This window comes from Taudactylus pleione, unplaced genomic scaffold (assembly GCF_031769625.1).
Source record: "Taudactylus pleione unplaced genomic scaffold, aTauple2 ptg000306l, whole genome shotgun sequence".
Classification (NCBI taxonomy): domain Eukaryota; kingdom Metazoa; phylum Chordata; class Amphibia; order Anura; family Myobatrachidae; genus Taudactylus; species Taudactylus pleione.
In genome coordinates, this window is record NW_028284707.1 from 2415369 (window position 1) to 2548604 (window position 133236).

The window sequence follows — 133236 nt, forward strand, 5'->3', positions numbered from 1 at the left end:
CGTTACTATTGTGCTAAATAAACACCTTTGTATTTGAACATATTGGGCATGATTCACGCCTCTGTGACTATTGGCGCTCTCCTGCAAATGCCATTACATAGCCCTTCCCTGCTGTACATCGGTGTGTATGACTGTGCAAGGACTGAGACTCCCACTGTGAGCCTCTGTGCACGCTGTAATACCGCCTGGTGCGATAACTTGCTATAGCATTATGGCAGGTGCAGATTTTCCATTTGAATGTGGCCTCCAAAGTGAGCGATTGTGCCTCTCTGTTCGCAACCACTTCAGCAACTAAATAGTCTCTGTAAAATACTGCATAATATGTTATTATTAAGATATTGTAATAAAACCAAAATCAAAAATAAATATAAATATTTTTCAAAATGATGTTTTCAACTGGCATAAAGTTATACCATCAACTTATTTCACCTGTAACTCAAGAATTCTTGTGACTCATTGTTAAAAGTGATCCAGGTTTAGGCACCAGAAGGGACGGTTAGGGTCAGGCACCACGAGGGAGGGTATTGTTAGGCACCAGAAGGGACGGGTAGGGTCAGGCACCATGAGGGAGGGTATTGTTAGGCACCAGAAGGGACGGGTAGAGTCAGGCACCATGAGGGAGGGTATTGTTAGGCACCGGAATAGACGGGTAGGTTCAGGGACCATGAGGGAGGGTTAGGCACCAGAAGGGACGGTTAGGGTAAGGCACCACGAGGGAGGGTATTGCTAAGCACCAGAAGGGACTGGTAGGGTCAGGCACCACGAGGGAGGGTTAGGTACTAAGGGGAGGGTTAGGGTAAAGGTTAGGCTTAGAAAAGATAAATGTCTACCTTTGTGTGTCGACCTTTTAATCATGTTGACCATTTGTACCTGTCGACCTTTAGTGTGTCGACTTTTTGTCCCTGTCGAGCTGTTGCCTGTCTAACATCTTGTGTCTATCCAGACATTGTCGACCTTATACCACACCTCCCAGCACACCGCAGAGTGTGCAGGCTGCTGTCAGGAAAAGGGGGGGGGGAGTGGCGTCGTACCCAAACCCCTCCAACAAGTCCAGGCACTGGTAATTAGTACCCGCTCCCCCTGCTCTCGGCGTCCCTGAATACTGACACAGAGAAGGAACCATAAGACAGAGGTATATATAAGTAGCAAGAGGCAGATATACTTTACTTCAGTCACAGGTTATCAAACAGGTACAATTGTCTGTAACCAGTACAGAGTATCCCAGATAAATGCAGAGTGATGCACCCAAACACTGAAGATGCTTTAGCTGAAGGATAACAGAACACTTGACTGTAAATTCCTCTGCAGAGATTTCCAAATACTTACATTTTTTAGACAGGACATGTTCTACTACCCTCAGATCAAACAGCAGATGGCAGCACTACTCTACCTAAACACACAACATGCACTGCTATATAGAGATGGCTACTGAGTGAATGTCTTGACACGTTGGGGTAAATTTACTAAAGTGAGAGTTTTTAGAAGTGAGTTTTAAAAGAGATGTTGCCCATAGCAACAAATCCGATTCTAGCTATTATCTTCTAGAAGGTGCTAGTTAAATGTTAAGTAGAATCTGATTGGTTGCTATGGGCAACATCTCTTTTGAAACTCACTTCTAAAAACTCTCACTTTAGTAAATTTACCCCATTGACTTCATTTTATTTTTATTATCATTTATTTATAAGGCGCCACAAGTGTTCTGCAGCGCCTTACAAAGTACATAAACATATAGGTTGACCAGTGACTTACAGTACAATACAATACAGGATGAGGACAAGGATAATATACATTGCTACATTAGCGACAATAACACCCAGATAAGCAACGGAGAAAAGCAACCAAGTGTTAGGTGCCCTAGTGGGAATAAGAAGTCGATGAAAGTAAAAAACTAAGGAGAAGCACAAGAGGGTAGAGGGCCCTGCTCGTAAGATGTTTGAATGATTCCAGTCACTAAGGGGTATATTTACTAAAGTGAGAGTTTTTATAAATGGAGATGTTGCCCATAGCAACCAATCAGATTCTAGCTGTTATCTTCTAGAAGGTGCTAGTTACATGTTAAGTAGAATCTGATTGGTTGCTATGGGCAACATCTCCATTTATAAAAACTTTCACTTTACTAAATATACCTCTGTGTGTCACTGTGTGCACTGCAGTCATTGGGCGGAGGTAATCCGGGTGACACCCCTCCCTGGGAGTGAGCAGTGAAGACGCTGCAGAGGAGAGCACTCTGCATTCCAAAAGAGCCATGTGCCGACACTACACTGAGCTGAGTCACGTGGCTCGACTCACTTCAGTGTATCACTTTGTGATCGCTACTGCTATATATATATATATGTGAGAAGTGACGGCACTTACATCTCAACTCCAAGACTCTCACCTTCAGGACACCGAGGCTGCTCCTTTCGACTGTCCTTGACACAGGTCGGACGTGGCCAGCAACGGCTAGGACTCCTGCTCACAGGCCCTGCAAGGAAAGCACGTGCTGAGCAGGGATGACCCTGATACCACGCGGCTGATAGACCTTCACTGGGATCAGTGGATGGTCATCATTGGTACTTTTGCCACAGACTGGTTACACCCACGTGCCAGACACAGGAGTGCAACCCAAACAAAAACGCCTGAAAGGGGAAAGGGAAGAAGGGACGACACCCAACATCAATACAACACACAAAACACAGAGGGGGTCATTCAGACCCGCTCGCGAGCGCAGGACGCTTGCAAGCGGATCGATGTTACCCCACTGCTCATGCGCACGACGGAGTGAGCTCCGTCGTGCGAATGTGCGAGACCCGGCTAGCGACGGGGTAGCCGTCGCTCCAGGTCTCGCACCAATGGGGGCGTGCTGTCGATGTTGATTGACAGCACGCCCCCTTTGGTGGGCGTGCCGGGGGCGTGGCTGCCAGACTGAGGCGTTCCCATGGGAACGCCTACGGTCTGGAGCCGGCCCCATTGACATCAGTAGTGATATCAGTGGGAGTGATTTTGGCTCTGATAGAGCCAAAATCACTCCAGGGCTTGCGGCAGCGAGACCCTACCGCAGGGTCTCCGTCGCAAGCCCGATGGTCGCGATGGTCTTGACCATCGCAACCATCATCATGGACGCTCGCATAAGCTGTAGGAGGGCCCTGATTCAGAGCGAGCGCTCTGGTCAGAGCGTCCAGCTCTGAATCAGGCTCAGATTACGCTCACCGAGTGCACTTTTGTCCCCTTGATAGGCGAGTGGTCCTGATCTCGGCACCTGCAACGGTGCACACGACAACAGTCCACCCCCACAGCTGCGCTATCCTGACCTCTTTCCCTTAGTGTATGCCACCCGCAATGACCTGACAGACCATACACCCCTTGGCCCCTAATTCTGGCTGACCTGGTGAGCGACAATGGACGCAGTATGCGTGTAGTGCATCCACTTACCCTGCTATACCTAGACTCTCCCACAATGCATATTCCCACAATTAGTGACAGTTCTAACCAACACACAATGCAATTACCGAATTCCACACAACAGCCAATGCCTGACCACAGCCTACCTTTAATGGGGGCCTTTCGGTGTGTGTAAGGTTGGTAGTCGGGCGCCAGGTCCACGGATGGGGCTACGGTCCGCTACCCGGGTCAGCCGAGCTGCCCAGGGACTTACACGTGCTCCTATACACAGAACAATAACAATGCCTGCTGCCTAGCACCGAACAATAACAATGCCTGCGTCCTAGCGCCAAACAATAACCGTGCCTGTGGCCAAGCGCTGAACAATAACAGGGCCTATGGCCTAGCGTCGCATGGTGGTTGTACAGTGGTTTAATAACACAATATCAGAAAGGGGCCTGATGCCCTCGATGGCGGCCTGCCTAACAATGGGGCAGAACAATGGGGCCTCTGCCTAATGCCGCACGGTGGTGGTACAGTGGATTAAAACTACAGGCACGGAGAAAGCACACCAAAAAGGGCCTCACTGAGGGCTTACCTTATCAGCTGGCCGCTCCTGCGTTCTTCTCCACGTTACTCCCGCTGTCCTTCTGCGTCCTGGCCTCCTCCAGCGATGATCCTCCTCTCCCTGCAATGCCCGAACACTACCCCCACTCGGTCTGGAAGTGGCGGCTTAAACAAGCCGCCGCCACATGGCCTTCTGGGATTGGTGATGCGGCGGCCCTTATTGCCCTACCCAGTGATGACACTCCACACCAGGTGGACATTGCCGGCGATGTAGGGTCCGGTACCCAGTGGTGTGGGTGTCTTCAGGGGAGAAGGGGTGCCCTCGCCTGGAACTCCCACACTTCCCCCCCTCTTTTTCCTTTGTGGTCCCTAGAAAGGCTGGGTTGTGTGACCACTCGAAGTCCGGTACTGCGAACCGTGGTGGCGGCACTCCCAATGTGGAACTCGTGGACCTCCAGGCTGGAGCGCCCTGGGGCGGGTGGGTGGTTTGGCCTGTGGCGGCACCTCCTGGGCTCCTGTCTGTGGCGTGTCTGCCCCCATGCTTCTGTAGGGGTGGTCCATCCTCTTCTGCTACCGGTGGGGGTGGTTCAGCCCCTGCCGGCACCCCTCCTTGGGCCTGAGGGTTGGATGTCTGGGAAGGTGGGGGCGGTACCCACCAATCAAGCGGGGTGAACCTCGGGGCTTCCAGTACTACCAGAGGTGTGGGTGCCTCCCAGCTCCGTAGGTCAGACCTTGTGTTGTAGCTCACCTCCACCGTTTTCTGCTCCTGGGAGCGTGGTTCCTCAAACTCACATGGCTGCAACATGTCTTGGTGTAGGGCGCGGGTGTGGCCACTGCCGTTCCCAACGTGCACCATGTAGACTGGATTGTTGAAGGAAACTTCCCACTGCACAATGTAGGCCAGTACCTCCCACCTTTCACTCAGCTTGTTCCTTGGCCGTTTCTCGCTGTCCAACTGGGAAGGGCTCCCACAAGACCCGCCCAAGCTGCGGGTTGGTCGTGGACCTGATATTCTGCTCTGCCACCTCTCCCACCGTCCTCAGACCCCGTTTTTGCTCCTCAATTCACCCACTTTGGGTCCACTCATCTTCTCCCCCGGGTAACGATAGGTCGAGGTCCTGAAGTTCCCTTCCGGGCCAACCAAACAGCAGGAAGAAGGGCAAGGCGCCCGTGGTTCGGTGTACCCGGATGTTGTACACCCACATCAGTTCCTGGACAAAGTCTGGTCAACGCCTCTTTTGCTCGGCTTCTAGGGTTCTCAACATCTGCAAAAGAGTCCGATTGAACCGCACCCTTTGGGGGTGATAGGGCGTAGTCCTAGATTTCATGCATGCCATCGGTCTGGCAGTCGTTCCATCACTCGGTCCTGGAAACACGCCCCCCAGGTCTGAATGGATGCGCTCTGGGCAGCCATACCTTCGGACAAAGTGTTCTACAATGGCCTTGGCTACTGTTTCTGCTGTCTGGTCCCGGGTGGGCACTATAGCGGTAAACTTGGTGAAGTGATCTGTCATCACCAGGGCATACTGATACCCACTCGTCGACTCTCCTATCAGCACGTAGTCCACCATCAAAAGTTCCAAGGGCCGCCTTATCTTGATGGTCTGCACTGTGGCCCTCTGTTCCATGGGCTTGGTAACCCCACACCTCTTGCATGCCCAACACACACCCTCTACTAATTCCAGTAGCCCTGGGAGAAAATACTGTCGGCAAATCCACTGGAGCGTTTTGGCCACTCCGAAGAGGGCCCCCTCCTCGTGGGACTCCACCACCAAGGCTCGGGCTAGGCCTTCCAGGATGACGATCTGCCATACTTTTGCGAAGTTCTGGTTCCAGATAGGTGCACCGGCACAACATGCCTTCGTGGACTGCCAATCGATCCCAGTGGTGCAGCACCTATCTTTATTGACCAAATTATGCTATTTTAACCTGTCCAAGTGCACAATAATTAATTGGGAGGAGTGTACCAGAGGTTCTGCACTGTGGCCCTGGAGGCAGCTCGCAGGGTCTGATGGGGGTGTTTTTTTTGGGTTTTTCTCTGGCCGCTCGCTAAACTGTGGGAGGCCTCCCACAGCATGTGCGAGTAGCCAGGATGCGATGGTCACGATTATCGCGACCATCGGCCTTGCAACGAGACCCTGTGGTAGGGGCTCGGCTACCGCAAGGCCGAGTGGACTTCCTGCTCTAATAGAGCAGGAAGTCCACTGACATCAGTAATGATGTCAGTAGGGCCTCCCACAAATGCCAGGCGTTCCTAAGGGAACACCTGCGTTTGTGTAACCCCCCCCCTCCCCGCCTACAAAACGGGGCGAGCTCCTCATCGACAGCCGCCCCGTCTTGTAGCGAGCCCCGCAGTGACTGAGCTGCAGTCGTGGCACGTGCGCAGTGGGGCACCATCGAGCTGCTTGCGAGCGGCTCTGAATGACCTCCTATGTCCCAACATTTTTACCTTAAAATAAAGATTTTCCCGACCTTTTCCCCTGCTCAGGGGTGCGCACAAAAAGAGTGAATTTCCTCAGAAAATTAATGCAAGTTTGTAATTGAATTGAAAGTGCAATTTGCGGTGTGAGTTCGCCAACAGAACAGCTAGCAGGACCCGACTCGCACCCAATTGAATTGACCCCTATGTAATAAATACTGTATGAATACATTATAAAGCAAGAATTGTATATGTCTCTCTCTCTCGATATATAGATACTGTAGCTATAGAGATATCTATTGATCGATGTGTGTGTCCTGGTCTTCAAAATGTTTGTAGTCACAAAATAAGTGAGAAGAATTATTGTGTCTGTCCTCACATTGTACTAACAGCTGCTGATACTGATCACTATGCTTTGGGTGTAATGTGCTCCGGGCCTGCAGGGGGAGCTCTGCCGCCCGTCTCCATCACACCTGTCTCTCAGTATCCGGATTCAGAGGCCTCGGGTCTCTGGAGAAGTCTCCACTCCGGGGCTGGAGTCTCGGTGGTGAGCGGTGCGTCATGGGGAAGCGGGACAACCGGGTGGTACGTACCGTACAGGCCGCGGGAGCAGGGTGATAGCGCCCAGTGACCTGGCACTGACACCCTCTCTGTCACTAGGAGGCTGCATGTTATGTGTATTATTATATACTGTGTGTTGTATATAGCATGTAATGCTCCTGACTCCTGATCATTGCTGGGGCATCTAATAATACACACCCAGATCCATTGTTTACCCGCTATTACTAGGAGGCTGCATGTTCTGTGTATCATTATATACTGTGTGTTATATATATATATATATATATATATATATATATATATATGTAATGCTCCTGACTCCTGATCATTGCTGGGGCATCTAATAATACACATCCAGATCCATTGTTTACCCGCTATTACTAGGAGGCTGCATGTTCTGTGTATCATTATATACTGTGTTATATATATATATATATATATATATATATATGTAATGCTCCTGACTCCTGATCATTGCTGGGGCATCTAATAATACACACCCAGATCCATTGTTTACCCGCTATTACTAGGAGGCTGCATGTTCTGTGTATCATTATATACTGTGTGTTATATATAGCATGTAATGCTCCTGACTCCTGATCATTGCTGGGGCATCTAATAATACACATACAGATCCATTGTTTACCTGCTATTACTAGGAGGCTGCATGTTATGTGTATATTATTATATAATTTGTGTTATATATAGCATGTAATGCTCCTGATCATTGCTCTAACATTTAATACACATCCAGATCCATTGTGGCTGCTATTACTAGGAGGCTGCATGTTATGTGTATTATTATATACTGTGTGTTATATATATATATATATAGCATGTAATGCTCCTGATCATTGCTGGGTCATCTTATCTAATACACATCCAGATCCATTATTTACCCCCCCCCCCATTACTAGGCGCTGGTGGATGCATGCAATGTGTTGTTATATACTGTGTAATATATCATGTAATGGTCTGCTGCATGGTATCTGTATTATTATATACAGTTGAGGCGATTCAATTGTTGCTATTTTTATAGGGCGCCCGCTGGAGCCATTCAATTGTTGTTCCGTTCGAGGGGTGCAATAGTCGCCGGCACCGTCATTTCTGAGTGCACCCTCAGAAAAATGTAATTGGAACACTTGGTGCCCAATAATTATCACCACCCACACCACAATTTAATAGCCCCCATTGTGTTATGGAATTGGTATGATATCCCGCCTGCCGGATGGCCGCAAGTTTGCCCGGCATCCCTTCGTTCGTGATGCCGGGCGCCTGTCTCCCGGCGTCGGGGAAATGTCAGGCGTCTAGATATAGACGCCCGGCATTTCACCCTCGCCGGGATATGACAGTCGGGAAGCCGGCTGCCGGTATTAAGGCAGCCGGCTTCCCGATTGTATACCTGTGTTATATCATGTAATGGTTCTGATCATTGCAAAGACATCTAACACATCCATAGGCTCCATTGTTTACCTTCTATTACTAGGAGCATGCATGCTTTGACCTGGACATAATTATGTTTTTTGTTTATATTTTTAACATCATTCTGGACGACTCTTTGAATACACCATTGTTCTATATAAAGATTTTTCTTCAAGCTGCTGTTAATGAGTTGCTGTCTTCCCTGTGTCCTGTAACAATCATGGCAAGCACAGTCGCATGACCTAGGACGTAGTGTGCAAAGAGGCTTTGAAACGCTCCTCTTCTTGCCATGCACCTTTTCTGCAACCCCCCCCATATTCAACCCTACCTTCTCAGCTAACATACAGTAGATGCTGGATGGCTTTGCCTCTGACATTGTGTTTTTATTTTCCCTTGGGAGCAAGCTTGAGTGTTGAAAGCTGGTGGCAGCCATAAAAGGCTGCGTGGGATTGCAGCTTTAACAGTCATCCAAGACTCACCAAGTCCTAAAACTTGATCAGTCTAATCCAGTGGTCTCCAACGTTAATTGTACTAAAATTGTAGAAAATAAAAAATCTGGCTAGCAACTGAACAATTGAAGGTAATTTAATGAAAATTAAGAAAAAAAAAATGTTAGAAAATAAAAATGCATTTAATTATTACAGTGATATTATTGTAGTTTGTAAATAAAATTTAAGCACAGTCACATTTTACTGTTAATTACCGGCTCCAATGAGGTATGTGCAGTAGAGGAGCAAAATATATAGGCAGGGCTGCTGTGTGATTTTCCGGCAGGTCTGGGCAGGAGTCACTCGCTCCGCTGTAGCGTAGACTCCGTGGGTGAAACCACGGTGAAGCACCGCAGGTGATTGCTGTAGAGGCTGCGGAAATCGCCTGACGTGCTTCCCAGTGGCTCCACCCATGGAGTCGATGCCACGAGGGAGCACAAGTCAGCAGTCACTTCCTCCTAGTTGACTCGGCAGAACTGCAGCTTGTGAGCTATCATAGTTAAGACCACAAGCTATCCGTAGCTCGCAAGCTACAGTTTGGAGACCACTGATCTAATCGCATGTGAAAATTATCTGTACCGGATTTTACTTTAATTATCACTAATAATGCAACAAAATTAAAGACACTAATGTCCCTACACATCACACATACATGCAGACTTGTTGAGCCAATTTTCTGACTATTGCACAGCACGTTAAACTGTAGGTTACAAGTCTCATTAAAGTATTAGCTCATTGTGCTGAACATAGCAGAGCACCTCGAGCCAGGGCTTTCGTGTGATGATAGCTGTATGGATCACAAATGGTGAGATGCTGTTTACCGTGTAACTCAGCAGAGCATTTCAGTCATGACACTGTGCTCTGTTACTGGAGGATAGACCATGACAGATCAGAGGTTCAAAAGTATTATTATTATCAGTTATTTATATAGCGCACACATATTCCGCAGCGCTTTACAGAGAATATCTTACCATTCACATCTGTCCCTGCCCCAGTGGAGCTTACAATCTATATTCCCAATGACATGCACATGCAAATTTTTTTTTGTTGGGAGCCAATTAACCTACCAGTATATTTTTGGCGTGTGGGAGGAAACCGGAGTACCCGGAGGAAACCCACGCAAGCACAGGGAGAATATACAAACTCCACACAGTTAGGGCCATGGTGGGACTTGAACCCATGACCTTATTGCTGTGAGGCAGTAACACTAACCATTACACCGTCTGTGCTGCCACACAGCAATAAGGTCATGGGTTCAGTACCTCCTACAAGCACATACTGATAAGAATCTGCAGCTAGTATTTATATATGTTAATTGATTTGTATGCTAAAATGCAGGATTGAGGGTTTTTATTACAACCCATTATCTTCATGTGGTGGAGATCCCATGAGGGGACAGCATGGAGCGATATGTCAGCTCGGTTAGTACAGGGGTATCTAGTGTTTACGGCATCTGGCTAGACATCCATTAAACACCTCCGACCTTGTTATCTGTGCTGACAGGTGCAGAAAGCAGTGTAGTACAGACATCTGTCTTCTGGGTGGAATCTCATAACTTAAGGTCAATGTTTATTCTCCTTTCCTTGTAGGCGTACATGAACCCAATCGCCATGGCCCGTGCTAAAGGCCCCTCATCTTCTGGCGGTCCAACCATCCAGGATTATCTGAGCAGACCACGGCCTACTTGGTGAGCTGTCCTTTCATATAGTGGTGAAATAAGATCACCCACGTGGTAGGCTCGCATCTCTCACCATAAGGATATCAAGTAATTGGTGTCTTTCACCGCTTCACATGTCTTCTGCAGGGAGGAAGTGAAAGAACAGCTAGAAAAGAAGAAGAAAGGATCCCGGGCGCTGGCTGAGTTTGAGGAAAAGATGAATGAGGTTTGTGCTCTTCTCCGTACACCAAATGATCATTTATCCCTGTTCCACATGATTATTATTGATACATATGTATTGCATCCAGTTTTACACAGCACTGTGCACTCAATACTTCAGGCACAGCGTCCAGATGAGCTCCCTATCTATTGTTTTAGTTCCTGGACCGCAAGTACGTACCTAACCCAGGCATGCAACGTATCCAACGCTGCCATGTAGGATCTCCGTCAAGCTTTCAGTCGGTGTATTTATCCACTGAACTGTACTTTTCCTGGAATGGGGAAATGGCTAATTAGAATGAGTGTGGTATAAAAGATCGACAGTCAATGGGTTGACACCAGATGATCAACATGGTCAAAAGATCGACAGTGCAAAGGTCAACAGGGTTAAAAGGTCGACAGGTTCAAATGTTCGAAACAAAAAAATGGTCAACGCAATTTTTTTTTTTGTTAATTAATCCTAACCCTCCCTCTAGTGCCTAACCCTCCCTCTAGTGCCTGTGCCTAACCCTCCCCCTAGTGCCTGTGCCTAACCCTCCCCCTAGTGCCTGTGCCTAACCCTCCCTTTAGTGCCTAACCATCCCCCTAGTGCCTAACTCTCCCCCTAGTGCCTGTGCCTAACCCTCCCTCTAGTGCCTAACCCTCCCCCTAGTGCCTAACCCTAACTGTCCCCTGCAGTAGCCTAACCCTAAAATGTTGAAAAAACAAGTGGCAACCATTATTGTGTTGACCATTTGAATCTGTTGACCATTTGTCAGTCTTCCTTATGCCTCTGTCGACCAATTGGTATCGACCTATTGACTGTCAATCTTCCATCCGGATACCATTTAGGATGTCCTATGTGCATTTCTATTACAGTAGGAAACTCTCCTTAGTTATGTTTTTATTCTGAATATTGAGCTAATGCAGCCGTTTATTCTGGAAGTGGTTATTCAGGGCTGTAGTGCAGAATATGGAAAATGCCAGCGCTCTCCTTCGCCAACAAGATAAAAGGTCAACAACAAAGTGTAGCGGAATTGAGTAATTGGTGCATGTTATTGCACTCCCCTTGTTTCAGTGATAAATACGACTTGGACAGTATTTCGCCGTAGTCGTCCTGTGGTTGCCATGCATCGTTGGATTGTTCCAAGGATTGCTGGTTTGACAGTCGCGATAGCGGGTACTGTTAAGTCCCGCCCCCTCGTGGGAAATGCAGCGATTTTTATGTCAATGGGGAGCCAATATTATAAGAATCGAGTCATTTTGGCCCCGCCTAATTACATGGTCCCCTCCCCATCTACAATCCACAGCTATTGGAAGGTAAGTGTGTAATGTATGTGTTTTGTGTGCGAGCAGAAATCCTGTATTCTGACTTCACAGCGCAGTCAATTGAATTGCTCCGGGGACTCCTTCCTGTCACTATTCACATCACACTGAGCTGAATCACCTTCTTAGAGAGAGTTGGGAGTAAATCCTGTGTAACAAATGGTCCTAGGGTCCCATGCGGACTCTAACTGATTTCTGCTTTGATGTCATATTTGTTATAGCTTGTAACATACCTGTTAATGTTATAACAGATGGGCGTCTCTTTCATTGATTAGATGTATTGATTTCACTTATTACTGCGACTATTCGCCGTCTGCGGCACATTTGAGAGTTAGAGGCCCCAGGGGTGTATCCGCTTGCCAATCATTTAGCTATACGATGCAATGTGGCACCTAGGAGAAAAACGTTGCGCTGCAGGAGAGCAAATTTGTAACCTACCAACAGATTAAGCTGAATCCATGATCCTGACGCTGATTTGGACAGAAGTCGGGTGTATGCGTCCTGCATCATGGCGCTCCTGCTCCTCATATGGGCGCTTGGTTTGTTACTACTTCACTGCACACTAGCTCCAGATCTTTGCTAGGTGCCAAAGATACCCCACCAAACCAACGTATTTACTCTTACGTCCAACTCTGCATAGCCCACAGTTGTGCGCCCCCCCCCCCCTCAATTGCATAAGAGATGACGCCCACTTATGTCTTAGCGCAGAATTACGTATAACCATGCATCGCACGCACTTATGTACACTCTGTTTTGGGGCACGTGTAGTGCGAGTATGAGCAAAATATTCTCCACCAACATACATTCAACAGCATCAGCCCTAAATCTCCTATAAATAAAGCTACCAAGCGTTTGTATGCAAAATCAGCAACCACAAAATATTATATCTGCTTTCCTAGTTTGTCATGGTGTAAATTTGCTTCCTGTAGCTGGATTTATCCCAACATTAAATGAGGCCCTCTGTGTGCATTTTGTACTTAGCTGTGCTCCTCCGAGATCTTCATCCTGTGTGTATGTATATATCTATCGCTTACACTTTATTCCCTAGAGGTGGAGAAAGGAGCTACAGAAACACAGAGAAAAAGTCATCACTGGCAGCGATAGTTCTTCAAAGAAGAAGGAGGTAGGTTGTGTGTTAAGTGATCGCTATTAAGCTGAATATACCTACTCACACGGTACAATGCACAGAGATTCAGGAGTGTCCAAATTAACTCATGGGGGTCAATTCAATTATATGCAACCTTACATTGCTTGTCCCGGAGCAGGGTAAAATGTACAATATAGGCTCATACGCCGTCTAATCCACCGCATTGCCCCTACATCGCAGGTAATTAAGTTGCCCCCATAGTTTATATTCTTGTCCAGGGCAAGTGACTGATCTCACATCTTTCCGTCTGGTTGTTTTCTCTAGAAACGGAAGAAAGAAAAGAAGAAATCCGGTGGGGTGAGAACACCTTTCATCTCCGTGACCTTGTCTGGCTCATTAGATCCGTGGGAATTATCCAAAATAATGTAGCATTGGAATCAAATATTGGGCAGTTAATATCAAACGATTGAGTTCTATGTTTTTAAATGGGAACTGCCGTACTCCTCTCTGCTTTCTGTATTCATCTCTGTTCTCCCTCTACCGATATAGAAATTGTAGTTATTATGTCAGATGCTTAGATCGCTTGAATCATCCTAGGAGGTATGTTTACAAAGTTGCGGCTTTGACCTCAAATCGGCACTAATATTAAGCTGCAAACCTGGCGTATTTTACACTTATTACTGCCACTTTAAATATTAAAGGTCAAACCTGTTGGGAGGTGCCGGTTTGCAAAAATGAATGACTATACAAGCCATTTACCGATTTCTGCTGTGTCTTTATTAAGGTATTTCTGGTTAGATGGGAGGGGATGAATGAGCTGTTATTATTTCAAATGTGCGTCTCACGAGATTTACTTTTTATTGTCTGTGGTCAAGTTGTCTTCATCATCTTCTTCTGCATCATCGAGTTCTCCTTCTCCCAGCAGTTCTGACGAATCTAATAACGAGGTGAGTGTCGTTACCGGCTTCAGGATCCACTACAGGCTTCTGCCAGACATGGGGGATTCTATAATATCGTGGTGTAAAGGGCAACGATATATTGTAAATTACCAATCAGATGTCACTTGTCACTGATGATACTAAGCTATGTAGTCAACTCCGTTAAAAATGGGCAATGGTGCAAAGATGGTTTCAGCCCTGAGAATAGGGAAGGCTTCTTTACTGTAAAGGTGGATTCCATAGCACATGAGGGTGTGGTGGCAAATTCACTAAAACATTGGACAGGATGCCATTCTTACATGAAATTGTTAGATTATTAGAGAACATTATGGAGGGCGATATTTGTGAGGTCTGGGATAAATGTATAACTGTTTTATTTGATTAACTTTCCTTTGCCATACAATGTACAATATATATAAAGGTTGGCTGGTGGAGCCCCACTTTAATGCCTCTGTATATACATTTACGTATATGTACAGTTCATAGCCTTTGTTATATTATCTAAAGGGAGTTTTGTTCTTTGTTACACTATTTAGCCAAACTGCTGACTTGTTTAGTTTCGCTATAAGAGACTGGTCAGTGTCTCGGCTCCGTACACTGGTCAGCATTGTAGATTATACCACGAATTACACACTGGCAGAACTAACCATGTTTTTGTTTTGTGTTTTTCATTCTAAAGAGCAAGAAAAAACTATCGAAAAGAAAAAAGAAGAGAAAGTATTCTCGTAAATCATCAGACAGCAGCACTGACTCGGACGGCAAGGTATTGAAAATAAAGATGTAAACGCCTATGGCCCGTATTCAATCTGAAGCGTTAAGACCGGATCCGCGTTAAGTTACCACCGATGACGTCATTATTGCCTGTTTTGGTTTTACCCCATATTCAATTTGAAGGACTTTCCGCCTAGGCAGAAAGTCAATGCAATGTAATAGGCGGTAAAGTATCGCCTATGAATGGCAGGCGGAAAAAAGTGCAGAATTGGGGTTTTGGGGTGCAACATTGCGGGAACCTCCGTGCAGCCTTGAGACAGTCGCCCAAAGGTAATCTGTGTCAAAAAAAAAAACAACTTAAGGACACCCCAAAAATTGACTTTGAAAAAGGGGGCAAAAAAAAAAAGTTTGGGGTACAAACTTAAAAACTAGCGAACTTGACTCTGGGGGGTCCCCAAGTATGCCCCAAGTGTTTTTTGATTGCAGGTGTTTGCGGCAGGTGGATTTTTCGCAATGTTTTCAACTTCACTTTTTCAACTTTAAATATGCTGACCCCCATTTTCAAGTACCCCAAATTTGCTGGGATAACTTATTTTCTGGAAAAATACTCCTAAATACTATTCTGCATCAGGTATAGAAAAATGCTATTTAGCAGCTAATGAGCCCATTTAAAAACACCAAATACCTTCAGTGAGCCAAATTGGGGGGTACCATATTGAACCCCCATGTCAGAGCATCATTTGGGGGGTGTCAGGCTGATTTCCCCAAAAATGACAGTACTTTCCGCTAGTTACAGTATCGCCGGGTGCCGTTTACGCGTACTTTCAAATTGAATACAGGGTAAAGCGTGCACGCGCGCGATACTTTAACGCCTACAAAACAGGCGAAGTCGGTGTTAAGTCCGGGCCGCGATAACTTAACACGGCTCGGCTCAAATTGAATAAGGCTTTATGTCTGGGCATCATTATGCCAGGTCCTGTTTGGAGGAGGAGATGGAGAAGCCTGATTATGACCAAATATTGCACTTATAGTTAGACACTAATTTTTCTACTCAAATCTAGAAAATCTTTACATTTTGCCTTTTGCACTATAATCCCTTGTATTGATTTCCCTAATGATGCATGGAATACTCTATTCATTTTGCTTACTGTCCTTGGTTCTACAAATAGTTAATATTGTTCTTATTTTCAGAATCCTATAAAGAAGAAGAAAAGCAGAGATGAGCAGGAGAAAGACAGTGTGAGTTACAGCGACACATAGGGGCATATTCATAGCAAAGATCCCGCACCTGGGAGGCTTTTGCTGCGGGTGTCAGATTTTTGCTATTCAATTGGGTGCAGGATTTTTCAGATTTTGACCGCCGGGAGGTTTTCTTTCCTTGCTCCTCCAGAGCAAGTCTGATTTTTCCTGAAATCGTTAATTTTAGGAAAAAATCAGTGGGACTTGCTCTGGGACCCTGAGGACTAATTAAGCAATTGGAAGTTTCCAATTAGCTTAATTAGTCCTTAATTACTCACCTTCCGAAGCGGTGTCTGCATCCAGCGTCGAGACCCGGTCTCCTGCAGCAGCGGTGAGTGTGTAGTATTTGTGAGTGAGCGTAGTGTGTACCCCTGTGTGAGTGTATGACACCCCACACACACGCCCATAGCGGGCGCTGGGAGAATTAGATTTCCCAGCAGCCCTTGCTCCTCCCAGCATTCCCCCCCCCCCCCCCCACCCCCAGTGACAAGATGGAGGGGAGGCCATCTGGAGCTGCAGACACCCCTGGGCAGGTAAGTATAATATTTTCATGCGGTTTTCAGCCGTGAAAACTCTGCAGCCACTTTTTTTTATTATTATTATTGGAAACCGCAGGTATCAGGAGCGAGCATACCCGCGGTAATAAAAAATTGGGTGCAAGGTTTTTTACCTCACTAAACCAATTGGATATGCCCCATAAACCTCCTATATAATGCATCCTATAGTCACAGTATGTACCTTACAATGTACCTTTACCCACAAGGAGCGGAGGCTGAACCGATAGTCATGTTAACTTGAAATCGATGGCATTATGCATAAAGTGTAATTTACCATCTCCCAATTCAGTGTGATATTCCCCCATGATGCATCCGCGCACATTACCGCTTTATAAGGTAGCTAAATATCCTACTCAACTTTATGGCGTGCAACGGAAAATTCTCCATGTTACTGGCTGCAAAGTGCCTTTGAATTCCCCCGTTAGAGTCCAGTGTTCTGTGTAACACATACCGATAACTGGCATGTGGTGTTTTACGTGAACATATACCTGGATACTAGAACTGGGGTCTATAAACGTATTTTTCTTAATGTCCGTTACAGAATCGAAAGAGCGCGAGCAGGAAAAGGAGACGTCCAGAGGATGACGATGACCACAGATATTCTTCATGTGACTCTTCATCTGCGTTGGAATCCGAGGAGGCGGTTAGTGTGATGCAGTGCATTCAGGGCCTGACTCAGCAAGCAAAGGGGAAACCGCACGCACTTGGCCGAAGTTTTTGTACTGCGTATGCGCAAACTAGCCAGTGCGATCGGGTAAGCGAACGCAGACTGCACGCGCAGCGTGCATGCAGACCCCTTCCGATATTGACTGACAAAAAGTGCCATTTGTGGGTGGTGACGGGGTTGGTCGGGTGAACGCAGGCGTGCCTGTGCGTTGGAACGTCGTTTTAGGGGCGTCCATAGTTAAGCCAGTGCGGCGGCGGACGCAGTGATGAGACTCCGTGCACACAGGAAGTTGCTAAGATCCTGCGCGAGGTCTGGTCAACAACTATTATGCAAATGTGGCTGATGGTTCTCGATGTTACCGATGTCTACGCTATCTTGCGTACTGGAGATGGGCAGCTTAATATGGGACTGGGCGTTTGCATCCTGTGCTGTGGTCTCCGTGCGAATGCATTGATTAGCATATTCTCGCAGTGGACGGGTGCATGCTTTCTCTCCTTTGCGTTCTTTGCTGAATCAGGCCCTCAGTTAATTTCCTTGCAGTATGCACCGTAGAGGGAACACTCCAGGAAGTGGCAGAGCTCCGTTTTGGTTCCCAAAGATTAGTTGGTAGTCGAGGAGGACCAAACCAAGAATGATCGGGCACTGCAAGTGTATTGAACGAACCTTCACATCTTCAGGAGCTCAGAGATCAAACCTTTTACATTTTGTGTCTCTACGTCTGGTACACACTGGCCGACATGTCGGACAGCGTGTGCCAGCGATATGTCTGTGAACGACGTTGTGTGCTGCACCAGCAACACACAATATTTCTATAGATCTATTGTTGTCGCCCGTACACTTGCTGCACGGACCGGCGGTGATTGACGGCTCAACTGGGCTGGCGCATTCAAATGCCCGCCCAGTTGTGACGTTAGTCACGACGAATCGGGCAGTCTGTATGCAGAACATATGTTCTGCAGATCAGTCGAGTTGCAGATCTATCGGTCAGGTGTGTACCCACCTTAAGTATTAACAATCTTCACGGGTGCAGAGATTGTGCTGAATGAGAGATCGTTAAGTGTGTCCATCTCCTGCTCTCCGCTGTGGCAGCCATTTTGGGCTGAATAAGTAGCCATGGTAACCCACAACCAATCAGCGGCTTAGTGATGTCATGAGCTCTTAGTGAATTGATAGGCTGCATTTGCAGCTAACAAATGGCCGCCCTTCCTATGATTGACTGTATTGTGCATTGAAGTTGCTGTGAGGAATTATGTTTGTGATATTTATTTTTTCAGGTCTATGGGAAAAAGAGAAGAAGCAGCGAAGAGAAAGCTGTAAGTGTCTCCTCTCTGACTATCTCTGTGCTCAGTGGCTGGAAGATGGCCGCTTCCTCCTCGTTCTCATATGTATCAGAGTTCTCTGGTTTCTGCCACTAATTGATTGAAATGCCAGTTCTAGGAACTTCATGTCGGTCGGTGATGGGCAAATTAAAATTTGGAATTGGCAGAAGTCAATGAGAGGCCACTCAGACCTGGTGGGAATTGTACTTGGATGGAGGCTGCAATTACACAAGTCATTCAGCCCAATAGGAAGATTGGTACAAAGCGATATATATTCAGGCGCTATAAATGAAAGTTACAAAAAAACACCTTTGTATTTGTTTCAGGTGCTTAAGCCGTATATAGGTAGATGTACGATGTGCCACGCAGACCATAAAGTCTGAGGGCAGTTAGTCATTTCCCTATATAGGCCAGCTCTTATCTCTTGCCTCAGAGATTTTCGCAAAGCTGATATTTCTGCAGATTTAGCGATTGTCTGCTATTTCACATGCACGGAAGCTGCACTGCGCACGTGCAGTAACTGCATTGGACTAACGCTCGTATAGAGGAACCACTTGCACAGTGAGTGACAGGTAGTCAGCATTTGGGGGTGGTAACCGCGAGGGGGTGTGGCTGACTGTTTAAATGCCATTCCATGGGTGTGCATAAATTGGTCATTGCGATCGCCTTCGCAGCATGAGCGCTCTCAGCTGGTCAGAGTAGTCTTACATGCTGTGTGACTGCCTGCTGTACGTCTATGGTACTGATGTTTATACCGTTGCACGTCATCTAACGCATATGAGAAGGCAGCAGCGGATGTCGCTATGCTCGGCTGTGCTTCGGGAAGGCATTAGCGATCCGTGAGAGAATGCAGTTGCGATTACAATAGCGTAAATCTCTGAATCAGTCCCTGTGTGTTTGTGCCTTTGTGTGTTTCATTTTAGCATTCCCTTTTTTTTAATGGTCGCCAAAAACAGCTGCAATTTTTTGGGAAGCTGAACCAATATTTATAAGAATGTAGCCTATCCATTCACTTGAAACTCAATGTCCCTGGTTTCTGCATGCGGATGGGTTCTAGGTTCAACCCCACAAACCGCTTCCTCCGCTGTGTACACTTGATGGGTACAGTTTATGATCTCTTGACATGTTAGTGCTTCTTGTGGTCAGTAATTGCCCTACATTCTAATCCTATGTCTTCTTGTGATATAGATTTATCCTGAACCTGTTAATATTGTTTATGGCCTTTTCCCACAATGGCCGATGTTCATAAATGGAACGCCTCATTCTGTTGTACTTCCGGGTGTGACGGCAGATTATGGCACACTGATCTCCTGCTGACTGTGACCCGCTATAATACATGTATTTATAGATATTTTCTTCCTTTATTACAGTATAAGGCCAAAAAGAAAAAAAAGCACAAGAAACACAGCAAGAAGAAGAAAAAAGCCGTTTCTTTGAGCTCTGATTCTGAATAACTGATGTATAACTCCACCTGCACCTGTCCAATGGCTAAAATTCATTTCTGTAACTAGTTATTTTCTGTGCTACATAAGTGTTTAAAAGGGATATATCCTGCCAAAACCTGGGTTGTCTCATTAGCTTCTCTATGACACTACTAAAGCAGGTCATTAATATTGCTTTATGGCAACAAGTCTCCACCCTGACCAGAATGCCCCATTACTCTTTTTCAGCTACAGGTAGTGCAGCACAATCCATATTCAGGAAGCGTTATTATACATGGGTGGAGAGTAAGGTTCCTGCACCTGTTGCCTGATCACAGTGGAGGCAGCCATTGTATGCTCTGAAATATTCATGACAATTCAGCCTATGAAATGACTGGAAATTAGTGACCTCACCAAGTGCAGAGGAACTTTGTGTCACATGGTCTGGTGATGTCATTAGTGACATAGGCTGAGAATTAGTTCTTCCTGCACAATGGCTGCCTCCTTTTTAAATGAAACAAGTATACATTAAAGAAGCTGATTGACCACATCCTATGTAGTTTTGGTGGGCATATTTCCGCTCTAAGTATCGTGCTTTGCACATATGACAAGTTGACAACACAATAAGTGCAGGTAATGTTTTCTGGATAAACAGTAAAGCAATAATAAGTATTTATTGTAGGAAGATCATAGAGTTTGTCCTTTGGTACAAAGTCCAAAGAGACTGCAGTTATATAGTGATATAAACATATGATGGACCCTAGCTAGTACCTTCTTTTGAAAATAAAAAGGAACGATCTTTGTAGCATGCTCGGCCTCAGAGCCTGGGCTTTCAAAGCAAAACTTTCACCCATCAAGTTGTTTCAAATTCATCCTTATGCAGAATGGCTACGGTATTAGGATTTTCATGCAAATGTTTTTTTGTTTTGTTTTTTACTCTTGTGTAGACCGTGCCCTCAGAATCTATCCTGATTTATCACAGGCTATCCGTAAGTGCTCACACAATCAGTATTATCCAGCTTCTGACCTTATCTAGGCTACACATCAGAAGTAGGCAATATGTATTTAGCCAGCCGCTTTGGAGCTACAAGTCTCAGTGTATCTTGAGCCACAGGCTGGCAGGACGGGATCCAGTCACGGTGCCTGCGGACGGGAGGATACAGATGCCAGAATCCCAAAGAGATCAAGATGTCAACGTCTTCATCCCGACCGCCGGCATCCTGAAGGTAAGTATGCGGGTTTGGGGGGAGGTTAGGTTTAGAGACCTGCCGAGGTAGGTTAGGGTTAGGCACCGACCGGGGAGGGTTAGGCTGCGGGAAGGGGGGAGTTAGGTTTAGGCACCACCGAAGGGAGTATAGGGTTGGGCACCACCGGGGGAGAGTTAGGTTACTTACCGGCCTCTGTCGAGATCTTCACCACCAGGATGCCGCTGTCTGTCTTCTGACTGCCGGCATCCCGTCTGTCGGTATAGTATACCAATTCCAGCAGGACAGCTGACATACCATTGTCCATGTCTGCTTACACATGAACATGTTATTGGGCGATGCTGTAATATACACAGTGTTGTGATGACTGGAACTCTAAAGCTGGGTTCACAATGGCCAATATCTGGCGAGCATGTCGGCGGGCTTGTACCCCCGATATATCTGTGATCAACGGCGTTCAGACATATCACATCTCTGTAGCACAGCAGATGGCTGATATATCTGCAGATCTATATTGGCGCACCTGGCTGTTTGTACGGGCGCCCCCCTAACAAATATCAGACTACTTTGGCCTATATTTGCATGTCTTGTATTTAATTGCATCATAAACCATATGCACAGCTAAAAGTAGCACTAGTAAATATATACAACGATCAGTCTGACTACTTTAGTTCCATATAACTGTTACTGAAACTGCTAGCGTGTAAAAAGCTATTTGTTTTGTAATTTTTTTTCTTATGTATATATGATATAATATAACGGCTTCATATTGAAGCTGTACTACTTAAATAATACATTTCGGTACAAGACCCTTTAAGAAATTGTTCTGTTTTATGAAAGTGAACTCTCAATTGAAATAAAATATTGTTTAACACTGTGTGTGTGTTACTTTCTGTAATGTCCATTGGGGGAACACTGAATTACCATGGGGGATAGAGGTGCAGAACAGGAGCTTGGGGCACTTTAAATATTATGCTGGGTACACACTGGCAGATATATTGGCCCATTAATTGATCGGCCAATATATCTAGTAAGCGTCAGCCAGTGTGTACCAGCGATATGTCTGTGAACGACTTCGGTCACAGACATATCGCGGCGGCTGTGCTCAATATATACAGTGCCTTGCAAAAGTATTTACCCCCCTTGGCTTTTTTGTTACATTACAACTTGTCATTTATTTATTTATTTTTATCTGAATTTTGTGTGATAGATCTACACAAAATAGTCTAATTTGGTGAAGTGAAATGAGAAATATATATAAAAAGAATCTTTAATAATAAAATTCTGAAAAATTGGCATGTGCATATGTAATCACCCCCTTTGCTATGAAGCCCCTCAAAAGTTCTGATGCAACCAATTACCTTCAGAAGTCACATAATTAGTGAAATGAAGCCCAGCTGTGTGACATCTAAGTGTCACATGATCTGTCAGTATAAACACACCTTTTCTGAAAGGCCCCAGAGGCTGCAACACCACTAAGCAAGAGGCTTCACACCATGAAGACCAAGGAGCTCTCCAAACAAGTCAGGGATAAAGTTGTTGAGAAGTACAATTCTGGGTTGGGTTATAAAAAAAAATATCCAAATCTATGATGATCCCCCAGAGCACCATCAAATCCGTCATCATCAAATGGAAAGAACATGGTACCACAACAAACCTGCCAAGAGAGGGCCGCCCACCAAAACTCACAGACCAGGCAAGTAGGGCATTTATCAGAGACGCAGCCCAGAGACCAAAGATAACCCTGAAGGAGCTGCAGAGTTCCACAGCAGAGACTGGTGTATCTGTGCATGTGACCACAATAAGCCGTACACTCCATAGAGCTGGTCTTTATGGAAGAGTGGCCAGAAAAAAGCCATTACTTAGTGATAAAAATAAGAACACGAATTGAGTTTGCCAAAAGGCATGTGGGCGACTCCCCAAATGTATGGAGGAAGGTGCTCTGGTCAGATGAGACTAAAATTTTACTTTTCGGCCACCAAGGAAAATGCTATGTCTGGCGCAAACCCAACACATCCCATCACCCCAAAAACACCATCTCCACAGTGAAACGTGGTTGTGGTGGCAGCTGTGGGGATGTTTTTCAGTAGCAGGGTCGCTGGAAAGATGGATGGTGCTAAATACAGGGATATCCTTGAGCAAAACCTGTTTTAGTCTGCATGTGATTTGAGACTGGGACGGTGGTTCACCTCCCAGCAGGACAATGACCCGAAGCATAGTTCTAAAGCAACACTCGAGTGGTTTAAGGGGAAACATTTCAATGTGTTGTAATGGCCTAGTCAAAGCCCAGATCTCAGTCCATTTGAGAATCTATGGTCAGACTTGAAGATTGCTATTCACAAGCGGAAACCATCCAACATGAAGGAGCTGGAGCAGTTTTGCCTTGAGGAATGGGCAAAAATCCCAGGGGCAAGATGTGGCAAGCTCATAGACTTATCCAAAGCAACTTGCAGCTGTAATTGCCGCAAAAGGTGGCTCGACAAAGTGCTGACTTTAGGGGGGTGAATAGTTATGCACGCTGAAGTTTTCTGTTATGTTGTCCTAAATGTTTTGATTCACAATATAAAAAAAAACACAACTTCACAGTTGTAGGCATGTTATGTAAATGAAATGATGCACACCTTCAAACAATCCATTATAATTCCAGGTTGTGAGGCAACAAAACATGAAAAATGCAAAAGGGGGGGGGGGGGGTGAATACTTTTGCAAGGTACTGTATCTGCACCTCAATGGCTGCCTATCTCTACTTGGTGCTTATGCTCTGTTGCTTAATTTGGTGTTATGGCCACCAATGTATCAATGTATATTATCCATGTCCTTGTCCTTCATTGTATTGTATTTTAATGTAAGTCACTTTTCTGGTTATGTATCTTGTAAGGCGCTGCGGAACACTTGTGGCGCCATATAAATAAACGATAATAATAATACCTTAATGGCTGCCTTAAGGGCACACACTTCTGAGTCCGGCACTTTTTTTTTTTTTTTAGGACTTGATTTTACTTTATTAGCAAGGAAGAAGGCTGCTTATTGACCAGCAGCTGAGGTACCGTGATCAGTAACGCTGACTGCATGCTCCTGATGTTATATAAGAACCATTGTTAAACTTTAATGACCAGGTGATTAACACCTGTGTGACCAGACCCATTTTTACGCTGCACTTGTCTTACCTTCAACAACTTTTAAATTTTTTCATCTACCTAAGCATTTGTATTTTTTATCTATAGGGTTTTGTTATTACACTTTTATACAGTTGGCTTCCAATAGCTAGTTACAGATGTGTCCTCATGTAGCCTGCTTGCACGTTAAACAGCGGTTTTATGGTGGGTACACACTGGGCGATATTACTGAGCGACTGCACGATTACGACATCGTAATCGTGCAATCGCTCAGTAATCGTGCACTCATATGTCGGAAACGACCAGCGATGCGCACTCCCGCTGGTCGTTTCCGACATTGTCCATCGCCTGAACATGCAGCGCAATCTGACGACCTCGTCAGGTTGCTGCATATTGGGGAATGGGGGAGAGAGCCCGGCGCTGAACGATATCGTTAATGATATCGTTCAGCGGCTGTGCTCAATGTCATGAACGACATTGAGCACAGCCGGCCGGGGACACACTACACGATATCGCTCAGGGAGCATATCGTGTAGTGTGTACGCACCTTTAGTTGTCCCATGCCTCGGTAGCGCTGAGCCTCTTTTTTGTGTGACTTCTTACCTTCAAATGCGTCTTACTCGCACAGCTGACACTGTAACGTAGTATTTTGCATGCAGATGCACATGCAGACGCACAGAGTACATAGGCATGCCGCATATCATTTTAATCAGCAGAATCTGCGTGTGCATCATATTTGCATCGCTGTGCAAAAAAGACGCATTTGAAGGTAAAAAGTTACACGAAAAGACGCTCGGCGATACCGAATAACACGGAGCTCCCACTTTGTGTAATGCACGGAGGATAGATGTATGGGGACACATCTGTATAATACATATACACTTTTAGGCATTATAGGGGCAGAAATAGGTATGCTTGGTTTGGTTATATTTGGTCCCCCCCTACTTTTGCCACAGGAGACCTTTTAGGACTATACTACATTCTCTTGTAATATACGAGCACATTGGACCTAAAAGTAGCTAAAATCCTAACTCCTATTAGAACTATGGGCCTGATTCAGACCCACTCGCGAGCGGCTGTCCGCTCGCAAGTGGGTCGATGTTATGCACTGAGCATGCGCACGACGGAGGTAGCTCCGTCGTGCGCATGCGCCAGACGCGACGAGCGAAGGAAAGTCCTTCGCTCGTTGTGTCCGATCAAAGGGGGCGTGCTGTCAATGTTGATTGACAGCACGCCCCCTTTGGTGGGCGTGCCGGGGGCGTGCCTCCCTGACGGGGGCGTTCCCACGGGAACGCCTCCCGTCAGAAGCCGGCCCACTGACATCACTAGTGATGTCAGTGGGAGTGATTTTGGCTCTGATAGAGCCAAAATCACTCCGGAGCTTGCGGTTGAAAACCTCAACCGCAGGCTTCGGCTCGCAATTTCGATGGTCGCGATGGTCTCGACCATCGCGGCCATCACAAAGCACGCTCGTATAGCCTGTGGGTGGTGACCCACAGCTATACGAGCGTCCAGGAGGACGCTCCATGAAAATGGAGCCCGGCCCTCATTCAGAACGTGCGCTCTGCTCAGAGCGTACGGCTCTGAATGAGGGCCTATGTCAGAATGGATCTGTTGTATTTCCATGTATCTGTATGTATATTATTTATTAGCTGTGTCTTATATAGTGCAGTTGTATGTTGCGCTTTACAATTTGAATCAAGATTAACATTTTACTGGGCTGTAAAAGACATACCTACATACATACTGTACATAAAGGTAAGAGGGCCTTGCTTGCACGCTTAGAATCTATAGGTAGTTGATTTGTAGCGGACTGCTTACAGGTTAGCCTGCGGACTCTGGCCCTGATTCAGAGCCGGACGCTCTGACTGAGTGCTCGCTCTGAATCAGAGCGTCTTTTTTTTTTTAATGGAGCGACCTCCTGGCTGCTCGCATTGCTGTGGGTTGCCACCCACAGCTAATGCAAGCGGCCAGGATGATGGTCGCGATGGTCAAGACCAATGCGACCATCGGGCTTGTGACGAGACCCTTGTAGTAGGGTCTCGTGGCCGCAAGCCCCAGAGAGCTTTCGGCTCAAACAGCCGAAAGCTCTCCCCCTGACATCACTTGTGATGTCAAAGGGGCCGCCCCCAGATGGTAGGCGTTCTCATGGGAATGCTTCCGTCTGGGCAGCCACCCCCCTGGCCCGCCCACCAAAGGGGGCGTGCTGTCACTCACCATCGACAGCACGCCCCCTTCGGTGCGAGACCCGGAGCGACGGTTTGCCCGTCGCTATCCGGGTCTCGCGCATGTGCACGACGGAGCCAGCTCCGTCGTGCACATGCGCTCTGGGCCACCATCGACCCCGGTTGCGAGCGCTCAGCACTTGCGACCGGGTCTGAATCAGGCCCTCTGCACTCATGCATGTATTTATTAGCATTTAGAAAGCACACACACATGATGCAGCACTTTACAGAGGATAGTTCACTCATTCACATCAGTCCCTGCCCAGTGGAGCTTACAATCTATATTCCCCGTACACGGGGACACACATTATGGTTTATGATTTTGTCGGAAGCCAATAACTAACCGTATGTTTTTGGACTGTGAGTGAAAACTGGAGTGCCCGTAGGAAACCCATACATACATGGAGAGACCATACAAACTCCACACCTATAATGCTTTGATCAGTATTTGAACTTGAGCTCACTAATCACTGGGTCACCATGCTGCCCAAATTATTCTCTTATTACATGGGGGGAATTATCAAAATATAATAAGACGAGGACTCCATAGTGGTAAAACTGTTTAAGCCCATCTGAGATTTATTTTTATTTTTTTTTACTTGTAAAACTACAAATCCCAGCATTCCTGGACTTGTAGCTGTACAATCGCTGTGAAGTCGCTGCTCATGACGTCACTCATACAACCCGTGTCGCCATGGTAACGGCTTGTTGTCCGGCACGCCGCTGCGGTTGAGGAGAGCTCAGGCTGCTGCTGAGACGCCGGCCAGACACCGGCAGGAAAGCTCGCTGCTCTGCCGCGGCCTACTCCTCACGCACCCTCTACGCCTCATGTCCCAGCCGGTGGCTGCCATGAACCGCAAGAACCTGCAGAAGCTGGCCGAGACGCTGTGCAGGACAGCTAGACACTGTAACTATTCCCATGTGGTGGGGGTTATTCCATCTGTCCATCAGCCAGAGACCTGTGCCTATAATGTACATCAGCTGCTGTGGCACTGCAAGGCTCAGCACGCCCTACCACCAGCCATAGAATAGCTGGGACTTGTAGTCCCACATCAGCCAGGGGCGCCTTAGCCATGGGGCACCAGCCTGAGATAATGTTCTTTACTGCCAGCTCATAGAATAAATGTTACTTTCCTTATGTCTGTAAATTTACTGACGGTTGGCAGCTGAGTTTATTATGGGTCATTTACTTCTGATGCGCTATTAGCACTGGGTGACATGGCCTGTATGAGATAATGGTATAATGAACACATGTAAAACATACATATTATATTCAATATTCTTATTGTGTAAACAGAATTTCAGCACAATCCGCGTGTTACACTGGTGCCATGGATATTTTACATAACTTATTACAGAGCTTCATAATGCCAAAAAAAATCTATTATTTGTGTTTTATGGTATTATTTATGTTTTTATGTCATTCTCAAGTATAAAAGTTCAGGTAAATGACGTTCTGTAGGAATAGCAGAGTTGCGCAAGCGGCATCTTCTGTCTAACGTTAAAGCACATGTAAAAAGTTACCCGGTATTGTAAGTATACCACTTATTTGTCTCCCCAATCCTACTACCCATGTTTCCACCTCCTTCGGATATAATCTTTTCTTGTAGTCAAATTCAATGACGTGGCGACCATCCGCTAGTGTTACAGAGCCACCTGGAATTGCTGAATGTGTGACCGGAACCAGAAATCTACCTCTATAATAATCAGAAAAGTGTATTTCCATCTACAATATGCTGGGTACACACTACTAGACATATCAGTCAAAACAAGATGTTAAAGTCCTTGGCGCTTTCTTGTTTTGTATTTGTGTATGGTAATACTTTTAGTTATTGTCCAAGCAAATTCTTTCCAGCACAGATTGCATGCTTTTATATACTACTAGATATATCGATGGCGGATTTGTACACCCAATATGTCTGTGAATGACGTTGTTCACAGACATTTCAGGTCGGCCCTACAGCTCAGCCATTGCCAATAGATCTGAAAGATATATCAGTACATCTGGCTGTCTGTATGGATGACCCTCTGTTACCCTGTACACTGACTGCAGGGACCGCCGACACTGACGTGACAACTGGGCAGACCACTTTAAATGCCCGCCCAATTGTGATGTCTGGCCAGACATATTGAGCGGCCGATTGGTTAAGTGTGTATAGCTTACCAAATCAGCCGCTTCATCGGGTGTGTACCCAGCTATAGATTGGTGGTGGTAATCTGTGCACAAAAGACTGCAGAGGGTCATGAGTCGGACAGCTGGAATTCCCAAATCATCCATTTCACAAAAGATACATGGTGTACACAGGTTTGCGGCTGCTTGATTGAGACCAGGCGAGACGTAGATTTGAGGTAATAATCTGGTCCCAGATGGGCGTTTATTCTGTGCCCATATGTAGATCTATGGTGCATTCAGCAGCATGTAAATTAAACCTGAAAGGCGCTTGTAACAGGGATAATTATTTTGTGTGCGCCAGATTTTAGTGACATCTGAAAATAGTTTATTGATCCATTAAACTTCCATTGTATATATCGCAGATTAACAGAACAGTCAGGAAGAATGTGGCCGTATTGCAGGACACAAATTCATGTGTCCCACTTTACAATGATTAGTTGGATCCCTTCCAGCCACAATCAAATTGATATTGCTTTATATAAATCTCAATTCTCCACATCGCCCATTGAAATAAATAAATGGGAGTAATATGTAATCAGTGGCTAGGGTAGGAGTAGGCAACATCTGGCACTTTAGCTGCTGTGGAACTATATAGCTCAGCATGCCCTAACAGCAAAACAGTGGCAAAACATGCTGGTATGTATAGCCCCACAGCAGTTGGAGTGCCGCATGCCTATGGTAGATAATCCTCAGGCATGTTCACCGTGGCCCTGTCTTTCTCTTAGTCACTAGGTATGAAGTGGAATGTCTCATCCGACTTTATAACACAATAGTAGGACGTCCTATAGAGCCAAACACCAGGAGCGGAATAGACAGAAACACCTTCAGGAATATCCTGCACAACACTTTCACAATGACGGACGACATGATTATGGACCGGGGTGAGTTACCGAGCAGCACTCAGCTGTCTCTGTATGCGACCTTACAGCCACGGCCACGTTCTAGGTGCATAGTAAAAGCTTCATCTCGTTTCCAGTATTCCGTGGATTTGACAGAGACAATGACGGCTGCATCAATGTGACTGAGTGGATTGAAGGTCTGTCTGTATTTCTCCGTGGGACTTTGGATGAAAAAATAAAATGTGAGCATCCACATATCCACACTCCTAAAGGAATCATTTTAGTATTAACAGCCCAATTAACGGAAAACTTTACAAGTAGATCGATAATTATTAAATGAATTGTACTTTATATTAGCATGTATATTACTATCAGGAGGGGGATGTCCTTAATGAAGAACAAGTAACTTAATGTACACAAAATCAGTAAATATATAAATAAATGTATCAAAATTACACCACAGGTGTGCTTAAAGAGTGCATAATGTTACTCTCTTATCTAATAATCAGAGCTGGTGTAATATAGATGAGGGAATCTTATTAACAGGCTGCATTTGTCCCAAGAGCTTACACTGGACAGTAGAATGGTCTTAAGACATTGAAATAATGCCATGGCGATGATATATGAGCTGTATATATATATAGATTCAGACAGAATTTGCGCTATCTTTTTAAAATGCACTCATGTCGGTTTATTATTTTAATTATATTTCAATAAATGTTATGAAAAAAACCGATTGATGTGGAAAGTGTATGAGCTGCTGGGGTCACATCATCATAAAGGTTAAGAAACAGTCACTATACACGTTTCCTTAGTAACCCTATTCAATGTCTTAGTAACTCTGCGTTTCCCATGTAGATTGCTTTGAGGTATATGATCTGAACAGTGACGGGTATATATCCAGAGAGGAGATGTTCCACATGCTGAAGAATAGCCTTTTGAAGCAGCCCACCGAGGAAGACCCCGACGAGGGGATAAAGGACCTGGTTGAAATTACACTGAAAAAGATGGTAAATATTTACAGCTGAGCCAGGCTCCTCCTGCTCATTTACATACACTGCCGCTGGCATTCATTACAGTTGTGACCAACATAAAAAGAAACCTGCTAGTGATCTTTCATCTGAGTGTCCTCTAACCTATTCTATTATTACAAAATTGGACCGTGAAATAAATGAGCTACATTGTGTTTATGACTTAAGCGTGGTTGTGGCAAGGTATGCACCCCAGCAGTGATGGGATGAAGAGGTCCGGGAAAGAGGGAGGTAAGTATAACTGCACTAGGGCAGGAGGGGACAGGAGTCGCCGGGGGCCTTTTATTGTCATAAAGTGCTGCAGTGAAATAAGTATAAATTATAACCAAAGTTGCTCATGTCAAAATACAACACCTCTATATACTGTTCCACAGGATCATGACCATGATAGCAAGCTGTCCTATATGGATTTTGAGAAAGCAGTGAGAGAGGAAAACCTCCTCCTGGAAGCCTTTGGGCCTTGCCTGCCGGATAGTAAGGTGAGATTCATACCGAACATGCTGGTGCAATGCTACTTTCCTAAAGGGTGAAACATATGATAGACAGGCTATGACTGATTTGTTGTGTTCTAGTACTGTCTACATTGTTCATTTACATAACACAGCCTCCGACTACTGAGGCACAACAGAGCTCAACACAGCCCCCCCTCCCTGATCATATGTGCATTATATGGCTGTCAGACACTGTAATATAAATCATTGATCCCTTGGTACAAACTGCAGGTACAGTAGATGCTGTGACTTATTACAGAATATAAACGCCTCAGCATCCAATCTCTACATCAGTGATTATACACTTCCTTTTTTAAATATTAGTTATGCCTAGGAAACTCTGCAATTACCGTTCTGTGCGCTGACCTCAGCATATGGGAGCACAGGGCAGTGTGTAATAACACTAATATAGGGGGAATTTAATTAGATTTGATAAATTATCAGGGCAGAAAAAGAAAGGTAGCCTTGGGCTTCATCACCCGAGGCTATTCAGTTAGGCTCCCTTTTTCTCCCAATGCCTGTTAATGCACGCAGATGAATGGGTTAACTCAGTGGCGTTAACCCCCAGAATTTGTGTTAAGTTCACGGATTCGGCCGTTAAGTGGCTGTTATCCCCCTATAACAGCACACTTATTGGGGATTTATTTACGAAATCCACGAATAGCCCCCAGGCGATCAATTAGCGTGCAGTAATTTACTGCAGCTGGTTGAATTCCCTCTTTATGTCTTTATGTAGGGTCAGTTTGTAAAGCTGTGCAGTGCTTTTCATTGTTTTAGGCCACTACTTGTGCTAAAATGTATTTTGCTTTTGTAGAGTATCAACGCTTTTGAGAGAAAAGTGTTTACAGAGCCGAATGAACCATAGACATGAAACTGAGACGGGCAGTGGGTACATCCGGAGACCTTCAAGGCTGCAGCTGGTGCAGAAACTCGCCATGGACTTGTCTGCTAGTCTAGATCATAGAGGTTAATAACAGTTAAGGATAAGACTGACATGAATAAGAAAAATATTATAAGAGCTGTAGACAAGGTTATTAAAGAGTTCAATAAATGTATTTTGTAATAAATCCATACTCTATATTTTAAAAATTAAATAACTTCAATAACGTGTTTCCTAAAATGGAACGGTAGACAAAATTTCTCATTTTGAGGGTCAAATTCTTCTTCTCTGCTTTACAGGAGGCGCAGATTGTGTGTCACAGGCTGAGGCTTCTGGTTTAGTGACGGTATGGGTTTCTGATACCTGTGGAAACAGAGTGTTAGTGATACACATCTATCAACCCATAAAAAAATAAATGAATACATTTTGGATACACCATTGTTCCCCATTCCAGTCCTCAGTAACCCCTAACTGTGCATGTTTTACAGATCTCCTAGTTGATGCACAGGTGTAGTCATTGTTTGGCTGACACATTTGAAAAGATCCACAGGTGGAGCTGATTATTTCAAAGGTGATCCTGAGGAGAGATCTGTAAAACATGCACTGTTATATCTGTAGGTGTGTACGCAGCCTACCTGTCCAATCTGTATGGTGGGAAGGAAAATCTGGTAATGTATGGGAGCAAACAACAATAGAAATTTGCTCCCAAGCAGTGGAAAACGGACCAGATTTTTCTTCCCACAAAGCAGATATAGCTATAGGTGTGTACACAGCCTTAGGGATCCCTGAGGACTGGAGTTAGGAAACGCTGATAGTTTTCTATGGTAAAATCTAAATTAGGTTATTTTGACTCTGATCCACAAAGTACTGAATACTGTTATCAAGCTCAAGTAACTACTCCAAAGTCTTTCCACACATGACTACAATGAAAAACAGTTTTTAAAATGAAAAAAGTATTCATACCCTCTGTAATTACAACCTCAACAGTCACACAATGAACGAGTGGATCAGTGTCAGGAAGTTATTTTATGGATATAAACACTCCCCATTCTTGGAGCAAGGAGGTAAAAACTTACAATAAACAGGAGAAAATATGAGATATGGTAAGAACTTACCCTTGTTATCTCTATTTCTACGAAGTCCATAGGGTTCCACAGGATACCTTGGGGTATAGGTGATGACGTCAGGCATCGGGCACCATAGAGTTAAGTTTTCAGCCTCCCAGGATGCACTAGGGTCCCCCTCCTATACCCCACCCCCGAGCCAAGGCATCTCAGTTAGGTACCAAGCCATAGGCCGGAGGAGGAGAAGGAAGATCTGGACACACACAAGAATCACATTCTCACCAGAGGGAGACGGAAAAACCGGTGACCAGAGCAAAGCCCATCTGCAGCACAGGTGCGACAGGGCGGGAGTCCTGTTGAACCCTATGGACTTCGTAGAAATAGAGATAACAAAGGTAAGTTCTTACCATATCTCATATTTTCTACTTCAGGGTCCATAGGGTATCCACAGGATACCTTGGGGATGTCCCAAAGCAGTATCCTTTAAGGGTGGGGACGCTCCTGTGCTGGAAGGAGAATCCGCCGCCCGAAGGAAGCATCCTGAGAGGCGAAGGTGTCAAACCTGTAATACCTCACCGAAGGTATGGACAGAGGACCATGTAGCAGCCTTGCAGATCTGGACTGCAGAGGCACCACGTTGAGCTGCCCACGAAGGACCCACAGACCTAGTGGAATGAGCCTTCACAGAAGGAGGAACCGGCAGGCCTTCATGAAGATAAGCTTCAGAAATAGCCATACGGATCCAGGCTGCCAAAGTTTGCTTTGAAGCAGGCCAACCCTTTTTACAGAAGCCATAGAGGACAAACAAGGCATCCGACTTCCTAAACGAAGAAGTGCGGTCAACATAAGTCCTTAAGGCCCGCACAACATCCAAAGTGGCCTCACCCACTGAAAGGCTGGGTGAGTTAAAAGCCGGAACAACTATTTCCTCGTTAACATGAAACTGGGAAACAACTTTGGGAAGAAAGTCAGGACGAGTGCGTAGCACTGCCTTGTTCCCATGAAAAATCAAGAAAGGGGCTCTCTCTTGTAGACCCCCTAAATCAGAAACACGTCTGGCCGAAGCTATGGCCAGAAGGAAAACAGTCTTAGCTGGTACCCATTTAAGATCCACTGAACCCAGTGGTTCAAACGGCGGTCCTTGGAGAACCCTCAGGACCACAGCCAAGTCCCAAGGCGCCACAGGTGGAACAAATGGCGGCTGAATTCGCAGAACACCTTGCATAAAGGTGCGCACATCAGGGATTGTAGCAATCCTACGGTGAAACCAGACAGACAGGGCCGAAACCTGCACCTTCAAAGAAGCAAGGCGAAGCCCATGGTCTAGTCCTGCTTGTAGGAAGGCGAGTACCCGAGACAGACGAAACTCCCGCGGCGCATAACCTCTCGGTCGACACCACTGGAAGAACGTATGCCACACGCGATGGTATATTCTCGCGGAAGACGGTTTCCGAGCTCTTAGCATGGTACGCACTACCGAGCTGGAAAACCCCCTGGACCTTAACATGGCCGTCTCAACAGCCACGCCGTCAAAGACAGCCGAGTCAGGTCCGGGTGAAGACAAGGACCCTGTGACAGAAGGTCCGGTCGGAGCGGTAACCGCAGAGGACTGTCCACAGACAGACCCTGAAGGTCTGAGAACCAGTGCCGTCTGGGCCATGCGGGAGCTATCAACAGGAGCGTTCCTCCTTCCTGTTTGAATTTCCGGATTACCCGTGGAAGAAGGGAAACCGGAGGAAAGAGATAAGCAAACCGGAACGTCCACCGGACGGACAGAGCATCTACCAGAGACGCCTCTTCGTCTCTTGTGCGAGACCCGTACACCGGCAACTTGTTGTTGTGCCGGGACGCCATGAGGTCGATCTCTGGAAGACCCCACCTGTCCACCAGCAGTGGAAAAACGTCCGGGTGCAGGGACCATTCCCCCAGATGAACGTCCTGGTGACTGAGAAAGTCCGCCTCCCAGTTTAGCACTCCTGGGATGAAGACAGCAGATATGGCCGGAAGATTGCGCTCCGCCCATACCAGGATCCGAGACACCTCTACGAGAGCCGCCCGACTTCGGGTTCCTCCTTGCCGGTTTATGTAGGCCACGGTGGTAGCGTTGTCCGACTGGACCTGCACTGGGCGACTTTGGAGAACCCGATGCGCCTGCTGGAGAACATTGAAGACCGCTCTGAGTTCCAAGATGTTTATTGGAAGCTCTGCTTCTACCGGAGTCCACCTGCCCTGGAACAAGTGTGGACCCGAAACTGCTCCCCAGCCCCGAAGACTGGCGTCCGTTGTCAACAGGACCCAATTCGCCACCCAGAACGGACGACCCTTGTTGAGATAGGTCGTCTGCAACCACCAGGCAAGGGACAGGCGAACCTCCGGAGTGAGCACTATCGTCTGGGATTTTAGAGACTGAGGCAGTCCATTCCATTTGGACAGGATCAGGTGCTGCAGAGGTCTGGAGTGAAACTGGGCATATTCCACCATGTCGAATACCGACACCATGGAGCCCAGTAACCTCATCGCCGAGTGCAGAGACACCCGGCGGCTCTGCAGACAACTGCGCACCCTCGACTGTAAGGCAGAGATCTTTTCCCCCGTCACAAAGATCCTTTGCTGTCCCGAGTCCAATAAGGCTCCGAGGTGCAGAATCCGCTGAGACGGGATCAGGGTGGACTTCTGCCAGTTTATCAACCAGCCGTGCAGTTGCAGTAGCGCAATGGTCAGGTCCAAGTGGCGGAGAAGGAACTCCGGAGATCCTGCCACTAAGAGAAGGTCGTCCAAGTGCGGCAACCTACGGACTCCCTGCAGCCGCAGGGAAGCCGCCATGACCGCCATCACCTTGGTGAAAACACGTGGTGCTGTCGCCAGGCCAAAAGATAACGCCCGGAACTGAAAGTGGTCGCTGTGGATTGCAAACCTGAGGAACTGCTGATGGCGCAAAAGAATAGGGACATGCAGGTAAGCGTCCTGTATGTCCAATGACACCATGTAGTCCCCAGGTTCCAGCGCCAGAATGATGGACCGTAGAGTCTCCATCCGAAACTTCGGCACCCGCAAAGATTTGTTGAGAGCTTTGAGGTTGAGAATCGGACGAAACGACCCATTGGGTTTCTGCACCAAAAAGAGATTGGAATAGAAACCCTGGCCCCTCTGGGAGAATGGAACAGGCACTATAACTCCAGCCTGGAGCATAGTGTGCAAAACCTTCCGCAGCTCCGTGGCTTTGTTCCGGTCTGATGGTAGACCCGTGGTGAAGAATCGAGCCGGGGGTCTGTGCCGGAAGGAGAGGGCATACCCGTGTGAGACCACCTCGAGAACCCAAGTGTCTGTCGTGGTGACCGACCAACACCGGGCGAACTGCAGTAGGCGGCCTCCCACTTTGTGATCCCCCAAAGGGAGGCCCGGACCGTCAGGCCGCAGGCTTGTCATCTGACTTAGGGGCCAGACGTCTGGTACTCCAGGTCTGCTTCCGGGGCTTGGCCGATTTCTTGGGGCCAGCCTGTCGGGGAAAAGACTGTGCCTTAGGCCTGCCCTGGGCCCTATAAGGCCGAAAGGACAGAGTACCTGAACGAGAAGGAACAGCAGCCGACGGGAGACATGCAGATTTAGCTGCCGCCAGCGTGGCTACAATCTTGTCCAGGTGCGGACCGAAGAGAACTTCTCCGTTAAACGGCAACGCCTCCAAACCCTTTTTGGAATCAGCGTCCGCCTTCCAGGATCGCAACCACAAGGTGCGACGAGCAGCCACAGTTGCCGAAGAAATTCGAGACGCAAGGGTACTAATATCCAAGGCCGCTTCGTTGATATAAGTGGCCAATTCTCTGAGATTGCCAATCAATTCCGTCTGTTCAGTCGAACCGTCGGAATCGACGGACGCCTCCAACGCATCAGCCCAGCGCTCCATAGCTCTGGCAACCCAGCAAATGGCCATAGCTGGCCACGCTGCCCCCCCCGCAAGGGAATAGACGGACTTCAGGCAGATCTCCACCTTGCAGTCCGTAGCATCCTTAAGGGAGGACATGGATGGCATGGGTAATGTGGCACTACGGACAAGGCGTGTCACATGAGAATCCACCTGTGGAGGGGATTCCCACTTGGCAAAATAATTGTCTGCAAACGGATACGCCACTACTAAACGCCTTTGAGGCTGATATCGTTTGCCTGGCTGTTTCCACCCTTCCTCTAGGTGGTCAACTAATTGTCCCGAAACAGGAAACACTGTGGTATCTCCTTTAACATCCTTGAAAAAGGCGTATTTGGACTTTGATACCGGAGGCTCCTTATCTTCAATAACTAAAGCAGAACGGACTGCACAAATAAGCCCAGGTATATACACCTTAGACTTAGCGTCCGACTCTTTAGGACGGGGAGGTTCCTGGTCAGAAAGATCCAGAATCTCCCCATCATCGGTCGTCCCGTCGTCGTCCTCATAAGGAGCAGACAGAGACGCCACCGGCCGCTTGTGAGGCCGCATCACAGACTCCCCTTGCAACACTTCTGACAACTGCTGTACAGAGCTTGTTAACGAATTAACCCACGCAGGCTCATGAGAGACCTGAGGAGGGGAAACAGGGAGACTGTGGAGTACCATTAGTTGTCTCGGGAACCCCTGCATGGGTGACGACACCACTAACTGCTGGGCCAAACCATCTGAGTGAAGGCAGGCTGCGGAGCTAACTGGCCCACGAGGGTTGTAAGTGCTTTGGCAAAACAAGCCCAGGGTGGCTCCTGAACCGGAGCCGTGAAAGTAATTGGCCGCGTCAACGAATAACACCGTCGACATAGTCCCTCCGCACTACCGTCCCCCTCTGCTATAGGTACCTTGCATGTAGTACATAAAAGCTGGAGAGGAAAAATCACCTTCAGACATAATGGTAAGTATGTGACCCCTCTCACTGATACTCGTTAGTATAGTGTGAGACCACCCTGCAAGCACCGCACCGCAAGGGCTTTAGCAGAAAGAACAGGGACAGTTAAATGCTGACAGATAGAAAATGAAAGTACAGGCAGCAGACGCTAGCATAGGTCACATACAATGCAAAGAAATCAATTCCTGCACTATCAGCGCTGATCCTCAACTACGCAGACTCAGAGCCTGGTAGGACACAGCGCTGCATACACAGACCTTAATGGAGGAGAGGTATGCAGGGGGACCCAGACCGCGATTCACCGTCCAGCAGCGCTCACCATGCTTTCCAAAGATGGCCACCGAGGAGCAGAGAGGAGGCCGGCCTGGGGGAGGAGCGCTGCCACAGGGCCAGTCGGCGTGTGCAGAGAGGGCTGTGTGCAGTGGGGGAGGCGCCGGCTGTGAGACAGGGAAGGCGCGCTCCCCTGGCATGCATTTAACCCCTGGGACGCCGCAGCGCTACCGCTCTGCCGCGATCCTGCTGTCCCAGGGGGATAGTGGAAGCGCAGGTTAGAACCTGGCTCTACGCTGCAGCCAGTCCCCAGGGAGCCCCCTGCCTGGGGACTCTGGACCATGTATCAGCGGGGACCCACCGCGGGACCCCGCTGCTTACCTTGCTGTCCCCCTTGATTCCGGCCATGGTCCTGAACATCTGGGGTCACCGCTAGCTGTGACCCCAAATGCCTACCAGCATCCCCGGATCAGTACCGGCGTTCTGGTACCGGCTGGGGTGTAGGGAAGACAGCATGGACGTCAGAACTGACTGTCCATGCTGTACTTAAAGATGTGCAGCCACAGCTGCATTGAAGAAACTTCAGGGGCTTTTCATAGCCCCCCTCTAACAGGTGCATCTGACTCCGGCCGTGCACCAAACTAAACTGAGATGCCTTGGCTCGGGGGCGGAGTATAGGAGGGGGACCCTAGTGCATCCTGGGAGGCTGAAACTTAACTCTATGGTGCCCAATGCCTGACGTCATCACCTATACCCCAAGGTATCCTGTGGATAGCCTATGGACCCTGAAGTAGAAATAGGGAATACATTTAAGGACGTATTTCTAGGGAGGTACTATTTGCTTAAAAAAAAAAAAACTTTACAATTCACTGAAAATTATTATTTTTATTTTGGTACTGTTTTTGTCTTATCTAGCTCTTATAACTGCAAAGAAGAAAAATGTTAACAGTACCAAAAGACAGTGCTATTGGTCATGTACAAACAATATAAAATGCTGGCACCCTAACAAGTAAAAAAAATAAAATAAGAAAATGTGTGGTCAGGAAGCTACGACGTAACCGGTCATTATGGGTTAATGATTACAGGCTATTCTGAAGCTGGGTACACACCGTGCCGACGAATCTGCCGATACAGCGGCCAATCAGCTAATCTATACAGACTTACCAATCGGCCGCTCAATGTGCGTTCCCTAACGTCACAACTGGGCGGGCATTTAAGTTTGCTCGTCCAGTTGAGCGGTCACTCATTGGCGGGTCCCTGCAGTATGTGTACAGGTGATCAACGGGTCGCCTGTACTCGCCAGCAGATAGCCGATATATCGGCCATCTACTGTGCTGCAGGGCTGATCCAACATCGTTAAGACATCTGGTGTACTCGCCTATGTAGTAAAGATACATCGGTCGTTCAATGGAACGGCTGATATATCTACCAGTGTGTACCCAGCTTTACAATTACAGCATACCGTCACCAGATACAGAGGATTACCAAGAATATAGCGGACAATCAGTTAGTGGTCACTTCTGTACATATGCAACACAAAACGTTGTGCTGGGCGGATATAGGGCTCCTGCATAGAACACAGGAACACACACAGATACGCACCATTTTCAGCTTCCCCCGTATTACTGTCGCAGAGGTGTTCAGGGAATCATCATCCAGGTCCAATTTGGGAATTTCTGGCAGTTTTGGTCCAATTACAATCTCTTGAGAGTCTGGAACTGACAAAGCAAGTGCTGTGCTCCGCTCCCTTCTCCTCTGTCGTTCCTGAAGCTGTGTCGTCCTTGGCATGAACCTGGCAGTGCTACTACCGATAATGTTTTGTGCAGGGGTACTTGTTTTTCCTGCATTGGTGTGTGAAGGTATATGATAGGCATCATCTTCTGGCGATTGGTTTCTGGAGTGAGAGGCGGATGTAGAAGACCTAGAACTGTATTCCTGCCATTCAGGGGGTATTAATGGTGGGGGCATAAAGCAGGGCACAGAGTCAATGGGCTGTATAGTGGGTGCGGAGGTGGTGATATGTACAAAGCCAGATACACAACTTGAGTTTTCAGACGCTTCTTGCGGTTTCTTTGCCACTTGCCTGTCTTAGAGAAAAATATGCTGATGTTAGGGTCTAAATGTGTTTTGCAACTTACAATTACATGCTGAAGGTAATAAGCAGTTACCATAATTATCTCCATCCTCCCCCCGCCACAAATAGTGAGTTCTTTACCCCCAAGACGGTCTCGGCAACTCATGGCTAGTTATTGCTGTGGCTGATTAAAGGGCCTTTTTTTTTTTTTTTTATACACGCAAAGGGTCGTATTCAATTAGTTTTGCATCTGCGATAAAGTTTTGCCTGCCCGACTCTCTGCCTACATCGCGTGTTTTGGACGCAAACTTATAGTGTGCGCCCCCGCTATTCGCCCTATTCAATTCCAAACCACGCAAAAACGTTAAGCCCCGAAATCGGAACAGGTGGAAAATGCTGTCAGAAATGGGGAAATCAGCCTGAACCCCCCCCAAAAAATGCACTAACATTGGGGATCAATGTAGATGTGTCCAAATAGCCCTAAAAAAGCTAAATGGGGTACTTAAGTTGTTTCAATAGCTTCTTATTAGCGTCTTTGCACAAGTGATGAAGAATGGCATTAAGCAGTATTATGGGGTGAAATAAGTAGTCCTGTCAAATTTGGGTTACTTGAAAATGGGTGCTAGCATATTTTAAAGTCTCTTAAGGTGAAGTTTTAATAAAAGTGAAATTCCTCAGTCATACAAGCACCTGCAATCCCAAAAACACTTGGCCCCTTCTTAGTGCACCCACAGAACCTTATTTTGCTAGTTTTTGAAGTTGCTCCCCCACTTTGTGCTTTTTCACCCCCAAAATGAAAGTACTTTTTTGGGGTGTTAAGTTTTTCCAGGATCTTTTTGACACTGTTGTCCTTTGGGGGGCTGTTCCAAGGGTTCTGAGTGGTTTCCCCACCTTTGCACCCCAAAATAAAAACTTTGCACTTTTCTCCTGCTATTCAGAGGCAAATCTTTTTCACCTATTACATGGCATTGACTTTCCGTGTACGCGAAACTCGGCTGGAATTGATTACGGAGATAAGTTTCCGCCACGCGAAAAGCCCCGATCCACAATACTTTTTCCGCGGATCTCTGCTTTTCGCTTCTAACTGAATACGGGCTATAGAATTATAGCTTAGGATAGAACACCACTGTGAGTGTGTATGTACAGCTAGTCTAACAGCCAAGATGCCACCTAACTGACACACGCCCCCTACAGTCAGACAGAAACATATGGCGGGCAAGGTAACCAACCTTTGTCACTAGTGGCTCGCGCCATGTAGCGTCTCCGTTCCTGAAGTTTTCCTCTGGTCTCTTGAACACTTTCATATTCTGGAGCATAGCAGATATGAAGGAGACCCCCGAAGAAACTGCGTTCGTCTAGTTTCCGTTTGGCAACTCTGCAGCATAACAACAGATAAACGTTGCTCTCAATTATTAGAAATTAGCCAAGGTTTTAAAGGCAAGAGTTGTATTAAAGAACATATGTACACGGGGCAAAGGGGGGGGGTTTGTCAGTGCCGGGAATGACATTCTAACCAATGCAAGCTTGGAATGTTTGTAGTTCTGCTTAGAAAAGTGTTGTATATGCTGAGGGAACGTCTATTTCAGTCGGATCTCTTACACCCAGCATGAGGAAGGTGTAAGTGCTGACACTGGTGATTACGGATGGGTGCAGTGTGTACACATGAACACTTGCGTATAGTCATATTAGCATTGCGTTAGCAAAACATCTGCATACAGAGCTGTGCGAGCCTCAGATTGAGGTCCTATAAAAGCCTCCACACATCCTTTCTGCAACACAGGTGCTGTCTGACAGTCACGGTATGAAATCCAGTTATATGCCCCATCACCTTGCACTCTGTAACCTCTTGAACTTAATGAGATACACTTCTGTGAACTCCTCGGCAGGATATTCATCTAGAGCAATGTATTCCTCTATCGCTCCATACAGCGCAAAGTGCTCAACCAGCTCCTTCATAACCCCGATTGCCGGAACTCCCTGCACCAGTAGGTAACAAGACTCTAAATTAATTGTGTAAACCTAGAAAAGAGAAAACAACAAGTTATTGAAACTGATGCCCTGGATGCAGCCGTACGTAATTTACACAGGGATAACGTGCTCTGGCTGTCAGCGTAGTCAGACTCATGTGCAGCCACATTGTATACATCAGGCCATTCATGGGGTATTGGCCATGTGTTGCCTGATTTGCACTCTGTGTGGCCTCTTGTGACAACTGTCATTTTTCAAACACAGCCTGTGATGGCAGTTAGGAACTGATTGGCTGGCACCTTATCACTTTTCACTCTGTCTCCTAACACAGCTTAGTAAATAGACCCCTTAGTCCTAAAACTTGATCAGTCTAATCCAGTGGTCTCCAACATTAATTGTACTAAAATTGTAGAAAAGAAAAAATCTAGCTAATAACCGAAATGGTAATTTAAAGAAAGTGAAGAAAAAAAAAAAATGTTTCATAGAAAATAAAAATGCATTTAATTATTACAGTGATATTGATGTAGTTTGTAAATAAAATTTAAGCACAGTCACATTTCACTGTTAATTACCGGCTCCAGGGAGGTACGTGCAGTAGAGGAGCAAAAAGATATAGGCAGGGCTGCTGTGGGATTTTCCAGCAGGGCTGGGCTGGGCAGGAGTCACTCGCTCCGCCATAGCGTAGACACCATGGGTGGAACCACAATGAAGCACGTCAGGTGATTGCTGTAGAGGCTGTGGAAATCACCTGACGTGCTTCCCTGTGGCTCCACCCATGGCGTCGATGCCACGAGGGAGCACACGTCAGAGGTCACTTCCTCCTAGTTGACTCGGCAGAACTGCAGCTATGTGAGCTACCAAAATTAAGACCGCAAGCTACCGGTAAGCTCACAAGCTATAGGTTGGAGACCACTGGTCACTATATTGCTGACAGTGCGCACTCCCGGGACCAATGAGCAACATAATTAGCAAGGGCCATGCTGCCGAATGCAGCATGCCCCCGCCATTGCTGCCAGCATCGGTAAAGCTGGTCACACATCTAAAGATTATCTGTCCAACCAACCAGCTAGTTGATTGGTTGGAATGAAAATCTGGTAACGTATGGTAGTAAATGATGATCAGCAATTTGCTCCTAAATGCCAGAAAACAGATGAAGATGGTCGTTCAGACAAGTTTGATAAATGTTTGATCTAAACAATTTGTTCAAACAACAGTTTTTGTCCATTTTCTGCCATTTGGGAGCAAATTGCTGATTGTCATTTGCTTTCATACCTTACCAGATTTTTATTCCAACCAATCAACTAGTTGGCCAGATAATCTTTAGATGTGTGGCCAGCTTTAGTGTGTACGCACTAGACCGTCTACTGCAGAGGTGTTCCCAAACGCAGTCCTCAAGGCTCCCCAACAGTTCTGGTTATAGATATATCCATGGATGAGCACAGGTGGTTAAATCAAATTGAATGAGGTACTAATTAAGTCACCTGTGCTCAACCATGGATATCTCTAAAACCAGGACCGTTGGGGAGCCTTGAGGACCGCGTTTGGGAACCTCTGGTCTAGTGTGTATGTATAAAATGAATTTTTATTTTTCTAGCTATATACAGCTGTGACATATTACAGTAGACATTTAAAGATGCAGCTACAGAGAAATGCTCTGCTCCTGTGCAGCCAACACACAGGTGTCTGCAATCATACAGTGAGAGGTCCGGGAGCAGAGCATTTAGTTCCCGGTGGTACGTGTCATGGCTAAACATAGCTCTCCAGCTGCTTGAAACTACAAGTCCCAGCCTCAGGCAAGCAAGCTAGCAGGGCACGCATACTGGGACTTGTAGTTCCACAGAAGTCAGGGAGCCATGGCTGGCTGGGCGCACATCACAGAATGACGCACTTTTACTGCTCTCGGCTTCCGTCCCTCACGGTACTTGGCTCGCGAGGCGCAGATCCGCCGCTGCTCGTGGTGCGCGCGAGCCTCCGTCTGCATCCGGGGGTCCGCGGCCTCCATGATCCAGCCCCCGGGCAAAGCGGCCCTGCTCGCTGCTTGAGGGCGTTTAACGTTACCACAAAAACAACGCTCAACTGCTCGCTATACGGAACACGGCGAAAAATATTGTCTCCACACCAGGAGCCATTTTGGAAGTTATTTACATAGAACAGTATGGATGACGGTCTCCGGCAATATGGACGCCAGGAAGATAGCAGGTCTGTTGAACGTCTTCCCCTTAATCTGCCGTCCAATGCCTGACACCAAGCGGCCGCCAATGGAACAGGGCGGATGATACCATAAGCAGGATAACCTGGGGGGACATTACACTGACTGTGTGTGAGAGAGAGACATATAGGGGTATAGACGAGTCCGTGTGATCGGTAGCTGCCAGTGTGAGAGGCAGCTCCTCCTCATCCCGGCGGGGTACGTGTAGTCATACTGTTGTCACCAGTGGGATCTCCCCCCACCACCCCTGCATAATATGATGCTCCGAGGTGTCACACGTGAGATGCTACTGCTGTGATCTGCAGCCGGTGTGTGGGATGCTAGGAGGCGGCTTATCGGGGGCAGCTGTCACCCTGACACTAACCGGGGCCAAGGACTCCTTCCTGCGCCTCACACCCGAGCTCCGAGCCCAGCTGCACCTGGAACAGGTAATACACGTCACTCACTGTGCCCCCATACACCACACCGCTGTCACCTACTTTGCCCCGTACATGCAGTGCTGTCACCCCCTGTGCTCCCTACGCATACACCACTGTCACCCACTGTGCCCCCTATATACACCACGCCGCTATCACCTACTTTGCCCCATACACGCATCCCTCTTACCAGTTCTCTCATACACCCACTGTCGTCACCCACAGTGCCCCCATACACCCACTACCGCCCATTCACACACACACACAGCTGTCACCCTGTGCTCTCTATACATACACCAGTCACCCACTGTGCCCCTAAACACACACCACCGTCACCTGCTTTGCCCCCCATACACGCATCCCTCTTACCAGTTCTATCTCATACACCCACTGTCGTCACCCACAGTGCCCCCCATACACCCACTGCCATCACCCACAGTGCCCCCCATACACCCACTGCCGCCCATACACACAGCTGTCATCCCGTGCTCTCTATACATACACCAGTCATCCACTGTGCCCCCATTCACACAACGCTGTCACCCACTGTGCCCCTATACATACACCGGAGTTACCTACTGTTCCCCCTATACACAGACACACACCACTGTCACCCACTGTGTCCCCCCTACACACATGCTGTCACCCCGTGCTCCCTATACATACACCTGACTCACCTACTGTACCCCCTATACATACACTAGTCACCCACTGTGTGTGTGTGTGTGTATATATATATATATACACATATATACACACAATCACCCACTGTGCCACCATACACACATCCCTCTTACCAGTTGTTCTACCTTATACACACACCAGTGCCCCCCCATACACCCACTGCCATCACCCACAGTGCCCCTATACCCACATCCCTTGCACCAGCTGTCCCATATTACACTGTCACCCGCAGTGCCCCCATACACACCACTGCCACCCACTGTGCGCCCATACACACATCCCTTGCACCAGCTGTCTAATATTACACACACTGTCACCCATGGTACCCCCATACACATACTGTTGTCATCCACTGTTCCCCGATACACACTCCGCCAGCACCCGCTGTGTCTTCTATCACTTATACATGGCCACCCACTATGCTCCTCACAAAATCTCTCTCTACACACAGATGTCAACCACTATTCTAATAGCCACAGATAGCTGTCATACATTGGTTCATCTCTACAATGGTTTTGATAGGGGGGTGTGTATATATTTAAACCTTTGTGAATATGAAGTTGTATGTTATTTCCTTATAGACAGAAGTCATTCTGTGAACACACATTGTACAGAAAGACAGGATTGTGAGAAATTATATCCTTACACATGTACGTGATGCCTGGAGCATACTCCTACAATGAAACCTTTGATCCTGGTTCTAACTGCAGCCATGGCTGATGTTAATGAGTAATAACTTTCATGACAACCTAGGCTGAGAAGTTAGTCCATCTCCTCTGCTGGCACAAAACAATAATTTGTGTAAAGAAAGGTTTCAAAATTATCCATAGCTGATTAGAAAAAAAAAAGTTTTTAATTAAAAAAAAAAAGACTGCTTACCTCATAATGGCTGACATTTACCGTTTATTAAAGTATTTACCATTTCCCGAGACTGACTTCAAAGAAAACTGGGCCCGATTTCAGCTTTGGGAATAGTGAGATTTAGCACTTAACTGATCATCTAGGTGAAACCATGTTGCACTGCAAGGGGGGGTGGGGGGCAGATTTAAAATGAGCAGAGATTTAGATCTGGGACTGACATCTAAATTATAGAGTAATAATAAAGCTGTCCAGTATTTGTGGGCTACATACAAAAGCAGCCAGTATTTACACTACATGGAAAAAATGTTACATATTTATAGCCCTTGCATACAGTTAAGTGCTAATTCTCACTATTCCCAAAGCTGAATCAGGCCCACTGTACATTAAGGATTCTAAGTGACTTTCATCTTTAAAAAATGTCCTGCAACTTCTCCTAGACATAGAACGCAAGGTTTGTAGATCACCAAACTTCATTCATTGTCTCTTTATATGGAACAATACTGCTCTCTGTGTACAATGCATATATGCCTGATTCATCTGTGGCAAAGACTTTAGCAAATATGCCCTTTTTTGGATGGAAGTTCTGAGACCTAATGTATTGCACACCCTATATGTAGCCAATTGGATGCTTTTTTTTCCCCTCTTGATCCACTTTGAAAATCGCAGCCATGTGCAGTGCACCAGTCTCTCTCCATAGGGATAAATTATGCCGGAGAGCCTCTGTCTACGCTCTGTTCACCTGTCACACAAAAAAACAGTGGAGCAGTATTGGAAAATATGGACACGGGTACAGAAGAAAATTTTTTTACTGTCCATGTAACATTACAGTAAAAAGCAAATAGTCTGAACTTACCCAGTATTTCAATACATAATGATGAGGTTCTTTATCGGCTTATTATACAGGCACATGCAGTGGAGGTGTCATGGGGAGAGCAGCCAATTTATCTTGGTTGGATGGAGAATCGAAGCAGGAGCAGCTCAGACTACACTGTTGTAGAGCTCAACAGGCAGCTGGGAGAGAAACTAGGACTTGCCAATGGACAGCAGGTACTGTGGGTGTTACTCACACTCTGCAACATCTTATAGTTTGTGTGTTCATCCTCTGGTTACAAACAATAGTAGAAAGGTGCATTGAGCTACTATGTTTCCAAAAACGTGTCAAAATTAGAGCTGCCCACACATCAATGTATAGCTGACTAAACTAGCCTTATGCCATACTGGATTTTATTCAGCACTGTGAGCAGGTTTGTGGTCATTTGCTACACTGTAGCAGGGAGTACAAAGGGCGCAATGTACACTGATCCGATCGCCTGGCCCTACACCTTAGCAGCTAAATCAGTATTAATTTGGCATTTATGTTTGTTACCACATTGCTCCAAAATTAATCTGAAAATCAGGATAGCACCCTATGTTGTCCGTTAAAGCCAAATACTATTGATTCTCTGATTTAAATTTACCCTACCCTTTAATGCTCACAGTTTTCTGCAGCTAACAGATACTTTGCTATTTTTTCCTACAACAACATTTCTTTAGTAGGAAGTTATGGGTCTCATGAATTCTGCAAGGCAGCAAACGGACTACCCTTAAAATTGTAGCTGGAGCAATATATTTAGAGGTTGTCCACTGTTGGATAACTTTTCAGAGCACGTACTACATCGTGTAACTAGGAGTTGATACATGGCCTGAGCTATTTCGGAAGTTTGTAAATTTGGCAGCATTCCATCCCCTATAGAAACCTATGGAGGTTGCAGCTGGCAACAGGAATGAAGGGATTGCAGCAGGTATTGACCTGCTGCGGTCCCATTGTCATACATTCAGGAGATACTAAATATTTGTGCCCAGCGGCCACAAAAATGGACAGTGAGATTCTGACTTGGTAGTCGGTGAGGACACTTTCACACATAAGCCAAAAACCTGGGTGTTTGCACATGAAAACACATCGACCCAGGTCTGGTATATGCGTGAAAGGTCCGATCCAGGTAGACAGACAGTCCCGGGTCCACAACCCTGGTCACTATCAGGGTTTTTCCTGGTACTCGCAACCCAGATCACGCCTGAGTGACGACCCAGGAATAGGGGTAGTCCAGCTTCAACCCACACTGTGCCAGTGTCCTGGGTCCGAGCCAGGATATATCTGAAAGTAGTATTACTCACAACCTAAGTGTCCGTGTTGCCGTCACTTAGTTGTTAATCCTCCAACCAGTATATCAGACAGGTCATTTGCTCAAGTCCCAAGTTGAGGATTATCAAGCAAATGTGCAACAACAAATAAAATTTTCCTGTGTGCCACCCCCATTTTCCTACTACCCAAGGCCTTCTAAGCGAGTCCTACTAGTGGCATGAACCTTATTTTCTGGATGTATCTACGCCATGGCCAAAGTTTTGAGAATGACAAGTATTGGTTTTAACAAAGTTTGCTGCTTGTGTTTTTAGACCTTTTTGTCAGATGTTACTATAGTATACTGAAGTAAAATTACAAGCATTTCATAAGTGTCAAAGGCTTTTATTAACAATTACATTGTTTAGGCAAAGTGTCAATGTTTGCAATGTTGACCCTTCTTTTTCAAGACCTCTGCAATTCACCCTGGCATGCTGTAAATCAACGTCTGGGCCACATACTGACTGATGGCCACCCATTCTTGCCTAATCAATGCTCGGAGTTTGTTTGTCCACTCGCCTCTTGAGGATTGACCACAAGTTCTCAATGGGATTAAGGTCTGGGGAGTTTCCTGGCCATGGACCAAAATTTTGATATGTTCCCCGAGCCACTTAGTTATCACTTTTGCCTTATGGCAAGGTGCTCCATCATGCGTCACCAAACTGTTCTTGGATGGTTGGGAGAAGTTGCTCTTGGAGGATGTTTTGGTACCATTCTTTATTCATGGCTGTGTTCTTAGGCAAAATTGAGAATGAGCCCACTCCCTTGGCTGAGAAGCAACCCCACACATGAATGGTCTCAGGATACTTTACTGTTGGCATGACACAGGACGAAGAGTTTTGGAGGATGGCCTGGTGTCAAGAAGGGCAGCAAAGAAGCCACTTCTCTCCAGGAAAATCATCAGGAACAGACTGATTTTCTTCAAAAAGTACAGGGGAGGACTGGGGTAAAGTTATTTTCTCTGATGAATCCCCTTTCAGATTGGTTTGGGCATCTGGAAAAACACTTGTCCAGAGAAGGAAAGGTGAGCGCTACCATCAGTCCTGTGTCATGCCAACAGTAAAGCATCCTGAGACCATTCATGTGTGGGGTTAATTCTCAGCCAAGGGAGTGGGCTCACTCACAATTTTGCCTAAGAACACAGCCATGACTAAGGAATGGTACCAAAACCTCCTCCAAGAGCAACTTCTCCCAACCATCCAACAGTTTAGTGACGAACAATGCCTTTTCCAGCAGGATGGAGCACCTTGCCATAAGGCAAAAGTGATAACGAAGTGGCTTGGGGAACAAAACATCAACATTTTGGGTCCATGGCCAGGAAACTCCCAAGACCTTAATTCCATTGTGGTCAGTGCTCAAGGAGGTGTGTGGACAAACAAAAACCCACAAATTCTGACAAACTCCAAAGGCAACTATGTAGCCCAGAAGTTGATTGACAGCATGCCAGGGTAAATTGCATAGGTTTTGAAAAAGAAGGGTCAACACTACAAATACTGACTCTTTAAATAAACTTAATGTAATAGTCAATAAAAGCCTTTGACACTTATGAAATGCTTGTAATTTTAATTCAGTATACCATAGTAACATCTGACAAAAAGGTCTAAAAACAATGACGCAGCAAACTTTGTGAAAACCAATACTTGTCATTCTCAAAACTTTTGGCCATGGCTGTATTTTAAAATTTTATTGGAGTCAAGCATCTTCAAATCTATAGCAATAAAATCATGACCAACAGCCAAATTAAATTCCCGACACGTTATGTGCCGAACAGCACATCGCATTCTGCCGGCCATGCAAGTTTGGTGCAAGGTAAAATTTGTAATGTCAGCTCTACCATAAATGGCCGATGTGCGTTTGCCTTCTAAGGGGGAATTCAAACCAGCCCAATGTGCACAGCACATCATGCTGGATTGAATGCCGTGTGTGTGTCTATATCTTCTCACACATAATATCAAAGAATAAGGGCGAATTCAACTCTGCAGGAAGCGTACATATATCGGGCACTTAAAGTAGTTTTCCCTTGCCCCTCTATTGGGAATGAATTTTAAGCAAAGAATTTACGGCATAGAAATGGTAATATGAGTATTGAGATAATTTGTTATACAGAGGGAATGCTTAAGAATAGCAGCAGGTAGAAGTCAAAGTCGACCAGCGATGCGCGCACCCACTGGACATTTTTTAAATCTATCATCGCCCGAACATGCTGGTCAACCGGACGTTGCCAGGTTGCCCATGTTCGGGGATGATTGATATGCCTACACTGAACGACTAACATTCAATGTAGGCACATCAGACTGCGAAACGACTGCACGATTACAATGTCATAATCATGCACTCGTTTCTATGTCTGTAAGTGGATACGCACATTAAGACCTGCCAAGTAAAAGATATCACTACCTTGTTAATTTGTAGCTCCATTTTAGATTAGTAGGCATGTGCAAACAATACTGTTAAATTACATCCTGCTGAAGTGGACATTAAGTGCTTGGTGAATAAGTCATGCAGCCAGCACTCTCATACATCCTTACTGTCTCCATGACTTACCAGGAAGGCGGTGGATGCTTAGACATGGAATATTGCTTTAAAAAAAAAAAAAAAGTCTGTATTTAGTAAGAACTAGCAGGAGGTAGTGTAACTATAGGTACCAGGAGCACACAGGTTGCCAGCAACAGCAAGTCTTAACTGGCCAAACCATGTGACTGAAAAGCAGGGTGAGGGGTATTTCTCCCTTTCTAGGTCTAGGCACATTTCACAAATTATTAGTTTCTTACATTTTAATGTATGTAGGATTAAACCAGTTCTGTATTACAATATAGAGGACATTTATTTAAAGGTTATGAATGTCAATTTTTACAGCATTTCAGAAACATAACCCATCTTGAAGTGGTTTAGATAAAGCGAGAAAAATAGTGAAGATATTACAAAAAGAGCTGGAAGGCACAAATATTTCAAAGACATTCACAATGGAAGTTTAAGGATCAACTTGTAAAGAGAAGCTAATTTCTCCTACTGCTTAAGGTAGCGACCTTTGACTTTTCTAAGGTTGGGATCACCCCACCCCCCCAAAAAAAACCACCACTAAGAAGCAGGTTGCTCAGCAGCTGCTTTAAAGGCACTGCAACCACACAATACCCCTTCCATCTACAGGGGCGCACTCATTTTGTGCATCAGAAGGGAGAAAAAAAAAATACATGAATTCTCTTTTAAATGACACTCCATTTTGCATTCAGTAGCCATTACAAATGGAACAGGAGATGCCTAACAGAAATTCTAGGTAGAAAATTCAGGATATTTTCAAATATTCTAAATGTGCAAGAGACAGGTAACTGGATTAAACCCCTTAACGGTTGCAAAAAAAAAAAAAAAAAAAAAAACACTTGATAGCATAGATGTACCTACACTAAATCATATACTAGAGCAAGTGTAGGAACCCTGTAGCTCTCCAGCTGTGCTACTACAAATCCTAGCAAGCCATTTCCTTTGTTCAACAGGGATGCTGCAGCTTGAGAGCCACAAGCTACTTGCCTTTACTATGACCAGTCATACAAATTCAAGCACAGATGGAATAGTTATTCAATGCAGATCAGATCAATGCTGTACAATTCCATACAGTAAGTGCCAAAGACAGGTTTATTTTTAGGTGTGATATATTTGACTGATTAGGGCTTCTAGGGTTGAAATTGCACAGCTTTGATTTAGCATGTGATGCCAGCAGTGACAAGATGAAAGGCAGCAGCTTGGGATGGATTACGTGCCTTCTTATTGAAGACACTTTGGGGTTAGTTCAGAAACCTGCAGAACACAAGATGTTGGTAATTCTGAATGAATATAATTGTTTGATTTAGTGTCCATGGATTGGAAATTGACTAATATTTGTCAGGACACCAGAGATTTCCACATGTGCCACTGAAGACGAGGTAGAATACCAGGCTTGGTTACAGTCATTTATGAAAGAAGATTGAAAGCTTTAGTCCGATACCCGAAGGGCCAAATAGGGGATTAAATATGGTAGGGCCCAAAAAACAAAGTAGATGGGACAAGTAAGGGTGATGGAGCAAAAAGTTGCAAAGGTGGCAGATACATTATTGGTTAAACTTATGAGACTGTGTTAGCTACACCAGATAAATTATCTTTCTTTACCGTCCTCTCTCATAGCCAGGGAGGAGTTGGCCGAGAATGGCTTGCAGTGGCTTGTTCACACACATGTTGTAGTTCTTGCCCAGATCATATCTGCATGCAGGGCAACTGTGCACAGAGGCTTTAAATGATCGGTCAAGGCAGCTCTTGCAGATATTATGCAGACACTCAGTGGTGATGGGCTCAAACACCACCTCCTGGCAGCAGATGCACAGGAAAGTCTCTTCCACTTTGCTTATAAATTTGGGTCCCTCCTTAAGAAAGGACATGACTTCGTTCCACAACTTGACATTCAGCTCATCCTTTTCAATCAGAGCTTTTTGCTCTGCAGTCAGTTTGTATAATTCCACTTTGGTTTTCTTAGGTGATCCCTCAGATATTTCATCATCATCATCGTCGTCATCCACCACAAACTTCCTTTTTCTTTTCCCTTTGCTAGGATTTTCCAGCTCATCTGCATCAGCATTGTTTTCTTTTTCTCTCTCCTTATTAGCCACAGATTCCAAGTAACCCTCCGGGTAGTGCATGGTGAGGCCCAGTTTCTTTATGCGCTCCTTGCCCTCCCTGGACCATGGCGCAGGTTCCTCGTCATCTCTCTTTAGCAGATAGCGCCACACAAGAAACCCAGACTTTCCCTTTTCAGGCCAATATTTCACCACCTTGTATATTCCATCATATCGGTTTCCATCTTCTGGGGCGTATTTGCTGTGTTTCCTCCCCTTTGCATTGCGCACAACTCGCACAGGCTTACCCTTCTGCCAGTCCTTAGCTACAGCCCCCTGTTTGTCATTGATGGGAGCATTGCAGTTCAGGGCTAGAGCTCTGTTCATGTTGCTGAGCTTTTGGTCGCACGACTGCTCCGCTGTGCGTTTGTTACCCGAGAGGTCACGACCACCACTCCCAGTGTAGGTAAACTCAGTGCCATCATCCGCGTCATCCTCATAACCACCTGCCAGCACTAGGGAATAGGAACCATCATTGCTTCTTCCATGGATACCCGCCACATGGGGCCTGTGCACACCAGCCTCGCTCACCTGTACCCGGAATTTCCACATGGTGCCAACTGGTACTCCAGGTATTGGGCCATAATGATTAGATGGAACAATCGTGCATTCTCTTGAGCGCCCCATACAAGCCATGCCTTTGCCCCAGTCTCTTTGGGATGAAGAGCTGGCAGACGCCATTTTGGACTTCTTCTTGCTCTCTTTCAGCTTCTCACCTGCTAACACCACTTCACTGGCATCGTTTCTACAGTCTGGGCAGTACCAATCATCATCCTGTGGAAGGTCAGAAAGGGGAGGGTTGAGACAGTACATATGGAAAGCCATGTCACACTCATCACACAGTAGCTGCTTTTCAGGATCCTGCTTGCCCCCACATACATGACAGGCGCACATGCGGCATTTTGTTTTCGGGTCGTCCTTGCAGTATTTGCACACTGGGCCATTTTGCTTTTTATGTGGGGACACTGCAACAGGCGTGGCAGGCAAGACACAGGTACCAGGTGGGGCATGAGCACCAGGCTCCTCAATCTGGAAGATCTCATCCATAAACACAATCCTGCAGTTATCCAGGTCATCCCCAGCAGCCCCCAGGGTAAGCTTGGCATAGACCTCTCTATTATTTTTGGTTTCCTTCATCCTCAGGATTTCTGCATCATACCAGTACCCCCTCTCCCCAGGCTCATCCGGGTTATAATTGACCATGACCACCTGCCCCACTGCCAGCTGGTGCCACTTCAGGGTGGTCCGGGCACGGGGCCGCACGTCTTTCTCAGTCAGCTGGACGACCCCGTTCTCAGGATAGTCCTCATACTGGATGTGGTAGATGAAGTCCCCCGGGGTCACCCCATGGGTAACATTCGCCACCTCAGCCTCAAACCAGGCACCCATGTGCAGGTCCCGGGCGTCCACAAGCTGCTTGGTCTGGTACAAGCCGAGATCGGTGCGCTCAGAGGGGACCGGTTCCTCCTCGGGCTCTGTTTCGGTCATTGGCGGCTCCTCGCCCTCCTCCTCCGGTGCCGGGGCACACACCGGGACCTGGCGCACCATCAGCTGGACGATGTCATTCAGACCGACACTGTAATCAAACAGCGTGTGGCCGTCCTCCATCTGCTTCCCCCGGTAGAAGAGCCGCTGTCGCTCCATCTCGACCCCGAACACGTCCTGGACCCGCTGCCGCAAGTCCTCCAGCTTGGTCAGCTTGGACAGGGAGTCAATGCGATGAGTCTCCCGGCCGTCCATGGTGCGAACTTGGATCCACATGGCGGCGGCTGCTCTCGCTGTGAAAGTCTGTGGTGACCGTGTCCCGGATGCTCGGACGCGGGAATCTGTGGTGATTATGTCCCGGATGCTCGGGAGTCTCTTACTCTGTGAGAATGAGAAGTTTGGATGTGAGTGACCCGACTGACGTAACGCTGTGCCGGTTGTACGAGGGTACTGGTCTCTTGGCGCCGTGAATACTCTCACTCAGTAGTATTTGCGCGGTTTATACTTTGGCGGGAAGCTGTCAGCCTCTGCCGCCCGCCGGTGACTGGGGGAGGAGGGCTGAGGTGGCGGGGAGGAGTAAGGCGCACGGAGCCCCTCCCAATATTCCCCTGTCAGTCACGCATACCATGTCCCTGACACACACTCTCCCTCCTCCCACCCCAGTGTCACCGCACGCGCATCTATACACACCACTACACACTGCTCACTTTACAGTACTAGTATCTTCTATGACAGACACATGTGAACATTGGGAAAGGAGTAATCAGGCGACACACAGTATATGGCATGTGCATGGGGGCTAATAAAGGATATTGGCCCTCATTCAGAGCCGTTCGCTATTTGTGGTCGCTCGTTTAAAAACAAGGGGTGGCTATTCAAATGATCCGTACGCACATTGCAGTCTGTTCACACCTCTAAGTCTGAACGAGCGAGCAAAACATACGCTCGTTTATTTGTTAAAAACGCCCCCTGGCCGCTCGCATCCTACGTCATGTCCGCTATTTATTAGATTAATCGAGTACATCGACCAGCGTATGAACTGCTCGCTATTCTTGTGGTTGGTGTTTGCTACCACAAATTTGCGAGCAGTTCTGGCTATAAAATAACCCAGTGACGTGGTCACTGACGCTGCTGTTTTAAATATGCACACCCATAAAACGCCCGTTTTGACCTTTAAGCACGCCTGCGTTCGGATCTCCACTCCCCATTTTCAAGCACCTTCCCCTGTTACCACCCACATACGCCTCATTCTGTCACTCAAAATAGCAGGCACTCGCTATATTGCGTACCAACGATTTTCGGCCGCACTGACTGGTTCGCGCATGCGTACTAAAAACCGTACGCATGCGCAGATGTGCAAACATCGCTCGGAACGAGCGTACTGCCGCTAACGAGCGGCTCTGAATGAGGGCCATTGGGTCCATTTGATGGGTCTAAGAGGTGTGCAAAACAATGGAAAATATACTGAAAACTAGATTATATTACAAATCATTTTATAGAGAATAGAATGTTTAAAAGTAAAAGCAGTAATAAAATATGTACAGAAGATCAGATTGCACCATTGTTCAGTTTCTTGTACTGAGTGATGTCAGTGCGAACAGTGTGGGATCCGGTCAGTGACCATGTCGACATTCTCAGAATGCACATCAACATGATATATTGACCTTACATACCAAACCCAACAGTACTGATAGGAATTTATTTATAGTGCAAATCATTGTCAGTCAGACAGCGTATATACAGTGATATGAACTAGAGCAAGGAGCTTTTAACGTCTTATGATTCTGCCCCATTTAGAGCGGGATATTTATCAAAGCTTGGAGAGAGATAAAATTGTCAGAGATAAAGTACTAACCAATCAGCTTCTAACATACATTTTACAGGCTGTATTTGAAAAATCGCAGCTAGGAGCTGATTAGTTGGTACTTTAGCTCTCTCCAAGCTTTGATAAATATTCCCCACAGCAGTCCTCATCTTACTATGCTGTACATACTGTAGCTGGCCACATACTTATGTTGATGGGGATTATTTTACAGATAAACACATAAACCTAGTCGTCCGATATGGCTATCATAGCACTAAAAGGTTTGGGAATTAGGTCAGGGCCCATTGGACTATCTGTGGTAACTGGAACGTTAGTGGTTAGTTGGCCATAAAATATTACTCCTCATACAGACTAGAACCAGGATCTTTACAATCACGACTGATTGGAGATGGCAAAGGCAGTGTAATGCTGCACAGACACAGGCAGCAAGTGTTCACAGAAACACAAGGTGTAGGTATGCAGGATCCTCGGAGTAGGAAACAGCATACAAGAACAAAAGTACAGGTATGTACCAGGCAGGTTAGCAGGATTCTGCGTAGTACCGAACAAGATATAAGGATAGCACAATGCAGATATAAATGGATAGCACCGTAAGATATTAGGATGCACAGTGTAGCTGGCAAGATTGCCCAAACGGATATCAGGATTGCACAGTGCAGGTTCAGCAGGATTGTCCAGCAGGATATCATGATTGCACAATGTAAGTTGAGCAGGATTGTCCAGCAGGATATCATGATTGCACAATGTAAGTTGAGCAGGATTGTCAAGCAGGACATCAGGATTGCATGGTGTAGGTTCAGCAAGATTGCCCAGCAGGACAACAGTATTCACTATAAAGCATACAGTAACCAAAGTACTGAGGCCTCTAGGAGAAGTTGTATTGGTAACTATTTGCAGAACCTGAGGAATTTAATAGGCATCCATGCCGCTGATTGGCCCAGCTAGTCATATGGCTGGTATATGCCTTCTCAGGATGGCCAGACATTGCAGCATGGTAACTGCTGGGGAGGACGCCGCACCCACAGCAGGAGACAGCAACTGCACAGGTGAGGATGACAGGAGTGGAGGGCAGCAGGGCACAGCGCTAGATCCGACAACAGGAACCTGGGGATCAGTGTGTGGCAATGGCACTGTATCTAAATTGTAATCTATATATACACTAGCTGAAGTACTCGCCGTTGCCTGGGTTTAAATCTTCAAGTTATTAAGTTTTATCTATTATGTGATGTCGTCCAAATCCAACCAGTGGAAGGCCCAGAATATGCTTCCTGGGTCACAGTTCTGCCCGGCGCACTCCACTGTGAGGTCCAACCGGGACCCTAACCACTCCATTAGGCTTCCCAGACCAATTGCCACCCCTCTGTGAAGTTTTCGTCTAGATCCATCCAGTGGAAGGCTCAGAAGAGGTTCCCTGGGTCAAAGTTCTGCCCAGTGTACACCAGTGGGAGGTCCGACTGGGACCCTAACCCCCCTAAAAGCTGTCCAGGATCCAACTGGACCACCTCGTGTTGGTTTCATCCCAATCGGTGCAGGGGTGTCCGAATGCATAACTGGACAAAACAACAAACAGACCGATGAAGCTATTGGTTTTTTACTTCTTCACAAATGTTGTAACATCACATTTGTACATCTGCAGTGGCTTCCAAACACTATCTATCCCACATCAGCCCTCTCTGTCGTCCGGCTGCTTATCAGCGTCGGAAGCCTTGCCCAGTGGATCCCACAATCCTTTATACCTTCACACACACCAATCTATCACACCCAAGTAGCGCAACTGTGTGTGAAACTTTTCCTGTAGTAAACGGCAGGATTCTTTACCCTGCTTGCTCCTTTCCAGAATGAGTTCTGCTCTGGACATCAGAACATTGCAACAATATCTCTATATGCATGTATATGTATGTGTGTGTGTGTGTGTGTATATATATATATATATATATATATATATATATATATGTTTAAAGGGAAGAGGGTACCTCTGCACCTGTCACGACCCGTGCAATGCCACCATCCTGCCTGAGGTGTTGCTCTCTGCTCTGGTGGCTCAAGCAAGCTCAGCTTATACAACAAACTGCAGAGATCCAGCAGTGTGTGTGCTAGAAGCACCAGAGCGGAGAGCAACACCCCAGGCAGGAAAGAGGAACTGCAAGGGTTTTAACAGGTGCAGGGTGCTAGAATGAACAATGTGTGTATGTGTATATATATATATATATATATATATAATGCAATATAGTGCATTTGTATGCCATACAGATGGTAGCCCCTAAATCACATATTTAAATAAACCTGCTTTGGGGCTGCTAACTAAAGTACAGGATTTAATGACACATTTTGGATATATATATATTATGTTGAATTATTCTGAGAAATGCTTACATTATTTTATGCCAACAGGTGTTCCTCAAGCAGTGTTGTAATGTCATGTCTTGTAAGGAAGTCACAGTTGAACCACTGTCCGCCGATGACTGGGAAATACTGGTAAACTGCTTTTTTTAACAGTAGTTTAAAGGGATCTGGTGGGTGGTTTGTAGTTTCTTAAACATATATATTACCAGGCAACTACAGCTATAGAATATAAATTTAAAGTTCACCTCAGAGTTATCCCCACCATGTTCTCCTTGGGAAACCATTCCAATTGCTGGGAACGAAGAGTACCCTTCCCACCTACACCTTTTATTATGTATCTAACATCACTGATGGGGAGATGTATCAAGCCTTGGAGAGAGATAAGATACCAATCAATCAGCTTCTGTCACGGTACAGGCTCTGTTTGAAAAATGACAGGAGCTGATTGGTTGGTACATTATCTCTCTCCAAGGCTTGATGCATCTCACCCTGAGTTCTCTGACAGAGTATTCAGCTGAGGTGTTACTGGGGAACAGACCTCTCTGTTTTGTTTCTGTACATACATGTGTTGGTTAGTGATGCTGAGTGTTATTGGTCATTAGTACTACTCTATGAATTTTTATAATCTACTGGAAACACAGTCATAGTACAATACTCAGCTGTTATTTCACTTTGTAGCCGGTCTGTACTGCCACTAATTTACCACAATTTCCTATATTTTCTTTAATATTTTTTAATAATTTTGTGCCATAAACAAAGTTTGTGTACATTGAACCATCAAAAACCAAAAGTTTCGCTACCTCAGTCATGCTTAAAAAAGTCCGTATTTTGGAATATTTGGATAAGGGAGATTCAACCTGTATGAATTTATATAATCTACTGGAAACACAGTCATAGTTCAATACTCAGCTGTTGTTTCACTTTGTAGCCGGTCTGTACAGCCACTAACTTACCATAATTTCCTATATTTTCTTCACTCACACAGGAAATATATTAATTACCTCACAAGACAAGAAGTCATCATGTAGTTTAGGGTCCACTATGCAATGAAGCTTTATTTTTGTTTTACAGTCAGTTTATTTTTAAACTTATAGTATTATCTGTTTATTGCTAGGAACTGCATGCCTCGGCACTTGAAGCTCAGCTTCTCGATCAGATCCGAATAGTATATCCCAAGGCTGTTTTCCCAGTTTGGGTTGACCTGCACACATGTGTTTACATCCAAATAGGTAGGTTATTGTTCTGGTATATAATTTGGTAAATGCTGTTATACATGTACAGCTATTATTAAAAGCTCTGTATTCATAGATTGTAACTGTCTTTCGATTCATGATGATTTTCGCCTAATGATTTTTAAAACATCGTGAGTTAACAACTTCTGTGTATTTTTTGTTTCATTATATATTTATATATCATAATTACTATTACTATCCCGCACTGAGCATGTGCAGCAATTGAATTGCGAATACACTCACACAGAGGATTCATCTGCAAAGTGAGTGACAGCGTTTTGGGGAGATGGCTAGGCAAATGCAGGCGTGTCTGACCGTGTAAAACACTGTTTTCTGGGCGTGCATAAATTAGCCGCTGCATTCTTGCTCGCAGCAAGAGAGCCCGCTGTGTGTCTGGAGACCGGCTGATGGCTGCCTGATCTGCATTCGATGTTCCCGGTTTTGTACGTGAGCGTCAGATGTGAGATGCTTTCAGTGGGCGTTTCCAAGCACTGATTAACAAACAAAAAAATTGCGCTAATCTAAGCATGTATAATAAAACTCCCTAATAGAAGTTTGGTTTACATTAATCACGTGTTTAATTAATAAACCAATACAATCACATAAATCAAAACATCTATAGATCACAATGATATTCACAAAAAATATACACACATTAAAAGATGTTATTCTTTTTAGAAATCGATAGTATATAAAAAAGGAAACCACATACCCTCACTGATCTTTGCCTATGTGATAGTGCCCAGACACAACACAATTCCGCCTGTCCAGTCGCAATTGGAGATGTGTTTGAAATGCATGTGTTGTGCTCAGTTCTGGATAATAAGCAGTGCAGAAACACAAGATATGCTCTGCAAGCATGTGTATGTTAAACTTTGTGTCAGGCCCTATTGGGACACAGTAAAAGTAATTTAGAAAGCAAACACAAATGTAGGTCCAAAGCACAACATTGTGCGCCGCTTTGCGTGTGAATTCTCCAGGTTTTGCAGAACGCCCCAGAATGTGCACGTCAAGAATGGTGGTGCCTGCAGGGGAGTGCAAACATGTACAACTGCTTATTGGAGGAGCTGGACAGATTAGGATGTTCCTAGATATTGTAGGCTGGGACAACTTGTGCCTGTGCCCATATCCAACAATTCAATTTCACTTTGTGGGCTTCTAAACATAATACTCCATGCGTAATATTCTTATTCATGTGCAAAGTAGTGTAAATAGAAGTTTCCTTTTATATAAGTTTAGATGATAATCCGAACTATTAGAAAATCTTGTGGGCTTTAAGTGTTGTGAAAACATAATGCACTGTACATTGTTATAGTATGTACTTCTTTAAATTACTTTCTGAGGGGCATCCAATTAGGTGCGAGTTGGCTTGCGCAAGCAGTTCTCACGGGGAACTTGCACTGTGAATTGCAGTTGCAACCCAACTCTAAACTCTCATTTTCTTTTCAGAGAAAAAATGCGTTTTTTTGTGCAGGGTGTAAAAATGTTGGGACACAGGGCCTAATTCAGACCCGCTCGCGAGCGCCTAGCGCTCGCAAGCGGGTCGATGTTGGCCAAGTGCACATGCGCACGACAGAGGCGGCTCCGTCGTGCGCATGCGCGAGACCCGAACAACGACGGGGAAGCCGTCATTATGGGTCTCGCACCAAAGGGGGCGTGCTGTCGATGGTGAGTGACAGCACGCCCCCTTTGGTGGGCGTGCCGGGGGCGTGGCTGCCCAGACGGAGGCGTTCCCATGGGAACGCCTACCGTCTGGGGCTGGCCCCACTGACATCACTAGTGATGTCAGTGGGAGTGCTTTTGGCTCTGATAGAGCCAAAAGCACTCCAGGGCTTGCGGCAACGAGACCCTACCGCAAGGGTCTCGTCGCAAGCCCGATGGTCGCGATGGTCTTGACCATCGCGACCATCATTTTGGCCGCTCGCTATAGCTGTGGGTGGTCACCCACAGCTATGTGAGCGGCCAGGAGGCCGCTCTTAAATTCAGAGGGACGGCCCTGATTTAGAGCGAGCGCTCTGTCAGAGCGTCCGGCTCTGAATCAGGGCCACAGTGCAGAACCACTTTTTCATGCACTTTTTGCAAGTCTAGAAGAAATAGAGACAGGTGCGCAATGTAATCTAAGTGAGAGCTGAAAATGTCTAATGAGCTACTAAACTGCAACCCACTAAAACAAGTACAGATATAAAAGAAAAGGTAGTGCTGATAGACAAATATATAATTTTTTTTTTACAATGTGCAATAAAACAAATAGAATCTAATGTTGCAATACAATAGTCTGTAACAAAATAGTTAAAAAGGACAAGCTGCTTATACTGACAGAATGGTATCAATTATCTCCCCAATATATCACTTCTGAAGGCCCCCATACATCAGCAATCTGAAAATCACAATTGAACAATTTGAAGATTTATTGCCCGATCTTAGGATTTCCCAATCGAGCAATCTGCGCCCATACATTACAGATCTTTTTCAGTGATTTGCAGATCGATTGCAGCAAACACAGATCTGGCAATCTTGAAAGGCCTATCATTTTGCTAGAAACGGTCTGCAAATCTGCTGATCATGTCCATACACTAGCAATCTACAGCCCCAATCGATCTGTGAAATCCAACATGTTGGACAATCTGATTAAACAATTCCAATCACTTTTTGGTTGCAATCTGCGATCTGTGAAGCCCATACATTTCAGATTTTTATACACAATCGATTGCAAATTGCACGATTGCTGCAATCCATCTCTGATGTATGGGGGCCTTTAGGTATGTCTTTTCAGATGGTATATGGAAATAGAAAACAAATTCCCATTAGTATGGGATCTCACCTAATAGGAAATGTTTGAAATGTCAATTCCAATATATAGAATGATGCTTTGAGAATAAAGTCTCTGACAAGTTGCATGCACGGCACAGGAAGCTGAAGTAGATACCGATGGAGTATAAAGGTACTTGAGGGTGCCGTGGAATAATACCCGTCTGGTCCTGTGGCTCACCTCTGCCTTGGTCAGCTTCTTATTGCACAGTGGGCCTGATTCAGAGCCGGACGCTCTGACAAGAGCGCTCGCTCTAAATCAGGGCGTTTTTTTTTTTTTTTGCGAAGCGGCCTCTTGGACGCTCGCATAGCTGTGGGTTACCACCCACAGCTATAGCGAGCGTCCATGATGATGGTCGCGATGGTCAAGACCATCGCGACCATCGGGCTTGCGACGAGACCCTTGCGGTAGGGTCTCGTTGACCGCAAGCCCTGGAGTGATTTTGGCTCTATCAGAGCCAAAATCACTCCCACTGACATCACTTGTGATGTCAGTGGGGCCGGACCCAGACAGTAGGCGTTCCCATGGGAACGCCTCCGTCTGGGCAGCCACGCCCACCAAAGGGGGCATGCTGTCACTCACAATCGACAGCACGCCTCCTTTGGTGCGAGACCCATAACGACGGCTTCCCCATCGTTATTCGGGTCGCGCACATGCGCATGACAGAGGCACCTCCGTCGTGCGCATGCGGATTTGGGCAACATCGACCCGCTTGCGAGCGCTCAGCACTCGCGAGCGGGTCTGAATCAGGCCCAGTCTCCGTTTGAGGCTACCGGATTAAATCGTCTGACACCCTGCGTCTGTGTCCATGCCTGAATGGTCAGTAGCCGCTGTTAGTTTGTGTCCAAAATAGGCGTGACGTGAGAAGCTCCAGGAGATATGGGTAGTTTCCAGAACCAAAGGAGGAGATCACTTCAGTGTAAGTCTGTCCCAAAGTAGAAGCATAAAAACGGATACCCCTTAAGCCTCAACGCGTTTCTCAGGGACTTGTCTCCCAGTTTCTTCAGAAGAAGGGCATAGATAGTCTGTAGTATCAAGACAGGTTTATATAGGCCTAAAAGTAACACCCCTTTCATTAATTAGTTCATTAGTAAACACCTGTAGTGGTACCAAGGTCTCACTTAATTAAATTGATTCAATAGAGAATAGAAGGCAATACAAATGAAAGAAAATAATGAAAATGCAAAACACACATATAGCGTAAATGTATTACAAGATACGGATAAAAGAAAATATATCTATGTATGCACATATGAATAAAAAGAGTATCTCCATGGCACTGATATTAGATATAACAAATGCGAGTAGCACAAATAGGCATTTCTAATTAGATCTCGCGTTTCTTAGGAGTGCACATTTGTGTGATGTTTGTGAGTTTTATTAAGTAAACTCGGTATTGCGCCTAATTGGATTGACCCCATAGTCTGTTATGTTTGCATAGAAAATGGATACCTCGTAATTCCACAATCAGCTCAGTATCTTGCGTTTTATTAGCACTATCGAACTGGAACATTTTTGAAAATTATTAAAAGCACACCTATTATAAATCTAATAAATTAAGCAGTCTGGATAGTGCGTGTTCTAAATGGTGGTACTCCTTAAAACTGGCAACACTGACATCATTTTAAAACTGTAGGAGTTTAGGCTGTTGGATGGATCTTTTGTGAAAAAGGGTCTACACCCACATTGCTGAGGTCTGATCTTATTGTACAAGCCTGTCATCCTGTTAAACTGTTCTGATTTGGTTGTGATTTTGGAAACATTGTACCAAGTCTTGTTACTTGTATTCTTAATTTTTATTGTGTGTTTTGTGATTGTGCCCTTGTCTAATTTAAGATTAGACAACATAATTATTTTTTTCTGTGCCAGATGTTCAACATTACAGGACAAAACATTTCTGGAGTGTCTCCACCATTATGACATATACAAACATTTATAAAGGTAATAGATGGGTACTAAAATGTTAGTGACTTCGCTAACTTTGCCTTTTGGAAGCTAAGGTTGGGTTGATAACTTGTAGTCTGGAGATGAAGACCTGCTTGAGAATTTTGTAATATTATTTGACTTTGAGCAGGACGAACTTTGGCAGGGTTCACTCACCAGAGGCCCAGGCTTCGTTCGGCATGCAGGCCATGCTTTGGTTCTTTGGTTTGGAGAGGGTCTAGCGCTCCAAAAACATCTTTTCTATGAGGGAAGGAGGTGGAGTAGGAGGGAAACAGTGTGCCTAGTAGGAGAGGGACTGGCCCTGCAGGTGCCACTGTATTCATCCTCGAGTGCCACCTTGTGGCACTGTTGCCAAATTTTTCTAATGCATTGTGCAGTTCTGTAATCAAACTGCACAATATGGGGCTTGTGTTTAGTTGGGAGCAAGGCAAAAAAAAAAGCAAGTAACTTTGCACCTTGGCAAAACCGTGCTGCACTGTTTATGGGTCAGATGTGCACACAGATATAAATTTGGGAGGGAACGTGTTCAAACTCAAATTGCAGTGTAAAAATAAAGCCATCCAGCACTCTTGGGCTACATGCAAAAGCAGCCAGTATTTACCCTGCATGCAAAACAACAACAACATTTATTTTTCCCCCTTGCATTGTAGCATGGTTTATCCAGGTGTAAAGCTTTTGCTTTGCTCCCAACTCAGAATGAGTCCCTGTATCTTTGGTCATGACAGTACTTTTAGCTGTTGTTCCGTGTGTACGGTTATCTGCTAACATTATGTTTGCTTACAGGAGCTCTTACACCGACTGCAAATTATGGCAGGCTGGAACCCATGACAGAGTTAATTGTTTCTCCAAAAATTAGAGAGTCTGAAAACATTCCATCACATTTGTCACCTTTAACATCTGATGATTGGCGCGGACAATCTAATAGTATGACTCAGGATCACACAGACAGCAGAACCATAAGTAACCGAGATTCATCTGCACCTGAAGCAGAAAGTAAAGGCACCGATGGATTACCTTACGTTTCAAGTATATGGGACACATTAGGGAATCTCTTTTCACTTGCGGTTGGAAGGAAATCCTCTAAGACTTCTAGCGCCATTGAAAAAGATCTATTTGGGCGGACTTCACTAAGGAGGATTAACCTAGAGGCCGTTTTCAGAGTATCCCACCATGTACCCCACATTGTAGGAAGCAGCCAGGCATTCGGTGAACATGCAAATGATAACACTGTCCAAGTGTTTTTATGGTATCCCGAGCCCCCAGGCTTAATTCCAGATGTCATAGAGTCCTATGGAAAAATTGTAGAAATCCCATCTCCAAAGAGGAGGAAAATAAAAACCAAATCGGGCACAGAGCAATCCGAGGGTAAAAGCAAATCAGCGGATGTGGCCTCCAAGGGGCCCGAGGCTGTAGTGAGGATTGTGTGGCATGGATTTGAAGATATCAAAGATGTCATTGAGTACGACACGAGGAGTGGAAATACACATATCGCTAAAGTTTGGGTCAGTGTGCACATGTCTTCTCCTGTCAATTGTGGGAATTACAATAGCTAAAATTTTATATTCATAGAAAGAGGTTCTTCATGGTAAGGGTAGTCAGGCTGTAGGATGCACGACCAATGGAAGAGGTGGTATCAGATTTAATAACTGACTCTAATCACGGATTGGATCCTATATGCACACAGCTATCTATACTTCCGCTCCCCCTCCCTGGCAGGTGAATAGGAGAGGGATGAAGACACACATTGGTTTCTGTGGAGTAATGGAGGGACTGTAACCACTGGCTCTTGAAGATAGATGATAGAGTTAAGGGGCCCATACGTCTACAGACCCGATTCCCCATTCTGCCATCGGTGATTCGTGATCCGTCAGTGGATCAGGGAACTTCAACATGTGAAAAATCTCAGACTCACCGAATCCGATAATTTTTAGATCGGGGAATCGAGATTTTTCAACATGTTGAATATCCCCGATTGCCCAATCCTGCTGTAATCAGAACGGGGAATTGCTGCAATCAGTGGCAGATGTATGGCCCCAATACAGACAGATGTTCCATTTTTCCCCTTCCCTGTTCTTACATCCATCTATCTATGGGACCATATGAACAGCCCCACCGTTACTCCATAGTGATCAGTGATGTAGTTAGTAAATACCATTATTGGAGTGATTCATTTAGAGAATAAGGGGCCGGACTCCGCTGTGCCTGTGTCTGCGCTATTTGGTGGTTGCCTGTCTGCAGCGTTATGCAAATGCCGCTACAAAGCCCTTCTGTGGTGTACAAGTGTGCGTCTGATTGTGCAAGAACTGAGACGCCCGCTGTCAGCATCTATAGACGCTGCATTACCGTCCATCTGGTGCGTCTTTAGATGCACCATCGAAACTTGCACCAGCTCTATGGCAGGCACAGTGTTTCCGTCCGTGTATGGCCTCCTGTGTGAACGATTCTGCGTCTTTGTACGCAACCACTATCGGCAACACGCTCATGACCCTCCTATAAGACGGACCAACTTAGTGCGTGCGCTAAGTCACCTCCCTGTCTCGGCCCGTGCCCGTTTCTGCATCTCCCGTGCGCCCCAATCTCAGCTTTGACTATCTGAACGCATGCGCAGAAAAAAAAATCGATTCACAGCATCTGACATCACCAGTGCGTGCCCTAAAACCAAGAAGTACATTTAATTGCCAGCTCATATTCATGTAGAGAAGCAGGTCTTGCGACGACCCGGCCCCCATTGCTATAATTGGCGTGGCCTAATCAAGGGAGGTGTGGCTAGGCCCCCTTAGGAAAAAAAACCCTATTCGGCGCTTTGCGCTGGGGAGGGGGGCGCTGTGAGCCCCCGGCCCGGCGCAATACAGGGGGGGGCGCGATCAGTGTGAGTTATCCCCCCCACAGGCATCGTGTGCTGGGCTGCTAACAGATAAGAGGGAGGGGGCGTCGGGCCAGGGCCCCTCCAACAAGCCTGGGCCCGGGGTAATTAGCACCCGCTTCCCCACCCTCTGCTTACTCTTTGCAGAGGGAAGTGTCTGCTCACCGGCTCAATGCTGATACAGGTAATGTGCTGCCTAATCAGAATGTAATGTTTATAAATATTGTCTTTTTGTAGGTTCCCGAAAGGTTAAGAAAGAATATGAATATTAATATATCTTCAGCTGTAAGAATCAAATCAATCAAGTCATATCCAAAGATCCCTTCATCTATTACACTGCAACCAAGGCAGTGCTTGGTGAGTGGCTAATCCAAATTACTTTTGCATACTAAATGCTGCATGAAAACTAATAGAACATTCAGGCAAGACCAAATCCGGATTGTGGAGGTGTTTACAGTGATGTCCACTTTTGGGCAACCCCTTTTCAAACATACCCTTTTGTAACTACATAGAGAAAAGGTTATTCCCTTCACTGGATTTCATATGTTGCTTGAAGCAGAAAGCTGTCTCCTGCTGCAGTCCATCCATAGGCTTACTGTAAAGCTGTATTGCACTTGTTCCTGCTGTTAGGGAATTGAGAAGAACTTAGTACTGCAGCAGTCAGGGGAGGGGCGGATGCACAGTACAACAATGCATATTTTACCCAAAGAAAAGTCACCTGTGTCCAACTTTCAGCTCCTGTAAGTAAATAGAAAGTATGGTGGTTGCTCACATCAGTTTAATGATATTGCTCAGGTGCTTGTAAAGGGCAGGGTATATAGTGAACCACAGAAACTGGAACCCCCCCCCTTCCTTAACCTATGAATATACTGTATTTTCTGACATTGATTGAATGAGTTGTTTATTATAAAGGAAAGGTGTTTAATAATTAAGGGTTATATATAGGGTTACGTGTCAGATGCATTCTCTGGCCCCCAGAGAGACCTAGGTATTTTGTTCCCGGGCCCCTACCCCCTTTTGGTACCCTTGCATATAATTATTGTTTCACAATTACAGATAATGCCCTCACAGTTCTCTTTCCTTCCTTGCGTAAGTAGAATCATATGTAAAATATACTATATACGAGCATAATCACATGCATTCATGGTGCTCGCCCTTTGCCAAAAATCTAAACAGACTTCCATTCAACTTAAAGGAACCCCTTAATCTTTGCTGCTGCTCTAAACCTCATCCCATCTATTAGGTCTCTTTTGCATAGAACATACACATTTCCCCTATCCAGTAAATATAAAGTTCTCCCATCCCATCTAAATTTACATCAGTTTAATATTCTCAATCCTTTAGTAAGCGTTAGTTTGCTGATGACAGTAAGAACAGTCTGACTCCTAGCTCAAACCCTAATTGTTGTGGTCTCTTTTAAGGACAAAAAACTTACGGCGGAGGATATAAAATGTGCATTCAGTTCATGGCTTCAGACATCCAGTACATTATCGTCGCCTTGGATGTCAGGGAAAACTGGTCATGTACAGTTTTCTGTCACTGGAGGTAAGAGTGGATTTTTTTCTGTATTCACAATATTCTGTAAGACTGTGGCGTATATTTACTAAGCCGCTTGTTGGCGATTCTGGTTGTGGGATTTAAAAGATATTAAATCCAAAACCGGTAGTGCTTTGTATGTTTTTATTATTATTATTATTATTATTATTATTATTATTATTATTAAGAAAGAAGAATTTGTTGGTCATAATAAAGGGTGTTGATTTGACGTTACTCTAAGTACTTTTACCCAACATAAAGATTCATGTTACACATGAGCACACTTTTTGAGTTGTGCCTGCCTTGAACTTGTGGTCCGTGCACACTTGTGTGTGGTATAATGGATTTACATGAAAAAGGTCGACAATGTCTAGATAGACACCAGATGTTAGATAGAAAATAGGACAACAGGGACAAAAGGTCAACACACTAAAGGTCGACATGGAAGAAGGTCGACAGGTTCAAATGGTTGACAGAGTCAAAAGGTTGACATTAAAATGGTTGATGCTTGATATTTTTTGTTTTCTAACCCTAATCTTCACCCTAACATTCCCCTTGGTGCCTAACCATAACTTTCCCTCCTGGTGCCTATCCCTAACCATCGGAGTAGGTGCCTGACCCTACCCATCCATTCTAGTACCTAACCGTTGGAGTATGTGTCTAACCCTAACCCTCGGTTAGTGCCTAACCCTAAAAAAAAAAAGTTGACAATTTGTGTGTCAACCATTTTCATGCAACCTTTTGATCATATCGACCATTTGTACCTGTCGACCTTCTTCCATGTTGACATTTAGTGTGTCGACCCTTTGTCCCTAGCGACCTTTTTGTACCTATCGACCTATTGTCTGTCTAACATTTGGGGGTATATTTACTAAAGTGCTGGTTTTTAAAAGTGGAGTTTTTGCCCATAACAGCCAATCAGTTTCTAGCTATTATCTTCTAGAACAGCGGTCGCCAACCTGTGGCTCTTCAGCCACATGTGGCTCTTCCGTTGTTCTGATGCGGCTCCCTTGCCGACTCCCCTGACTGACACTGAATGCCTCCTCTAATAGAAGTGCAGCTATTCAGAGGAGGTACATCCTTTGTTGCAGCAGTCTGCTCCGCTCCGGAGGCATGTATGGGCGAAGTGGTAATGTCATGCCGCAAACAGGGGGCATAGCTCAACTTGTGACTGAACCTGCAGCCACGAGGCCGATGCGGACGCAGACCCCAAGCCTACCCACGTGACACAGTCGCAAAAGGGAAAAAGCTGTGGATTTTTTTTTATTTGTTTTTCTTTTTATTTGTGACATGGGGGGGTGGAGTGGCACATGAGAGTCTGCTGTTGTGACATATAAGGGTCTGCTTGAGTGAGATATCAATGGCTGGAGTGACACATGGAGAGTCTGCTAAAGTGACACATGAGGGGGACTGGAGTGACACATGGAGGGCTGGAGTGACAGAAGGGAGGGTTGGATTGTATTATGTGAATCTTTATTTTTTCAATGTATTGTTTGTGGGGGATGTAGTTAGGAAGCCGGCAGTTTAAATGCCGACCGCCGGCTTCCCGACTGTAAAATCCCGGCATGGGACTGATGATAGGCGTCTAAATACCGACGCCTATCATCAGCCCCACGCCGAAATCCCGACATCCGGCATACCGATCGTAGGTAAGCCGGGCGTCGGAAGCTCCTTAGCCGTGGGGGGTGAAGGGTTAGGATTAGGGACTCCAGGGGGGACTTAGGGTTAGGCACCCCCCAGGAGGGTTAGGTTTAGGCTAGGGGAAGGGGGGGTTAGGGTCAGGCACCACCAGGGGGAGGTTAAGTTTAGGCGCCCCCTGGGGAGGGTTAGGTTTAGGGTGCGGGGAGGGGGGGTTAGGTATAGGCAACCCTAGGGGAACGTTAGGCACTAGGGAGGGAGGTTTAGGGTTAGGCACCTCTAAGGGAGGGTTAGGGGGGGAGTGGGGATGGTTAGGGGTGTCACTTACCTAAGTCAGGATCTTCAGCTGCCAGCCTTCCAGCGTCGGTATTTCATCCGCCGGGCTTAGGTCCCGGCGGTGATTCATACCAATTCCGTTTGTGGATGTGGCTTTTTCAGTGTATTTTATGTGGATGTGGCTTTTTCAGTGTATTTTGTGTGGATGTGGCTTTCTGGCTTGTTTCAGTGTATTTTATATGGATTTTTTTTTCAATATTTTTTATATTGTTCTGGCTTTTTCTTTCCCTAGTTACCTCCACGGTGATTGTGTGCATGTGCTTTTACATGCTCCTACAAACATCATACCAGGGTGGTGACCTAGATGACCACGCCCTTTTTGCACGTGCGCATGTTCTCGGCTCTTTGACATACCTACAGATATTTTTGGGCTCTTTGCCTCTGAATGGTTGGCCACCCCTGTGCTAGAAGGTGCTAGATAAATGAGAAGTAGAATTTGATTGGTTGCCATGGGCATCATCTCCACTTTTAAAAACAGTCAATTTAATAAATATACCCCGTGGTGTCTATCTAGGCATTGTCGACCTTTTTCATGTAGATCTATATTCCGGATACCTGCACATTTAGTGTCCTAAAGTCCAGTATTAAAAAAATGACAAAGCATCCACCCCAACCTCACTGAACTATTTACCAAGAAAATCACTAAATCCATATATATATAAAAAAATTAAGTGACCTGACCACCCCATTTCTCTTGGCAAGTATACTAAAATTGCAATAATAATTGAAAATGTTTATTTACATCACATGCAGAAAGATATACTTCAACCGTAATATGCAGTACACACAGTCATGTTGCTAGTGACTCTTATGCTGTTGTTTTCATCAGTGATAATGCTGAAACAAGATTATTTTTATTTTAAATAGCCAGACACTTGTCCTCACTTGCATCCAAACAGTTCCTGGCCTTTGCTTTGATAGTCACAAGTGTTGAAAAACCTGGATCGCACAAGTAGGTGGCCGCAAATGGCACAAGGACCTTTAGAGCTCTTTCTGCTAAGTGTACAAGTAAACATGAGAGTGCAGAAACTCCGTGGGGTGGGGTGTCTGTCTCGTACTCCCAGCTTGAACGTTTCGTATCTACAGGGGGCACAGGTACCCCTGGCTAAGAACACCTGCCTTACAGTATAACAAGAAATGATAATTGACAATATAGAGAAAGTAAATAGTTGAATATTACCACTAATCTAACAATAATTTGTTTCCTTTTTCCATCCTGGACAGACATGGCAGAATTCTCGTTCATTTGTAAGGATTCTTCAGAAGATACGAGTCAGGATGAAATCTATATGCTATGTCCACATTTCCTACAGAAGACTAAAATTCATGTAAATATCATGTAAGATCATTTACCAGGGGGAAGTGGTACTAGGTATTAGGAAGTCATGTGACCTCTTAAGGTGCGTACACACTGGGCGATGAAGTGAACGACTGAACGATAACGATATCGTTATCGTTCAGTCGTCCACTTTATCGTCCATTTTTAACCCCAAAACGATGAACGATAACGACGACGCGCGTTCCCGCAGGTCGTTTGTCATCATCGTTCATCGGGCTGATATGCAGGCCAACCTGACGATCTCGTCAGGTTGCTGCATGTTGGGGAATGGGGGAGAGAGCCCGGCGCTGAACGATATCGTTAATTATATTGTTCAGCGGCTGTGCTCAATGTCATGAACGACATTGAGCACAGCCTGCCGGGGACACACTACACGATATCGCTCAGGGAGCATTTCGTGTAGTGTGTACGCACCAATATGGTGCCATCACCCGAGGAGAGAAGCCCAGGGAGAAACATGGCAGACTTTAATCCGGTGTCAGGCTTACCCTGCAAGGCAGAACTAATCCCATTACGTAACCTGTATCTAATACAGGGCCGAAACTAGGATATTTGTCACCCGTTGCAAGGCAGTAATTTTGCGCCCCCTCCCTTCCCGTACCTGGATTTTGTGCTTGCTCCTCCATAAGGCAGTGCACTAGTCATACGTTCCTGGTATAGTGACTTACATTATTCCACACACCATAATGCTCATTACACACTATTCCACACACTGTAATGCCTATTACCAAAGTGCCACTTACATATTTGCCTGACACCATTTTATGCCCCACAGTAAGGCTTCTAATTACTTTAAAATTAAGTGCTCGTCGTCAGGGGTTTTATGCTCATTACCAGGGGTTCCATGCTCGTTGCCAGGGGGTTTCATGCTCGTTGCCAGGGGGTTTCATGCTCGTTGCCAGGGGGTTTCATGCTCGTTGCCAGGGGGTTTCATGCTCGTTGTCAAGGGGTTTCATGCTCGTTACCAGGGGGTTTCATGCTCGTTGCCAGGGGGTTTCATGCTCGTTGCCAGGGGGTTTCATGCTCGTTGCCAGGGGGTTTCATGCTCGTTACCATGGGGTTTCATGCTCGTTGCCATGGGGTTTCAGGCTCGTTGCCATGGGGTTTATGCTCGTTGCCAAGGGGTTTCGCAGGAGAAGATGCAGCTTTCTGTATCTTCTCCCGGCAGCGCCAGCTTTCCTGGCACTTCCGGGAACGCCCTCTTTCACCCCCTGCATTCCGGCACCCGGTGTACGTGCACCTCTAGCCCCCCCCCTAGTTGCGGCCCTGTCTAGTAGTAGCTGCCTTAATGCAGGTTGTACTGACCAGTGCAACCTGTAGTAGTGGAGATACTACATAAAGCTGCCGGGCTTTACAAGCTGCATCGTTATCACTCACCTTTTAGAAAGGTGAAGAATTAAGAAGAATAGTATGCTGGGTACACACTATATGATGTATCGTGTGATATATCATTCCGATGCGGATTGGAACAATATATCGTACACATCGTATAGTTTGTATGCCCAATCCGTCATTCCCAGCCGTCGTACAGCGGATCGTGCAGTGTGTTTGGGTGGTGCAGTGTGTTTGGGTGGTGCAGTGTATCTTTTCATCAGTCACCACATCATTGGGTCACACTGACATATGTTCTGTAGACGTTTAATAATAGAATGGATTCTGAAATAAGCTTTTGTCATGATTGTGATGGCAACTGAATCCCTGTTGCCTGATATTTGGCGGCCGGCAGAGGCTTTCCCAATTTCTCCCTGTGGCTTCTAATATCAGTATAGATAGGCGGTACACTGTCCCAATTTATTTATGAATGTACAATGTTTTGACATTGCTGTGACTTTATTTTCTGTGTGTACCTGAAGCCTATTTGTATTTTATTTAGGTTGATCTGGAATTTGTGCCATCAGAGGATCTCCCCAGACCCTTGCAGGTTGATCAAAATCTCCTCTACCTGCAGATAAAGAACTTGGGGTATGTGTAAAGTTAGTTCACATCATTAATATTGTGTCTAGGGGAGACTCTACATATAGGGCCTCATTCAGAGGCGGTCGGAGGATGCCAGCCGTCGCTCAGAAACTGGGCGGCCACTTGCATCCTGACCGCCCACCTCTGTTGCGGTCGTTAGGCTGTGGGTTAACACCCACAGCTCTAACGACCGCTCGGGTGATGGTCGCGATGGTCAGAGTCCATCGCGACCATCGGGGCTTACGACGAGACCCTAGGGTAGGGTCTCACTTGTCGTAAGCCCCGGAGAGCTTCTGGCTCTGTCTGAGCCGGAAGCTCTCCACTGACATCACTAGTGATGTCAGTGGGGCCTCCCCCAAACGGTAGGCATTCCCATGGGAACGCCTCCGTTTGGGATGCCACCCCCCCGGCCCGCCTTCCAAATGGGGCGAGCTGTCAATCAACATCGACAGCTCGCCCCCTTTGGATCGAGACCCGATACGACCGGCGCTGTCGGTCGTAGCGGGTCTCACGCATGCGCACGACGGCGCTAGCGCCGTCGTGCGCATGCTCTGTGGGGGGCCATCGACCCGGTCCGAGCGCATCGGCGCTAACGACCGCGTCTGAATGACCCCCATAAAATCATATAAATTCACACACTGGTCCTCATTTAGGAAATGTACTGGTGTGGCCATTGCACATCAAGCTCATGCTTATTGTCTAGGGATGGCTATGAACCATCAATAGTTTGCCACTGGTGGTCGAAGGTTTTGTCATCAGTGACAGCGATCCGATGGTGCTCCACCATCGATGGCTGAGAAGGGTACAATTTTTTCTTTATTTCAGGTGCAGGGGAACTGAGCTTAGCTCCCCACCTGACTGCACTCAATCCTGTCCCTTCTATGATTGGCCTACAGGTTAGCCCTGCCCTGTTCAGTCCCACCCTTTCCCTGATTGGGCTGCCTCCCACAGCACAAATTTAGGGTTAGGCTGTGAGAGGGTTAGGGTTATGCTGCGGGAAAGGTGGGTTGAAGGGAGGGTTAGGGTACTTACCTGCACACGTCGGGATTCTGACTGTCTGGATGCTGCTGATGCTATCGTGACCCCCAGCGTCCCGATCGCTGGTAATCCCGTACACAACCCTAAAAATGCACCCTTTCTACCACTTCATCTCATTTTAATAATACTTCTTCCCAAAACTAGGCACTTTAGTACTTCGCAAGGAATGCCTGCACCTACCCCTTTTACACAAGAGCAAAAACCTGGGATTTTGCTGGGTCGACCCATGTCGCAGCTCAGTGTAAAAGGGTCCCTGAAAAATAACCCGGGTCAAGTGACCCGGCAATCCAACCCAGGTAGCTACCAGGGTCAGTGTAAACGGTGCAACCCGGGTTATCCTACCTGGGTCATGCCAAAAATTAGCTGATTGGTGGTTGTGGACCAGTCACCTCCCACTTTTTATGACCTCACAAGTTTAGCAGGGCAGACCCAGGTTCAGTGTGAACGGGGCTGACCTGAGATTAATCCAGATTGATGGTGCTGTGTAAACAGTGTTTGATCTGGGTTGGAATCAATTCTGAAAACCCAGGTCGGACCCGGGTTTTTGGGGGAAATGAGGTGTTACAGGGTTTTTGTTTGTTTCGCTGTTGTGCATGAGCTGGGTTGTTGTGGGATTTTACTGCTGGAGGGATTCTTCTTTAAGTGTAATTGTATAGTGGATTGTGCAAAACAAACTGTTTTTAAGTATTTTAATTAAAATAGAATATGTGGAGAAGAAACTAATGTATATGTTCATATTACAGAGGTGTCGATGTCTTAGCGACATCCTGCTATGAACATATTGTTCATTGTCTCATGGGGCGTCCGTTGTCCAGGCAACTGGTCTCCACAGCTTCTGGACTGCGCAGCGGAGCCATTCTCCTGTCTGGACCAAAGGTATCCGTCCGTGCCTGCCATCTTGTTTTCATCACTTGCAATAGGTCCCCGATTTTAAAGTGAATCTCATTTGTACAATATTGGTTACACATGACATTTTTAAATGTGACTCTGTTACACTGTAATAATCATTCATTTTCACTCTCAATGCTCTGCATTTATTTATGATTATTATTGTGCTTTTTTCCCAGGGTTGTGGAAAGTCCACTATAGCAAACGCATTATGTAAAGAGGCGTCTGACAGCCTGGAAGCTCACGTGGAAGAAATTAGCTGCAAATTATTAAAAGGTAACACATGTCACATTGTTTATAAATATAATACTGATTTAGGGCCCAATTCTGTGCATGCGCAGGACCCATTCTGCGAGTGTCCAGAATGGGTTCTTCTAAGACGCACGCAAGCCCTTGAATGCCTCTGCCTGATTGACAGGCAGAGGCATTTAAGGGTCGGTGGGGGCGGGGGCCGCCGGTGTTCCCGGAAACGGGGCTTTTCCGGTAGTGGCCAGCCCAGGAACTGCATGGGCGTACGCAGTCTGCTGGGCTCGCAAGCCGGCCAGTCTGAGTAAGCTGAGGCTTACTCAGCTAGCCGCCCACCCGGCGCCTTCCACCATCGTGACCATCGACCACTGATGGTCGTGATGGTGATCCCAGCCTGCGGCCTCCGTCACAGTGCTGGGATCGCAGATGCAGCAGGGGGTGTCATACACCTCCTGCTGCATTTGCATTATTGCAAGGATCGCAATTGCAAAGCTGCCTGCGTGCATAAATCATATATCTATAGCCTGCGTGCAGCTTTCAATTGCGATCCTTGCTGAATCAGACCCTTAGTTAGATGGAAGAATGAATGGCCTTTTCCTGAAACAAAAAAGCTTCCATATTGGAAAAAGGGCAGCACAAGTAATTATCATTGGTTCCAATACACTGTAGTCTGTATACAATGACAGATAAAGTGGGACACTATTTGCAAAGCTTTTTCCCACCCATGTTCTTTCATCAAATTATATAACCGGTAGTAGAACTTAGACTTAGCTAAGAGACTGATTCAGAGATGGATGCTTTTGTATAGCTATGCAAAAATATGCTAATGCCTGCTCGAGGTACATGAATAGCAAAATCCAGCCCCTGTGGGATTTTTCCTGCAGGTGCAGGATTTTTGCTGTTCAATTATGTGCAGGATTTTTCATTTTTTTGAATGCTGGGAGGTTTTTTTTGTGCACCTCCAGAGCACGACAAATTTTTCCTAAAATCCATGTTTTTAGGAAAAATGGTCAGGAATTGCTCTGGGACCCCTGCGGAACACCCTCTGGTGACTAAGCTAATTGGAAACTTCCAATTGCTTAATTAATTAGTCAGTATTACTCACCTTCCGAAGCGCTGTCTTCTCCCCCCAGCGTTGGGACCTGGTCTTCTGCAGCAGCGTGTGTGATATGTGTGTTGTGTGGAGGGGAGATGACTGGGAGTCGCAAAGATGGAGGGGAGATGACTGGGAGTCGTGAAGACTACCGGAGAGGTAAGTAGGTTTTTAAAAATGTTTTTGTTCTTGCACCGCTGGGTTTTCAGTGCTGAAAACCCTGTGTGCATTTTTTTTTATTGAATTCCACGGGTATTGGGAGTGCGCATACCAGCTGTATTCCAAAATTGGCCGCAAAGTCCGAGTGATTTTTTTTGCGGAGAAAACCTTGCTCCCAATTTAATATCCCCCACGGACTGGCTTCGGCATTCTTAGAAAACTGTGTGCGATCTCTGAGGACTCGTTCTCCTCACGCACAGTACGGGTCCTACGCACGCCACCCACCATCGGAGTTGCACGCAAACCATTTGCGTACATTTCTGAATCAGGCCCTAAATCCAGTGTGTGTTTGGGTCTATATTAGGAGGCTTAACTCTAGATGCTACATCTGTATTTTTATGTTCTGGGGCTGATTCTGTGTTGGGATCAAAGCAAATAAAATGGAGTAACTTTGCACCTTGGTAAAACCATGTTGCACTGCAGGTGGGGCAGATATAAAGGGCTTTATTCTGAGTCGCAGGCAATCTGCACAATTTGCGCATGAGCATATGTCTCTGAACACCTGAGCGTACACACAAAGATGATGTTGCAATCGGTACAGTCAGAAATGGGGTGGTAAAGTGTCCTGGGCGGTGCCAGGGAGGTGGCTAGAGGTGAAGGCATAAAAAGTCTGTCTCGTGGGCGTGTTATGGTAGTGTCGCGGCCGTGTCAGTGAAAATGACTGCGTTCCCAGCCGCAGCCAAAGTAGCCGGAGTCAGAAAGAGAAACTGCACCGGCCATAGGTCTGGTACAAGTGTTGATGGTACGGGCGTTTTACAGCGTACAGAGAGGCTGAAAGTGGGCGTCTTAGTCATTTCCAAAGCAGACGCAGGTTACTATACCAGGGATGGGCTGATACAAGCATTTACATATTATAGCAACCGCGCTTCCAGGAAACAGAAGCAGCGTCGGACGCAGCAGCACCCACCTCTGAATCAGGCCCAAAATGTGCGGAGAGATTTAGATGAGGGAGGGACGTGTCCAAACTCTAATATAAATTGCAGTGTGAAAATAAAGCGGACCCCGGCAAACGCAGCCAGTATTTATCCTCCATGTGCAGCAGCCCTTCTATTTCAGAGTCCATTAATTATTATATTTATGCGCACCGGGATCTTGAATATGTGATGCTGAACTTTGCTATGCTTTGGATTTCAGCATTAGCCAACAATCGCTATTCCGAATGCCATCAAAATGTTCTCATCGTCCACACACAGTGCAGACAGTCATTATGTGAACTAATTTAATATTCATGTGAATATAGTTTATTTGTTATTAATATTACTACTCTATTTTTTTTTATATAGTACCATATTATGCAGCACTGAACAGGGAATGTTTAATAATTCATCTCAGTCCCTGTCCCAGTGGAGCTTACAATCTACTATCATATACTTTTTGGGACCATAAGGGGAAACCCACTTGACACAAAGGAGGACATAGTGCCTGATTCAGAGCCGCTCGCTCTGAATCAGGGCGTTTTTTTTTTTTTTTCTTCAGGCCACTCGCTAAGCTGTGGGTGACCACCCACAGCTTTTGCGAGCAGCCTGGAGCCCGTCGTGATTATCGCGACCATCGGGCTTGCGAGGAGACCCTGTGGTAGGGTCTCGGGGCCTGATTCAGAGCCGGACGCTCTGACCAGAGCGCTCGCTCTGAATCAGGGCCCTCCTACCTCTTATTGGAGCGGCCTCCCACAGCTATAGCGAGCGGCCATGATGATGGTCGCCACCATCGGGCTTGTGACGAGACCCTGCGGTAGGGTCTCGCTGCCGCAAGCCCTGGAGTGATTTTGGCTCTATCAGAGCCAAAATCACTCCCACTGACATCACTACTGATGTCAGTGGGGCCGGACTCAGACGGTAGGCGTTCCCATGGGAACGCCTCTGTCTAGCAGCCACGCCCCCGGCACGCCCACCAAAGGGGGCGTGCTGTCAGTCACCATCGACAGCACGCCCCCTTTGGTGCGGGAGCCGGAGCGACAGCTTGGCTGTCGCTCCCCTGGTCTCGCGCATGCGCACGACGGAGCTCCCTCCGTCGTGCGCATGCGCATTAGGGCATCATCGACCTGCTTGCGAGCGTCCTACGCTCGCGAGCGGGTCTGAAATAGGCCCTCAGCTCTCGCAACCCCGAGTGGACTCCCTGCTCTAATAGAGCAGGAAGTCCACTACTGACATCGCTAGTGATGTCTGTAGGGCCGCCCACAAACGCCAGGCGTTCCTAAGGGAACGCCTGCATTTGTGCAGCCACCCCCCCCCGCCTACAAAACAGGGCGAGCTGTCAATCAACATCGACAGCCGCCCCGTCTTGTAGCGAGACCTGTAGCGACGGAGCAGCCGTCGCTGGTCGGGTCTCGCGCACGCCGGAGGCGGCACATGCGCAGCGGGGGACCATCGACCCGCTTGCAAGCGCTGTTCGCTTGCGAGCTGGTCTGAATCAGGCCCATAGTCCACACAAATAGAACTCTAGTTAGATTTGAATCCAGTTCCTCAATGCTGTGTGTGACAGCAATGCTAACCATTGTGCCACCAACATAGACAGGCTTAATTCTTACAAACATAGGGTCTGATTCTGATTTGGGGATACTCAACTCTGGGGTAAATTTACTAAAGTGAGAGTTTTAAGAAATGGAGATGTTGCCCATAGCAACCAATCAGATTCTAGATATCTTCTAGCAGGTGCTAGTTAAATGTTAATTAGAATCTGATTGTTTGCTATGGGCAACATCTACACTTCTAAAAACACTCACTTTAGTAAATGTACCCCTCTGAATCAGGCCCATAGTTTAATACAAAAATTGTCTGCACCCGCTGTGTAGGGGATGCATACAGTTTAAGGTGATTACTGAGTAATGTCAGCGTTTGCATGTAGTGCCACTAATCTTTATGACCTGGCCACTTTAGAATTCAAGGCCCTCTACCCTCTTTTGCTACTCCTTACTCGCTAGACGTTCAGACTTTCAGGTCGCCTAATGGATAGGCACCTTAAATCACTTGATGCTTGTTTACTTATTTGCCTATGTACTTTGTAAGCCGCTGCGGAACACTTGTGGCGCCATATAAATAAAAGATTATTATTATTATTATCCATCAGGAAAGACACTGGAAAGCATATGCCAGACTCTGGAAGAAGGGTTTGCTGAGGCATCCTGGAGGCAGCCGGCTGTTCTACTGCTGGATGATCTGGATCAAATTGCTGGTGTCCCAGCAACACCGGAACATGAGCACAGCCCAGAAGCTTCTCAGAGTAGGCAAATTTCATACGGTATGTCAATGCTCAACCATTAGCCAGGTGCATGGCTACTTTCTATGAATACCTAATGATCGCTATACCCAAATGTCGCTATTTAGTGTTGTAAGTCGCACAAGAAATAATTGCTTTCCATTCCAATAACGCAGTGCACTCATTGTTTTAACAAAATGCCCTCGGTCACACAGAGAATGCGCCGGATTAGCGCAGCCACATGCCACATTTGGTTTGTTAACGAATCAGATCAGCGCATATGCACAGTTGCATTGTATGGGATAGCCTCAGGTGTACAGAGTGCACTTTCACAGCCAGAAGGGCTTATTCATTCTCTCTCTCTCTCTCTCTCTCTCCCTCTCCCTCTTCCCCTCCTCCCTCTCCTCCTCCCCCTACTCTCTCTTGCTTTTTCTCCCTCTCCCATTATCTCCCCCTCTCACACTCGCGCTCTCTCTCTCTTTCTATCGTACTTCTTCCTCATTTCTTGCCCTCTTCCTCTCTATCGCCCTGTCTTTCTCCCCCCCTCCCCCGCAAATCAGTTAGTTTGCCATTTACCACCCCCTTCCCCAGTATTGAGTGACAAAAACAGGGCAATGAGAATAGTGGATTAATGATAATGGATCTGTTGGAAGAATATAGTTTACGGTGGGGATGATAATGGATCTATGGTGGATAATAGTTCTATGGCAAAAATTGTTATGGGACCTGGGATACATATACAGTCAGGTGCATAAATATTGGGACATTGACAGAATTTTCATATTTTGGCCTCTATTCACCACCACAATGGCTTTGAAATGAAACAAACAAGATGTGCTTTAACTGCAGACTTTCAGATTTAATTTGAGGGTAATTACATCCAAATCAGGTGAACGGTGTAGGAATTACAATGGTTTCTATATGTGCCTCCCACTTTTTAAGGGGCCAAAAGTAATGTGACTATCAACTCAAAAGCTATTTCATGGACAGGTGTGGGCTATTCCCTCGTTATTTCATTATCAATTAAGCAGGTAAAAGGTCTGGAGTTGATTCTAGGTGTGACATTTGCATTTGGAATCAGTTGCTGTGGACTCTCAATATGAGATCCAAAGAGCTGTCACTATCAGTGATGCAAGCCATCATTAGGCTGAAAAATCAAAACAAACCCATCAGAGAGATAGCAAAAACATTAGGTGTGGCCAAATCAACTGTTTGGAACATTCTTAAAAAGAAAGAATGCACCCGAGAGCTCAGCAACACCAAAAGACCCGGAAGACCATGGAAAACAGCTATGGTGGATGACAGAAGAATTATTTCCCTGGTGAAGAAAAACCCCTTCACAGCAGTTGGCCAAATCAAGAACACTCTCCAGGAGGTAGGTGTATATGTGTCAAAGTCAACAATCAAGAGAAGACTTCACAAGAGTGAATATAGAGGGTTCACCACAAGATGTAAACCATTGGTGAGCCTCAAAAACAGGAAGACCAGATTAGAGTTTGCCAAACAACATCTAAAAAAGCCATTACAGTTCTGGTACAACATTCTATGGACAGATGAGACAAAGATCAACTTGTACCAGAGTGATGGGAAGAGAAGAGTATGGAGAAGGAAAGGAACTGCCCATGATCCAAAACATACCACCTCATCAGTGAAGCATGGTGGTGGTAGTGTCATGGCGTGGGCATGTATGGCTGCCAATGGAACTGGTTCCCTTGTATTTATTGATGATGTGACTGCAGACAAAAGCAGCAGAATGAATTCTGAAGTGTTTCGGGCAATATTATATGCTCATATTCAGTCAAATGCTTCAGAACTCATTGGACGGCGCTTCACAGTGCAGATGGACAATGACCCGAAGCATACTGCAAAAGCAACCAAAGAGTTTTTTAAGGCTAAAAAGTGGAATGTTATGCAATGGCCAAGTCAATCCCCTGACCTGAATCCGATTGAAAATGCATTTCACTTGATGAAGACAAAACTGAAGGGAAAATGCCCCAAGAACAAGCAGGAACTGAAGACATTTGCAGTAGAGGCCTGGCAGAGTATCACCAGGGATGAAACCCAGCGTCTGGTGATGTCTATGCGTTCCAGACTTCAGGCTGTAATTGCCTGCAAAGGATTTGCAACAAAGTATTAAAAAGTAAAAGTTAGATTTAGGATTGTTTAGTTTGTCCCATTACTTTTGGCCCCTTAAAAAGTGGGAGGCACATATAGAAACCATTGTAATTCCTACACCGTTCACCTGATTTGGATGTAATTACCCTCAAATTAAATCTGAAAGTCTGCAGTTAAAGCACATCTTGTTTGTTTCATTTCAAAGCCATTGTGGTGGTGAATAGAGGCCAAAATATGAAAATTCTGTCAATGTCCCAATATTTATGCACCTGACTGTACGTATACGAGGAAAGCACATTTATAAACCATGGAAATAATTCGGAGTAATGGAAACTTTATAATGTATCTTATTATTTATTGTAAAATGATTTATATGTGTAAGATTGCTATTGAAAATTACGTTAAAGTGGATCTATAATATCTTAAATGAAGGTCCATGTCTGCTTGCAATCTTTCCTGATAGGAGCATGCTTGGGCCTGATTCATAGCAGTACGGTATGGCACAGCCGCTGTTTCTTTGTGCAGCACAGCTAATATCTAATACCACAGGAGGCGTCTAAGGCATAGTTGCCTACCCTCCCGATTACTGCCAGGGACGCCCGGGACGCTGTGGAGCCTCCCAATGCCCCACAAAGTTATATAAATTCCCCAGTCCCCACTGCCTCATCGGGAATCTGGACTGCTCATGCGCAAATCTGGTTGGGACGGGGGCGGGCTGGCGCAGAATAACAGCCAGTAGGGAGAGGAAGAGGGGAGAGTGTCCCAGCCAAAAAGTACCCACAAGCTAGTATGCATTGTTACAGTAAGGATAGGAGAGGGGGTGACCGCTTCTCCCCCGGGTGCCAGAGCGGGGCCAACTTACTGTGTAGTAGCGTTTCATCAGATCATCCTCAGTGCACTGCGTCCCGTTGCACCTGACACTGCTGCTGCTCACCTGTCACACCGGCCGGCAGCCCCGCCCCCGGGCGCACATGCACCTCCGGCCCCAAGCCTTCAACACAGAGCTGGAACCAGACAGACCCCACCGGTGGATCTAGAACTGCCCTTTGGGTGTAGCATGACACCCCCCCCCCCTCCTCAACAGCTTGCAGTGCGGCGCTATGTACTACCGGTTGTAGTATCCCTAAAACTAGTTTTCAAAAGCAGGCAGGTACAGTCTAAGAACATAGGACGCCTCCTGCCAGCATCGCAGATCCAAGTGCTGCGTCCTAAGACACGGCATTGGATCACCATCGTAACCATTGGGTTTGTGTACCTCTTTGAATCGGGCCCATTGTTCCAGTGATGTGTTCTGTGTCTCTAAGTATATTTAGTTATCTATGTGTAGTGTAGAAATGCGTAGCAGAGTCTGTGTGTAAATCCTATGTAATGTGTACATGATTGTGAGTCACAATCTAATATACCTGCTATGAGTGACTAATACAGTATATATTGTATTACCTGTTGAAGAATACTGTATTGCAAGTATGTTATTTAAGCATTTATATGCACTTCTTTTATGATTTTGAATGTATCTGTTTGTTATTTGTTAATGTGTTCATGTTAACTGTCAGCAGGAACGATTGAATAGTGTTTTTCACTTAATAAATCTATTATTGTATTCTATTATTGTATTCAGTCCTGAAAGATCTCATGAAGGAAATTATTACCATGGACACCCAGATTGCAGTTATTGCTACAAGCAAGTCTGAGCGCTCTCTGAATCCTGTCCTCATTTCTACTCAAGGAGTCCATATTTTCCAGTGCCTTAAGCCCATCCAACCACCAGCTCAGGTACCTGTGGTCTTCATGTAATGACCTCATTCCAAAAGGAAAATGAGCATGATCACACTTGTGATTTGACTGTTAAGACTGTTGTGAAAGTTTGGAGTAATGCAGTGTACACACTGCACAATGTGCGTACCCAGTGATGGCACGAAGTGACGACACGATACATTGCGCCATCCGTACACACTGCACGATGCAGCAGACGGCGGCGTGATGTGTAGTTTCAAGCTGCATTTAGCAGAGTGGCGTAGTTCATCGCATTGTCCCATCTACTGTGCCGCACATCAGATGGGACGATACGATGAACGACCCCCGTGCACGCGCAATCGGGCGTACACACTATGCGATCTACACGATATATTGTTCTGATCCGTACGATATATCGTGCAATGGATCGCGTAGTGTGTACCCACTTTAGACGTTTAATTGTATTTGTCTGATGCATCTGTCTGTCCACTTGTATCCCGTTAACAAACCTTTTCCATTCTAAATTGTTTTGCTTGAATTTAATTAAAAAGTTAATGGCTATATAAAAATGAATTGTATTTCACTGTGTACATTTAATATTGTCTATATTCTAGCAAAGAAGCCACTCTGTGTCTGCATGCAGATAAACTTGTGAAATGTTTATGTGATATGTTTATTTTCTAGAATGAAAGATCTGAGATGATACGTCGCATTATAGAAAACAGGCTTGCACGTGATATCGCTGAGTTTAAGGACTTAAATCTTCATCACCTTGCCAAAGACACAGAAGGTTTTGTAGCCAAAGATTTTGTTATGCTTGTGGAACGAGCCATAGAATCCAGTGTTGCCTCCAGGAAGGTATACTGCAAACAAGGTAATGCCTGTTTTTATTTTTTGGTTACATAACGTGCATAAAATAGTGAACATTATTACACATATTGCGATATGACTTGGCTCTGTCACAAGATAAATGTGTATGTTCCATGCAGCTGACCTATGTTCTTAATATACATATCTACCCCCTACTGTCGTATGGGTGCCCGCCACATGGGAGACTGTCACTGCCCATTATACTCTCATTAGATAAGTTACATAGAACAATCTCCATTTACAGGGAGTTTATATGCAAATACTGGTCGAGACGTTAATGCAACAACAATGAAAAATATAAATAAGCAGTACTTATAACTGGCTACATGCACACAGAAGGTCTGATTCAGACTGGCATGCATAGCAGTTTAGGGATGCATTGCATACTTGTAAATTGCCGCCGATTTCCACCAAAATTTGTCATCGAACCACACTAACAGGCCTAATGGCGTACATCCACATGCTGATTTTACTGAGCGATTGTACAATTACGTCATCGTCAGTCGCTCAGTAATCGTGCACTGTTATGTCGGACCAGCGATGCGTGCTCCCGCTGGTCGTTTCTGACATCAATCATCGGGTGAACATGCCGGTCAATCTGTCGATAACGACAGATTGGGCATGTTCACAGATGATGGAGGGTGCCTACACTGAACGATCAATCGTTCAATGTAGGCACAGCACGGACTGTGAAACGACTGCACGATTACAATGTCGTAATCGTGCAGTCGTTTTTTGGTCCGCTAGTGGATGTGCTGCCTTAGTGCCATATGGATATATTCCATATACTCCAACATGTGTTCCCAAATGGGACTTTGACTGTAACTTGGGGTTTAGGCCAAGCTGCTTATATTTGACATTTTTAGTGTTTGGGTGAGTTTGAGTGCAAAGTAAAACTGAATGCTTAATTATCTATGTGAACATCACATAAGAGGGAATTGCAACTACTCATCTTGTTTCAAACAGGTTGAGCTAGGAGAAAGAGTTGAGTGCAGCACTTTGTGTTTTATTTTAAACAGAAAATCTTTCTTTGTATTATAGTAAAATTATGTTTCTGTGTGTCAATTTTTTCTTAAACTGATTTATTCAAGGAAGCATTGTGACTTTGGGCCTGATTCAGACCCACTCGCAAGCGGCTGTCCGCTCGCAAGTGGGTCGATGTTCTGCACTGAGCATGCGCACGACGGAGGGAGCTCCGTCGTGCGCATGCGCCAGACGTGACGAGCGAAGGACTTTCCTTCGCTCATTGTCTGATCAAAGGGGGCGTGCTGTCGATGTTGATTGACAGCACGCCCCCTTTGGTGGGCGTGCCGGGGGCGTGCCTCCCTGACGGGGGCGTTCCTAAGGGAACGCCTCCCGTCAGAAGCCGGCCCACTGACATCACTAGTGATGTCAGTGGGAGTGATTTTGGCTCTGATAGAGCCAAAATCACTCCGGGCCTTGCGGTTGAAAACCTCAACCGCAGGCTCCGGCTCGCGGTTTCGATGGTCGCGATGGTCAAGACCATCGCGGCCATCAAACTGCACGCTCGTATAGGCTGTGGGTGGTGACCCACAGCTATACGAGCGTCCAGGAGGACGCTCCATAGTTATGGAGGTCGGCCCTCATTCAGAGCGTGCGCTCTGCTCAGAGCGTACGGCTCTGAATGAGGGCCTTTGTTTTCATCTAAAATCCATTATAAAGACATGCTGTCTTTGTCTTCTTAAAAAAATCACTTGCCAGACAGTCTTGTCTTTTGTAATGCTACATTTTTTTGTAGAGAACTGTTTGGCATAAAGTAAATTTACTACATGAGATTGTAATTGCATGTCCATAAGTCAGGAAGTAAAGAAAAACTTTCTAAGATTGTCAGATCTTGAACTTAGGGGGGGATTAAATTAGCCGCGATAATGCGATAACTTAACACGCTAAGTTATCGCACCCTTCACAGGTTAACCACTTATTATGGCGCATCCCCGTTTTTCTCGCAGTCCTATTACAAAAGTCGCGATGAAGCATTTGCTCAATCATAATACGTGTATATTGTCATAATAAGTATAGGTAAAAACGTGGAAATTTGCCTGTACCCCAAAAAAAGTCAAACTGATAAAGGATAACAGTATCAAAGTGTATTAGTGGCCATAATACATTTTTGGATGTTCTTAGAATGTGGCTGTTATATGCATGTTTCTAAACAGTGAAATAATGATTGAAAGCAAATGTTTTTTTGCAAAATAATTGTTATTTTTAAAATGGGGGTGCATTAAAATGCCTCTGTGTGTGTGTGTGTGTGTATATATATATATATATATATATATATATATATATATATATATTATGGTTAGCGTTACTGCCTCACAGCACTGAGGTCATGGGTTCGATTCCCACCACGGCCCTACCTGTGCGGAGTTTGTATATTCTCCCTGTGCTTGCGTGGGTTTCCACCGGGTACTCCGGTTTCCTCCCACACTCCAAAAATATACTGGTAGGTTAATTGGCCCCCAACACAAATTAACCCTAGTGTGTATGTGTGTGCGCATGTGATAGGGATCATAGAGTGTAAGCTCCACTGGGACAAGGACTGATGTGAATGGCCAGATATTCTCTGTAAAGCTCTGCGGAATATGTGTGCGCTATATAAATAACTGGTAATAAATATATATATATATATATATATATATATAGTGTAATTTCAAACGCTTAAAAAAACATCAAAATTAGTCATTAAGGAGGGTGCCCCAGTGGTCCTGACATTTTTAGCCAAAAATAGGTTTTGCACAACTTTTCACCTACTAAGGAGGTGGTGAAAACTTTTCGCTGCAAATGGTATGGAGAATTTGCACCCACGAAAAGTTGCGGCTAATAGGATTGCACGTTTAGTACAGATTTTCTCGATAAGCCGTTTTTTTTGCAGAAAAACTGCTTATGGCGGCTAATTGGATTCCACCCTAAATGTTAGTGGTGATGGTATTTTGTTATTAATAATGATTGTGAGCAGCAGCAGCTCCTGCCCTCTTATCTGAGGGGGGCTGCCGTTGCTGCTAGTCTGGCCATGGCCGGCCGGGTCCCAGCACCTGCGTAATGAATCTGGCAGCCTGAGAAGCCCTGTAGGGCCGCCCGAAAGGCAGAGCAGCGGCTTCCATGGAAGCCGCTCTCTGCTAATGACTGGCAGTCCCAGGGGAGGAGACACCTTCCCCTGGGGCTGTCTGTCCTGTGCATGACTGGCAGGTGAGGCTTCCAATGGGAAGCCACCTCCAGTCACAGTGTAGCCAGTGCAGTCACGAACTGCACTGGCTCACTGAAGTGGAGGATTTTACTAGGGGGGCTGCAGCCTCGCAGCCCCTAGGTAAAATTTGCCACTGATTGTGAGATAGATTTTTGTAGGGATTTACCGTGATTAAACACACCAGGTGGTTTTGTTTTAATTAGCCCTCTCACACCCACATCACATTGCTGCTCAGATGTGTCTTGCCTAGAAGACGTCAGTAAGAGCTTGTTTTCGTTTCAACAACTGACTTCTCCTTGAATTGTTTGTGCTTTTGTAGAGTTAGTCCTATCAACATCTGACTTCCAGAAAGCTCTTAAAGGCTTCACGCCCATATCCCTGAAAAACGCCAATTTACATAAGCCAAAGGACCATGGCTGGGACATGGTTGGAGGATTACATGATGTACGGAAGGTTCTGAAGGACACCATTGAATTACCCGCCAAGGTGCAGTCTTTGTTTTCAAACTGATAACCTTAAACCCATTTTAGCTACAATACCGACATTAGTGACATCATGAATGTCAGTTTAGCAAAGTATCTGTATTATAGGTTTCAAAGTGTTGCGCACTTATTTTCAGTCCTATGTGCAGCTTCAGCGAGTCCAGTTGTTCCGACACAATTCTCGTCTTAGTGATCAGATCTGTTTTTCATGGTGATGACCAGGGGCCTGATTCAGAGCCGGACGCTCTGACAAGAGCGCTCGCTCTGAATCAGGACCCTCCTACCTAAAATTGGAGCGGCCTCCTGGCCGCTCGCATAGCTGTGGGTGACCACCCACAGCATATGCGAGTGGCCAAAAAGATGGTCGCGATGGTCAAGACCATTGCGACCATCGGGCTTGCGACGAGACCCTTGTGGTAGGGTCTCGCTGCCGCAAGCCCAGGAGTGCTTTTGGCTCTATCAGACAGTGATGTCAGTGGGGCCGGACCCAGACGGTAGGCGTTCCCATGGGAACGCCTCCGTCTGGGCAGCAACGCCCCCTTTGGTGGGCGTGCCGTCACTCACCATCGACAGCACGCCCCCTTTGGTGCGAGACCCATAACGACGGCTTGGCCGTCGCTATGCGGGTCTCGCACATGCGCACGACGGAGCTCCCTCCGTCGTGTGCATGCGCACTAGAGCACCATCGACCCGCTTGCGAGCGCTCAGTGCTTGCGAGCGGGTCTGAATCAGGCCCCAGATCAGTTGTCACACTAAAATATTGCTTTTATTTTGTTGTGTGCATTATACAGCAAAAACCACACGTATTTTCATTTTGAATTTTGTCTCTAAGATTAAGGATCTGTATAGGGGCAGGGCAGCTATTTGTTTCCTATCTTCTGCACCTCCATATGGTTCCAGATTTGAAGTGGGTGGGGATAGAACAGGTTGTAGTCAAAAGACTCGTCAGAATACTTACAACCTGGGCCAGCGCTAGGTGTCTTGGCACTCAGCGCCGCCCATGCTCTCGGCAGCGGGTGAGTGGAGGGGGGGATCTTCTACGGCCGGACCCCGGTGCCCTTGTGCAGTCGCACGCGCGGAGCGTGCCTGGAGCCGGCCCTGCTTACAACAGCACAAGACATAGTTTAGGAACAAGTGTGTTGGTCTTGTGGGAAGCTGCTATCTGTTCACTCCTGTGATGATGTTATGGAGGACGAGGTTGCATAGGATAGGGCAGTGTAATGATGTGAGGTGGGAAATGGAAGCAGGAGGAAGTCACATACTGAGAGCTATTTAGTGGAAGAAGCAGGGTCCCCAGCAGCACAGAGTATATAAGTAGATGAGTGATGTGTCAGTGAGGACAGGGCTGTATGTTACAGGGGCACTGACATGATGTGATGAGGAGAATGGAAGCAGCAGGAAGTCCCAGACTGAGAGTTATATAGTGGAATGAGCATGTTCCCCCAGCAGCACAGAGTATTTCAGTAGATGAGTGATGTGTCAATGGGAATGGGGCTGCATGTGACAGGGGCACTGACATGATGTGATGAAGAGAATGGAAGCAGCAGGAAGTCACAGACTGAGAGCTAGATCATGGCAATAGCTGGGTCCACCAACAGCACAGGGTTATAATGAGAGACGCCTTAAAAAATGATGCATTAAGCTTGTGATTTCTTTATGTGTATTTCTAGTATGAATTTTTTTTTTTTCTACCCTAACTCTTTCACCTTTGGGCATCCATGGTGAAATAAATTATAACATAACTGGATAAATATGAAGTACAAGTTTAATTTAGAAATAGCTACTCCTAACATTCACAAGTGTATATGTAAAAGACAGTAGCAAGAAGATTCAACAAAAAGGTCCTTTCTGTCCTGCATAGCAATAGGACAAAATAACTGGTGAATTAAGATCAGCTTATGGGCTCATGTTAAGTCGCACATATCCGAAGTTATATCTAACACAAAAGCAGCAGTGTTTGGTTCAGGCACAATATCATAGAGAAGCTGCTGTAGTCATTAGGTGACATCTCCTGTAGCCATTCCACACTTGCTTAGCCACGTGCTTACTCTGCTAACTTGTCTATGATATACACACAGACACATTGTGCATGCACAGTATGGTAATACTTCTATATTTACACAGCAAAAATACACTAAAGTGCCAAAAGTCATGGGATAGATGCCTAGTATCGTGGAGGACCCTCTCTAGCCCGGCGAAGTGCAGCAACTCCACGTGACATTAATTCCTCAAGTGGATGGAAGATCTCTGGGGAGATGTTGAGCCATGCCACCTGGATAGCTTCCCACAGCTCCCTGATATTTGTAGGTGCAGGATCTTGGGTGTGAATGGATCTCTCCACCATGTCCCATAAATGCTTGATTGGGTTCATTTGTGTGTGAACGTGGTGGTCACAACATTCATCGGAACTCTCCAGAATGTTCCCAATTCAACTTTGGACCGATGACACGGTGCATTATCTTACATGTACCCCCATCGTTGTGGGGGTACATGTAGTCTATGAAGGGCTGCAAATGGTCATCAAGCAATGCAACGTAGCAGTTACCAGTCAATAACATTTTCAGGCGGAACCAACTGATGCCACGTGAACACGCCGCACACCATTTTTGGAGCCACCACCAGCCTGCACGGTGCCTTGTTGACAACTGACGACCAGAACCTTATGGAATCTGCGCCACACCCAAACTCTACCATTAGCCCGAAATAACTGGAACAATAACTCATCGGATCACCCCACATGTTGCCAGTCTACCAGGGTCCAATTATCAGAAGCCCAGGTAAAGGGCTGTGTCCAGTGTCGTAGTGTTAACAGGGGCACTCTGATGGGTCTTCTGCTCCCATATCCCATGGAAGCTAAAGAACGCTGCACTGGCCTGCTGTATAAGTGTCTGGTACCTACTGCACTGAACGTGGATGTGATTTGAGCCAGTGTCGCAATTCTGTCTGCTGGTCATGATCATTCAGCACCCGTGGTCAGCCACTGCGCTGTCCACAGTGGGTGGTAAACATTCCATGAGGTATTCTCAGTACACACGTGACACCATAGATCAAGGAATGTTGACTGTACGCACAACTCCGGAAATAGTATGTCCCATTCGTCAAGAACCAACTATCATCCCCATTTGAACTCTGATAATTCACGTCGCCTTGCCATGAACAGCCTAGCCAGTGTTCAAACTGACTCACAAGATGTCAGATTACTACTGATGCAGGTCTGGGTATTTCCAAGATGTCACAATATGGTGACACCACCTACCATTACCTTTACATACTGCTGTCCCATTTTTTTGTTCAGTGTAGATGTACTCTAAATAAAGCCTTTATGTGTGTAAGAGCATCTAATTGTGCACAAGTGCCATTTAGTGTACACCTACTTCTCAGTCTTTTTGAAACTGTCCCCGTTATGCAGAGAGTAGGATGCTGGACACAGTTGAAATAAAGGTTATTCCCACATGACACCCCCTCTGGTTAGAAATGTAGTATTAGTTCTGGAATGTTTATCTGTAACATAAAGCAGAAAATGGACATGCACCTATGTATTTTCAAGGTGGTCATAAGGCACATCTTCACAAAATTAAATGTTCATTCCATATATTTTGCAGTAAGAAAATTAGCCTTATTAAGGGGGCCATCGCCTGACAGATCGCTAGCCAGATCTCAGGTGCCCACACACATACCGATCTGCCCACGATCAGCCGATGTGTACGATTTCCCTTGAAACTCTCCCCGGCAGCTCTGCACACGATCTCCACACGATCTGCGCATAATTTGGTGTCCAATCTTCACACGATCTCTCCTCCATCCAGACTTTTTACAGTGCATCGCCTCCTAGATTGTCAGATCTGCCCTACTGCACGGCAGATCTGAAGATGCGATGTGCGACCAGCGGGGACGCGCATCGCATCGTGATCGTGAGTGGGGACTCACGATTTCCTCACGATTTGGCCATATTTTACACGATCTGTCGTTCCAATGCGTCAGAATCGGCCAGATCGTGTAAAATATCGCTATATGTGTGGGCACCTTTTAGACAGGCCGAAAAAATGTATCCATAAAATGTAAATGTTTTCTTTATGAGCAATAAATAGCTACAAATTCTCAAAGGTCCTAAAATTCCAGAAAAGGGCGTGATTCTGAGTTTGACGCATCCAAGACAGCTTTTCCTGTTCGGCCGCGACACCCCGCTAACTTCCTTATGCTAGTGCGAGATCAGTGCGTGCACATGTGGCAACCCGTCCCGCCCACTGTTCTTACGTCCTCATCCGCCATCATTAGTGTCTGGGCTTGCAGTCACCACATGCTGGGGGCAACAGATCCGCCTGAGACAGCCGTCCAATTTCCAGTCGTGCGCTACGATGGAGTAAGGAAGCCAGTATACGCACCCAGGGCACTCCCATCAGATGGAACAGTTTACACGGTCGCCGCCCAGAAACGCACATTTTATGGATAGTGTGCTCTGTTTGCAGATACATCAATCTGTACACACTAGCACAATCCTTCTGTGTGCATATACCTGATCCGGCGTATGAGTAGACACAAGTTTCTTTCTTTGGCACATGCGCGGTATGCAGATCTATGCAGGATCCGCACGGTTGCCTCCGACTCAGAATCAAGCCCTAAGCGAGCATTACACTGAGAAGTAGAACGTGCTTACCAAAACAATGCTGTCGTTTGTCTAAATTTGGGCTTTTTTTAACAGTATCCGGAGTTATTCGCAAACCTTCCAATACGGCACAAATCCGGAGTTTTGCTGTATGGGGCCCCAGGCACAGGGAAGACTTTGCTGGCCGGCGTTATTGCTCACGAAAGTGGGATGAATTTCATCAGCATTAAGGTGATTATGAACTCTTGAATCTTCAATAACATTTTGTTGGGCGGAGGGGGGGGGGGGGGTTGTTCCAGGGGTTCTGGGCCAAGTCCTGACATTTTTACCTTAAATTAGGGTATTTCCTCAACTTGTCACTTGCTCAGGGGCTGCGAACAAAAAGCCGTGTTAATTCCTATGGAGCAGAGATGCGACTTAACGCTTGTCTAATTTGTAGTTTGTATGGATTGCGTTGTCACATTATTTCGCGTAAGCGAGTTAACACTCCTCATTGAGTTTGGCCCAAAGTATATAAAGACTGCCATGGTACAGCATGAATCCACATTGTGTAACCTGGAACTTCAATATCCCATTTAATGTTAACTGTATCCCTCTAGGGACCTGAACTTCTCAGTAAATATATTGGAGCAAGTGAGCAGGCAGTGCGGGATGTCTTTACAAGGTAATGTTTTACATATTTTAAGATGTGTTTTTATTGGTGCATTGTTATTTTACAACTGAAGCACGATCTTCTGTTAGTAGTTATGTAGTCTAATCCAGGGCTCAGCAAATACCGGTCGCCATGGTACTGAGGTTTTAGACTTCGCACCTAGGGTCTCATTCAGACCCGGTCACAAGCGCCGATGCGCTCGCAACCGGGTCGATGGTCCCCACAGAGCATGCGCACGACATAGCGGCTCCGTCGTGCGCATGCGCGAGACCAGGCTAGCGACGGGCGCTCCGTCGCTAGGGGTCTCGTAGCAGACGGGGCGAGCTGTCGATGTTGAGTGACAGCTCGCCCCGTTTGCTGGGCGGGCCGGGGGCGTGCCCGGCCAAACGGAGGCGTTCCAGTCGGAACGCTTGCCGTTTGGGGGCAGCCCCACTGACATCATTGTATGATGATGTCAGTGGGGAACTTCCTGCTCAAACAGAGCAGGAGAGCCTGTGGGGGGTAGGAGAGACGCGGCCCGATCACTAGACAGAGCAGACTCGGGGATCAATCATAACCTTGCATATAGCGCGGGCTCAGTGTGTCACATCTACACAGTGACATTTATGTTGGCAAAACATTTTAAAAGTTAGAGTGCAATTGAAATAATTGGAGCCAGGAAACTGCATTATATCTAGAGAATACAAAGCATATTTCCTGCCTGTAGCCTAACTCTCTTGGACAGTGTATCTATTTAACATTTTCAGGATAGGAATTACGCAGCATATTCGTTGATCCCGCACACAGATTTAGTCGTAACAACTACAGTTGTGAAACTTATGTGAGATCCAGACACCTCTTGTCTCAGCACATTGTTATGGCCAGTTTAGTAGCTAATCATAGCCACAAGTGAAGAAAAAATACTATGCACATTAAAATATCTACAGCAGGCGAGTCTGAATTAAATCCACTAGTTAATATTAAGGGAGCGTTTACTGTCATCTACAGTACTTCCTCTCTTAACAAACTTGTAATTGATTGATGTAATGCACTGGGCTTGAATGGTCAAAGTCTGCACAGATTTTCTAGCACAAATTTCACATTAATACATGCTCACAGAATGAAAACTTCTTATCAATGAATTGGTGGGCCTACTGTGTGGCCTACTGTGAATTAGGGATCTTACTATGAATTGGCGGTCTGTATGTCTTACTTTGAACTGGGAGTCCTACTGTATGGCATGCTATAAATTTGGGGTCATACTTTATAATATGCTATGAATTTGGCTTCCTACCGTGTGGCTTACTATGAATTGGTAGCACTACTATCTAGAATACTATAAATTGGGTGCAAAAGATGAGCATCTGACCAGGCTAAGAATGGGCATGTGTTGTGGTCTATAGAAGTTTTCATACATTTTGGTTGGGGACGATTATCTGGCTCCTAAACTTTTAAGCTGGCTCCTAGATTTTAGGAAAATTTGTCGAGCCCTGGTCTAATCTAACTTTTTTTTTTTGACACGATTACACTGTACAACAAATTAATACTTTTAATTTGTTTCCTTTCTAAAAATAGTCATACATTACTAATTTGAGGTCAAGAAAAACTAAAATGATTTCAGAATGTTTTTACTAGCTCTATTTTTTGAGCTACACTACTTGCACTATACTGTATGTACATTAGTAATATAGTCATAGTGAAAAGCTATTTTAAAATAATCCGATATTTTCTTGATAGAAAATAAATAACAGTTGTTTGATTCAATCAATCACAAATAAGAACACAAAACGAAACAAACATACAGCATACGAAACAAACACAGCATACGAAACAAACACACAGCATACGAAACAAACACACAGCATACGAAACAAACATACAGCATACGAAACAAATATACAGCATAGGAAAGTACTATGTAATATAGTGGCCTATTCATGGGGGTGCTTTCTCTTTGCTTGTCGCTTGTACTCCTCTTCTGGGGCATCTCTTGTCACTGTCCAACAGTAGTGATCACCTACCCTGATATCTTTGTTCCATTGCTGAAATGTCTTGGTGGAATCGCTCACTATGCTTGTCACTCAGTGCACCACAGTTATCTTGTGTGGGTAATCCTGTGAATCGCATATATTTGAATAGGGGAGGGGACAAATAACTGATTCATTTAATTGGGTCATTAGGCCCCGCCCCCTCTGCGCGGAACGCAGATTGCTGGTAAGATTCTCTCCATTCTGCCCACATCACTAGGAATACCCCTACATCGTCATAAATGGGCTATATCTCAGAACTCAGAGCTAACTGAGAGTTTTAAATGTCATATTCATTCTTTGCATGCTGAAATCAATTAGAATTAACAATTTTCACATTGGAAACATTTTCATTGTTGTGCAGTGTTATTAGTAGGTACTTGAAACCTAGATTTGCCTTTTAAATTATCAGCACTTTTAAAAATACGTGCTAGCTCGCCGGGAATTGTACCTGCATCTGACAGGCTATAACGTTAGGCCCCAGGTCTTATCCTGTGCTTTTAATGGGATGCATTTCGTGCTTTCTAAAGAAGTTGCACCTGTAATAATTATTCTATTTCTCATCGTATATTTAAGCCATAAAATGAGGCTTAGCCGTATAGAGAATATGGAAATGTTGTACTTTTGCGAATTGAGCTTGTTCAGTCTTTTGCTCTGCACGTCCAATGTGCTTTGTAACTGAGGTCCACAGTTCAGCAATATAAGTGTAAATTCAAATTCCCAATGCACATTTTAAGTGTAAGAGGCAGGGACTCAGAATTACTTGTCCAGTATAAAACATATAGGGCCTGATTTATTATGGATCGCAACTGCAACAGCCTACACAGATCGGCCGATGGAGCATACTGCGCATGCAGCGTTACCATTACGATCGTACTGCGATCACTTACGCTGATACGAAGCCATCGCAGATCGAGGGACGGGACGTCAGAGATTGGGGGTGGTGACCGGGGAGTGGTTCTATAAACGCAGGCGTGCCTGTCTGTTTTAACGCCGTTTCCTGTGTGTGTATAAATTAGCCACTGCAACGGCATACACAGCTTGAGTACTCACTGCGTGCAATGACAGTTGCAATTTCCGAGTAAGGTCACACCTGTTGAATTGTTGCGTGAGCGGCCGATGTTACTCGATGGTACCGATGTATACGCAGGACCGCGAGGCCTTACGGATGTGAGATAGCGGTAGTGGGCGTCTCTATGCTGATTTTGCATTTGCAAACATTGACATATTTTCGCAGAAGATCTGCGTGCGTAAACACAGCTGCGATCCCAATAGCGATCCATATTGAATCTGGCCCATAGGCCATTGTCATGTGAAAAAAATAGGTAATTGTCTCTCACCGTGTGTCTTGTGGTCACAGAGCCCAGGCTGCTAAGCCCTGCCTCTTGTTCTTTGACGAGTTTGACTCTATTGCACCGCGGCGAGGCCATGATAATACAGGTGTTACTGACAGAGTGGTCAACCAGATGCTGACACAACTGGATGGGGTGGAAGGATTGAAAGGTAAGAGCATTATTACAGAATGGGGTGCTGGCTGCACTTTCCATAACGGGTGTCTTTATATTGGGTAATCATTGTTTCATAATCTGCTGGTAGGAGTATATGTCCTGGCAGCCACCAGCCGTCCGGATTTGATCGATCCAGCCCTGCTCAGACCTGGACGCTTGGATGAGAGTCTCTACTGTCCACCGCCAGACCAGGTCAGCAAGCAATGCTTGGAAAAATGTTGAGAAGCATGTTGTAAATTATATTAATAATTTGCCAATTTTGACATTGTACAAGATTACATATATATAATATAAAATATACAGCCAGGTGCATAAATATTGGGACATTGACAGAATTTTCATATTTTGGCCTCTATTCACCACCACAATGGCTTTGAAATGAAACAAACAAGATTTGCTTTAACTGTAGACTTTCAGATTTAATTTGAGGGTAATTACATCCAAATCAGGTTAACGGTGTAGGAATTACAACGGTTTCTATATGTGCCTCCCACTTTTTAAGGGGCCAAAAGTAATGGGACTATCAACTCAAAAGCTATTTCATGGACAGGTGTGGGCTATTCCCTCGTTATTTCATTATCAATTAATCAGGTAAAAGGTCTGGAGTTGATTCTACGTGTGACATTTGCATTTGGAATAAGTTGCTGTCAACTCTCAATATAAGATCCAAAGAGCTGTTACTATCAGTGAAGCAAGCCATCATTAGGCTGAAAAATCAAAACAAACCCATCAGAGAGATGGCAAAAACATTAGGTGTGGCCAAATCAACTGTTTGGAACATTTTTAAAAAGAAAGAACGCACCAGAGAGCTCAGCAACACCAAAAGACCCGGAAGACCACGGAAAACAACTGTGGTGGATGACAGAAGAATTATTTCCCTGGTGAAGAAAAACCCCTTCACAACAGTTGGCCAATTCAAGAGAAGACTTTACAAGAGTGAATATAGAGGGTTCACCACAAGATGTAAACCATTGGTGAGCCTCAAAAACAGGAAGACCAGATTAGAGTTTGCCAAACAACATCTAATAAAGCCGTTACAGTTCTGGAACAACATCCTATGGACAGATGAGACAAAGATCAGCTTGTACCAGAGTGATGGGAAGAGAAGAGTATGGAGAAGGAAAAGAACTGCTCATGATCCAAAACATACCACCTCATCAGTGAAGCATGGTGGTGGTAGTGTCATGGCGTGGGCATGTATGGCTGCCAGTGGAACTGGTTCCCTTGTATTTATTGATGATGTGACTGCTGACAAAAGCAGCAGAATTAATTCTGAAGTGCTTCGGGCAATATTATATGCTCATATTCAGTCAAATGCTTCAGAACTCATTGGACGGCGCTTCACCGTGCAGATGGACAATGACCCGAAGCATACTGCAAAAGCAACCAAAGAGTTTTTTTTTAAGGCTAAAAAGTGCAATGGCCAAGTCAATCCCCTGACCTGAATCCGATTGAGCATGCATTTCACTTGATGAAGACAAAACTGAAGGGAAAATGCCCCAAGAACAAGCAGGAACTGAAGACATTTGCAGTAGAGGCCTGGCAGAGCATCACCAGGGATGAAACCCAGCGTCTGGTGATGTCTATGCGTTCCAGACTTCAGGCTCTAATTGCTGCAAAGGTTTTGCAACAAAGTATTAAAAAGTGAAAGTTAGATTTAGGATTGTTTTAGTTTGTCCCATTACTTTTGGCCCCTTAAAAAGTGGGAGGCACATATAGAAACCGTTGTAATTCCTACACCGTTCACCTGATTTGGATGTAATTACCCGAAAGTCTGCAGTTAAAGCAAATCTTGTTTGTTTCATTTCAAAGTCATTGTGGTGGTGAACAGAGGCCAAAATATGAAAAGAGCAAACACTATTTTAACTCTCACATTTTCCACCACCATAGCCAATGACAGTAAGTGGGGAAGTATCCATCTGTAAGTGTTAAGAAACAGTCTGATTGCAATTGGGGAGGTCTGAGGCTGAGCATGTGGGGAGGTCAGAGGGGCATTTATGGGGCATGAGGGGATGTTTAATGGCATGTGGAGAGGTCTGATAGCATTTAAGAGGCTTGTGGGGAGGTCAAAATATGATTGGACCCAGAAATAGCGAAGTAGCACCCCAATTCTCATCTTTTACATAATTGCACCATCACAGCCACACAGAGGGTTGTCTACTGTCCCAGGATTCCATGAGAATGCCCAGAAATTTGGTAGTTCCCCAGAAATCCTGGAAGAGTAGGAAAGGATGCTGTAATGCTTGACCATAACAGTGACTTCACTCTAATGAGCAGTCTGCTTCTCTAGCTAGGAAAGCGAAGCGTTTCATCCATGACATGTGACACTACCGTTAGGCCTCCCAGCTTACTTCTCCAGCTAGCAAAGCGCAGCTTTTCATCTATGACATGTAACACTACCGTTAGGCCTCCCAGCTTACTTCTCCAGCTAGGAAAGTGCAGCTTTTCATCTATGACATGTGACACTACCGTTAGGCCTCCCAGCTTACTTCTCCAGCTAGCAAAGCGCAGCGTTTCATCTATGACATGTGACTCTACCGTTAGACCTCCCAGCTTTCTTCTCCAGCTAGCAAAGCGCAGCGTTTCATCTATGACATGTGACTCTACCGTTAGGCCTCCCAGCTTACTTCTCCAGCTAGGAAAGTGCAGCTTTTCATCTATGACATGTGACACTACCGTTAGGCCTCCCAGCTTACTTCTCCAGCTAGCAAAGCGCAGCGTTTCATCTATGACATGTGACTCTACCGTTAGGCCTCCCAGCTTACTTCTCCAGCTAGGAAAGCGCAGCGTTTCATCTATGACATGTGACTCTACCGTTAGACCTCCCAGCTTTCTTCTCCAGCTAGCAAAGCGCAGCGTTTCATCTATGACATGTGACTCTACCGTTAGGCCTCCCAGCTTACTTCTCCAGCTAGGAAAGTGCAGCTTTTCATCTATGACATGTGACACTACCGTTAGGCCTCCCAGCTTACTTCTCCAGCTAGCAAAGCGCAGCGTTTCATCTATGACATGTGACTCTACCGTTAGGCCTCCCAGCTTACTTCTCCAGCTAGGAAAGCGCAGCGTTTCATCTATGACATGTGACACTACTATTAGGCCTCCCAGCTAGGAAAGTGCAGCGTTTCATCGATGACGTGTGACACTACCATTAGGCCTCCCAGCTTACTTCTCCAGCTAGCAAAGCGCAGCGTTTCATCTATGACATGTGACACTACTATTAGGCCTCCCAGCTAGGAAAGTGCAGCGTTTCATCGATGACGTGTGACACTACCATTAGGCCTCCCAGCTTACTTCTCCAGCTAGGAAAGCGCAGCGTTTCATCTATGACATGTGACACTACTATTAGGCCTCCCAGCTAGGAAAGTGCAGCGTTTCATCGATGACGTGTGACACTACCATTAGGCCTCCCAGCTTACTTCTCCAGCTAGGAAAGCGCAGCGTTTCATCTATGACATGTGACACTACCGTTAGGCCTCCCAGCTAGGAAAGTGCAGCGTTTCATCGATGACATGTGACACTACCGTTAGGCCTCCCAGCTTACTTCTCCAGCTAGGAAAGTGCAGCGTTTCATCGATGACATGTGACACTACCGTTAGGCCTCCCAGCTAGGAAAGTGCAGCGTTTCATCGATGACATGTGACACTACCGTTAGGCCTCCCAGCTAGGAAAGTGCAGCGTTTCATCGATGACATGTGACACTACCGTTAGGCCTCCCAGCTTACTTCTAAAGCTAGGAAAGCGCAGCGTTTCATCTATGACATGTGACACTACCGTTAGGCCTCCCAGCTAGGAAAGCGCAGCGTTTCATCTAGGGAAGTGACTTTGTACGCAGATGAGAAGGCAGCAGTGGCCGTCCCTATCCTCTGGTAAGCTTTGGAACTATTTAGCATATTTTTGCAGCTGCGGTCTGTGCGAAATCACAGCTGCGATTGCATCTCCATCTCTGAATCAGGCCCAAAATCGGGTATGTGATGTGATTAAGATTCATATGTGTTATTTACCTTGGAATGTTACAGAATGGATTTAAAATATCTGTGTTTTTATAGGCTCTTCTGAAGGTTTTGTGTTTTCATTTTTATACAGGTGTCTCGATATGAAATCCTTAAAGGTCTCAGTCATCTCATGCTGTTAGACGACGATTTGGACTTCCAGAATATTGCCAGTTTGACAGAGAACTTCACAGGGGCAGATCTGAAAGCCTTATTGTATAATGCTCAGCTGGAGGCTATTCACTCTCGCCTAGCACCAAGCCCTCCACAAGTATGACCATTCAATTGTTCTCTATCATTATTCATTAAACTACATTCTTAACCTATGCTTTGGCTGGAGTGCAGATTATAGAGGTTGTACTACTTAACTAGTTATACCATCCCAATGCTGAATGGGTTCCAACACAATTGTATAAAGGGACTGGGCTGTAGGATGGGAAGGGCAGAACTTTAGGTGTTGCACATGGTTTCCGCAGCTATTCAATTGTTTGTCACTGTTTCTCGGTTAACACAAAACTGTCAGACTTTTATTTTTTTTATTAATATTTGTCTTTCAATTACTGCTGTGAACTGGTAATTCTGCTTTGTACACAGAAGTCCTGGTGGGGAAGTTCTGGTCATTACTTTATTGGTTTCATCTCCATTTGAGTACAAATAACAGTGAGACTGTAGGAATGTGCACTTGTACCATTATATAAGATAGGGGTTTGTTAGACTTGGGAAAGCAGAAGATATGTTTATATTTGGCTATTAATCATTTCAGGATAATGGGTCTGGACCTGACAGTGATGCTAGTTTATCATCAATGATATTCCTGAACCACAGCAGTACATCCGATGAGTCAGGGGGAGAGCCGGACAGTGTCCTGGACCAGTCTCTTACTTCTCTGGATATGATCAAAATTCCTCCAGAGGATTCCAAAACCAACATATGGCGACTCTATTTCGGTAGCTCCAATGAGTCAGACCTGGGGAATGGCAGCTCAGATCAGGTACTTCCCACATTTTATTATGTATTCTTCCCAATAAACAAACCCACCGGTGGGTTGTTCTATGGTAAGCTTGTAAACAATGATGTCTTTCACACTGTGTTCACATTGGCCGGTGGAAATGTTGGAAGGTATGTATAATCATCCATTAAAATGTTTTTATTTTATAATTAATAAATTATAATTTTTTGTAATGTTAATATATTGTATATATATATGGTATACAGTCACCATGTCGACACACAGTGTAAACAGTTACAATTTTGACGTTGCATCTGCAATATGAAATGTACACATTCGGCAGAATGCCGACATTAGAGTTAGGCTGCAGGATAGGAGGGTTAGAGTTAGGCTGCAGGAGAGGAGGGTTAGGCTGGAGGAGGAGAGGGTTATTTTACAGGATGAGGGTTAGGCTGCAGGAAGGGAGAATTAGGCTGCAGGAGGGGAGGGTTAGGCTGCAGGAGGGGAGGGTTAGGCTGCGGGAGGGTAGGGTTAGACTGCAGGAGGGGAGGGTTAGGGTTAGACTGCAGGAGGGGAGGGTTAGGCTGCAGGAGGGAGGGTTAGGGTTAGACTGCAGGAGGGGTGGGTTAGGCTGCAGGAGGGGAGGGTTAGGCTGCGGGAGGGTAGGGTTAGACTGCAGGAGGGGAGGGTTAGGGTTAGACTGCAGGAGGGGAGGGTTAGGCTGCAGGAGGGGAGGGTTAGGGTTAGACTGCAGGAGGGGAGGGTTAGGCTGCAGGAGGGGAGGGTTAGGCTGCAAGAGGAGAGGGTTAGGCTGCAGGAGGAGAGGGTTAGGCTGCAGGAAGGGAGAATTAGGCTGCAAGAGGGGAGGGTTAGGCTGCAGGAGGAGAGGGTTAGGCTGCAGGAGTAGAGGGTTAAGCTGCAGGAAGGGAGAATTAGGCTGCAAGAGGGGAGGGTTAGGCGGGAGGAGAGTAGGGTTAGGCTCTGCAGGAGGGGAGGGTTAGGCTCTGCAGAAGGGGAGGGTAAGGCTCTGCAGGAGGGGAGGGTTAGGCTGCAGGAGGGGAGGGTTAGGCTACAGGAGGGGAGGGTTAGGCACTAGGGAAAAGGTTAGGGTTAGACTGCGGATGGAGGGATAGGGTTAGGCTATCGGGTACGTGAAGCCACTGCACCACCGAGCGCAGTTTTGTCGACATTCTAATCATGTTGACGTTTCATCAGTGTCAACATGATAAATGTTGACAAAACATACCCAACCCTAATTTATTGTAAGTCAATTTATCACCAAAACCAGAATTTCTGTGACTGGCTGCTACATTTGTGGATGTAGTAAAAGTCAATCAATATTCTTAGAGGTTACATTCCACACATTAGGAATCACAGCGTCCTAACTGGCTGCGTCCTTACTGGCTGCGTCCTTACTGGCTGCATCCTAACTGGCTGCGTCCTTACTGGCTGCATCCTAACTGGCTGCATTCTTACTGGCTGCTATCTTAACTGGCTGCGTCCTTATTGGCTGATCGAGTGTTTGCACCAGCTATATATTTCTCCATTTTATTATTTCCTCTTGGTGATCGGTATGTTTTAGTTCTTTTTGTCTAGTTTATCTAATAAGTCTTACTATCCAAATACATTTTTGCTTTTTGGGCATGATAGAAAAGATATAACACAATGGGCCTGATCCTGAGTGGCACGCGAGTCGCAATGCGCACTGCTCTCGCGGGTTTCAGCATACTACGCATGCAATTCATGGGCAGAGCGATCCGGCCGCGCACAGAGTGAAGTGTCTGCTCTCATATCCTCCATGAAGGTGCGTTTGCGCAGTCTGCTAATAAGTGCGAGAAGTGTCCACTTTTGAACTTGCGTACGACTCGGAATCAGGCCCTGTGTGTCACCTACAAAGCGAGCAAAGCAATCTCATTGATTACAGCTATACACTGATTAGCAGCACAAATCAATCCCAGCACAATGTATATGGATTAGCAAGATTGCAACTCCTTACTCCTCCTGCAAGGTGCACAACACATTGGCCTTCTGTTCTGTGCACAAAGATCAAAGTGTGAGGACTTGTGAAGATAAAGAGTCATATCGCTACCTACTTGCACATTTGTACCTTCTCCGCAAATATGTGACATCCTGCCAATATCTCCCACACAACACAATCTTGTGTTAGCTATGTAGGTTTGCCAGCACACAACTGCAACTGGAGACCATACATAAAAGGAAGTCTATAACCCACTGAGGTTAACCCATCATCCAGGGGGTATCCGGTCGACTAGTCGACATTATTAAGGTCGGCACATTCGACATGGTCATTAAATCAACCATCCATATGTAGAATGTTTTTAGGTTGACATGGTTAAATGGTCGATACATTCAAAATGTTGACATTTAACATGTCGACATGTTTTTTTTATGACGGTTAGCTTAAGCTAAGATAACAAAATACGTGTCGACATTTTTGTGCCAACATGTCAATATCAAGTAGTGGTCTATTACATATTGTTGCTGTCTGGCTATATAATTGGGATCTGCGATTGCGGCAGTGGGCGGCTTTTGCCCTCAGATGCCTCCTGCGGCATTAGCATATTTTTGCATCACTGCTGTATCTAAAGACACTGCAGCGATGCAAATAGCATCCCTCTATGAATCAGGGCCATAGGCACTTAGTATTTGGGATGAATGCAGAATATCCTTGTTTACTTTCTGCCAAGTGTCAATATAGGGAAGATCACTACAGCATTAAACTGGTCCTTGTTGACACTACTTATTGTAATGGCACCAAGCACATATCTTCCTAGGTGTTATGCTGGGTACACATTGGCCGATCAATTGATCAACCAATATATCTGCTGGATGTCGGCCAGTGTGTACAGGCGATATGCCTGTGAACGACGTCGTTCACAGACATATCGCATTGGCTGTGCTGCATAGCCGATGGACAGATATGTCTGCAGACTGCCCGTACACATACAGCCGCGGGGAGGGGGGCGGGACGGACCCACCGGGACCCATGGGCAGAAGCAGATGATGACCGTTCAGTGTGTATGAACGACCATCTGTATAGTGTGTACCCAGCATTACTATTGGGGCGTCCTAATACAGGCAGCACACCCAATCTCTCAGCCAGAAACTGTCACTCCTTACTTCCTTCTAGGTGCCAAATGCATTATAACAGTTATATCTGTCTGTCTTCGCTAATCATTTCTATTTTATATATCATGAGTAAAATAACAAGGTAAATATTCCTAATCCCAGCAACAAAAACATGATGGGAGCTCTAGTTATGATCAGAGTAACATTAATAACTGTTTTCTGAGGGACGGAGCCAATGTATGGTAAATATAAAGTGTAGGGGTCTATTTACTAAGCAGTGTTATTAAAAGTGAAGAGTGAAAAGGTGCCAGCCAATCAGATCCCAACTGTCATCTCACAGGCTGTGTTTGAAAAATGACAGTTGGGAGCTGATTGGCTGGTACCTTATCACTTTTCACTTCTCCTAACACTGCTTAGTAAATAGATCCCTTAGTATTTTATAATACTTTGTGAAACATTTCAATTTATAAAATCGACTTTGGTATAATGTATCTACTAGAAATCCTAATCAAAAATGTATAATTTTATGTCTAAGTGATCTCAATTGAATAGGAATATAGATCTCCGTATGGTGGAGGTTGGAAAGTCTTAACCTCCAGACTCGTTTCAGTGAAAGTCATGAGTAACAATTCTTCTGCGTTCCATTAGGCGTTACAATGTACACATACCTTTATGCCCAGTGTAACATGTCTACCTTCAATTGTCTTTACAGACCTGCCACAGCTTATCTGGAAGCAATTCCATTACACATGATTTCACTGGCTTGTCTGTAGGAGAATTAGTGCCTTCCCAACCTCTAGTGTTCATTACATCCTCAAAAGAAGATCAACAGGAGTTCTGTCTAAACGCTGAGATCACTGTTACCAACTACATGAATGTGGTATAACAACTTTCCAAATGCTTCTGTCCTCTCCCTTCCTCACGTCTGTCCCTTCTCGTACCGTGGATAACACACACACACACACACACACACAGTACTATACTGCAAACAGTCCCCATAATAGAGGATTGCCATACAGAGAATTTGAATGCAGAAAAACACACGTAGGAAGTGGAACATTTACCCTCACCCCAGGTAGTAGAACAGGAGATTAAGCTCAGTAACTTCTGCTGACATCCTTGAATAGAAGAATTTATCTGGTCTAGGTTGTGAGCCTTCAGATTAATGGGAGCCGATGTGGGGGAGGGAAGGTATGTCCGAATTTGTGCTACTTGGGGAAGAGATCTAGGTTGTGGGTTACAGTATTTTTTTTAATTGATGTTCAACTTTAACACTCAGGGCTCATTCACACATGCATAAAAATGCAAATTAATCAGGTTTTAGAAATGTCTGTGAATGGGTTGCCGCACATTTTTTTTTAAATTCGGATAATAATGCATCTTAAACATATTTGCATATACATAACATTACAGATGCGCATTAAGAAACAAACATGGGAATGTTTACCCATCATAATGTAAGTGCATCTTGTACAATGTGTTACAATACTCTTTATGGATGTGTGAAAGGGCTCTCAGGATGGTGGATCTAGCCTCAGGTTATGCATTGGTTTCAGCCCGATGTTATGTACAGGAACAGAATGTATGGACTGCCCTGAGGCATATAGTTTGTTTGTACTAATATTATTTGTAATTGGTGTACTAACCATATAATCAAACTGCTGTTTTAACCAACCCTTTGTAAGCACTTTCATTTACGTTGTGGTTCATCTCACGCACAAAAGCCTGGGATTATTGACGTAATCCTATCACAGAAATGTGCACAAGATTTGCTTCTTGCTCTCTCCTGTACCATGAATTAGAATGGAATTTCTCACATTGGACATGATTGCTGAGCAGAGCAAATATGGATATGTACAGTAGTATCACACAGTAGTAATTTGTATGTGAATTCAATCTAACGTTCCATTACTACTTTGTACTCCATTCAGTAAATTATCAGTAATTCTAAAAAATACAACAGCTCAGAATGTTGCATGACCCCCCCATCACCCTCCCAGATACAAATTCTAACTTTAAGAACTTAAAATGATAGTACGTGGGGATCATCCAAGTGCATGTCTTCAGATTTTGTTTGGGAGCAACATATGTAAATGGTCGTCTTGGTGTGTTTGCCGGTTTCTTCCTTGTGTAAGACTGGTGTCTGTGTGGCTATCGCATAGATTCTCAAGGGATATAGTACATTTTCTTGCTGTAGTTTGTAGTCTTACTTGATGAGTTGCTTCCTTGACAGTATGACATGTAGATGAAGGATACGATGATACTGCTCCTTCAGCAGCATATTTAGTATTGACGCCAGTAACCACCTGCAGTATTGGAAAAACAATAGCTGACTTGTTCAGATGCGTGCTCGATTCAAAGGAGCATTCTGCTGACCCCCTTGTTCTGCTATTTAAAGATGCATTTTCGGTTGATTTCTGAGATGTTTTCTACAGGGCGGACTATTCTGGAAGCTAGATTTTAAAAAAAAAGAAATAGCAGGAGCTTGTGAGCAGTAGTGCACATATGTCTGCAAGGGGAGGATAACACTCCTATATCATGAATGGTATTCACAGCGATTATATATTTAGAGAGAAATAAATAACCACATTAGAAAAAGCCATGAGGAACATTGGGCCTGTTTCAGATGTGGACGCACTTAAAAGATTAGGCGCAAGCGCACCATGTTTTACTTATGCGCATGCGTCCCGAATGGTTAACTCCATCGGGGGCAGATCAGAACTGCAGGGAGATCCATGCAGTTCCGATAGGCATTCCTGGGGAGTGACCGGGGGGGGGGATTATGGCTTGAGTTAGGGGTGTGCCGTCGGGGATTGCCTCAGAAGACTCATAGTGACCACCTCTGAATCAGGCCCATTGTTACCAAGAATATTATAATCCTAAACTGTAAATGTCGACTCTGAGCTCCCTCTATGGACACAGAAGTCCCTTTTGACTAACAGCTTAGTACATTATATATATATTTTTTGTTTTAGGTTAAAGTAAAATTAGTTCCATTTCTCTATGTCTTCTTTCCCCAGTCAGGAGGTGACCAATCTGTGAAGAAAATGTATTTGTGTAGATATATACTTCAAACCGGTTCTGTTTACATTTTACCATCCAGGAAGAAGCATCTCACAGCGAGGTACAATCTAAGAAGAAAATGTATGTTAGCCAACAGCACCTTATGACAGCACTTGGCAGCACAAGGCCCTCTATAAGTGCAGGAGACTGGAAGTTTTTTAATCATCTGTAAGTACTATGTTTCAAAGAAAAAAAAATGACTTTGGCAAATGGGCTTGTCTTAAGCAAATACATTGCACTATGAATATGGAAAGTGGATTAAATTGGTGTGTGCATTTAACAATACTCCTCTCCTATTTCTAGCTATGAAAAGTTCCAAAATCCTAAGAAACCAAGTGGACAGACCTCCAAAGGTGGACAGAGAGTAACATTAGCCTAATACCTGCTACCATAATCTATCCTGCAAATTAAATGTCAGGAACCGTGAAATGTGTATAATTCAAACTTAATAAATGTGTTTATTTTTCACATTGTCTCTACTTCTTCATATGACCTTATTCAGCCGTGCACGCTACGTTGGCAGCGTATCACCCCCATAGTTTGGAAATCGGGAGGGGTGCATCACTATAAATATGCAGGAGTTATGCCACATTGTAGACCAAAAATCTTGATTCCCATAAACCTTTCTTGACAATATATGACTCGTTATATCAACATGCGATATATCACAAGTGCATCGGCGGGTGTGTATAGAAGACATGTATATATCCAACGTCATTTACAGACATATCAGGTCGCCCTACAGCAGTCGATGTCAATATAACTGAAAGACATATCGGTGCATCTGGCTGTGTGTGTGTCTGGTATCTCAACTGGGCAGGCAAATTTAAATGCCCTCCCAGTTGCGATGTCAGCCCAGACATACTGAGTGGCCGATTGGTAAGTTTGTATAGTTTAATATTTGCCACTCCGACGGTGGATCGGTCTATCGACCGATCCGTCGTCAAAGTGTGTAGCCAGCATTATGCAAAGTGTGAGTATGATTTGCCAGGCAGAAATGAAAAGAGCTTCTTGAGACTTGTAGTTAAGCATAAGCTATAGGCGCATATATTGTTTTAAATCTCCTGGAGATCATTACATAAAAATAAACAGAACATATAGATTGATGCTGGCTATACTGTTTTTTGTTGCTATACGTATATTAACGGTCACTTAGAAATTTTGCTGATTAAATCATATTTGCATGAAAAAAAAAAACTAACAAACTTATCACACTTTTAATTATTTTGACATGTAACATGGCATCCAGACACAAATGTAGGAATGGTTACACAAAATATTATGGAAGCGCTATTTAACCATGTGTGTGATGATGCTATGCTGTGTCCTTAGATGCTATAATTATTGTTAATTTATTACTTTTAATATTATATTTTAGGGCATGGGGGAGCTACATTTTATTTTTTCTCCTGCTTTTGTAATAACCCCAAATTACTTTTCATTTATTTTTATTTTTTTACCCATTTGGTAGGTGGACAGTGAATAATTTAAACTGGTTAGGAAGTATGAGGACAAATAATTATCTTTTATTTAAGGCACCAGAAAGTTTCTGTAGCACCGTACTGGGAATAAATGCAGAGTGACTGCTGGAATGGGAGGGGATAAAGGTCCATTAAATAAGGTAAAAAATAAGAGATGGAGAGTAGTTTAAAAGTAGTTTGGGATTTTCAAGTGGGATATTACCCAGGAAATCAGCGGAGAGAAAGTGGGGCAGTCAGGTAATAAAATTATGTAGGAAGCGGAAGGAGGGAACAGGCAAACAGTAGATGACTATGATACAAAGATGAATACAGACACCTGAATGAGAGCAGCAGGGAAAGTGGTGTTTGATGGTAAGAGACCGGTTTCAGTGATATTTAAGAGAGTTGGACAAGCTGTCATGAACAGAGGTGAGTTACAAACAGACCTGGCTTTGCAGGAGGCACAGAAAAAGGGCAGCGATTGGCTAGTGGGAATGTTGATGAGGCTGCCAGGGTTGATAGTGCATAATGGGTAAATGAGAGTGACTGGGAAAGTGAGAGGGGGACAGTGTGGGATAGGATGGGATGCAGGAACAGACAGGAGGGGGTGAGAGTCGTGAGTGGTAGAGGCAAAGGGAGGAGACATGACAGTGAGCAAGGGAGTGAAAAACTAGGTAGGAGCGGGCAGGGAGGCATTTAGAGGGGGAAAACGGGGGAGAGGAATGAAGAGTGAAAGTGAGGTGGCAGAGGAGAGGGGGAAGGACTGAAAGATGGAATGAACAATGGTAGTGGAAGAGCAAAGTGGGAGGATAGGGCAGCAAGGCAAGAGAGAGTAAATTGACAGCACAAAATGTCAGTACACAGTTCTTGACTTAGAGATGAGGCAAACCCGATATTTTCCGTTTCTTATCAGTGGTCTGTGAATTCGCCAAATTACATTACAATGTAATTCACCAGTATGTGCCCGCAGTATGATTGACAGATCGAGAGCGTTGTGGAAGGTATTCAGTGTTCAGCATGACGTTCAAATAAGGGCAGGGCACATTTCTCAGTTTAAGGGCACTTCTAAAACAATAGCTCTAACACTAATATACACTGAAGTGCCAAAAGTCATGGGATAGTAGTATGTAAAGGTAATGGTATGTGGCGTTACCATACTGTGACATCTTGGAATGCCCAGACCTGCACCATTTGTAATGTGACATCTCGTGAGTCAGTTTGAACACCAGCTAGGCTGCTCATGGCAAGGTGACATGAATTATGGGAGTTGAAACTGGGCATTGTAATGGGTGCCCAACAGGTGGGACATTCCATTTACGAAGGTGTGTGGACATTCAACATTCCTCGACCTATTATGTCATATATACCGGGAATCCCTCATGGAAGGCATTGCAACCCATCGGGGACAGCGCAGTGGTCGACCATGAGTGCTTTATGATCGTGTCTAGCGGTGTTTGGCCAGAATTGTCCGTGGCAACAGACTAGCGACACTGGCTCAAATCACATACACATTCAATGCAGGAGGCACCAGACGCATATCCAGCTAGTCAGTACAGTGTTCCTTAGCTTCCATGGGATAAGTAGCAGACAACACACACCAGAGTGCCCCTGTTAACACTACGACACCAGACACAGCAACTCACCTGGGTTTGTGACGTCGCTAATTGGACCCCGAAGACTGGCAACATGTGGCCTGGTCCGATGAGTCACAGTTCCAGTTGTTTTGGGCTGATGGCAGGGTTCGGGTGTGGTGCAGAACCCCTCAGGCCATGGACACCAGTTGTCAAAAAGGCATTGTGCAGACTGGTGGTGTTTCCATAATGGTGTGTTCACGTGGCATGGGTTGGGTCCGCTTGAACATATCATTGACCGGTAACCGCTACATTGCACTGCTTGATGACCATTTACAGCCCTTCGTGTACCCCCACGGTGACGGAATATGCCAGCAGGATAATGCATGGTCATGAGTCCCAAGTTGTCCAGAATTGGTTCGAGGAGCATGCTGGAGACGAATGGTGTGGCCGCCACGTTCGCCCGACACAAACCCAATCGAGCATTTATGAGCGGTGGAGAGGTTCATGCGCACCCAAGATCCTTTACCTGCAAATATCAGGGAGCTGTGGGAAGCTATCCACACAGCATGGGTCAACATATCTCCAAAGGTCTTCCATCTACTTGTGGAATCACTGCCACGTCATGTTTCTGCACTTCACCCAGCTAGAGTGGGTCCTACATGAAACTAGGCATCTATCCTATGACTTTTGGCACTTATCCAGTCACACACAAATGTTGACCTTGGGTCAGTGGGTTGTGTGAGTGCAGAAAGAAAACTTATGTAAAGTTATGTGTGGACTGTGAAGATGGCAGGTAATTTGGTAGAAAAGATTATGGAAGTTATGAGGGCTGTTCTAGAATTTGATGTTTGCCTGAAGAGGTGAGTTGTCAGGTTTGAGACTAGAAGAAATTCTTGTTGTTCGAAGGAGCTTGCCTGGCGACAGAGGGGTACAAAGGATACTCCTGTACCAGGCCCCAAGGCTTAGTGGGGCCCCGAGGTTTAAACGGGCTAAAGTGCTGCCAGCCAGGGTAACCCTCCCAGTCCCAGATCCAACTCACTGAGAACTGCACCATCACAGCACACCCTGGTATCTGACGTCGCTGCTGATGGTGGCAGCGTCCATCCATTCAAGCTGCCTGGCTGCAGTCGGTACGGAACACACACACTCTGATAGCAAGATAGCAGCGCTGAGCGGCAGGGCCATGTACGAACGGTCATACTGCATGACCGTTCGGCCGGCTGTAGCTGTCGTTATCGATAGCTACAGCCTGGCACTAGCCTATCCCCACAGCAAGGACAGCGCTGTCCCTGCTGGGGCTGCTGCCGGCTCCAGGCTGCACGCGGGGATCTCGTGATACTTGCGAGATCCCGCGCATGCTCTGTGGAGCCGGCCAGGACAGAGACACAGCGCATCAGCACTAGGCTGATGCGCTGCTGTCTCTAGCGGGTAGCGCCGGAGGGGGGAGTTAACGCTCCCCCTCTCCGGCCGATGAGATCTTCTTACATCTCATCGGTAGTGCTTCCTGCTTCGCCTTGGTAAAGAGGCGAAGCAGGAAGCGGTATACCAGCACGTTAAGTGCCGCTATCATACATCTATCCCAATGTCCCAGACCCTTCCCTAATTTGAAGCTATGGGGGTACCGACACGTCACTCATAGCTTCAAATCGATGTAGTGTCCCTGACAGAATGTAGTTATGAGACCGGCGGCTTTCAATACCGACATCCGAATCCAGACAAGGGACTTAAGATAGACGTTTAATACCGCCGCTTATCTTAATCCCGACGCCGGAATGCCGAAGGACACCAGCTCAAAGGAGGCAACTCCGGGGCGCCCATAACGTTATCCACAGGAGAGAGGGGGAGTCAGGTTTGAGGTGCCCATACACGGTGCGATAAAGCAGCCGATCCGACGGATTGGTATGATTTGGCTGCTAAATCCTACCGTCTATGGGCATGATATCAGATAGTGCGCGCACCCATGGGGTCGTACATCGCACCCCCAGATCTTACCGCAGTTTCAGTTGATCTGGGGAGGTGATGTGCGATCCCATGCAGCGCTATGGGGAGCCGGCATATCGGGCGGTCGGTCACCTGATCGCACTGTGTGTGGGGACCGCCCGATATGTCGGACGTTGGATCCCCCATCGTGTTGCACGGTGCATATCGCACCATGCATGGCCAGCTTTATGGTGTGTAGCGGGGATAGGGTAAGGTTTTGAGGGGGGGGGGGTTAGCGTGAGGCACCCCTAGGGGGGAGGGTTAGGTTTACGCTGTGGTAAGGGGGTGTTAATATTAGGCTTTATGTGGGGAGAGTATTCACCTGCCCTGTCAGAATCTTCTCCCTTCGGGTAGCCGGTATAGAGATATGAACCGGCGGCTATTAGCTATTTAGCCGCCGGGACTTCATATCCATTCCTCACTGACATGTATCCGACGGGATGACCACAGAGCTATAATTTAGGGATGGGAATCATTTGATGTTTCATTGGAAACATCGGTTAAATGGTTTCGATGTTTAACCCTGCAATGTTTTTGATTCAATGTTTCATTACCATCGCAAGATTTCTCCCCCGATGTTTTTCCCTGCTTTTCCAATGTTTTTTCATTTTTGGGGGGGAACACTGTGGTGCTGTCACTGCTTTTGGCTGCCAGCTGGCTTTCTCCTTGTATTATAGTCAGTTACAATTTAAGAATAGAGTACAAAACACTGACTGGGCTATGGCTGCTGTGTGCATGCTGCTGCTGGGGGAGGTGGCTGACAGTGAAAGACACTCTGGTCAGCCAATTAGCAGCAGCACATAGGACAGTCCCACCCCTGGCTCACTGTCACTGGTGCTGCTCTCAGTGGACACTGGTTGGCTGCTTGGGGTGCCTGGCTGCTGCAGCTATTGGTAACTGAGCTGTCACTGTCAGGCACACACTGCATGTGCTCTGTATGACAGACCCAGCGGTGCCAAGTGTCTGGCGTGACATCATTGGTGAGGAGCTGAGAGAGGGAGGACTTGAGGAGACAGAGAGCCTCAATCAGAGCCGCTCGCAAAATGTGAGCGCTCGCTCTGAATGAGGGCGGCCGCATCTGTAAAAAGAGCCGGCCTCTTGGCCGCTCGCTAAGCTGTGGGCGACCATCGAGGCTTGCGACGAGACCTTTGTGGTAGGGTCTCGTCTGCCGCAAGCCCCAGAGAGCTTCCGGCTCTAATAGAGCCGGAAGCTCTCCCACTGACATCACTGGTGATGTCAGTGGGGCCGCCCACAAACGGCAGGCGTTCGTTTGGGAACGCCTCCGTTTGTGAAGCCACCCCCCCGCCACGCCTACAAAACGGGGCGAGCTGTCGATCACCATCGTCACTAAAAGTTTATTAGTCTATTGAGGGGCCTATTCATCATACCTTAAAAATCGATGGAGATAATTAGGTTTAGAACTCGCATGGCGTTCTACCTAATTACCGAAGGAATTCATCATTCCTCCTCTCCATAAGTATCTATTCCGAAAAGCTGTCATTTTTGTGATGACAGCTTTTCGGAAATAGATACTTTTCCCTTTCTACACTAAGGGCCTGATTCAGAGCCGCTCGTAAGTGGCAGTACGCTTGTTCCGAGCGATGTTCGCCCATCTGCGCATGCGTACGGTTTTTAATACACATGCGCGAACCAGTCAGTGCGGCCGAAAATCATTTGTTCGCTATATAGCGAATGCCTGCTATTTTGAATGACATGAGGCGTATGTGGGTGCTTGAAAACGGGGAGTGGAGATCAGAACGCAGGCGTGCTTAAAGGTCAAAACGGGCGTTTTATGGGTGTGCATAATTAATACAGCAGCATCACTGACCACATCATTGGGTTATTTTATAGCCAGAACTGCTCGCAAATTTGTGGTAGCAAAAACCAACCACAAGAATAGCGAGCAGTTCATACGCTGGGTGATGTACTCGATTAATCTAATAAATAGCGGACATGACGTAGGATGCGAGCGGCCAGGGGGCGTATTTTTCCAAAAAACGACCGCAAGTTTGGTTCGCTCGTTCAGACCTAGAGGCGTGAACAGACCGTAAAGAGCGAACGGTTCATTTGAATAGCCACCCATATTTTCTGGATGAGCGAGCGCTAATTGCGTCCGGCTCTGAATCAGGCCCTAAGTTACCGCAGCTGGAAACAGTGCTGCGCATGCGCTGTTACATTCGTAAACCCAGCACATGCGCAGCACTACCTACAGTGGAGGTAAGTTTGCAGTGGCGGATAGAACCACCATCAAATTCCGAAAATACATAATTTTTGGAATTTGATGAATACCATAATTTCCATATCCCCATACTAATGTACTAATGTGTGGTTAGTGCGGAAATTAACGCAGGGGAACTTAGCAAGGAGATAGTGTTATTTCCTGTGCTAAGTGTGTTCATGAATACTAAAATAACGTTATTTAAGGAAAATGTCCTTAAAAACGTTATTTTAGTGTTGATGAATGTTTAAATACAGTTTGCTTAAAAAAAAAAAAAAAACATCGGTAAACATCGGTTCCAGAGAACCAATGTTTATATCTAAATAATGTTTTGTATTCAATGTTAAAAACATCGGTACTTCCAATGTTTTCTTTCGATGTCCCATCCCTACTATAATTCCAGTGATATGACTGCGCAATGGGTAACAGTGAGTGAGAGGCTGGACAACCGCCTAACTCCTCCCCGGTGTATCCTCTCCCGTCACTAGCGGGCGGTTCCGTAAGACTTTCCCGCCAAACTATAAACCGCGCAAATAGAGAGCGGGAGATCAGTACAGTCAGTCAGTGACACACTCAGACTCCCGCGTTCGTGCAACCGGGACATTCACCACAGACTCCCACGTCCGAGCGTCCGTGACACAATCACCACAGACTCGTGCAGCCGGGACACTATCAGCAGCCACAGAGTGACTCCCGCGCCCTTGCATCCGGGACACGATCGCCACAGACTTTCTCTCACAGCGAGAGACCCCTGAGCAGCAGCCGCCATGTGGATCCAAGTACGCACCATGGACGGCCGGGAGACTCACCGCATTGACTCCCTGTCCAAGCTGACCAAGTTGGAGGACTTGAGGCAGCAGGTCCAGGACCTGTTCGGGGTGGAGATGGAGCGACAGCGGCTCTTCTACCGGGGGAAGCAGATGGAGGACGGCCACACGCTGTTTGATTACAGCGTCGGTCTGAATGACATCGTCCAGCTGATGGTGCGCCAGGTCCCGGTGTGTGCCCCGGCACCGGAGGAGGAGGGCGAGGAGCCGCCGATGTCCGAAACGGAGCCCGAGGAGCAGCCACAGGAAAAGCCGGTTCCCTCTGAGCGCACCGATCTCGGCTTGTACCAGACCAAGCAGCTGGTGGACGCCCGGGACCTGCACATGGGTGCCTGGTTTGAGGCTGAGGTGGTGAATGTTACCCATGGGGTGACCCCGGGGGACTTCATCTACCACATCCAGTATGAGGACTATCCTGAGAACGGGGTCGTCCAGCTGACTGAGAAAGACGTGCGGCCCCGTGCCCGGACCACCCTGAAGTGGCACCAGCTGGCAGTGGGGCAGGTGGTCATGGCGAATTATAACCCGGATGAGCCAAAAGAGAAAGGCTACTGGTATGATGCAGAGATCCTGAGGTTGAGGGAAACCAGAACAGTTAAAGAAGTCTACGCAAAAGTGCTACTGGGGGATGCAGGAGACACTCTGGATAACTGCAGGATCAAATTCGTGGATGAGATCTTCAAGATTGAGGAGCCTGGGAGCTCAGCCCAATCTTCCGGTGAAAATCCCCCCAAAAGACAAAACGGACCAGAATGCAAACATTGCAGGGATAACCCGAAAACAAAATGCCGCATGTGCGCCTGTCATGTCTGTGGGGGCAAGCAGGATCCTGGTAAGCAGCTGCTGTGTGATGAGTGTGACATGGCTTTCCACATGTACTGTCTTGATCCCCCTATTTCTGCCCTCCCCCAGGAAGACTGGTACTGTCCAGACTGTAGAAATGATGCCACTGAAGTGGTGTTAGCTGGTGAGAAACTGAAGGAGAGTAAAAAAAAATCCAAAATGGCGTCTGCCAGCTCTTCGTGTCAAAGAGACTGGGGCAAAGGCATGGCATGTATGGGGCGCTCTCGAGAATGCACGATTGTCCCATCTAATCACTACGGCCCAATACCAGGAGTACCAGTTGGCACCATGTGGAAATTCCGGGTTCAGGTGAGCGAAGCTGGCGTGCACAGGCCCCATGTGGCGGGTATCCATGGAAGAAGCTATGATGGTTCCTATTCCCTGGTGCTGGCAGGCGGGTATGAGGATGATGTGGATAATGGGACCGAGTTTACCTACACTGGAAGTGGTGGTCGTGACCTCTCGGGTAACAAACGCACAGCGGAGCAGTCATGTGACCAGAAACTCACCAACACCAACAGAGCTTTAGCCCTAAACTGCAATGCTCCCATCAATGACAAACGGGGGGCTGTAGCTAAGGACTGGGGAGAGGGCAAACCTGTGCGTGTTGTGCGCAATGCAAAGGGGAGGAAACACAGCAAATATGCCCCAGAAGATGGAAACCGATATGATGGAATATACAAGGTGGTGAAGTATTGGCCTGAAAAGGGAAAGTCTGGGTTTCTTGTGTGGCGCTATCTGCTCAAGAGAGATGACGAGGAACCTGCGCCATGGTCGAGGGAGGGCAAGGAGCGCATAAAGAAACTGGGCCTCACCATGCAGTACCCGGAGGGTTACTTGGAATCTGTGGCTAATAAGGAGAGAGAAAAAGAAAATGCTGGTGGGAATGAGATAGAAACTCCAAGCAAAGGGAAGAGAAAAAGAAAATCTGAGATTTCTAAAGCACTTGTGCCATCTACTGGAACTCCTAAGAAAACCAAAGTGGAATTATACAAACTGACTATAGAGCAGAAAGCTCTGATTACAAAGGATGAGTTGAATGTCAAGTTGTGGAATGAAGTCATGTCCTTCCTTAAGGAGGGGCCCAAATTTATAAGCAAAGTGGAAGAGACTTTCCTGTGCATTTGCTGCCAGGAGGTGGTGTTTGAGCCCATCACCACTGAGTGTCTGCACAATATATGCAAGAGCTGCCTTGACCGATCATTTAAAGCCTCTGTGCACAGTTGCCCTGCATGCAGATATGATCTGGGCAAGAACTACAACATGTGTGTGAACAAGCCACTGCAAGCCATTCTCAGCCAGCTCCTCCCTGGCTATGAGAGAGGAAGATAAATCTGAGTGACCATTTATTAGATTGTTCTGATTTTAAACCTTTTACATTTGTGCTGTTTTCAACTTCTGCTATACCACTCTCTTCTCTCAAGCTTTCCTTGGTTGAAAAGCTTGTGTTTCTTTTCCAATCTCTGTCCATGTGGTTTTCATACTCTTACAACTAAACCTATTTCTACCTCCATCTTTTTCCTCTGCCCATATTGCTGCTTGCATTTTTTTTCTACTTTTGCATAGCCACTGACTCCAGTCTTTATTTACTAAATGAACATTTTTGCTAATTTCAACCATAACCCCGTTATTCTTTAGTTCCTGCACTGTAATCTATGCATTTTTTTTGGGGGGTATTGCCATATTTTAGCTCTCTATATTGCCTGCCTCAGGACAATTAACATTCTTTCACCGAGGATTGCACTGATGGCTTATTTTCTAAAGGCTGCAGTTGCTCTTAATCTAGTATTTTGCAGACTTTAGTAGGACAGCTCATAGTTTTGTTTGCAGGGATGTGATGTTCTACCTCAATTACATTTGACTCTTACAAGGCACTTGCTATGTTTTTTGTGGCTTTCCTAGTTTCTCAACTTTCTATTGCCCAATAGGTATCACTATATCAATTCATATACTAGGTTAATGGTGACACTTCAGAGGGTTGAGAAACTGCTTTAGGATATCATGTCAGCCATTTAAGTGCCTTTTTCAATTTCTGAAGCCAGTTACTAAGTGCAGCTACCATATATTGGCACTGAAGCAATATAATTAATTTAATGTTTTCAAATGTAATTGGTTAACTATCTTTTAGATTTGCTCATGTTTTTAAGGTTGGCTTGATAGGGATGTATTTGTTATATCATGAATATTTTTATGGCAGTCCAATTACCATAGGAGCTTTTTTTTCTGCTGAATATTTCAAGTCCATTCACCCAGGAACTGGTAGGCTCAGTGGAGAATAACTAGTTTTGTTCCCTATTGTGCCTCATACTGCCAATAGCTATTACTGAATTTAATGGCTATTTTCTCCTTATTGGTTCAGCTGCAGAAAAAAAAAAAAATATTCCTCAGGTTTTGGTGGGTTCACGAACACAGACTGCCGTTCTGAATGCCTTATGCAAAAGAAATACTGTTTGAATTGTAAATGTTTCTTGTTCTCCAGAATGACAGAATATTCTTGTTTTGATTGACTGTAAAAGGCATTGTATACTTTCTTCATGATGTCCTACTTGCTTTTTGGCATGTATTTTAGTTGTAAGTGGTTTGTTTTAAGGGTGTTCCAAGTACTTTCATCATACTTCATTAATTTAGAAGTTTTGTGCTCTAAACGGATTCTTTGGAATGGTTTCTTTTGTTTACCCTTTTTGTACAACTGATCTGATGAGAAAATTAAAAACCATACTCAAAAGATGTACTTTTTTTTTTTTTTTTTGCAAGCAAATGGAAAGGGTAGATGGCTAGCATGTTCACTTGTATCCCAAGATTGATTTTACGCTGTACACGTTACACCTTATTATGGTAAGCAGGCTTTGCTCGTATTCCTGTGGACCTCCTAAGGGTGAGAACAAAAAATGAGCAGAGTGCAATAAAAACATTGTGGAAAGTAAACCCTGAGTTCACCAATCATGGGCTCAGATCAGCTTTTAAAAGCATGTTCACATATTTTTAATCACACATACTTCTAATGTTTTTTGGGAATCTTACTAGGGGGCATATGTATCAAAGCTTGATATGAGCTATATATCACCAACCAATCGCCTTCTAACTTACATTTTGCAGGCTGTGTTTAAGAAATTAGTTTGGAGCAGATTGGTTGGTGATGTATATTTCACAATTTCATCTCACATCAAGCTTTGATAAATATACCCCTAGGTACACAAGTCTAGCACCTACTTGCTGCTAATCTTTGCAGTGTCTTGCTAATGTCATGGTAACAGGTTATCATAATCGGTATATCAACATGTATTACAGCTGTTTAAGCCCAGATAACCATTTGTGTCCTATTACATGGGTGTAGTGTTTTTTTATATACTTCTTACAATGGCACAACAAATTGAATTGGGTCTGACACACTTGTCATTATTACTATTTCCAGTGTCTCACACTGTTATTCATATTATGTTAGCGCACTACTTTTATTTTAGTACATTTGCCATGGGTAAATGCACTGGAGTAGTCTACATTGAGCTAAAAACATTTGTACTTTATGCCTGTTAGCATTAAATGCTAGTTCAACACAATGGGCATTGTTCCTCAATTATGGTGGTCAATCCAATTGATTGCGAAGGGTGCGAGTTGCTGTCATTAAAACTGCACACAATCTCGTGGCCTAACCCACTGGGCTTTGCCTGTAATAAAATCGCCTTTTTTTTATTGTTTATTATTACTGATGTCCAGTGTGTACCCCACAGCTCTTTAATGTGTGGTGCTTGTGTTCATTTCTCCCAGCCCATTTTTAAAAGTGAGTATTGATTCCCTGAGAGACACTGCTGACTATCAAAAAGTGGGTAACTGACTTTGTAAGATGGAAGGGAGATAAATATAAGTTGTGATATGGAGACAACCTTGTGAGCCACACAAATGTAATTTAATGTTATTTCAACTTAACAATTAACTTTTTTTGATCATGATATGTGAGGCTAAATTGATAGTGTGAATTCTAAAGCTGCATACACACCGATTTTGTTACCAATGATTTTCTGTCAGATTGTGTCAGATTTTTTTACAGTGTAATGAACGATTTTTTTTGAACTACAAACTATTTTTGCATATTCCCTTAATGAAAATCGTTGAGTTGACAAGTCTGACTGAACTACAAACGTGAACGCGCATGAACGATGATCGTTCATCATTTGACTCAGAAAGTGAACGATTTTTTCAAACGATTATCATTAAACTATATCGTTTAACGATAATCGTTCAAAAAATCGTGTATGCAGCTTAAGAGATGAGTGATTAAAAAGGCTTCTATAACAATCACTTTTATCCTCAATGAAGACTAGTACTAGGGATCCTTATTAAATATCTCTAATCTTTGTTTCTCATTATGAATAATCCCTTTTGGGAAACTACTGGGCTATAGGATCCCATTTATCAATCACATACTCAATGTGATCTGGGTGTGATATTAGCGCCCAAGATCCCATTGCAGTATGCAATGGCACTCAAATGTATTAAATAGCTCACGCAGGGACAGTGTTTCCGAAAGGAGCCCATCCCTGTGATTTGTAGTGATTGCATCAGCAGTCTCTTTACTCCTCTCGGGACTCCTGCGTAGGCGCGGTCTACACACATGTGGCGCCCATCTCCATAGAAACCTGTGGGGGTTGCGGTTGGAAATGGAGGGACTGCAGCAGATATCTGTTGTGATTCCTCCATAGTATATCGGTTTGTTTTCAGGGAATATGCCTCAGATATTTGATGTATAGGCCCCAAAGTCACATACCATTGACTATTCAATAAGTCACAGTTCTAACAATCACTCCTGTAGCTATTTTCTAACACATCCTATTTTGTCTCTGATATCATAACTTCAATGAAGGTGAAGTGGCTACTATTACCACTTTTTCCTGTTTTATGTATATGCTGTACAAAGTAGCTTATTAAATATATAAAGCTCTAGAACCACAATGTATTTCCCTCTGGTTCTGAGTTCCCTCAGTCACATTCCTAATTGCAGTGATGGTAATAACTGTGACATAATGAATGGACATGGCTATATGATTATAACCAATTAGTTTCCTGGAAGGCATTTTTGATGTAAAGTGAAACGAGATCAAGCACAAATAAATAATGAAGAATCCATAGTAGTGGACTTTATGTTGAAGGTACCAGTGGTTAAAATCAACCTTATACACTTACTAAAATCTTAGAATTCACACGATTGTTTTAACTTCCTATTTTGCTGTAAAATGTTTTGCCTGGAGTATTTCAATTTTATATCCGTCTCAAAGCACAAGAATGCCTCAATATCATTGTTTTTCTTTCTTTTAAATCCAATTTTTGGTCTGGGAAAGCACTTCTGACAATGTATAGATAATAGCGAGTTCCTACACAGTCTCCACTGCGGTTGTCAAGTTTTCTGCTTTGTAAGTGAAATGACAGCTGTTTGCTTATTGGAATTACGACCATGTACTTCTGCTTTGGCTAACTCCTATCCAGTTTTACATGCCAGTGGTATTGCACAAATTAGTGTGCTAGCCTGGGGGTTGTGGTATGGGTTACCCCTCTAGTCAAAATAGAACTGGTATGTCATCCCCTTCTGTCTCCCTGCCTCTCTTCAGTCTTTTGTCTTCATGACACCCCCCCCCCCCCTTTGTAGCTCTCTAGCCTCGTGTCAGCACTGTCCCCACCCTGCCTCTCCAGCTGTTAACACACCCCACCCTGATGTCTCTACAGCATCATATTGTCTCACCAGACTCATGTCTGTCCATCCCTATTTCATGTGTTCCCCATTTCCTCTTTGACCTGGGTGGGAGGTGTAAGTTTGAAGCACCAACATGTCTTCTCCAACCTCATCTCTGCGAACACCCCATCCACCCATGCCACCCTTCCACACACACACCCATGTCTTATCTCTATGCCTTTGTTTCCCCCGCCACCTGTTTATCGATAATTTGTACCCCTCTTTCGCATCCTGGTCAACCTCCCCACAACCTTTGCAGGGTGGTGCAAATGGGAGGGGTATAAGCAGGGGGTGATGCTGGCTTCAGGTTCTGACAGGACTCTGTGCTGGCTGTGTGTCAGTCTAGCTGTCACTGAGGGTGACTTAATCTCTCCTGTATAGACACAGAATTTGGGCTTCTTATGGTATAAATACTATTTATATAGAGCTACTCATTTTGTACAGGAAAGAATTGTTCACCAGAGTCCCTGCCTTCCTGGAGCTAACACTATTTGGGGATATTAACCAAGAGGACAAGTGAAGTATTGCTCATAGCACCCAGTCAGTTTCTAGATATCAGTTTATAGAATATACTAGATAAATAATGGACCCAATCTGGTTGCTATGGGTAACACTTGTAGATTTGGAGTGGGAACTGGAGCACCCGGAGACCACCCACATAAACCAAGGTAGGAACATAAAAAGCCACGCAGGTAAGTCCCTTGGCCAGGAATTTAATTCAACTACATGCAATTCCGATCGCCACCTATTCTAAATATAAATTCATACACTTAAAATATTCAGTGGTCTTCATAAAATTAGGACAATCTTAAATTATACCAAGACAACCAAAATGTATTGAATTAAAACAATGTTGGATAACTTTTAGCAATCCATACTCCTACACTTCAATATATTAAGGCCCACACATCAGTCTTGCTGTGTAACTGCTGTAGCGCCATTAATAATAGACCCATGGGGTTTTTTTTTTTTTTTTCTTTTAATTAGGCCCTTGTTCCTTAAATCCTCAATGGTAGAGTATACCTGAGCGGTGCCTATGGGTACAATATCTTTATCTTGAGGGGCTGAGCAATAGCAAATTATTTATTTGGTATCTTCTCCCCACTTCACTGCTCTCTTCCCTTGTACCTACCTTGCCTTTTCTGTCAGTCTGTCTAACTTCATCCACACAACTCTGCCCTGTTCTTTTCATCTCACCTACCAACTTTAAGCCTTCTGCCCCAGCTTCTACTTACTCAACCATTGCTTTCCTTACACCTGCCTCCCTTGTGCCACAAATACTTTTTATAAGCGATAATACTGAGTGAATCAGGCTTGACCATGTTGGCAGAGACCTTCATTATGGGTAACCTACTGAGCAACCACAATAAATTACACTTTTATATATTTCTTAACTTGTCAGGCATTTCGGGGCCTGGTACACTGGTGTTCATTATAAGCACGCAAACAAGGATTTATTTTTTTTTAAAAGTCCAAGTTATCCAAAAGTTCCGGTACATTGTAGGTGAAACCAGGTACAAATGTATGAGACAGTAGGTAACTACAGAAATAAAAGCCAGTTTGTTACACAAGGATTCACAGTATAGGAGATTGGTCAGCGTAGCAAGCCAGTAACTGGATCTCCATTAGCTCAGAGCGAGGTTTACACTTTCCAAAGCACAGGAGGCAGTTGCCTAATGCTAAGTACTAGGTGAGCCCTCCATCTATTGTATTAGGGGCAGAGCTGTTAATTGCTGCACATGTGCCCTCAGTTTCCAGAGACATGAAGGACCTTTCTGTACTGGACTAGCCTCTGTAATACTCCTTTCACACAGTGTGCGAAAAATCCTGGCTTATATCCGGCATTTAAATGCCGGGTGCGTTTGCCGGTTCTAGTCTTATACCCCTTTCACACAGAAAATCAAATTACTGGGTAAAGCACTTTTACCTGGGTATTGCTGAGCAATACAGGTTTTTGTTTTTTTCCTGTGTGAAAGGGTCAACCCAGGATGTAATTCCCAGGTCTCCAACCCTGTTTTTTTTTAGCAGGGATTATGTCCTGGGATGACCCTTTCACACAGCAGAAAAAAACCTGGGTTGTTCAGCAAATTACAGGGTAAAACTGCTTTACCTGGTAATTTGATTTTCTGAGGGAAAGGGGTATAAGTAAACAACTTTGGGGCATCACAAAGTAACACCTGCATTCTCCTGCTTCCTCAGTGCCTTCTCTCCTTGCTTCTCTATTTCCCCTCCCTATCCTCCTCCATGGTGTCGTCTTTCTCCTTTGCTGACCCTCTCCTCTCCTGCACACTAAAGCTGGCCATACACCAGATTACCGTTCATCCAATCAGTTGGTTGGAATGAAAATCCGGTAATGCATTGGGAGCAAATGACAATCGGCCATTTACTCCCAAATACCAGAAAACGCAAGTAGTCGTTCAGACAAGTTGGTTAAATCTGTTTGATTTAAACAACTTGTCTGGACAGCAGTTTTTGGGGTCAATCCTATTAAGTGCGAGTTGTTATTTTCACTTCGAATAGCAAATTAATTTTGCAATCCAATTAGCAACTTGCACTGAACAAGTCAGACTGAATTCGCAACTTTCCACTCGCACCTCCCTGAGGGTGAAAGATGCAAAGGAAAATATTTTAAGGTTAAAATGTTGGGACACCGTGCTGAACCCCTTGGACACCCCCCCCTAATGACTAGGCATTTGGAAGTTTCCAATTGGCTTAATTAGCCCAATAATTACATGTCATTTTTTGAGGTTAAAAAAAGGCCTAAAATTACCCCAAAATCAAACTTTCATTAGTTTAGGCACCCCAAATGTAAGAATTATTTTTCATCTAAAAAATTATTGTATTTTTTTTCAAGGTGACCTCAAAGTACCCCAAAATCACCCTTTTGACTACTTATTATGCATTTTTCGTTTAATTCGTTTTGAATTTAATCAAAAAAGTTTCATTTTCTTGCATAAAAAAAAACAGCCATTTGACACCATTTAACCTACATTACCTTCCTAATGCCCACAAACAGCCTTCTATATGGTCCTGCTAACGAAATTATCTATTTTGAGGGGTCCAGGATGGTCTCCCCACACTTTCAGTCTCCGCACATTTTCATGCATTTCTCGCAAATCTCATTTGGCAGTCAACTCGTACCCCTCCGCTGCGAGTAGTGTGAATATGGATTTTTAATTGGATAACAAACTTGCTACTCTCAATTCACACCTAATAGGATCGAGCCCTTTGTCTGTTTTTCAGTATTTGGGAGCAAATGGCTGATTGTCATTTGCTCCCCATCATTGCTGGATTTTCATTCCAACTAGTTGGAGGAAAGTTGGTGTGGTGTATGGCCATGGCCAGCTTTACTCTCTGCTCAATTTCTTCCTCCCTATCTTGCTCCTTCTCTTCTGATTTCTCTACAACCTCCACCCTCTATTTCAATGCAAGCCCAAAATCTACACACATGGAGCCTAACTAGAAGGTTAGTTGTAGAGAAACCAACCATTGTATTTGGGAACATTTAAGGAAGTAGTAGACCCAGGCCAAAATTTCTTGAAAAACACCATCATTGTTATCCAGTCTTTGCTCATTGTGGACCTATGGTGCAGTCTTTGTGCTGGCCGCCTCCATTGTGCATGTTTCCGGGAGAATGGCAGTGGTGATTTCCCTACTGCACGTGCACCATTTTCCCAGTGATGTGGTACCAAGGTAAATATAAAGATTGATTAAGGGTGTGGCCCTGTGTGCACTGCATACCTGCCACCTATTAGATGTGCAGTGTTTGCACTGATAACACTGCACAACAATAGTCACTTCTAATTGATTTCAGCATGCAAAGAATGAATATGACATTTAAAACCCAGTTAGCTCTGAGTTCTGAGATATATCCCATTTATGACGATGTAGGGGTATTCCTAGTGAAGTGGGCAGAATGGAGAGAATCTTACCAGCAATCTGCGTTCCGCACAGAGGGGGCGGGGCCTAATGACCCAATTAAATGAATCAGTTATTTGTCCCCTCCCCTATTCAAATATATACGATTCACGGGATTACCCACACAAGATAACTGTGGTGCACTGAGTGACAAGCATAGTGAGCGATTCCACCAAGACATCTCAGCAATGGAGCAAAGATATCAGGGTAGGTGATCACTACTGTTGGACAGTGACAAGAGATGCCCCAGAAGAGGAGCACAAGCGACAAGCAAAGAGAAAGCAGCCCCATGAATAGGCCACTATATTACATAGTACTTTCCTATGCTGTATGTTTGTTTTGTATGCTGTATGTTTGCTTCGTTTTGTGTTCTTATTTGTGATTGAATTAAAACAACTTATTTATTTTCTGTCAAGAAAATGTCAGATTATTTTAAAATACCTTTTCACTATGACTATATTGCTTATGCTGGGCATACACGGCAAGATAAAATGTCTGTCAGACCGACAGACATTTTATCTGGCCGGCTGCCAGCTGCAGATGTCCGCGGCATACACTGTGAGAGAAATCTCACAGTGTATAGCCCGACATCCGCGCTCCGCCCCCGGGGGAGGAGACATTTCCCTGTTCCTTCCGTAGGAAGGAACACAGGAAATGTCTGTCTGTCGGCCGCGCTGGGCATACACTGCCCGATGCGGCCGACAGTTACCGGGTAAATATCGCATCGGACGGGCATGCTGGACAGTCCAGCATGCCCGACCGAGCAATATTTAACCCTCGGTCGCCCTCCCCCCACGCTACAATTATCGCGGCGATCCGCCGATATCGGGCGGATTGTCCCGATAATTGCAGCGTGTATGGCCAGCATAATGTACATACAGTATAGTGCAAGTAGTGTAGCTCACAAAATAGCTAGTAAAAACATTCTGAACATTTTTTAGTTTTTCTTGACCTCAAATTAGTAATGTATGACTATTTTTAGAAAGGAAACAAATTAAAAGTATTAATTTGTTGTTCAGTGTAATCGTTACTCACGGAGCTGTACCTCCTAATGCTCTTCGGAGGGTTTAACATGATACCTGGGACATTCAGCTAAAACAGCTCAGGTAAATGGTAATGTTTCAAAGTGGAGGAATTTGCTTTTATGCGGCATTGCCAATCAGCAAGTGATAGTCTTATTATCAGACTCCTGGTACTTACAGGTCCTATATATGTCTGATATATCACATACTCAGCACTTTCTGTGAGGCTGAATATAGCTCGTTACCTACTAATTATGAGTGGGCCACATTCACTACAATCAAGCATTTGTAAACCCTTAGAAATACTGTGATTGCTACTGCCTGTGGCACATTTGTGTTTTTTTTTTTATTGAAACTAATACCCCTTTTACACCGGAGCTAAAACCCGGGTTTTTGAAGGGTTAACCCGGGCAGCTCCCTGGTGTAAAAGGGGAGAGGGTTGGATCGCCGTGTCGAGTGACCCGGCAATCCAACCCAGGTAACTAGCAGAGTTTAACACGGGCGCAGCCTGTGAAACCCTGCTGTGAGAACAGCGCACTCCGGGTCACGATGACCTGGAGTGCGCTGCTAGCCGGCCGATTGGTCCGGCTTCAGTGGCGCTTGGAGATGACGTCATCTCCAAGCGTCCACTTTCACTCCGCCAAAGTCGGGTCTATGCAGACCCAACTGCGGTGTGAGCGGCGCTGACTCGGGAATATCCGGGTTTGATCCGGATAGGAACTTTATTTCAACTCCGGGTCAGACCCGGAATTTAGGTGGAAAAGGGGTATAATAGTCAACTCTGCCTTCTTTCCATATATTTTCTCACAGCTGAATGACATGGTGGTATGGCAATTAGACCCTGGAGCTTTTGCCTATGAAATCCTGACAAACTTGCAGTAGACGATAATGCATACTATAAACTATCCATATACCCACCACTCACTGTAGTAACATGCAATGTGTCAACAGGAAATAAGTAGTTTTTATCATATTTGGCTCAAAGCAGGTATTAAACATTTTCTACATATCCCAGGAGATTGTGCCCCACTCGCTGGTTTGTAGGAGAAGCAGTTACCAATTGTCTTTTAATATTTGTCAATTAAATAATTTTGATTGAATCGCCTACATTACGATGATTAATTTAGTTTGAATGCATCAGTAAATACCATCTGCAAAAGAAATCCCCATCCTGTATAACTTAATGCTTTGCTTGCCTTTGACCATTATGGCAGAAAAGGCAGATCAGACCTGCGAATGCTCAAAACTTTATGCAAACCGTGAACGTGTTTCAGAAATTAGATTGATTTTTGTTTTCTGTGCGTGTGCAAGATGTGGGGTGTCTGGGTTCTGCTGCATGAGAGATTTTGGCATTTAATATCCTGCCAGAGAGAAAATTTATTTGTTACACTTAAGGCAGTGTTTCCCAACTCCAGCCCTCAGGGTCCCCTAACAGAGTGTGTTTTATAGGTGTCATCAGTATCGCAGATCATTTAAAATGTGTCATCCAGTAATGACTACACCTGTGCACCAGGATGGGTACGGAATGCTGGCGGTCAGAATCCCAACACCGGCATCCTGACAGGGTTAGGATATCGACACTTGGTGGTCAATATTTTAACCCCCCTCTCCTTAATCCTTCCTCCCCAGTGCCTGACCCTAACCTCCCCCTCCCCGCACCCTAAACCTAACCCTCCCCCCCTTAGTGCCTTAACCTAACTCTTCCCCCATAGTTCCTAAACCTAACCCTCCCCCTAGTGCCTAACCCTCCCCCTAAGCCCGCTACATACAGTTGAGATCCTGGCGCCGGGTTTCCGGCACCCGGCAAGTGCTCGCATTCCGACTGTCGGAATTTTAACCGAATCCCGTGTGCATCTTCTAGGAGATCTATAAAACATGCATTGCTAGGGGTCCCCTAGGACTGGAGTGGGGGAAACACTAAATGAAGGGAAGCATTCTGCAATATCAGTGCAGTTCAGCTGTCAGAGTCCGTGGCATGTTCCTGTCCTAAAGCTGGCACATAGGCACCGGTTGCAGAGAGGCACACATCTTGGTTGTATTGGCGGAACCTATAGGTGTCAGCGGTGTGTGATGGAGGTCAGACCACATGATGAATAACTTAACCAGGATTGGTTTATTAACCAGGTAGAAACAGGATGCAGGTCAACACCGGGCTAATGCAGTAGGTGCACAATGCAGGAATACAGGTGCAACAGGCCCAGACAGGAACGTGTGGGGTTACACAGGTGGTGTGCGGTGTGGTAAAGTACACACCTGTACAAATGTACAGTATATACTGTACACAGCGGTGGTGATACAGGGTTTCTATTGTTATATACACACAATGGAGAATAAGGGAGAAAGCGGCTCATGCGCTGTGGTGCATTCAGGTCAGAGGTCGGCACCCCCCCCTCATATTTCCCATGTCTTCCATTGCTAACCCCTGTAATACGCCAACCCTCACCACTGCCAGGCTGTCAGAGTGAGTGCCAGTGCAGGACATCGCGGCTCCACTACCCCAAATCCAGAACACGTGAAGAAATGTTGAGCCCTGCTCACAAATGTCAATGAGTCTCCTTAAAAAAAACTTGACCCGTTGACATAACTCACCCAAGTGATCTAAGATGGCTGACACTGTCTGAGGCAACCTTTTTTTTAATTAAAAGCAAGAATATAGGGACATAGGTATCAATTATTGGATTTTAGATACAATTTTTTATCACTGCTATTTGCAACAATTACAAATTGTGTAACGCCTGATTATATAATAAAATCATATCTAGGGACAAGGGCGCCAAAAGGAGCCCGTTCCTGCAATATGTTAGAAGTGAAGGGGTACAGTGGCCACGCCCTGCACCATGAGGCCACACCCACTTTACGTGCACGCCACACCACCTCCCAAATGTTGGGAGGTGAGTAACTGTGACTGCAGGCAACCAGAGATCCCAAATGTAACCATTTCTGCGTAGTGAATTTATGACTAATGTGCACTCAGTGATGTTTTTCTTTGTCCCTGACTGTACTCAATTATTTATTTAAATTTATTTCTCTGCATGTGTCAGAAACATTAAAGTGGGTGGTGATGGATTCGTGCTGTCTGATTTGAACATTTTCAGCCTGATGCAGTGTTGAAAGTATATTGGGTGCACATTACTCAAATGAAGAGCGCACTGTTACGTTTTTGCCCATATGCAGAACTGGATGCGGCCATATCTGTATGTGCAGCATTAGGCGACTTGTGTGCTACAAGTCATTATCAGTGCACATGGGCCGCCCCTATACTAGGTACAAAAGATAAACCTCTTACCAGACTTACTTACAAAAAGACAACCCCTCAGTGCGCTGGATAAAACACAATTAGACAGTGTAATGAACACAGTAATAAAATGGCCACTCCTCCTGTCGAATCCTTGCTAGCACACAGGTCCCTGATGAAGTTAGTCACAATGAAATGTGTTGCATGGTTCTTGTGTGCCTTCACTCAGTCATCATCTGGAAGTCCCACACCAGGTCGGAGCTGTTAGAAGAGAGTGCTCAGTGCTGTCTCATTCCGGCGCTGGGACCCCGAACTGCCAGAGCTGCGACCTACAACCTTGTGCGCTACTGAACATGCATGGCATGTCCGCACATCTTCCTCTACATCCTCCATGAAGGATGTGCCCCTGAAAGTCTCCAGCGATAGACGCATTTCATGTCTAAGCACAAATGTAAAATGCGCCCAGGAAAAAAAAAAATTGGCATTTTGCTTTTTGCAGAGTTGATTGTAAAACTGAGATGCGACTACCTCTGCATAGGTTAAAAATCTGCCTCCCTCCCCCTTCATATAACAGGAACAGATGCGTCATCAATATGACAGGATCCGTGGCTTCACTGTGAGCACAAGAGATGGGCAAAAACACAATACACAATTTATACACATTACAGAAAGTGGCTGAAAAGTGTAAATAATAATAATGACATATTTGCATAATATACAGCCATCATCATCATCACCAACTTGCACCAGCGTTTCAGTACCCACAAGTCTTGGGATGCATATTGCTGCAGCAACCCCTTCCACTACTTTTGAAATACCAATGCCTGGACGGGATGCCGGCTGTTAGCGGCATCCCGATGGTTCAAATTCCGACAGGGGAACGGTAAGTAATGTTCCCCTGTCCTATTTACTCCCTAACCCTCCCTTTCTGCACCCTTATACTAACCCTCCCTACCCCGCACCCTAACCCTCTCTGTAAGTGTCTAAACCTAACCCTTAGTGCCAAACCCCCCTCCGGTGGTGCCTGAACCTAACTTCCCCCCTCCCGCAACCTAATTCTAAATCCCCCCCACGCTGCCT

The 133236-nt window shown here is 45.5% G+C and overlaps 5 protein-coding genes and 1 pseudogene across 7 annotated transcripts; 4 read left to right on the top strand and 2 right to left on the bottom strand.

Annotated features, from left to right (window-relative positions):
• Positions 1-6781: 6781 nt before the first annotated feature.
• FAM133B (family with sequence similarity 133 member B) lies at positions 6782-22019 on the top strand. Its single transcript, XM_088442227.1, has 11 exons — positions 6782-6931; positions 10407-10504; positions 10622-10700; positions 13047-13121; positions 13410-13442; positions 13961-14032; positions 14703-14786; positions 15926-15973; positions 17072-17173; positions 18472-18510; positions 19887-22019. Exons 1-11 carry the CDS (start codon positions 6908-6910, stop codon positions 19968-19970), a joined length of 738 nt encoding a protein of 245 aa, XP_088298353.1. The 5' UTR covers positions 6782-6907; the 3' UTR covers positions 19971-22019.
• Positions 22020-27144: 5125 nt separating this feature from the next.
• Positions 27145-32068, top strand: CLXN (calaxin). Its single transcript, XM_088442233.1, is given in 6 exon segments — positions 27145-27390; positions 29382-29617; positions 29620-29737; positions 30354-30505; positions 30901-31005; positions 31832-32068. Coding segments are annotated over 6 exon segments (741 nt in total). The 5' UTR covers positions 27145-27311; the 3' UTR covers positions 31883-32068.
• On the bottom strand, positions 30137-44276 carry RBM48 (RNA binding motif protein 48). The gene is made up of 5 exons (XM_088442231.1): positions 44027-44276; positions 41999-42189; positions 41400-41545; positions 39699-40183; positions 30137-32260 (listed from the first exon to the last, which is right to left on the bottom strand). Exons 1-5 carry the CDS (start codon positions 44138-44140, stop codon positions 32171-32173), a joined length of 1026 nt encoding a protein of 341 aa, XP_088298357.1. The 5' UTR covers positions 44141-44276; the 3' UTR covers positions 30137-32170.
• On the top strand, positions 43639-109825 carry PEX1 (peroxisomal biogenesis factor 1). Of its 3 annotated transcripts, none has more exons than XM_088442229.1 (24): positions 43639-43701; positions 47212-47355; positions 58808-58891; positions 59874-59988; positions 65528-66246; positions 67845-67964; positions 69029-69152; positions 72342-72445; positions 74330-74418; positions 76194-76326; positions 76518-76614; positions 80963-81133; positions 84825-84979; positions 85625-85814; positions 89335-89501; positions 94197-94331; positions 94700-94764; positions 98119-98261; positions 98355-98458; positions 102350-102526; positions 103019-103246; positions 107007-107174; positions 109398-109525; positions 109661-109825. In XM_088442229.1, the coding sequence occupies exons 2-24, from the start codon at positions 47263-47265 to the stop codon at positions 109734-109736; spliced, it is 3585 nt and encodes a 1194-aa protein (XP_088298355.1). In that variant the 5' UTR covers positions 43639-43701; positions 47212-47262; the 3' UTR covers positions 109737-109825. The 3 variants fall into 3 exon arrangements, with proteins under 3 accessions (XP_088298355.1, XP_088298354.1, XP_088298356.1); XM_088442228.1 differs by lacking the exon at positions 43639-43701 and adding an exon at positions 44345-44775; XM_088442230.1 differs by lacking the exons at positions 43639-43701; positions 107007-107174 and adding an exon at positions 44358-44775.
• LOC148511444 (E3 ubiquitin-protein ligase UHRF1 pseudogene) lies at positions 50137-55153 on the bottom strand (annotated as a pseudogene).
• A 7225-nt stretch (positions 109826-117050) lies between the features above and the next one.
• Positions 117051-122568, top strand: LOC148511445 (E3 ubiquitin-protein ligase UHRF1-like). Its single transcript, XM_088442234.1, has one exon. The coding sequence runs from the start codon at positions 117357-117359 to the stop codon at positions 119589-119591; it is 2235 nt and encodes a 744-aa protein (XP_088298360.1). The 5' UTR covers positions 117051-117356; the 3' UTR covers positions 119592-122568.
• The last annotated feature ends 10668 nt before the right edge of the window (positions 122569-133236 follow it).

Excerpts from the sequence above, each read along its gene's own strand:
- FAM133B (XM_088442227.1), top strand. The coding sequence starts at position 6,908 with ATGGGGAAGCGGGACAACCGGGTG. Across the intron at positions 10,701-13,046 it reads TTGAGGAAAAGATGAATGAG|AGGTGGAGAAAGGAGCTACA; the intron begins GTTTGTGCTCTT and ends TTTATTCCCTAG. Across the intron at positions 13,443-13,960 it reads AAAAGAAGAAATCCGGTGGG|TTGTCTTCATCATCTTCTTC; the intron begins GTGAGAACACCT and ends TCTGTGGTCAAG.
- RBM48 (XM_088442231.1), bottom strand. The coding sequence starts at position 44,140 with ATGGAGGCCGCGGACCCCCGGATGCAGACGGAGGCTCGCGCGCACCAC. Across the intron at positions 42,190-44,026 it reads GGAAGCCGAGAGCAGTAAAA|GTTTACACAATTAATTTAGA; the intron begins GTGCGTCATTCT and ends TCTCTTTTCTAG. Across the intron at positions 32,261-39,698 it reads TACGGGGGAAGCTGAAAATG|GTATCAGAAACCCATACCGT; the intron begins GTGCGTATCTGT and ends CTGTTTCCACAG.
- PEX1 (XM_088442228.1), top strand. The coding sequence starts at position 44,665 with ATGCTAGGAGGCGGCTTATCGGGGGCAGCTGTCACCCTGACACTAACC. Across the intron at positions 72,446-74,329 it reads TACAGAAGACTAAAATTCAT|GTTGATCTGGAATTTGTGCC; the intron begins GTAAATATCATG and ends TATTTTATTTAG. Across the intron at positions 89,502-94,196 it reads CCATTGAATTACCCGCCAAG|TATCCGGAGTTATTCGCAAA; the intron begins GTGCAGTCTTTG and ends TTTTTTTAACAG.
- LOC148511445 (XM_088442234.1), top strand. The coding sequence starts at position 117,357 with ATGTGGATCCAAGTACGCACCATGGACGGCCGGGAGACTCACCGCATT.